Source organism: Alosa pseudoharengus, unplaced genomic scaffold (genome assembly GCF_046254945.1).
Source record: "Alosa pseudoharengus isolate Yale_2024_CS ecotype anadromous, Long Island Sound unplaced genomic scaffold, YU_APseudo_1.1 YU_APseudo_1.1_scf_18, whole genome shotgun sequence".
In the NCBI taxonomy this organism is placed as follows: Eukaryota; Metazoa; Chordata; class Actinopteri; order Clupeiformes; family Clupeidae; genus Alosa; species Alosa pseudoharengus.
Window position 1 is genome coordinate 20705675 of NW_027468650.1, and position 112031 is coordinate 20817705.

General features: G+C 42.9%; 3 protein-coding genes across 3 annotated transcripts in view; 1 reads left to right on the top strand and 2 right to left on the bottom strand.

The window, feature by feature from the left end:
- Positions 1–20651: 20651 nt before the first annotated feature.
- bambia (BMP and activin membrane-bound inhibitor (Xenopus laevis) homolog a) lies at positions 20652–25502 on the bottom strand. Its single transcript, XM_076290494.1, has 3 exons — positions 25020–25502; positions 23088–23369; positions 20652–21862 (listed from the first exon to the last, which is right to left on the bottom strand). The coding sequence occupies exons 1-3, from the start codon at positions 25093–25095 to the stop codon at positions 21375–21377; spliced, it is 846 nt and encodes a 281-aa protein (XP_076146609.1). The 5' UTR covers positions 25096–25502; the 3' UTR covers positions 20652–21374.
- A 7937-nt stretch (positions 25503–33439) lies between these two features.
- On the bottom strand, positions 33440–81929 carry waca (WW domain containing adaptor with coiled-coil a). Its single transcript, XM_076290495.1, has 14 exons — positions 81718–81929; positions 81482–81515; positions 80363–80555; positions 71033–71124; positions 66066–66181; positions 64864–64976; positions 58866–59117; positions 51975–52097; positions 51278–51426; positions 50970–51079; positions 49684–49692; positions 44430–44655; positions 36594–36721; positions 33440–35451 (listed from the first exon to the last, which is right to left on the bottom strand). Exons 1-14 carry the CDS (start codon positions 81756–81758, stop codon positions 35382–35384), a joined length of 1656 nt encoding a protein of 551 aa, XP_076146610.1. The 5' UTR covers positions 81759–81929; the 3' UTR covers positions 33440–35381.
- Positions 81930–89976: 8047 nt separating this feature from the next.
- Positions 89977–112031, top strand: part of mpp7a (MAGUK p55 scaffold protein 7a) — a gene marked incomplete in the record, with an annotated part of 73157 nt that continues 51102 nt past the window's right edge. Inside the window, 1 exon segment of the mRNA XM_076290497.1 lies at positions 89977–90195.

Here is a 112031-nt window from a genome sequence, read left to right on the forward strand (position 1 = left end):
TTTTATCCAAATTAGAAAGTATTCCTGGGGAAGCTGTGAAGCTATGAGTCTCAGCCATGCAGCTGGGAGGAATGAACAACACAGACATCCTCCACGGCCGATTCCAGTCCGTAATGGAGGAATATACTTTCTTCAGAAGTGTAAGGCCTACCGTGAAAACTTGGTGGGGATTGTCGTTGATGAGGTTCATGTCACATACAAATGGTAAGTTTAAAAACGTTAACGTTAGTTACGTTACCTAACTTAATTGTATGTTAAACAAAGGCATTAGAAGAACACTTCGTTCGTCTGATTGGTTGATTTGGCCCGTCGATAACCAACATAGATGGTGATAGACGAATGGTTTATCCAATCAGCTAACCATTTTCGCCCCTTCCCAAAAGTTCTCCAACGGAAATTTCCCAGATGGACATGCAGAGCAAATGCAAAGCATCCATCTTGCGTAGTCAGGTTAACAGTAGATATGGCTTGATGGTTTACTGTACCTGTTTTACCAGATGTCATTTGGAGAGGATTCAAAAACAGAATGTTTTCTCAGGAGATATGGTCAGTGGTTTGAATTCTCCCACGCCTCCCTGCTGTGGTGTTCTGAGAGGCGAGTCTCCAAACAGAGAAGTGCTGACCTATCCTTGATCAGTGAGATGACCTCCAGCTGAGAGTAAACTAACAGGCATGTATACACACAAACAGACAGGTTGTTTGTGGTGGTGGGCTGACCAGTGTCTGCATCAACAGAGGGGATTAACTGACCTCGACATCAGATGGAACCCATTCACCTCCAGACACTCCACACACACACACACACACACACACACACACACACAAAACACGCACACACACACACGCACACACACACACACACACACACACACACACACACATAGTATCTCACTGACTCTCTCAAACACACCCACATTCAAACAGGCATTCTCTCAAAAACACACACATTCCATTCTTTCGTTGTCTTAATCTGCCTTCAGATTTGAAATGAGACAAATTCCCCAGTGTAAGATCAGTGAGCAGGGAGTCTGAGAGATTTCCTCCCCTGTGCTGCGTGACCAATGAAAATAATCATCTTATCCCATTAGCCAGCCTGCTGCAACCAGGGGCATTTCTGACCATGAGAGAACACACGCCCAGTACAAGCGCAGTGTTTGATCAGGGCGCCTGCTCTTAAGGTCTCAGCCAAAGCCTAGCTGACATGGCTACTACCAGACTTAGAAAAAAATGGAAATTAATGAATGGGTGAGAGAATTAAACAATGAATGTGTATGTGTGTGTATGTGTGTGTGTGTGTGTGTGTGTGTGTGTGTGTGTGTGTGTGTGTGTGTGTGTGTGCATACTGTGAAGGTAAAGCAACTGTTTGAGTCTGAGGTTGTTCTTATATGCTGATATGCAGGGCTGGCAGTGTTTACACGCCAGCACATTTGTTAGTGAAGAATGTGGGGGTTTGGGAGATTGTGCGTCACGTATAATTAGCAGAGACTGCGGGCAACATTAATGCCGTGGTGCAGTAGGATTAAACTCCTTAAACGTTCTTAAATGCTAGGTTTCTGCCAATTTAGGCAGCAACACTAAAGCGCCAAATGCATCCCATAAACCTAGCGCTTATTAGATTTGGTTACTGTGGCGACTGAACTGACTGGGCCAGACAGGGTCTCAGGGAGTTACCTCAGCAGGGTTTGGGGGGCGAGGGGGGGGGGATTGGTGGTGGTCTGTGGAACATTTAAGCAAGGCAAAACCCCAAATGCACACACAGAGGAGTTTATCGCCGATAGCTCTGGAGGAGCGGAGGGAGTGGGTCTCGGTTTCAGGATGGGGCACAGTGTGTGGTCTGCCGGGGCTAAGCCGAGGGCCTTACAGAGCTGTGGCAATGCTGGAGACTGAAGCGAGTAGTGGGGGTTACAGAGCTACCGTGGGGGCCTGGGCGACGGGGGGGGGGGGGGGGTAGAGGGTAACTCCAGCTCTGCCTTTGCCACACTACACATCACCACTGTGGCTGACAGCCTCTCTGTAATAAGTGGTTGGTTAATATCGGCCTGTAGCTTTACTGTGTGCGGATTATAAGGTAGGAGCCATGTAGGCGCTGCTTAGCTTATTAAAAAGTTTGGTTTCTCAGACATGAGAAGGGGGACGAGTGTTGGTAATTTAGTCTGTCAGTCAAAGTATATGATGCCGACATCCCACTGTTGCATGAAGGCCAGCCCAGCACAGTCAAAACTTGGTAAACCCTTCATCCTTTATATAGTTTGATATTTGTGCTAATGGATTCAATAAGATATTTTTCAAAATCATTGTTTTTGTAAGAAATTCCATTGTGATTTTGCCCTTTGAAAATGTTGCAATGTGCTGTTTTTCTGAGTTGCAATGCAAATGCAATGCTTCTGTAGTTATGCGCCGATTTGATCTATTTCTAAAAAGGGGGACGAAATCTATTGGAATCATCAGTGGCCAAAGCCTTTGGGTTTATTTGATATACGGTGACACTATAAATGCAAGCTCTATAACTACAAGCAAGTTCACATCACTGGGAAATTATGTTTACCTTAACCATGTTTTGAAGTTGTGTCATTGCTTGACAGATGTTTAGGTGTAGGCTATAGGACAGCATTGCATAGGTTTTGCAAAAAGTGATTTAACAAATGTAGCTAGAAATATTTGCACTTTTTTATGTGTGTTTCCTTGTGGATGCAAGTTCTCAAAATGTTGTTGTGTGGGTGCAAAGGGGAAAAAGTGTTTTTTTGAAACACTTCCAGAACAAAGCTCTAATACTTTTGCTGCAAATCTGTTTATACATGAAAGACCAAAGCCTTAGTGTTTTGCCACCCTAGGGTGTGTGTATTTGCAACACCAAACAGAACGTGTCAGTTTCATTTCTGATGTTTGGGGGTAAATTCAGATCCTCTAATCATCTTCTTAAAAATGTCCCAAGTTCTCTTTTCCCAGAGAGTCTCTCTTGTCTCTTCAGAAATTGCATGGAAATAAAAGACACCTGTGTGTGTGTGTGTGTGTGTGTGTGTGTGTGTGTGTGTGAGTGTGAGTGTGTGTTTTTATCTTCCCCCACCTGGGCGCTGCCCTCCCTTCCTGTGTGTCTTTGATGGGAAGGAGGGGAGCCTCTGCATGGCAGCGACCGCAATGACGCAGAATCACTCAGCACAATTAAAGAGAAATATGAAAAACAACAGCAGCCAAAGGGCAGAAAGAGCGGGAGAGAGAGCGTGCAAGAGAGAGAGAGAGAGAGAGAGAGAGAGAGGGGAAGAAAAACGGTGGGGGTGAGGAGGTGTGGTTCTGGTGTGTGCGTGTGTGTGTGTGTGTGTGTGTGTGTGTGCGTGCATGCGTGTGTGTGTGTGTGTGTGTGTGTGTGTGTGTGTGTGTGTGTGTGTGTGTGTGTGTGTCGGGGGGCGCGCGGGAGGTGAGGGTGAGTCTGGAGAGGTTGAAACTCTGGGATGTATTGTGCTGGGTCTCCTTCAGGCTGTAATCTGAGAGCATAATGAGGTTTGGCTCCCGCTGCTAACACCCCTCACACACACACACACACACACACACCACACACACACACACACACACACACACACACACACACACACACACACACGCGCGCGCACACACACACACACGCATGCACACACACACACACGCACATACACACACACACTGAAACATACTACCTGTGTTAAACACTGGCTTCTGTCTGCACTCCCGAGCACACACACCACTCTTATATCTCCTTTATGTGCCCAAATGACAGCTGACCCGGCATCAGTTCTGGGCCTGAACCAGGCCCTATCTGGCCATGATCCGACTGATCTACTGATCCACAGTCAGTTGCTTAACGTGCTCTTGCCTCTCAGCTCTCCAGCATCACAGGAAGCCACTCTTCCATCTCACCAGTCCATCTGTTGGCACAGGAAAACGCACCACAGATCGCAAATAGATTACCTTCAGGTTTGTCCACCCATGACGTCCTCCATGAGCTTTTTGTTGTCTTGTGAATGCAACAAATATTCAGAAGTGCATTGATTTAAAAACCATAGATATTAAATACTAGATCAAAGAATCAAAACCATATTAATATTATATTAACTGCCCCCGTGTATTAACCTCATAGCTGAAGAAATTTTGCAAAATCAATGTAAAAGCTGCAGCTAATAGTTGGGCAATTATGGTATTTCTGTCATAATGCTAGGAGGAAAAGGCTACAGTGTAGAGGCATGTAGCTGTCCATCATCCTTACCACTCTAAACTGCACACAGACAGGATTTCATTCAATTGTATTCATTACAGATATTTGTATCATTGTTAATATTTTATTGCCGTTCCATGCTTTGGCAACACTGGATGTGAACAGTCATGCCAATGAAGGCACTTTGAACTGAGTCAAATCAAATTGGGAGGAATCTCAAAGATCTCTCTCTCTTTCTTTCTCTCTTCTCTTTCACTCTCTTTCTCTCTCACTCGCTCTCAGGTCGTGGGAACACACAAACCCAGACTACTCCTCAAATCTAATTAATTAGAGGGAGACTGGTGTGTGTCCACTGCCTGCAGTGTGTGAGTCATGTTCATGCAGGGTGTGTGTATCTCTCTCTCTCTGTGTGTGTGTGTGTGTGTGTGTGTGTGTGTGTGTGTGTGTGTGTGTGTGTGTGTATGTGTGTGTGCGTGTGTGTGTGTGTCTGTGTGTTAGAGAGTGAGAGAGAATGTGTGTGTGTGTGTGTGTGTGTTGTCAGTTCCCATTCATATCTCCGATAGCTGAGAGTTTGCTGTGTTGAGAGCTACATCCATCTGAACCCTTGGGTTGTGTGTGCCATATGCCATAATAAAAACACAGTAATTTGTGTGCGTGCGTGCGTGCGTGCATGTGTGCGTTCGGCGTGCATGCGTGCGTGCACAGATAAATGTGCTTGTTTATCTGTGTGTGTGTATGCACAGGTGACAGAGAAAGAGGTCCATGTGCAAGAAAAAAGTGATCGAAAAAGATGTCCATGTGCAAATGTATGCATTAGGCCCAATGTCCACACACACGTTGGGAAAAATCACTTTTCACCTGGTCAAGCTCACCTCTCTCGGTCCCCAGTCTGTCCACTGTAACAGCAGCAGGCTGTGTGCCTTTGCCACGGAATGGCTAATCAGGCTGCATCTGTTTCCTGTTTGCCATGTTCCTCTGTGCGTGGGGAAGGGGGCTGAAGACCAGGGCGGGGCTACAGAGGAATGGGCACTACCAGAGCCATATAAAGGTAGAGTTGCGACAATGGGTGTTCAAAATTCCCATTCCCAAAAAAACACGTGGTTCATGTAAACTTCAAAAAGTTCCCGGAAGTGATTGACAATGGATTAGAATGCATTAAAATAAGCTACTGTTCAATGAGAGACAGAGGCACAATTTTGGGTAATTGACAGACAATAAATGCATTGATATACAATATTTATAACACAGTGTAATTATTGTGTAAACTGTGTAGTTATCCTACCATTACAACAATATTAAATTAAATTCCAGACCGTAGCCAGGGGCGCCTTATTACCACCCGAGGCCCCTAGGCTATATGTTTTTAAGGCACCCCCCCAACCGCAAATATTAATTATGATTAAATGATAGCCTACCCGGCCGCGATCTGACCCGACACATGGCGTGCGCTTTTGGTTAATAACATGCAGTGTAGCCTATCATTATTCAGCCTATGTAAAACCTTTACATAAACAGGAACAGAAAGCTCTCGAATCACGTCAGCCTACTGCATGAAAACAAGCGTTGAACTTTTACAGCACTGGCTGTAGGCTAAGTTAAAAGATGGGTGCACATATGGACGTTTAAAAGCTTTTCAAAAGTGCATGTGTTTGTCGTGTCGGGGGGTTCCCCAGGAGTTTTTTGAAATTCTGTCTACTTAACACACCAGTTACTTAACACACGCAGTTTGGGAGGGACAGAAATACTTTTAGCCTACAGAACAAGCTGGCTCATGTGACGTGAACATGGCTACCTTATGCATTATCACTACACTACATGGAGACATATCTCACGTTAACAATGGAGAAAACATAACATAGACTATTATATGTGCGAATGGGTTAGCACAAACTTAGCTGTTGGTGAACGGAGATGCAGATCGATCACTAATTCATTTCTTTGCGCCACAGGTTCTGCGTTCACTCCAATGAGACAAGTGAAATAGATGTTTTTAAAGCCGTTTCATTTCCAGGTTATTTGCTACTATATTTATAACTAGATGTACCGCAGAGCGGTACAAAATATGACCGCCGCCCAGTCCAGCACATTTTTTCCACAAAAATAAATCACGCTGAAAGGCCTATATGATTCTAACTGTCTCACTAAATTGCATTATCCACACTCAATTCTCACTGGTATCTGCTAGACAACAAGTACCAAAACATGATTAGTGCATAGATTTCACATGTAAAATTCATTTTATACAACCCCACCTCCATCTTGCCATAATTCTGAGAAATTCTTGAATTGTGTTCATGTGTGCATGTACATGTTTATGTTATGTGTGTGGGTGTGTGTGTATGTGTGTGTGTGTGTGTGCGTGCTTGTGTGTGTGCCTGCGTATGTGCCTGTGCATGCAAGCGTACATATGTCTACTGTGTGAGTATGTGTCATACGTATGATTACTGTGAATGTATGTGTGTGTGTGTGTGTATCTGTTTGTGCACATGTGTGCACATGAAATGGGTTAACATGACCCCTGGAGGCAAACATACAGAAAAAAATGGTCATCCTAGGCCCTACAGTTCTCAAGATATTCACAGAGAACTGTGTCTGCCCTACCCTCCTTTCGGGGGTCCAGTCCAGCGGGGGGGCTACAGATCAAAACGAAAAACGACGGTTCCATGCTATCCATGTGGGGTTACATGCCCACCAAGTTTTGTGTACCCCGGTCTTTCAGTGTCCCGGGAATCCCTGTTGGTGTACGTCACTAAATGTACACATAAATTATTTTATTGTAAGGCCCCCCATGAACGAAAGTACACAAAACTTGGCATGCATTCGGATGTCATAATGATCCTACACTTTTATTTTCGTGCAGTTTTGACCTTGTCAGCCAGAGATATTGTGATGAAAACACCTAATTTTTTGCTTTTTAATTTTTAACTAGGTGGCGCTATACATGAAATAAGTGGTAATGGGATGGGTTGACATGCCCCCTTAAGACCAACATACATAAAAAAGGTGGACCTCCTAGGCCCTACGGTTCTCGAGATATTCACAGAAAACTGTCTCCGGCCACCTACAGGCCAGTTGGTGTATAGTAACATAAATGAATTTATTGTGTGGCCCCCCATGAACGGAATTCCACAAAACTTGGCGTGCATACAGAGGGTGTCATATTGATCCTACACTTCCAATTTCGTGCAGTTTTGACTATGTTAGGTCACATATACCTGCGATTACAACACCTCATTTTTACTTTTTTGTGTTTAACTAGGTGGCGCTATACATGAAATGAGTGGTTATGTAATGGGTTGACATGGCCCCTTGAGATCAACATACAAAAACAAAAATGGTCCTCCTAAACCCTACGGTTCTCGAGATATTCACAGAAAACTGTGTCTGCCCTACCCTCCTTTCGGGGGTCCAGTCCAGCGGGGGGGCTACAGATCAAAAACGAAAAACGATGGTTCCATGCTATCCATGTGGGGTTACATGCCCACCAAGTTTCGTGTACCCCGGTCTTTCAGTGTCCCGGGAGTCATTGACGGAAATTTGGGCATGCGAAAAAGAAAAAAAAAAAAAAAAATTCTGACCTACTATATGACCGCCGCTTCGCTGCGCGGCGGTCATTATAATCCACGTCATTCGTTTATCGTTGCTTCAATCCTACCCACGTTATTTCCAGAGTTTGTATGATAAGTTTGTCAGTCAGTTTCAGCCTCTCCTCTAGCTCCTCTACACCCGTTGGGATTTATTACGTTTTGTTACATTTTGTTACACTTTAGAATTACACTTTAGAATTGGAGAAGACAAAGGGGGCCTCTGCATGGATGTAATTGTAGAGCAGTACGATGTTGCTCAATTATTTGGGCTAGCTCCAGAGTAGGCTAATGACGCTGCGAATACGGACACACCGTTTATTATTATTGATTATCATTATTATTATTAGGAGGCCCCTCATTGGTCGAGGCCCCTGGGCTGAAGCCCAGGTAAGCCCTTGCATTAAGGCGCCAGTGACCGTAGCCTGCTAAATATCGGAAGGTGACCTTTTTTTCTCCCTTTTACGTATGTGTCACTTAATATTAATTTCTGTACAAAACCAAGACGGGAGATTCTTTAGAAAACGCAATAGCACCCACCCCATAAGTGTAGCCTAGGCCTATCTAAATTATCGTTATAAAAAAAATGACCTAGTACGTGACTCAAGAGCTGTAAACCGTGTTTTTGAGACTGCGTGTAGCCTACAAAAACGCATGGAGATTTTAATTTTGCAACGAGAAACTGTAACACAGCTAGTCTAAGTCTAACATTAACTTGTTTGAGTTTTCTCCCTAACATTTTCTCTGGTAGTTCTTCACTGATCTGAGATAATAAGCGAACTACCTTAAGTAGCTAGCGTCTCGGGAGAATAAAAAAAAAAGTTTAAAGTTTTTTAACATCTCTGGTGGGCATGTTAATGTAACGGATGCCAGCTAGCTTAGCTGTGCTTGTGGAACGTTGGTAAACCTCACTCCACAACGCCTCAAGAGTGCTGCTGGCATGCAAGCCAGTAGCCTGGGCTATTGGCTCAATTGTTAGCGCGCTCGCCTCCCGATCCGAGGTGCTGCTGTTCATGTGTTCGAGTCCGGGCGTGTGCAGGGCTGAATCACGCAGATTCAACACAACGCAGGTTACATTGGTGCCGTGACCCGGATCGGGAGTAAGGTTTAGGGTGGGTGAGTGTAACGAATGCCAGCTAGCTTAGCTCTGCTTGTGGAACGTTGGTAAACCTCACTCCCCGACGCCTCAAGAGTGCTGCTGGCATGCAAACCAGTAGCCTGGGCTATTGGCTCAATTGTTAGTGCGCTCGCCTCCCGATCCGAGGTGCTGCTGTTCGCGGGTTCGAGTCTGGGCGTGTGCAGGGCTGAGTTAATGTGTGTTGTTAATGTTGCTGTGTTAATATGACCGTGCTGATGCTAACAGCTGCAGCTCCCTCAAATCTATATAGGTTCTCATGCATATTAGGCTAGCTTTTGCCAATGAAAATGAATGCAACATAAAAAAACAGTAGGCTACTGCTCCTAACTGAAGAAACGTTTACGTTACTGTAAGGAAATTATTATTATCATTGTATAACCATTCGTGTAAGCAGAAATATTGTTGTGCTGAGTTCAAATAACAGAGAGTTCAAGTTAAATCTTGTTGTGCTGAGTTCTAAGAAGTGTGCACCCAGACAGACAGGAACTGCACCCTGTCTGTGTGTGTGTGTGTGGGTGAGATAAGAGTATGTCACAATGAAGTCGCTATGTCTTGCTTCCTATTTTCTTTGTGCATCTGTACAATAAAAGACACAGCTTTTGGGCTGCAGAGTCAGAGACTGATGGTGTGAGGAATTCTTCCTTACATTAGAAGGCTCTCCTCTTGGTACCAGAGTTTGTGGGCAAAGCCATACTACGTGTCGTGGTTCTTGTATCTATATGTTGGGGTTAAATTCCCTGACAGTTACCAACAATGTTAACAACAAACTCAGCTTCACTGCTGCAAACAAAGTTGGCTATATGCTTCGCCATATAACGAACCAGCTAGCCTTGTGATAACAACTTGTTTAGTCCACTGAAAGTTATCCACATATCAAACGATTAAATACACAGTTATGGAGGAATTGTTTTGGGGAAGCAGTTGCACTATATCCCACTTTTGCTGCCTTTAAGCCACTTAAATCCATAGCCTAGATGAGCATTGCGCATACGTTACAACTTGACGTAATGGTGAAGCTAAATGGCCAACGTCACGTCATAAAAGTTGTAGGCCTACTAAACGCAAAAACTTAATGACAACTTGTTCGTGGTGGTGTAGTGCTGCCTAATTGAAATGGGATAGGCAAGGGTTATCTTATATTCGGCTATTAGTGTGGCACATTTATTGGGCTTTTAGCCTCTTTTAATTTATTTGATGAGGAACTGATAAAGACTGAAAAGTCATAGTCGATACATCAATCGTTTATTATTATAATTAGGCTATTGATAGCCTACTCTACTATTACTGTTATTATTATTATTCGGATGAGGCAAAGGAATGCAAATCTGAGTCTGAAATGTTGGCTACAAACAGTCTATACTGCTGTAACTGCACTGCTGCTATTATTAATTGTTAATTTCCGGGAACTATTTGAGGCTTCCATTAGATGCCATTGTTGGAAAAAAATGGAACATTAGCGTCAATGGAGTTGTCGCAACTCTACCTTTATATGGTTCTGGGCACTACCAGTCATACCAAATCCAGATGGCATCACTTCAAACACACACACACACACACACACACACACTGTTTGGCTTACTTAAACTAGCAGCACACATACACACAAAAATATGCACACTATAAAATACACTAAAAAAATAACACTCACCAACACCACCCAAACAGTGCCATGTTTGCCTGGTTCTACATAATCTCAAGGTTGTGGAGTGAGTGAGTGCAACACAACAGAAATGAACATTGACGAATAAACACACACACAACACACACACACACACACACACACACACACACACACACACACACACACACACACATGTCCCAACATTTGTGTTGTTGTTTGGATAGGCAGAGCAAGGCGAGCAGTGACACAGAGAGGAAATGTGTGATTCTGAGAGCGGAGTGAGAGTGATGTCACACAGAGTGGCTTGCAGAGCCGGCTTGGAGGTGATGAAAAATAAATGGCTGCCATCGTGAGAACACCAAGTTCCTGCCAACACACACACACACACACACACGCACACACACACACACACACACACACACACACACTCACACACATACACATACACACACAACCACACACACACACACACACACACATAAATATACACACAAGTACAAGACACACATATTTTAACAGGCACAGCTGGAAATAGAAAGGTTCATAAACACTAAATACAATAAACATAGTAGTGATCAGTGTTGAAAATTAATATATGAATATACTCAGGGCCAGATGTACGTTATAAAGGTACTGTGCTATTGGATTAGTGCGAAGTGTTAGGCTACACTTTTTGCCTGGCTAATCGAGCCTATACCTCCCTAAACCTCCTCCAAAAACTTCGGTTTCAACTAGGCCTACGTCGTTTTCATCTCTTCCTTGCTGCTCTCCTCCCGGGACACACACGCTCATATAGGCTACACACACATACAGGAACACTTGCTGCCAGCCCCTCCTAGGCCGCTCGTTTTCATTTGTTTGTTTTTTGGTTATTGTTTTGTTTGTGTGCGTCGCCATAGACGTAACGTTTTGTTGGATCTAATGAACTGTTGTCGACGTCGCCGACGTCCTGAACTGAATGCCATTTTGTTTAATACACTGCATCTGCTTGACCTGCTTGAAAACCATATACTGTGTTGTGTTTCTTTTCTTGTCAACTTTAAAACGGGAAGGGTGACGGGGTCTTAATACTGACACGGCAGTTTTAATGCTGCCTGGCGCCCAACATAATCATTTTCTTTTCTTGTGTCAGAGGCCACCGTTACAACGTACATTTGTGGACGTAGCGTTATCAGCGTCATGGACAAACCGCACATTGCGAACGCTGTCAGACCCAAGTTTCCATCGTATTTATCAATCGTTCAATCCTTAGTGTAAACTGCGCTTTTGTCTGCCTTTTTCCACCCATAAACGCAATTTACAAACGTCCACAACTGAATGGCAGTGCCTACATACAAGCGCAGTTGAATAAAGTTAACTGATGACAACATTAAAAAGAATCAAACAACGCTTAGCGATCATGAAATAATACCATACATGATAAGATGTCAACAAGCAAGGAGATAATGAAGATCAGTAGTTCTACTCAAACTACTTGAGCACGTAGGCTATGGAAGATTTGTTAAATCTAGCAAGTAGGAAAGTTTAAAGGAAAATTCTGGTTTTTAGCACTTTAAGGCCCTTTTCTGGTTTGTTTTGGATGAACTAGAGTGGTGGACACCGAAATTTTGACGATTGGTCCTGTCTCGACTTTTCTGACTCGTTTTGAATCGCCTTTGACTTCTCAGGGTGGCTGGCAATGGGCATACTGTAGTAGGCTACTCAAACATGTCCTAAAACAACCCTTAACGTTCGTTTTCAAAACTGTGCAACTCACCGAGTGGTTCAAAGTCAAAGGCGATTCAAAACGAGTCAGAAAAGTCGAGACAGGACCAATCGTCAAAATTTCGGTGTCCACCACTCTAGTTCATCCAACCAGAAAAGGGCCTTAAAGTGCTAAAAACCAGAAGTGAATGACGTGAAAGTGAAAGTAAGACATTTGAATGGCCGAAAATGAAACGAAACGAAAATTAATGTTGCTTTTGATAGTACAAAGACTTACAAAACTGGTGCTCTAAATAGCGATTCTGTTGTCTTTGAAAGGTTCTCTTATTGACTCATTGAACTGCAATTTGGATTAACACCTGCTTTTACAAGGCGGAAGTATTTAGGCGCAGAATAGACGTGCGCTTTCAGGAGCAGTCTTTGTACATACCGTGGAATACATAATTAGGCGCTCTTTACTCTTCCCCATCTTTTTACGCTAAACTCCCACTTTCCCCTGGATCCTCCCATGAACGCAATCTGCCACTTTCAGCTCCCGTGACAGGCAGTTTGTGCTTTTACATCATTGCGGCCTGTTTGTTCATACCTCGCAATGATTTTACATGCACATTGCGAAACAAATACGCCTGAAGTGGGCGCAAAAGCGTTAGTACATCTGGCCCTCAGTGGTGTAGTCTATGTAGTGGATATACTGTGATGGAGTAGTTAGCTGTAGTGGGTATACTGCGATCATCCCCAAATGTTAATACATATCCTTGCTTATTTTAAGTGGGTATATTGAGATGGTTATGCTTTTTAAATGGGCGATTTCTGTCTGAGACTAAAAGGTTATATTTTCTGCCATTACGCAAGTTTGCCGTCCTTAAGCATTGCCATGGTGACCTGTGTTTGATTTCTGCCAGAGAATGGAAACTGAGACGGTGTTCGTTTGGGTGAAGGGGAGGAGAACTCTCTCTCTGTGTTTGTGTGTGTGTGTGTGTGTGTGTGTGTCTGTGTCTGTGTGTGTGTGTGTGTGTGTGTGTGTGTGTGTGTGTGTGTGTGTGTGTGTCGTTTCTCAAGGCATTTATCTAAATCCATGCTCAACACGAGGCCAGGTTCGCCCTGTGGAGCACGGAGGGCTTTTGAGTCCCTTTGCAATCCTCTCCTGTCAATCACCGAATATTAACCTCCCACCCCCTGCCAGGCCCCCACATTCTCCACTCTAAGTGAAAGAACACCATCCCCACCTCACAGCCAGCAGGTCAGACAGGCACTATAAACACATGGCCAGTGTAAATCGGGCCCTAATCGGAGCGTCTGAGGTCATTTTATTCTTTAGAGTTGTGCCGCTTCAGAATGAGATTATCAACTAAAACAAGGGGCTGACCGTGAATGTACTTCAAAGAGGCCCAGCGCTTCCTGTCAGAGATTCTCCCCAACCCTCCCCAACTGTGGGGGTCTGCAGGATCCACTCCCCCACAACAGCAGACATGCCTATGTAAACACACACACACACACACAGATGTAGATGTGAGCACACAAACACACACACACACGCGCACACGCACGCAGACACACACACACACACACACACACACACACACACACACACACACACACACACACAGTGGTCTGGCCAATGTTGGGGAGACAGTGTTAATGTGCTTTTCACCCTTAATGCTGCACAGATGAGGGGCATTCCCTCCACCTTCACCCACAGAGAGAGAGAGAGAGAGAGACTGATGAAGGATAAGGAGTAATGTTACACTGGCTTTAGTGTGTGTTTGCTGAGGGTAAGGCACCGAGAGGCACTGCCAGACCTCTCATGCTCGATGAACAACTTCCACTTAGAGCCAGTAATCACCATACTTTTCCGCTTTTTCTTGTATTCTCTCTATTTTTCTCTGAAATCCTGTACAGTGGTGTTATACAGTAATGAGAAAATCTGTCCTGCCCAACTGAATCCAATATTTCACCCAAGAGGGATATTTGTTCTTCTGTTCAGTTTGTGTGAAGCGACTGACTTTTGAGTTTCTTTTGCTGATAGCCAACATGTTATGACACTATACTGCAAGACATGGGCTTCTCTCCAGCAAATAAAAATAGCACATAAAGTTATTCTGTCTCCCTGTGCTGAGGTGCTATGTCAGTTTCTTTATGCGAGTTTCTCTTACAGCTTCTGCTCAATGGCTCTTCAAGTTGACACCCCCTTCCAAACAATCTCTCCATCGGACAGAAGCCAGATAGGCACCGGCCGGCTGTGTCCATGGTTGCCGGCCGGCGCTCAGGAGCGCGCTTCTGTCGTCCGCAGCATGCGCCGCAGGTCCCATTCCAACAGGAGGGAGCCACGCAGCTCTCCAACATAAACGAGGAACAGATATAAATTCATTATGGTAGACGCTTTTATGACAACACTTCACTTTACGGCGTGCAGGCTCCTTCACACTGAGACATACTTATCACTTTTTTTTTTCACCACTCGCTCACTCCCTGGTACAGCGACCACTGGAAAAATGCTATGACGAATGCAATCCCCAAAGACGCCAGTGTCTCCTGACAGAGATACAAATGATCTATGTGTTTCTTATGGTGGGGGTAGAGCATTTAATTGCGTGCTTAATTTATTAGTGCGCGTTATGCTTTGGCTGATCCCTGCTGCATAAACCAAAGAGGCCATGATGGCCAGGAAGGGACCTCTGTGTTCTTAAGGAATTTCCTCCATTCAGTCGGCAGTTATAAAAACAACCTTTACATTCATAAACTCCAGCTGATGCTTGACTTTTCTCAGTCAAGCACCTTAAAGTGGACATAAATCACAGTGGTCAAGGTGGAAGAACAGTATATAAAAGAACTTTGGCCTTTTCAGTGTCTCAATTCTCGAATAATATGGGCCAAAATCATTATGTAGGCCCATATAAGGACAATATCATCTAGTGTGGTCATTCTTCTCTTTGCTTGGTTCATACAATAATTATAATATGGTTATAAAATAGCTTTTCTACTTTTGAATGAGTTTCCTAATTTGTGCGTCAATTTGGGGTATGGGTAGTTCAGGGGTTTGTGTGCTTCAAACACATTCAAAGTTCCACCGGCATTTCTCTGTTCTTTAACGTCTTTTAATCCAGCCGCTCTAACAACACACAATACACAAACATTACAGGCCTCTTTGGAGGCCTCCAGGCTCTAAAAGTGGTAAGGTGTGTGTCTGGGCGAGGCACACGTGTGTGTGTGTGTGTGTTTGTGTGTGTGTGTGTGTGTGTGTGTGTGTGTGTGTGTGTGTGTGTGTGTGTGTGTGTGTGTATGTGATTTAAGGGGAGGAACAAAAAGGAATAACTGGAAAGAAGCCAAGTCTACTTTAAGAGAGCTGGGATTAGTGTGGGCAGACTAGGCTAGAGAGGGTGTTCTCTTTCATGGCTCACTCTGTCTTTTCCCTTCTCTACCACCCTCATCTATTTTCATCCCTTGATCATTTTCCTGCTTGATTAAAGTGTTTCTGCATTGAACTTATCGCATATCCTGTGTGTATAATATATACACACACACACAAAATAGATGTAGCCTACAAGTTCCAGAAAGCTTCCCAGGGAAGGTATACTGGAGAGTAATTTTTAAAAATCATCCAAAGCAACTCTAGCACAAGCTGCTAACCTGTTCGGTGGAGAGGCCTACCTCAACATTGAGTGCTGAGAGCTCCTTGCCAAAGTCCACTTGCTCCTGCCAATAGTCTGTGGTTCACAATGAAGTTGACTTCCCATTTATGTGGTATTAGGTGTAGGTGAGGAGTTCAGGAGGGAAATGCAGAGATGAGAGAGAAAGTAAGAGATGGAGGAAGAGATACTCTCTCTCTCTGTGTGTTTGTGTGTATGAGAAAGACCAGCTTTAATGTGTCCTGAGGGGTCTGAATGTAGCAAGGGCTGGATCGTACCATCCATCAGCTCGCTGTGCGTTTCGGCCTCAAGGTGAAAAATTACTTTTTAAAGTTCATCAGGGTCATCCCTGGGGGGCGGATGGTACACTCAATCATCATGATCTCACAGACGGAGGTTCACAATTCATATGATGTAGCAACATTTCCACCGGACCCCGCTGTTCATTAAACAGACAGGACAAAGGTAACTTATCTCTCCAGCAGTCGCTCCCTGTTTCTTATTAGTCCAATGGTCCAGCTATTGCTGCATTCTGTTCACCATGTAATAAAAAAAATGGACATTACATACTTACACTATACTTGGCTACAACAGCTGTGATCACTCTACAGATGATCTCTAGGGTAACGTCTGTGCACATAAGTAGGCAGTAGGCAGTAGTAAGTCTTAGATAGCAGATAAGGCTGCTATCTACTTCCAAGAATCTGACTTAGACGAGATCCAGGCCAGTTTTCCGCATGTCTCAATACAGATTTTGACTGAACATCAGCATGGAAATCTGTCCTTGTATGGCAGTCCCCAGCAGCTCAGAGAGAGGTCACCCAAAGCCTTAACAGTCCACTTCCGTGTCCTTCGCATTCATCTCCTGTCTGCCACTGCCTCCAGGTTGGCACTCGGACATGGAGGACCTTCTCAAGTGCTCTTCAGCTACGCAGAGGGGTGCTATTTTAGAGAGCTGAGTGAAGAAGGTGGGTATGTGATAGGTTTCACACACACACACACACACACACAGCCATTGAAGTGATGGAGACAGAATTGCTCAAAGGGTACTGGGTGTGCCCCACTGAGACTGAAGTGTAAGCTAATCTCAACCACCTCTCTTCCCCTTTCCCTCAAACACACAAAAAAACTCAAATGTGCATACTTCATCACCACCAATTATAGACGTGCACTCACTGACCTGCATGGACACCTTGATACCTCCACACACATTGACTCTCTCGTTCCCCCTATCTCCCGGGTTTTTATCGTCTCTTTCCCATGCAAAAAGACCCGTGAGAGTGTTTGTGCTTCAGTGTTACAGCACCATTGAGCCTCCTTCCCTATCTATCTATTTAAGAGGACTCTCTCCTTAGGCAAACACATGGCTTGTTTATTTACCAACAGGGACATCCAGACTGCACCACCCCCCCCCCCACTTCCATCTTTCTGGCCAAACATTCCTGTTGTTATTTGGGCTCTGATCGGGCAGATTTATATCTAAATGTTATCACAGCGGCGGCATAAATGTTTAGATGTGGGAAGAGGTGAACAGGGCCATCATCCCAGTCGGCCTGCTCAGAAGGGTGGCGGTGAGGCGGGGGCAGTGTGTCGCCGTCCTCTCCCTCGTGCCCAAATATTTACTCCTGCCCTGATTTAAACCGGCATTCGCAGGGAGGGCGACACTTGTGTACCCATGGCAACAGCGCAGTCAAAACGCCGTCTTCCGTCCCGATTTTGTAAATATCAGAGCTTTAGTTTTGTGTTGTGTGTGCGTCTGCTGGACAGGGCTGGCCGGGGTCTGTTTATTTTGCTGGTAAATAGAGTAAATAATTCCCCCAGGGACACAGCTCGGGATTTGTTAGGATGTTGGACACACATCACAGGCCACACTCTGGGTCTATGCGTTGTTTAGTTTTTTTTTTTTCCTCTCCTGATGTTGGCTGGGTAAACAGTCAGCAGATAGCAGAGAGGGTAAATCAGGCCACATTCAACAAATGCGTGTCCAGTGAGAATAGTCTCACTGGAAGACTCACTCATTCAGGAGAATGAATCTTTAATGTGTGTTACTGTTAGCCAGTGTGAACTACCTTGCATGTGGCCTCAGCCAAGCCTCATTAAATAGCTGTTGGGGGATGGATATTGTGAATGGTGTGTGTGTGTGTGTATGTGTGTTTGTGTGTGTGTGTGTGTGTATCTGTGTGTGTGTGTGTGTGTACAGATTTTTTGTCATATTGATAGCTCAGTGAAGCTATTTCCTTGAGGGAGGCACCCAGAGAGCAGTAATGCAGAGTTTTATGCTAGCCACTGACAGATAGTGCTGGGAAGAAAAGGACACAGGGAGAAGTATTAAACAGAAAGGGGAAAGAAATGTGTGTGGTTATGAGAAGAATGTGTCAGGGCAGGGGGTGGGGGTGGGGTGGAGGTGTGAAGCCAGGAGAGGTGTATATGAATTACACAGTGCAGGTGTTAAACACTCCCATGTGTGCGTGCACAAGTGTGTGTGTGTTGTGTGTGTGCGCATGCACACGCTTTATGCATTGTTTAACACACGTTTAACACATCAGTCAACGTGAGTTTAAACACTGTGCAACACAAGGGAGAAACACCATTAGCTTCTTCTGCTTTAAATCACCTCTGTTAACTACCTGCCAAAAAGGTTTGGATACATCATTTACAGATTAGAATTATTTATATGAAAGTTGTGAGAGCAGAAAGAGACTATCCCTGACTTGCAGTTGAAAAAGGGAGCAGTTTGAAGTCACTTGTAAACAAATTGAGCTTTTGTAGGCAGCCAATAGCCCACTGTGTTACATTAGCATGTGAATGGAGACAACCAACAAAACCACCCACCCACATACCCCCACCCCAACACACACACACACACACACACACACACGCCCAACATGGAGGAAGAGACAGGGGGAGAAAGAAAGATTAGGGAGAAAAAGAGTGAGGGAGAGAGAGAGAAGGAGAGAGGGAGAGACTGTGCCACTAATAGAACAGAGACGGAAGCCGATGGGCAGTGGGGACAATGGACACGGGACACGCGTAGACAGACCGTAGAAAACCATGGGGGGGGGGGGGGGGGGGGTGGGAGACCTACATGCCCAGACCTACAGACACTGTGGAAAAAAAAGGAGAGACGCCACTCGCTTTCCCGGCTCATTCAGCCCTCGTCTAGCCACGCAGCAGCAGGTGATGGGAGTGAGCCCAGCTGTCGGGGGAAGCAGCCTCTCAGGCTGTTGTTGTTGTTAGCGTGGTGCTAATAGTCCTGAGGGAGGATGCCTGCACTAATGCCGCCGCCGCTAAGTGCCACTGCAGCTAATGGCGTCTTCCTGATGACGCAGCAGACGTGGGGGGGGGGGGCTCTCCTACCGCCTAGGCATAAAGCAAAACATAGTGATCAGAGCACTGGGTTTTACTGAGAATCGGGCAGTTAAAAGTTGTTTTCAACTTTGCAAGTTCTTCAGAAGTGAGTTCTGAATTCGGGGGGAATTACTATGGGGTCATTCTTTGGCTCACACAACATTAGCAGTGACCATTAAATCCTGAGTCATCACTTCACTCTAAGGCATGTTGTGATTCTATGCTCACACACTCACTCATGTTCACACACTTGCACACTCAACTCAACTTTTCTGCCCCCAAAATAAGCATTGAAGGTGGCATAATGATCCTTGAGTATATGTATGTAGCTAGTGCTGTGGCTGAAATGTCAGGATGGGTTGGCATTGCATAGGGCAGAATGGCACGATGCCTGTCTTGCTGGTTGGCATGCATACAGAACATAAGCAGGCCCCCCGGCAGCATGCCAATGGCCAACAGAGAGGAAAAGATTACTGGCATTAGCAGTATTATAATATAAATACCAGAACTACTTCCAGTTTTAAGCCCTCGATCACCCTGCTGTACTGAGTGAAAAGAGAGGAGAGAGGGAGAGAAAGAGAGTGAAATAGAGAGATGGCAAGACTGTCTCCTACTTCCAACAATAAAAGGGATCTATAATTCTACATTATTAAAAGAGTGAGAGAGGGGGGGGTGCGGAGTGAGAGAAAGAAAGACTGACTGCTTCTTTGTGAAGCCTAATATCTGACCTTTGGAAGTAATTCAAGAATGTCAGAGAAACTGCAGGGGAAATGGCAGAGAGGAGAGAGGGCTAAGTCCTGGCTGTTGAACAACGCCCAAGACATCCAGAACTTCCTATGTGTATGCCCTTAAACATACACATGGGGAAAGCCTGATATGCTTAACATGACACACGCAGAAAGTTCAACAGAACTTTAGAATGGATCTACAGAGAGAATGAAGTGACATGCCTGCCTATGATAAAGAATAGACTCTTAGAAAGATATATCTTTAGATAAGTGTAGTAAAGTGACTACCAAAAAGCCAGCTGTATCCATGACATGGTCAGTACATTAAAAGTAACTGTGAAACTAATAAAAAAAAGCTTAAAGACATGTCCTTTAGGAAAGCAAACTGGAACACTCAAGCAATTTTCTTTGTTTCTGCTTCTAAGTTATACTGTATTTCAACCACTATACCTATATTTAATTCCCCTCCCAGTACACAAGATTTGAGTACATAAATTTCCCAAATCACAGAGTGGAAAAGTCTTACATAAGTTACCCTAGAAGAGGGCACTGGCTAGACTTTAGCAAAGCAGACCACAAGCACACACACACACACACTCAGACAAACTTACATCCACAACATATTAATGAAACGGACGTAATGGTAACGGATGTATACCATACAATGGACATAGAACTGCCATTTCAATTGTTAATAATACAAGGTACACACAAGGACATTTACGTGTACAACACTGGATTCTTTATTTAATAGAATATTTTGACTCCTTGAAAAAAAAAAAAAAAACAATGTCTGTACCCTGGTGTCAGTGTGAAATTCTTCTAATTGGCTTCTTTTAAAGCAAAACACCCTATGTTTCATCCACTCACTCTTCCATTCATTCACTCATTCATTCACATATCATTCTCTTATACAAATGTGCAAAATACAATGGATCGAAAGTCCTCCTGGATCCACAGGATAGAGCGGTACCCCAGAGGGGCCATGCACCATCCACACATATGTGTGCTTGTGCACGCCACGCATGCACACACACACAGACACACAGACACACACACACACACACACACACACACAAGGCCCCTCAGTTGCAAACCACTCAGATTCAAGTAAAGTGCTCCTTAGATAAAAACCACAAGGCATGAGTCCATGTTTCTGTTCTCTTTTCTCTCGTTCCCTCTCTCCTTTTCGGCCTGTCTCCATTTTGAGGGGAGGAAAACAGTCAGTGGACAATAGAAGAAGGGAAAGGGTTTTAAAAATAACATTTCTTTTCTGAAACAGCAAAATCCTTTGTCAGCAAGTCTCTTGGTGCAGTACTGTCCTATGCTTTTCGGTGCACAAATCACAGAGAACGGGGGGGGGGGAATGTTTTGTTATGAAAAAGAGTTCAGACTCTTCCTCTGACGCCAGTTGGAAGCGTGAGTCGTCTATGTCGTCCGTGTCATACAAACTCCAGCTTCCCATGTCCACTGTAGACTCCCCAGTGCACCAGCGACAGGATGCGTTCTCCTCCAACACCTCCACCACTTCCTCCTCCAATTCCGCCGGACGTGACCCCGGCCAGCTCGGCCTGCCGGAGCTTGTCGCAGGCCAGGCAGCAGCTCTCGGCGCCGGCGCCCAGCGGCACCATGCACTCCAGGTCCAGCTTGGCCAGGGTGGCGGTGGCGGGCAGGCCCTTCTTGGCCTGATGCCCGTGGAAGCTGTAGTGCAGCCGGGAGAGCATCTGCTGGCGCTGGGCCTGTAGCCGCCGGTTCTCGCTGCGCAGCATGCGCAACGCCAGCATGATGAGCAGGACCAGGATCAGACCTCCGGCGATGGGCACGGCGATCACCGCCGCCCGGAACCACACCTCCTTGCCCGACGACAGCTCGGTCACCCGCGTCACCAAGTGCCTGTTGGGCCCATTGTCTGTCTGTGATCGTCCATGATCTGAAAGTGAGGGGTGAAAAAGGTTTTCTTAATACACTAATAATTAAGCAGTAATTCACAGTTTATAACTGAACCTGTTTGTCATTTGTACAGAAAGAAAGAAAGAAAGAAAGAAAGAAAGAAAGTAGAGGAATAGGAAAGAAAAAGCCGTGGGATCTAATCTAAGCATAAATTGGTTGTTCTTAGCAAACTGCGGTTGCCAGTTGAGCGAGAGAGAGAGAAAAAAGAGAGACAGCAAGGGAGGCACGCCAAAGCCAGAGATGGGGTTTCAAGAAAAACAATCCGAGGAAGCACTAGGACATGCCTGACGCAAACAAATGTGGAAGTCTTTAATAACATGTCTGATCCAAGATAAAATGCAGAGGGAGAGGGCTCCTTACATTTTGTCCCAGTCAGAGGGAAACATAGCCTAGCTCATGACTGTCTGTTAGTGCAAACAGTACTGCCTCATCTCTCTCAAAAAGGACCGCATGTAAGCTAGTGTGCCAAACATAAATATTTAAGAGGATATTACACAAGTGAACATGTGTGAGGAACACAGGTGTATGTGTAGGCCCTCCTTGGTTAAGTGTTTGCTTGATGTACACATGAGAATGTAAATAACATCAATAATGAGCACACACAGGAAACTGGGAGCCGGAAAGCACCTTGACATTCAAACTGACAAACGGATAAAAGCCCCCTCACAGGAACTGGTTTATTAAAAAATGGGGACGCCACAGTGGGCCTAGATGGTTTATACATCATGTGGCTGCCTTCACCTCTGTGTGTGAGGGATGGTGGACAGCTTTTTACAGATATATAGGTCCAAATTTCTGCCATCAGTAGATTCACCAAAAAGGCACATTCCAACACAGCTGGGAAAATTACAGAGTGAACATGCAAGAATAAGAAGGCATGTGATCTTCAGTTTACACTAAATTAAGCATATTATGTATCCCTGACACAAATGCATAGACTACTCATTGGTAAGGAACTAAATTCTAGCAAACATCAAATAACAACTGTTATAGTAAGAGTAAAGAGTAAATTCTCTGAGCTAGAGTAAATTAAATTCTTGGAAATGACATGACACATGGCTGCTTTAGGGAAGTAAGTGAGGTTTATCTTCCCATAAAGTTCCATTGCCTGACTGGGGCCAATCTGGGGACATGAAACGTTTTGGAAACGTTTCGTAGAACGTTTCGGTGTCAAGAACCAAGTTAAAGGTCTGCTTAAATCTCACCTGTTGGATCACCGCGGGGTTGTCCCAGATCGTGCAGTCCTCTGTAATTGCACATGTCCTCATGACAGCACTCCAGCACGGGGGAACCTCCGGGCAATACATCCAAGCTTTTCGCAAGGCAAATGTCCACAGGGTTCGTGAATGAGTCCACGCATCCATGCGTGAGGGGAGAGTTCACGCTCAGTGGGTCAAGGACCCGCGTGAAACATGCGCCGAGCTCTGACTTGCACATGTAACCGGTGGCAACGCAGTGTGGGGCATCACAGTAACACCTGATCTCTCCTGCAAAAAGATAGATTGTTGATTAAGTGCAAGAAGAAGTGACATTAAGCAGTTACATCCAAGGAAGGCGTTTGGACGCCGCTTAAAAAACCCAATGGACGCCTATTCCAATTCCATGAAATAAGTCATGCTACTCCATGCAGAAAATGGCGGATTTTGTAAGCTAAACACAGGGGCAAAGGCAGTTTGAAATGTTTTGCAGCTGTATAATACAAATATCTAACATTTGTGATTAACCTATCAGTGCTTTGGCACCAGACTGTCTGTGAAGAACAAGCTGTTTGCGGATGTTGTTTGTGCCACTGATTTGAGGAGTATTACGTGCTAGACAACGTTGGGTTCGTTCAGAACAGTGCTGCTTATAATTGGTGGGTTGTTTGCCAAAGTAAACTTCTTTTAACCTCAGTGGAAACTCGTAAACGGACAAGAGAGCGGCCCGGGATTCCTTTCCCAGCCTTCATGCCATCTCACTTGTGGTTAGGTCAGTCATACAAACAGCTTAATAGAAATATTTGCTCGAAATGAAACTATGCATGCTTGATTACTTTCGTTGCCGTTAACACTGAAAGTTTCACACAGGCAACGTTTTCTTTTGTAACTTCCCTGCACTCTTTGCGTCTATATGAGTATTCCGCGTACCATGTTTTATCGACTGACATTGTCAGCCATACAAGATGTATAACTTGTAATGACACTAATTGAGTGTCGTCGTGAAACCCTACACCAAAAACAAAAGCACACGTACACAAACAAAAACAAACACGGGCTTCTGTGTGCGGTTTTACGCTGCTTATGAACTTTGCGCAGCTCGAGTTACGGGTCATCTCATTAGTGAAATCCTTTGACAAGGAAACACCAAGGCGCGAGACACGCGTCCACATCCACAACTCTGTTTTACAAATACATTAATAAGCTACGCGAAGATGTGAGCTAGTATAGACTACTGTTCCGAGCATAAAGCATGCCTCATACATGGATATGGAATATTACACATTTCCCATATTAGAAAGGAAAGCAAGAACAATACAACACGAGCACAGTAAACTAGAATACACGTTGTATGGCTATTTCTATTGTACAAATTTAAAACCAGGCTTCTTTTGGTTGCTGCAGTGGACTATGTACTTTGGGTTTTATTAACATTAGCCTGTGCATTCTCAGTCCATTCAGAGAAAATGAAATAGGCAACGGTACAAACAAATTAATAGATGTCCGCGATACGCAAAAGAGACATTTAGCCTGTTTAGCCTAATACCAAATAATCACTGCAACAAAGCGTTGTCAATGTGGAGGTTGACCTAATGTGAAGGGATAGGCCTACGACTGAGGGTTCTAACTGGGTAGCCTTCATGTTTCTGCTCCGAAGCTATAGGTCTGTATTATTACGCGTCTCTTAATGTTATCTAGAAAATATCTAACATCACAAGTGCAGTTCTGTTATTTATGTCTGTATTTTACGCGTTTGTGCATTTGTGCGCGTTTGTGCTTTATATTAGGCTCGTAAAAGTCCCTAAAAGAGCATGTTCACATTTTTGAAGAAAGCATTTAAAGCGAACACATCTCCTATATAAAGCACAAACGTTCTACTTCCTTTGTTTTGATAGCCTAACTCTTTGTAGCTCGGGGGTATCGACCAAGAGCAAAGTTTACCTTTAGTGAGGAGAACAGCCATGGCACATAGTTCCAATTGAAACCAGATCGAAATGTAACTGGAATGACGATCCATTTACGCCTTGTTTCTGATGAGTCCAATTCCGTTTAATCCAGTAGTCAGTCCATATACAGTACTGAGACTGGACGCTCAGTTACATGTGTCCTAATGATGCATTCTTGGACTAAATACGGAAAAATCCTCCGAAGTAGGCTACTTCGAAAAGGCACCGGTGGCGACTGAAGTCGTGTTTCTGTTAGAAGACATCGAAGTGGTAGCCAAGTTGGAAGCAACCCTGCACTAACAGAAAAAGTCGCGGTGATATTCCTTGCGAGTAAAAAAAAATTTGCTGGATGGTGCCCCTCAATTCCAACACATAGAGTTTGTTTCACGGCAGAAAACTAGTCCAATTACTGCGGCACGTCGTCGCATCCCGTTTGCAACAGTGACCGAAACAACAACCTCTACCCTGGACTAAGAAATATGAGGGCTCCGCTTCATAGCCTGGCCTTTCCCCGCCTTCAGTGTGCACTCATTGGACTGGAACTAGGCTCATTTACATACAGGGGGCGAATTTCATTGGTATTGGTTCACCCGGCGGTCAAACAATTCATCTGTCGTCCTATTGAGGGAGACAGATCTAGTCCAAGCGTTACGCTTACTGTGTGCCAGGTAAAATAAGTATATGTCAAAATATGTATATGTGGATAAAGTTCAGTGAAATCCCAAACACGACATATTGTGACAGAAGGGTTAAATGTCAATGTAAATGTGTGTGGTTGTCAACTTTGATACATGTATGAATGTGAATTCTTGGAGTGAACACTGGTTATTTATATCCATAGATCTCTGGTTAATTCTATCCAAATTATTGCTCGTGAATAACACATAGACTTACATCCCTGCTGCCAATCAAGAGGAATTAAGTCACTTTGTATCACCCTGTGAACTCTTCCTCGGGCTGCTCTTGATGGGAGAGGTCGAGTGTCTGTCGAGTCTGGATAGATGTCGTAGGCGGGGCGGTCAGGCGGTTAGAGAAATTAGCAATCCAAAAGGGCGCATGGCGCCAGCGAGCCGCCCGAGACAGACAGCGACACTCAATTACCCCTAAACAATCCCATGCAAAATACACAAGCTCTCCCTCCGATCGATATCTCAGACCAGCCCGAATCTGCCTGAGCTGACCACTCATTTAGATCACTGTTTGAAGGTGGTCTGGATAAAACACTCATGGAATAGGTTAACAAAACAATGCGAGTAAAAAAAGGTTAGATGAACAACAACAAAAAGATGCAATGAGTTATAGACAGCTACATTCATGCTTGTGGCAAGTTTATCGTTTGTTGGGCATGTTTCCAATGTTATTTAAAGAGTCTGTTAAGTAAATGAACAGTATTTTGTTGTCAGAATTAATCAGTCCTTCAGAATGAAGATAGCCTAAGCCATAATTTCCCTTTTTTCCAGATGCTGCGTTTGTTTACATTGTTTGCTAAAAAGGCAGAAATGTAGCCTAAACAAATGCACGGAAGCTGAAACAGAAACTTGAATCCATTAGACTAATGTTGTATACTGTTAGGTGTATATCATGCTACCATAATAAGGCTGACGCCACAGTTTTGATAGCATAATTTTTGGTAACGTTCTAAACATAATAGCTGCCATTTTACATTAATTATGACAACTGGTAACATTATAAAACATACTATACATAGTTGTGCCATTAATTATGACAACTGACTGTCCTATTTTGCACTCGTGATTTCACACTAGAAATTTACATACAAACACAGAGACTGAAATAGATGTAGGCTACAGAAAATGTTATTTCACACTAGCCTGCACCATTATTGCGGTCCATAAACATGACAACTAAACATTCAGTAGAAACCTAAAGGACACTTTAGAACAAAATTAATTGCCCCGTTTTCCAACTCAGTATTGAGCCTATCGACTACGTGTCCGGTCGTTTATCCAAAACAAGACAGGCATCAACATGATCTAGTCCTAACCTTCGCACATTAGGCTACTAATACTTATATAAATGAAAGCTGAATTGCACATATTTTGTCAGTCAGCCTTTTTCCCACAGCCGGGCCCGATTGCCTAAGGCGCGCAAGGAGACGGTCTTTGATGACCAGGTGTGAAGATAGGAAGAGACCGGGAGACGCGCAGGCCCTAATTGTCCGTTGCAGACAGTCAGGCAAGATTGTCAAAGGCTCACATCAGTCCGCTCGGGGGGACACGCGCACACTGGGAGAAGTGGATAGACAGCAATTATCGTAATTGTGGTTAATTCCGCCGAGGCGCCAGCTTGGGACCTGCTCTGGATCACTGGGCTAGTATGCCCAGCCTTTACCCCTTTCCGACATCTACCATTTACAGGCCGCTGAGGAGACTCCCTTCTTCTGCCCTGTCTGCACATTTAGCGATCAGTTTCTGTGGCCCACCTTTAAACCTCTGGGCATTAGGCTACTGACCTGCCTCTGTGCCGTGGGGCCAGGATTCTGCCTATAGACTAGACTCAAATTAGGCAAATCCACACAGGAAACGTCATGAGATATTTAAATTACTGGTTAAATTAATACAGTAATTGTGTCCCATAACAGTTATGTCTTATATCAGCCCTGATATATAGATAGATAGATACTTTATTGATCCCCAAGTTGAAATTCAAGGTCTCAGTAGCATACAGACATCACACACCACATGCACTAACAGCAGAAAATGTAATAAAAGTATATAGCCTAATATAAAAAAACACAACTAAGCAATAAGGACAGTTAAGGATACAATGACACATCTGAAAACCAGATTTATAATGCCAGTGTAACTAAACATGTTTTGTCATGGTAAGGGCGGAATAATATTGTCAGTGGCCACTGCCATCTAGTGGTCAGAAAAGTCACTAAGGTCCATAATATTACATTTTGGCCTTGTGGCCTTGTGTAAGATTTATAAAGGCCCACAAAACAAGACAGACAAAGTATCTTGACAAATTTGACTTAATGTGTCAGGGTGTAAATGTCTCATCTGGCTCCAGAGGGTCTCTTAATTTCCTTCTCAATACAGTAATCTATGGTTCAGAGTGCTAATAGACAGAAACAAAAAGGTGTGTATGTTTTCATGCAGAGTGCATTTGCATAGGGACAGGCACCCAGTCAGAGTCTTTTCATGTCTGAAAGCTGGGCTGAGAGCAGTTAGAAGTACTTTATCTGATAGTGTTGGAGAGGGTGTTTCCTTTCACACTCATATGGTTGACCGTTCACACGTTTGACTGGGATAGGCATAGTTGGTTTTGACTGGGATAGGCATAGTTGGTTTTGGCTGGACTGATAGGAGGATAGACTGGCTTCAGCACAGATGATCACTACAACGAGTTATTTTTTAGAATATTAATATAATTGCAGGTGTATAGGCCTAAATGTTATGCTAATTTGCAGAACAAGAAGCAGAAATGTCTCAATGTGCACAAACTGAGTATTGTCTTCTTGATTAAACTATAGAATAAATGCATGCCGTTATGATTCCATTTCAAAACATCTTCAGTGACATTACATTGGTAAGTATTTTTTGTTGGTGTTAGATGTCAAAATGGCATCAAAAAGTATACATATCTGCAGTTATTCATAAGAGAATTTCTTTGAATTGCTACGTGTAAGGTAAGCAAGATTGTACCCCTTTGAAGTCCTAGAGATTGAGGTGCTGTGGACTCTGTCCCTATACACTTAAAGCCCACCCCCACCCCATAGAGACAGACGTTGCGACTGGAGCCTAATGGCTAGAGACACACTATTCCACACCTCTCTTCATCCTTTGATCCAACAGATGATGTCTGCAGCATCCGCCATCCAAATCAGAACCATAAAGTAGATATCCAGTCCCTTGGGCTCCATTCTATAGATTTTTTTTCAGGGAGGATAATAGGAAGATAATACAAACATCACCTTTGTTTCACATGGGCTTGTAGACCGATTCTAATGTCTGACATAGAGCCAGAGCCTTTTCAGTTGGTTCTCATTCATTTTTGTAAGATTTTACGACAAAATTTGCTTCAGCACTGGAAAGCTTACTTTTCTAATAATTATTGGAAACCAGTAAACAAAATGAAAAGTCATAGCACAACCAAGATGCATGATTATTGTGTGAGAAGTTTCCTGTTTACATAGATAAACGGGACACACAGACATCATGGGTGTACAACACATCACATGTGTGCAGATTTCACACACAAGGCCATGACTGTAAATGAAGGAATGTCAAAAGATTAACAATGTCAAAAGATAAACAATTAAGTAGGCTATTTCAGAAGAATAAATAAATAAAAAAAGCAGAAGCATATCTAATTGACATGACACAATAATGGAAAGAATAATGGTTAAACCGACATATGTTTTGCATCATTTAAATGACAAATTAATTTCTCAAGAAATACTGTTCATTTGGTGTTGTTTAATTTATTTATAAATGGTGCACTGTCACTTTAAGACTATTTTGCCAGCTCCACTAGCCTATGGCTGTGCCCTCTCACAGTTTATAAATGGTCAGTAGTGGGAACTACTGTTTCCATCGCGATTTCCTTGTAAAAGTTTGTTATAAAAGGAGATATCAATTATCAACAATGACAAGCCAGCTGGAACCTGCCGCGCTCTTTACCTCTCGTGCACGCTCAAATGCGTTCAATTAATTGGAGTAGCATAAAGTAGTTAGATCTGCTGCAATGGAGATAGGCCCTAGGCCTATACTATGTATCTCGATGTAACAAGCTGTTTTGACATTGACGTTGTAAATGCTCTCTAAGAGTGTAAAGCAGTTTGCAATAGCCTAAAGTTAATCACAACAGTAGTCTATCGCTGGAAAAAAATAGCCATATGATAACCTAATTAAATACTCGGCAGGCCGGATTAAAGTGCGTGGCGGGCCGGATCTATGATAAACTAATAAATGCTCGGCGAGTGCGTGGCGGCCGTAGTTTGGACACCCCTGGTCTATACAGTTAAGAATTAGTCAGGTAGAACCGCAGGATAGGTGTGACATAAGGTACTAATGCATTCTTTTTGCATAAATTGATAGTTTAGGGGGTGTAGACTCAGAATCTGACGGGTGCCGATCCGGCACCCTTGAGCATTTTTTTTAATGACATAATTTGCCACGCCCCCTTTTTTGACCATTAAAAAAAACCACCTAGATGCACATTACTGTATAAACCCATCATGCATGGTATCAAATGAAAGCTCTTCTCAAACAGAAATCAATTATGTCAATAAAAACATGCTAAAATGATTTCAAGTCCCTCCAGAGAACATAATAACTGTAAAGCCTGGTAAGGTGACCCTTAACAAATAGACAAAGTTATAAGGAACAAAGTAGAACTTTCTCACAGATTCTGAAAGCAACTATATACAGAACATGTTGATAGGCTGGTCTTGTACACATCACAAACATCAACTGTCTCTTCCAAAAAACATTCATTCAATCAGACATTTCTCCCTCGCTGTCATCAGTATCCTCCACTGAAAGTGTAGCCATCTTCAAATTTTTATTTGCACACTGTTCACTACCTTTGCCATGGCAGTAGGTGGTGCATGGTAGTCCATCTGACTGACAGCAGCAAGAGGCCCTGGAGCATGCTGGCACTGCCTTGCATCCACAAGCAACAAGCTGTAGAACTGTTTTGGGTGCAATATCAGTGTTGCCATGAACAGGCACAGGAGGTGTTTTTTTTTGTCAGCTGCTCTCCACAGAAAGACTTGCAGCCATGCATGCTTGATGTGTTCCGCTGCATATTCTCTTGTTGGAGGAAGACTCTTTATTTTAAGAGGGTCTCTTTTCTTGGTGAATAGCATGTATCTCAAGTTACTGAGGCTTTCAACAGTCTTTCCATAGTAGAGGCAAGAAAGGAAATCCATTCAGCTTCTACAGTAAAATTCTTCAAATCAAGATTCCTCTTGAGCATCAAATTGATTGCTGAGGTTTTCCCTTTGCCATATGGATATGACACACTGTCACAACCAAACAATACATGAACAGCCAACAAATCATAACATTTGTCTCCTAATTTTGCAGCCATAGCATTAATGTCAAATTACTTTGGGCATCCTTGGCCTACTGGTTAGGGAATCGGACTTGTGACTGAAGGGTGGCCAGTTTGATCCCAACACACCCACACTAGTGTGTGCTTCACCTCACGTGTGCTCATTGTGTGCTTCACCTCACTGTGTGTTCACTAATTCATGGATGGGATACATGCAGAGACCAAATTCCTTGTATATGTAAGTATACTTGGGCTATAAACATGATTTACATTTGTTATTATATTTGTTGTTGTAATTCCAAATGATACGTCTCATTCCTTGCAATACTGGAAGAAATCAGTTTCTTGATTCTGTCCTCTCCTCCTGTAATCAACTTTGCAGTTTACTTTGTAATTAAGGGGGCAAATTCAAGGACTATGGTTATGTAATGTGCACTGCTGACTAACTGCCAAGTACCTCATAACTCAGACTAGTTTGTATCAATCCTGGACTGTGGTGTCTGTTTTTAAAGCATTAAAAAATGTTAGGATGAAAAATATTGTTGTCTGTAATTCTGGGGGTAAATCCAAGGACAGTTATAACTAATCTGCTAACTACCTGGGAAGTACCTCACAACGTTGCTGTCTGAAATTCAGCGACTGATTCAAGGGAAATTAAAGCTAACGTGCTAACTAACCCGGAAGTTGGTGAACTAGGGTACATCAGACTTGCTATAATATTCACATTAAAATGAATTACTATTGAATGATTGTATTCCTGTATGTATTAAGCTACATGGCAGTTCCATAATTTATTTAATTTAATACCAAACATGACACGATTTAGAGGTATAAGCTATTATGCAGCAAAAAGGAACAATTTGACCTTAAAGTTCACTTTGCAAAAGGTATTTTGTTCTCTGGAGGGACCTAAACTATATTTCTTCTTTTTTATGGTCAAAGCTGATTTCTGTATGAAAAGAGCTTTAATTTGATACCATACATGATGGGTAAATATGTTAATGTCTATTTAGATGATTTTATATTATTAAAAAAGGGGTGTGGCAGCTGATGCCATTTTAAAGAAAATGAGCGGCACCCGTCAGATTCTGAAAGGACACCCACTTACCTATTAATTTATGCAAAAAAAAATTGCATTAGTAGCTTATGTCCCACTTATGCCCAAATTCCGCAAAGTTCTACCTGACTAAATACAAGTATTCATAATTATTCATACCCCTGGCAAATATTGATTTAATGTTTATTTTCTCTTGACCAATATGTTTGTTCTGACTGAAAATGACACTGCTGTCGCTAAAGGGTTGTAAGACAATGTGGAAGAAACATGGAATAAAAAAAGAAGCATTTTCATCTTTTCTTTTTTTACATTTTTATGGAGAACGGCATGTCCAAAATTATCCATACCCTTTTTAAAATCAGTGGAAACATTTTTATTTGCATTCATAGCTGTCAAATGGTTCTTATAATAGGCCTACCAAGCTTCTCCATGTCTCCATAATGATTCTAGACTGCACCTTTTTAGCAGCAATCCAGTTTGAGGCAGGAACGATTCTTTGCTAAATGTTGATATTGTTCCATTAACCATTTGTTGCCTTGTCTGTATGTTTTGGATCATTGGGTGGTTTAATGGTCCAATGTAGTCTATTGGGATAGCTCTCTCAGCACTGCCTGATCTTCTCCCCCAGAATCTTAATGTAGCCCCTTGTTTTTGTGTTACCATTTACTTTGTATTTCTGCATTATCAACTGTGCCTTTAGGGTTTGTGAGGATTTGATATGCCTTTTTAATAGTTAAGCTAATTTTTGACCATATCTCCTAGGTGTTTGTTTAAATGTGTTCAGCTTGAAATGATTGCGCTATAACATTAGTAGTTAGTCAACTTTTGATTAGCCACCATTTATAAGGAAACATTTGTCATGTTTTTATATGCAATTTGAAAATAAACTTTGCCAGCATCATAAGTAAGTTAAAACAATACTAAAAGTAATGAAAACATGCATAAGACAATACTAAAAGTAATGAAAACATGCATAAGACTGTTGCATGATTTTCCTTTTTATTTATTTATCATTATGTACTTTTCCCCGTATATGCCAGGAAAACATTACAGAACAATGGTCTGGTTGTTCTGCTTGCGGGCATGATGTGAGAGGAGTTTCAGACTGGCACTTTCTGAAGGGGCCAGAGCTGAGGGCAGGGCAGCAGTGTCCGATGAACCCTTGTTGAAGTCATGTGTCAGTAAAGACAGGACCAGAGGAGGAAGTGGGGCTCACGCTCCAGCAGTGAAGACGAGGCCAGACTTTCAACAAGGCACTACAACAAGGAAATACCCAGACCAAGGGAAAAAAATTAAATAAACAAAAAAACAATAATAATCAGAACCAGTGCTCGCTTTTAGTTAGAATGTTTATTACAATACATACAATTCACATTTGACCTTGTGACCCCTGCGTGCCTCTGCCCTGACGATGATGAGGGGTGCGGTGGGGGGAGGTCACTTAAGTCCAGTCCTTGCCTGTGTGAACCCCCTCCCCTGCCAACACCCCCAGCAGCACAGCCCCCCCCCCCCCCCACCCTTAACTCCATCCAAACATACAGGGTGCAAATGAAAAATGTGCAGCAATAATTTATGGATACAACATGTCTGATATACTAATAATCACTGCAACTTTTGAATAAAGCGGCTTTCTCTTTTTTTTAAATTCCATTACTACTTCAGCGACTGTACAAAGGAATGATCTTTTGTTTTACGTGAGGGCACGTCACGTTCTCAAAGGAACGCCTCGCTCTCTTTTAAAGTACAGCTTTAAAAACAGACAGACGGGCAACAGAAATACACAAGAAACAGAGACTGGATGGAAAGTTAAAAAAAGAAAAAAAAAAAAACGAAAACAAAAAAGAACAGGAGTGGGGTGGGGGTGGGAGTATTAGCGACTAGACTCCACCTCCACGCTGGGGAGAACAAAGCCTGATTGGTTTGTGATTGCGTGCTGGGTGGGACCCAAAGCGGGTGCGTTAAGCTGTAGCAATGGTCCTCACCCTCCTTTACCCAACTGAATACCGTCACAAGCCCTCAGCCCCCCACCCCCCGCCCCTGTCTTTCCCCCCCCATCTCTCACTCCCATCACGCTGGCAGGCACTGGTGATTGCAGTAATGGAGCCAAGCCACTAGAGGGCAGTGTGGGCAGGCCACTGGAGGCACTGCAGGCAGACAGGGAGCCCCCCCCCTTCTGAACCAGGCCGTCAGAGAACAAACAGAGGATACAGGAGACTACACTGCTAACCAGTTACGCTTCATTGTTACAGTCCATACAATGAGAAAAATCAGGTCATTAGACTGAAAGTGTTTTGTGTCTGTGTGTGTGTGTGTGTGTATATGTGATTGAGAATAAGAGAGAAAACTGTAGAGGTGGGTATGTATGAGTCTCCGTGCGAGATGGTGCTACTGAGGGAGGGTCGTCCACTTGGAGAGGATGAGTGTTTAGACAGCGACTGACGGAGTCCTGTGTGTTTGGGTGTGTGGGTAAGTGTTGAGGACCTGGGGTGGGGGTGGGGGAGTATGGGTGGAGAGGGGTTACATGTTCGGTGACACTCCCGTTCAGATCGTCCATCATATCCATGCAGGTCCGTAGTGCGTGCTCAGGGCAAATGGTTCACTGGTCTGTCAGTCTACCACAAGAAAAAGCCTGCTGGCGTCCTCCCCCAGAGCCAAGACAAAGTTCTGGAGGCCAACAGGGGGCCAGTCGATGTCTGTTCCATCGTTTGGATGTTGAAAGCTTTTTTTTTTTTTTTTACTTCTTCTTCCGTTTCTCTGATAGGCATGGCTTTCCATGGCTTCTACAAAACCTATTTACAAACATGGAAATAACATCTACTGGAAATCTACACGTTCAGGGCGGAGAGGAGAGGCGTTGGGCGGTCCTGTTTCAACACCCCATCACATCCACCAAACACCAACACACACACACACACACACACACACACACACACACACACACACACACACACACACACACACACACACACACACACACACACACACACACACACACACAGACACAGACACAGACACAGACACAGACACAGACACACAGACACACATTCTCCCACTTGGTCCAAAAGTGGATGCAGTTCTGTTTATGGGCACAGCTGGGCCCAAACAACACAATTGTGGCTCTCCAGGGTTCTGAATGTGTGCAACAGGTTGATGCACCACACAAACACCAACACGCATGCACCCACACACACACACACACACACACACACACACACTTCTGCCCCTCTCTCCTCTCCACTCTTTTCCAGATCCCCACTCCAGCAACGCAAGTCCTCACACCATGAAGGAATTCTGATTCTTCAGCTTTTCAAGTTCCTTAATTTGTTGTCTCAAAAACAGTATCCTGTAACAACAGAAAACAAAACTAGTGTTAAAAGCACAACACACTCAAGTGTCAATCCAAACAAAACACCAAAACGTTGAAGACCTACATCAATCTGAAAAGCAATCTATTTGCCTCCATAATTCGTTTTTTCATGAAAATGTTCAAAAGCGTTACACCAATCATCAGCCTACGTCAGGGGCCTAACGATATGCATATCGAAACCGAAATCGCGACACTCATATCCACGAACCTGTGTCGCGGTGTGAAAAGGCAGAATCGTGATACACCCCTTCTAGTGTTTTACCGGTACGTTGTCCAAAAATTAATAAGTAAATCATAATTTTTATGATTCTCGTAGCTTTCATTGTAGACTATGCGTGCAACTTTACCAAACAGTATAGAAGTAAAACCCCTCTCCTTGCTCCACTCTCTCTCCCACGCTCAATGGACACGCGCCCCTCGGCATGCACATTTAATCCAAATAAAACATTCACAACAAGAAAGCAAGGACGCATAGAAGACGACTAGCTAAATTATTACCAAATCCGGTTAGCATCATTAGCATGCTGCACACATTTAAAACTCTTACATTCAAGTTGACTGATCATCTCAATACCAATGTTTTTCAAGACTCAAAAGGGCCTGTCCCAAAGAGAAAAAAGTATTACCTTGAAACTTAAACACACGTGGGGAACTGAACAGTCCAACCAGTAGACTATGGTAAGCTAGCCTATTTTAGCTATTCAGCTATTTCCAGGCTTCAACCAGACAGCTGAATTAAAGAGGTAGAGATGTAATAGAAATAGTAGCCTATAATCTGCATAAAGTGTGCTGTCATGAATATCAGGAATTCAGTATTTTCTCCTTTATATCAGGATATAATATAATACAGATATACAATAACATCATAATAATATACCCCCCCGGCAAAAAAAAAAAAGGTATGTATCGAACCGTGGGTCAAAAATCCTGATACAAACCGAATCTTGAGTTTGGTGTATTGTTACAGCTCTAGCCTACGTATACGACGTCTAATGCAGTCCATCAATAAATAAGTAAACCCAAGAGCACAGAAACACGTTTATGAATCATGACAAGAGCACAAACGCATGTGTGTGATGTGAACCACAAAAGGATCCCATGCTAGCTTGTAACAGTACCTCTGCTCACGCAGCGTGGCCTGGATCTCACACACTCGCACCAGGGAGCGCAGGTTCTTCAGCTCGGTACAGTTCTCCGACATGTAGATGCTGCCCATGGTGTGGGCCTCCTCACGTAACCGAGATGCCTATGGGCCACAAGGAGAGGGAGAGAAAGATACCATTACCATTGCTATTACTATTACCAATATTGATTTTATTTACTCTTTTTAATAAACTGCTTTGGTAAAATTGCACTAATTGCAATACTGTCATACAAACTAGATGTACTGCAGAGCGGTACAAAATATGACCGCCGCCCAGTCCAGCACATTTTTTCCACAAAAAGAAATCACGTTGAAAGGCCTATATGATTCTAACTGTCTCACTAAATTGCATTATCCACACTCAATTCTCACTGGTATCTGCTAGACAACAAGTACCAAAACATGATTAGTTCGTAGATTTCACATGTAAAATTCATTTTATACAACCCCACCTCCATCTTGCCTGTTCATAATTCTGAGAAATTCTTGATTGTTTGTGTTATGTTTATGTTATGTGTGTGTGTGTGTGTGTGTGTGTGTGTGTGTGTGTGTGTGTGCCTGTGCATGCAAGCGTACATATGTCTACTGTGTGAGTATGTGTCATACGTATGATTACTGTGAATGTATGTGTGTGTGTGTGTGTATATCTGTTTGTGCACATGTGTGCACATGAAATGGGTTAACATGACCCCTGGAGGCAAACATACGGAAAAAAATAGTCATAATAGTCATAATAGTCACCCCGGTCTTTCAGTGTCCCGGGAATCCTTGTTGGTGTACGTCACTAAATGTACACATAAATGATTTTATTGTAAGGCCCCCCCATGAACGAAAGTACACAAAACTTGGCATGCATTTGGAGGGTGTCATAATGATCCTACACTTTTAATTTCGTGCAGTTTTGATCTTGTCAGCCAGAGATATTGTGATGAAAACACCTACTTTTTTGCTTTTTAATTTTTAACTAGGTGGCGCTATACATGAAATAAGTGGTAATGGAATGGGTTGACATGCCCCCTTAAGACCAACATACATAAAAAAGGTGGACCTCCTAGGCCCTACGGTTCTCGAGATATTCACAGAAAACTGTCTCCGGCCACCTACAGGCCAGTTGGTGTAGTAACATAAATTAATTTATTGTGTGGCCCCCCATGAACGGAATTCCACAAAACTTGGCGTGCATACAGATGGTGTCATAATGATCCTACACTTCCAATTTCGTGCAGTTTTGACTATGTTAGGTCACAGATACCTTCAATTACAACACCTCATTTTTACTTTTTTGTGTTTAACTAGGTGGCGCTATACATGAAATGAGTGGTTATGGAATGGGTTGACATGGCCCCTTGAGATCAACATCAACAAAAAAAATGGTCCTCCTAAACCCTACGGTTTTCGAGATATTCACAGAAAACTGTGTCTGCCCTACCCTCCTTTCGGGGGGTCCAGTCCAGCGGGGGGGCCACAGATCAAAACGAAAAACGATGGTTCCATGCTATCCATGTGGGGTTACATGCCCACCAAGTTTCGTGTACCCCGGTCTTTCAGTGTCCCGGGAATCATTGACAGAAATTTGGGCATGCGGAAAAAAAAAAAAAAAAAAAAAAAAAAAATCTGACTAAACCTATAGTCGCTTCGCTGCGCGGCGGTCATAATAAGGGACATTAAATTGAAACTGAGAAGAAGAGGAGGGGGTTGGCTCCAGTTAATCTGTGACTTGCAATTGAGAAATGGAGCAGTTTGAAGTCACTTGTAAACAAATTGAGCTTTTGAGGCAGCCAGCAGCCCACTGAGTCACATTAGCATGTGAATGCAGACAGCCAACACAAACCACCCACGACTGCGTGCGCACACACACACACACGGAGGAAGAGACACAAGGAGAAAGACAGACAGATTGTCCAAGACGACTAAAAACGGTAGAAGTATATTTCACTTAATAACTGACCCTGTTTCACTAGCGACAGATCTGACATATATTGTAAATGAACATTGCAACAATAGTGTTCACTGCTAGGTCATTCCTAATTTCCTACTACTTCAAAATCACAAATAGTTGTCAGCTAGTTTTTCAATATACAAGATAAAGGGGCATACATACATTAACTATTATCATTGACAATGTTATACGCTATTATTATTGACAATGACCAGTGATTGGACAGGACATTTATAAATACCGCCCACCCTAACTGCTCATTTCAGGGCCCGTCCACACGGAGACGCTTTTTAGGTTAAACGCAGAGGTTTTGCTTCGTCTTGGCCGAGCGTCCAAACGAATCCTGTAAACACACTGCCCGAAACCGCACTTTTCTGAAACCTGGTCCCAGAGTGGAAAAATCTGAAACCGTAGCCCGTTTGAATTCATTTAGACAGCGAAACCGCACATCCTGCTTGCGTATCGATGATGTCAACGCCACACCTCAGCTGCCCTGGACTTGCACTTATAGTATTGCCTAACAATACTAGTTTTCATACATGACACTCCGTAAGATAAATATCACAACTGGTGCTGCGCAGCGCCGATAGCTTATGACTTGGTGGACTGAACACTGTTTTTTCCCGGTGTTTTTTAATGCATTCTAGCTACTGTCAGTGACGCGAGAGAACTTAAGTTATTAGGAAAGTGCGGTGTAAGTTTAGGCTATATTAATTTGTGCGTAGTGCCAGTGTCATTCATTTATTTTACATGTCTTACAACATATATACATGCATTCACAGTCGAGTGAAATCAGATTTAAGCGTACAAAGACGCTTAGAACTCACGTTAAGCCGATGGTAGCACACTGAATGCAAATGCGCGATTTGATTTGATGCAGGCAAACGTATTGACTGTTACTAACGAAGGTTTTATAGCAATATTATAAATGTGGCGACAGAGTAGCCTAGAACTTGGGTAAGCCTTGCGTTTAGTAGCCTAATTGCGGTGATAGCCAAAACTAATGTGAATCACGGACTATCCTACAACCAAAGAAAGTAAAGGTGATTAGTAGGCCTACCCGCGTTAGCCAAATAAAGGACGGGACTGCACTCTTCACAAACTGTAAAATAAAGTTTACATTAGTTTTACAGTTGACTACAGTTGACAGTTCACCATCAGTCCACACAATACCAATACCCCTCCCCACCTCCGTCGTCTCCTTGTCACCACAAAGACACAACAACATGGAATACACTACTGGAATACATGCTGAAAGCGGAGCATCTGCAACAAACTTCCCAGAACCTCAGCAGGCAGATGGAGACTCTGGATCAATTTTCAACCCCAACCTCCTTGATTTCCCATCACCACCCACACCCAATCACGTCCCCACCCAATCAAACTCCCCAGGCCACACAAACCCCCCTAATCTCCCATCACCATCCCCACCCCGTCATCCCACCACCCACTCAAACTCCACAGGATCCCCTGAATACCCATCACCATCCCCACCCAAGCACATGATGTTCCCTGCAAGAATGGAGAGACTGCTACCAGTAGCCATGCAGAGTTTTACTAGCCCAAGATCATTAGCACCAAAGAAGCGAAGGGCACCTCCACCCCCTCGCCCTCCCCCTCCCCGTTTAGAAGGATCTCTTAAGCAGCAGCAACCTCTTAGTTCATTTTCTCAGCCGGCATATAGCATGGAATGTGCAGTGGAAAATACAGATGGCAGCAGCAGGGGACAATTATATGATGACTGTATTGCATGATATTCTCAGGGTCCCTGCTATATAAATGGTACTGACAGTAGTTTTGAGAACATGCCGGGACCCAGTAAGCCCATGACATTCTCTATTCCTGTATTGACAAGAAATAGAACACAAATGCATCGAGCTTATAGGGTAAACCAGTCCAATCTCCTACCCGTACCACATCAACTTCAGATTTCCCCCATGGATCATATTTCCCCAACACTTACAGCAAAACTAGCACTCCTAAATATCAGATCTCTTTCAAACAAATCATTTTTAATTTATGATCTAATTTGCACACACAACCTTGATTTTTTACTTTTAACTGAGACATGGTTAGATCAAGCAAACAGTGCTGCTACTCTCATCGAATCAGCTCCCCCAAATTTCAGTTTTTTGAGTGCTACCAGAGCAAATAAAAGAGGTGGGGGGATTTTCAAGACGTCTTTTCAGTGCAATCAGTCGTCATTCGGTGACTTTACTTCATTTGAATATCTGTGTGCATGCATTAAGTCTTCTCCTCAGATTTTATTACTGACAATTTACAGGCCTCCAAAACATTCAGCTAAAGTTTTTCTTGAAGAGCTAGGTGACCTGCAATCAGTTGTTTGCATAGAGTTTGACTGTCTTATTATATCAGGGGATCTAAACTTGCATGTGGATAATCCTGAAAACAATTATGCCAAGGAATTCATTGCACTAATCGATACTTTCTCCCTAACACAGCATGTACAGGGGCCAACACACTCTCTCGGCCATACCCTCGACCTTGTTATCACAAAGGGTCTCGATGTCTCTACAGCTGTTAAAGACCTGGCCTTATCTGATCATTTCTGCGTGTTCTTTGATGTGTCTATGTCCCCACACACTCAAAACACAGCTATGATGGTAAAAAGGAGAATCATAAATGATCAGACAAGTGCTCTCTTTGAGCAAGCACTTTCACTAAAGTCAAGTCAACTGTCAGACTCTGAAGACTTATTTGATCACTTTAATGCAAAAATGGCAAACATTATGGATGACATTGCTCCATTACAATTCAAGAAAGTTAAGGACAAACAGAAAGCACCATGGAGGCAAAGTCCAGCAGTTAAACTTCTAAAAAGAGAGTGTAGGAAGACAAAGAAAATGGCGTAAATACAAACTTCAGATCCACTATGAAATCCATAAAGAGATGCTCCGCACATATAACTCTGAAATATGCAAAGCAAGACAGTCTTTCTTTTCTAACATTATCAATAGAAGTTCAAATAACACTCGTATTCTATTTTCAACTGTTGATAAGTTAACAAATCCCCCCTCACAATTAGCGCCTGAACTTCTCTCAACTAATAAATGCAATGAGTTTTCATCTTTTTTTAAAGGTAAAATTGACAAAATCAGACTCAACATATCTGCTCAATTACAAATTCAACAACCTGAACTTCCAGCAACAAACAGAGGGAAACTAAACTTGATGTCAGAGTTCAGCTTGATAGACTACGAAACACTTGAAAAAACGGTACAGAATCTCAGCTCTTCCACATGTGTCTTAGACACTCTGCCAACCAATTTCTTCAAAACTGTTTTTCACCTCATAGCGGCGGATGTCCTTCAAATTGTAAATGTATCACTGCTGTCTGGCACTTTTCCTAAGTCACTGAAAACAGCTGTTGTAAAGCCACTTCTCAAGAAGAATAACCTGGATGCCTCCATGCTAAACAATTACAGGCCCATATCCAATCTACCTTTTATTGGCAAAATTATTGAAAAAGTAGTCTTTAATCAATTAACCACCTTCCTAACATCAAATGGGTATTTTGATTACTTTCAGTCTGGTTTTCGGGCAAATCACAGCACTGAAACAGCTCTCATTAAAGTTTCCAATGACATACGCCTCAACACAGATTCAGGTAAAACATCAGTCCTAGTGCTACTGGACCTTAGTGCAGCATTTGACACTGTTGATCACAATATTTTACTACACAGACTAGAACACTGGGTTGGATTTACAGGCATAGTTAACAGCTGGCTAAAATCATATCTACAAGAAAGGAGCTTCTTTGTTGCCATCGGAAACTGTACCTCAACACCAACGTCCTTGACCTGTGGTGTTCCCCAGGGGTCGATCTTGGGGCCACTATTATTCAACCTCTATATGCTCCCACTTGGACAAATCATTCAAAATAATTTGATTTCATATCATAGCTATGCAGATGACACACAAATTTACTTAGCTCTATCACCAAACGACTATGGTCCTCTTGAATCTATGTGTCAGTGTATAGAACAAATCAACACCTGGATGTCTCAAAATTTTCTTCAGCTGAACAAAGAAAAAACTGAAGTAATTATATTTGGTAAAAATGAGGAAAGACTTAGGGTTGCCACTCTCCTTGGCACAAAGGGGTTGAAGGCAAAGGATACTGTTACAAATCTTGGTGTATTAATTGACAGTGATCTAAATTTCAACAGCTACATGAAAGCGATAACTAAATCAGCTTTTTACCACCTCAAAATAATTGCCAAACTCAGAGGGCTGATTACTGCAATGGACTGTTCACAGGCCTTCCTAAAAAGACTATTAAACAGCTTCAGGTGATACAAAATGCAGCAGCTAGGATTCTAACAAAAACTAAAAGTGACCACATCACTCCAATTCTTAAGTCCTTGCACTGGCTTCAAGGAAGTCACAGAATTGACTTTAAAGCACTATTGCTTGTTTATAAATCAGTAAATGGAGCAGGACCTAAATACTTGTCAGACATGCTTCAGCAGTACACACCTTCTCGTCCTCTCAAGTCCCAGGTGAAAAACCTGCTAGTAAAACCTACAGTTAGAACTAAACATGGTGAAGCAGCTTTTAGCTGCTATGCGGCTCAGCTGTGGAACCAACTTTCGGATGACCTCAAAAAGGCCCCAACTGTAGCCAGTTTTAAATCTAGACTTAAGACCAAACTGTTCTCAGATGCTTTCTGCTAACTGTGCCGAGTTACAAATTCTGAATCTGCCTTGATAATTATTCTACTTTGTCTTTTATTACTTTTTTTTACTACTTTACCTTTGTTTTGCTTACTAATTATTCTTTATTTTTAAATGATTTTACCTTGTTTTATGTTTTCTTTTTATTATGATCTTTATTTGTTATTATTGTTTGGTTTTGTTTATGTAAAGCACATTGAATGACCTCTGTGTATGAAATGCGCTATATAAATAAACTTGACTTGACTTGACAAACAATTCTGGTTTCCTTGCACTAGCCATTTTGTCGTAGCCTATTCTGTCTGTTTGTAAAGCAAAAACTTTGGTCAATTTCTGTAAAGAAACAGTGCCACCTATAGGCCTGGGGTATGAAGTAACGTGTTGAGTCGTGTTGAGATGGATCCGTTTGGACGCAAATATTCTTGATGCGGTTTCAGGGAAGACGGAGGAAAAAAAGATCGGTTTCGTACGTGTGGACTAGCCCTCAGTCTGAAAGGATCATCAGTGAGAGGTCTTTGATTGAAGCAGGGTAGTAGTGAGATGGATATAGACCCTGTTTACATTTGTCTTTGAAATAGGTCTTCTGCGATCACACGTGGATAGCGCTGCTAAATACATGTGTGAACAACCACCAAGATGCATTGCGATATGATTACTCAAACCACTTGCCGAAGTGATTTGGGACACATTTGACCACATATCTTCTGAGTAAAAGCTAATGTGTCCATGACAATGAGACCTAGTGGATGTAATTTAGACAGTAACAAATACTGAATACACTGAATACATCTCTGGCTGTACACTTTAGATGCATGTGTAAACGTGTCCATTTATGATCGAATCTGCCAAGGCGCATATTAAAGTAACACGATGGAACAATCAATATCTATGCTCCCTGGCATCAGTACTTGATGACATTTAAGCAGTACCCAGTTAGTCAAAAAACAACTAAAAGGGTTATTATACCACCCGATTGACATTACAGTAGTGTGCACTACATCAAGTGTTGCGAGCATGCATTGGCAATTTTAGAGACTCCATTCTCTGTCAGTAAATCAGAATGAGTTTGAAGCTGTTATTCTAAGGTAAAAGAAGTGCACTTCTTAACCAATTTAAAACCAAAACCAAGTATAAACACACTAACAGTGAATCAGAGCGAGGCGGCCAAAAGTACCTGTTTCTCGACGTGCTCTGCAGGCCAGCCCTGTACGTGCTTGATGAGGTTCTCGTCAAAGTGTGCCGCCAGGGAGGGGGTGAAGCACGCCGACCGTCCCGTGGATTCCACCTGGGCCCCCCCACTCGCACCGGCTGCCACACCCACTCTACTGCTACTGCCGTTGTTACTGGTGCTGCTGTTGCTCGCGGCAACATGGTTGGGGCCAGGGGAAGGGCTTCTTTGACTGCTGTAGAATGACAGAAAATAAAAACAAGGCTTTAGGCCGAAGGTTGACAACACCTCGCTACTACATACATGTCCAAAAACTTCAGCAAAGCTTAAGGGGTGAGTTGATTTTCCCGAAATAATTATTGGAGGGTCAATGGCCAGACCTTTGGTAGCCTAAACTAGTGGCATGAGTATAAACATATTGACCCATTATTGATTTATTTCATCCACCATATTTATTTCATGGAGTACATTAATATTTCACATATTGTTTGCAGGCATCAAATCCATGTTAATCCTCCTCACGTGTCTTCACCCACACAGGTATGCAGTATCACACAAAGCTACATACAGGTGCATGAAACTTTCATATAATCTAGATTCATTACACAAAAAGTGAAATATTTCAAGCCTCAAGAACTTGATTATTCTCAAAATTCTATCTCAAAATATTAGAAAAGAGAATTTCTAATACAGAAATGTTGACATGGGGCGGGCTTTATACGATGACTGAAGAGGATGGTTGACACCGCTTTCTGCACAACTAATGGCTGCCCTGATGGGGTTAGTATCAAACTACATGGACATGTATTTCCTTTGAAATTAAGTAAACAAATGCATTTAAAACCTTTGTTTACAAGAACAATGTGTATGCTATATTTCCAAAAGGATTCAGTAAGAGCTTAAGTTTAATTTCATCACTGGTAATGCCATCTTGGAAATAGAAAATGAGCCGAGTGTGTCCAGATTTATTCTCAATCAAGAATTGGTTTGGTGTCAGTGTCAGTAACTGGGGTGATTACAATCAGAGGAAGGTTAAGTTTAAAATAAAAGTGTTTAAATTGATTTGTTTCTTCGCCTGCTCATTTCAAATATGTAAAAATAATAATAATAATATTAATAATAATAATAATAATAATAATAATAATAATAATTATTATTATAGATAAGACTAACAATTTTATTTTATGTAACACTTTTATCCTAATTTACCCTCAAATAGTAGCTACAATCAAAATATCACCACACGCCATAGGCTTATCTGATAAAAATTACCATAAACTAGGTGTGTAAAGATTCACCGATTTGAATGTTAAAGATGCGAGTGCATCGATATGTGCACCCCTACATCTGTTTAAATATACTATGAACTGGTCGATGGCTCGATTTTAAAATGACAAATCGGTTGCTGCTAAAAGCAATGCTGCAGAGTAAGACCTTACAAATACCTTACAAAACTTTACAAATTATGTTACTTTCAAAGTCATAAGACCGACCCTGATTCGCTAACACATCAACAGAGTGTCTGGTGGCCTTCTCCAACTAGGGTAAGTTGTGTCACTGCTACAGTGGCAACAAACTAGTTGCCGAGTTTAGTGAAACACAGCATAACTTGCGTGTGACCGTTAACATGTGTGCTGCATGTCCTTGATTGCCTAGCCTTTCTGCCCCCCCCACCCCCAACACACAAACAAAAAACACACACACTTACATCATCACTGTCATCACCTCACATACATACAGCACACTGCTTGCTACAGTAAGCCTCCTCTACATACTTTCTGCACACTGCCCCCCCTCCCTACATACACAGCACATTGTCTTCAGGATCTTCTCCAACACACATCCTCTACATACTTACAGCACACTGCCCCCACCTACCCACACACACACTACACCCACACACAGTCACTGCTCCACTCCCCTCCTGCCCACACACACATCTTCACTGTCATCACTCACATACATCATATATACAGTACTCTGCTTGCAATATTAAGTCCCTTCACCATACTTGCAGTACACTGCCCCCCCCCCCTCTCCCCTACATACACAGCACATTATTTCATCAGGAAGCTTCTCCAACACACATATTGCACACTGCCCTCTCCCCACATACACAGCACACTATCCCATCTCCCGTCATCCCCCCAACACACACAACAAGACCCCTGGCAGTTGGGTTAGCCATTTGAGCCGTGGATCTGCCCAAGGTTTCTTCCTTGGTAAAAGAGTTTTTCCTTGCCCCTGTTGCTCTTGGGTTGCTGTTGGGTGCTCCTTGTTGGTGCCCCCCCCCCCCCCCATCCCAATTCTCCCCCACCTTTCTTATGCAGCCCTTGCCACTTAATCTACTAAACCCCTCTTCTACTGCACTTTTTACCCCCCCCCCCCCATAAATGCACAAATAGGCTGACACCAGACATAATTTCACTGCATTTCTTACTTCCAGTAACTATATGCATGTTACAATAAACTTCCTTGTATCCTTGCAGTATCCTGAATGAAGTCATATATTCAGTTGTAAGCACTAGCGTCTAAACTAGCTTCTTAGGCTGCAACAAACACCCCTTGTCTGTGTGGTAACTTCATTCAGCCTCCTGCATTCCCCTTTGCTCCGGTGCACGTATGGAAGTTAACTGGGGAGGGATGGTAATATTGCCTACCTGTCATTGTTGATGTGAAAAACTTGCTTCTCACAACATACCGTTAAGAACAAATCGTATTCTTTTGGGATGTTTTTCAACCAGGGGGACCTGGTGACCTTCTCAAAGTAAACAGTAACACTAAAGCAAGAGGCTACACTAAGGGCCCGTCCCATTTCTCCCCCCTTAAAACTTCCACTTGGTTTTGATTGCCCTCAACATTAAAGCCCCCTCGACAAGGGAAGTGGAGGTGAAGATCTTTCCCTATAAATTGGGACACCACTAAATGCAAATTAGCGTAGCGAACGTGCTCACCTACGTCACGCGCAGCGCCGACGTGTCTACCGGTAGTAGCCTGCTACTATTTTCATTCAGGAACATGCCCATTCCAGCGGTCGTTGTTGTGTGGGCTGTGCTGGTTTATCTACGTCTAGTTAATCAACAAAGATATTCGTGTTCATGTGAACGCCAGAACACCCACCTTAAATATTGACGAAACTACCCAGATCAGATATATAACGTTATTTGATGGGCAGACTCTCTCAAAGCAATCAGCAGATATCATGAACATCGTCAGAGAGCTTCGTGAGATATTTTCTAACATTAGTGTTCAAAACTCAACAGTCCATCAGATGTGCATCCAGCTAACATATTCCAACATATTCCGAAATTTTAATATGCTTATTTGCGAAAATATATGAAAAATTTGGCCGGCTCGCTGAGCTCGCACGGTATCCAGGGTAATTTCATCTCCCACTTCGTTTTAAGCCTGCATCGGTCCTGGCTATGTTTTGAGGGTTGATTTTAAGGGCAAAATAGCACTTCTCCTTGCTCCCTATAGTAATGGGACACCCTAGCCCTACACGTGCACGCGCAAAAACGAGGGTTAGGGCAAAAATCTAGGGGTAGGGGAGGTATTGGGACGGGCCCTAAGATTCTGGAGGAAAAGATCAGGCAGTGTGCCAAGAGAACTGCCCTAATAGGAATCATTGGACCATTAAACCATACAATGATCCAAAACATACAGCCAAACAAGTCAAAAAATGGTTAACAGAGAACAATGTCAACTGCAAAAAAAAAATTAAAGGAACACTTTGAAAACACATCTCAATGGGAAAAAACTCATGCTGGATATCTATACTGATATGCACTGGGTAATGTGTACTGGGTAAAGGATGCCACATTATTTTTTGGTAATGAAAATGATCAACCTACAGAGGGCTGAATTCAAAGACCCCCACGAAAATCAATGAAAAAAGTGAAAAAAATGATGCGACAAGCTAGTCCATTTTGCAGCAACTCAAAATGGTACTCAGTAGTTCGTATGGACCCCACATGCTTGACAATGAGATGGCGGATGGTGTAGTGGGGGTCTGCTCCCAGATGTGGACACGGCCATCATGAGGTCCTTGACAGTCTGTGGTGCAACCTGCCGGTATTGGATTTACCAAAACACAATGTCCAAGAGGTGTTCTACTGGATTTAAGTCAGGGGAGTGTGGGGGACAGTCAATGGTATCAATTCCTTCATCCTCCAGGAACGGCCTGCACACTCTCGCCACATGTGGCCGGCCATTGTTGTGCACCAGGGGGAACCCAGCGGCCTCTGCACCAGTACAGGGTCAGACAATGGGTCTGAAGATTCATCCCGATACCTAAGAGCAGTGAGGGTGCCGTTGTCTTGCCCATAGAGGTCTGTGCGTCCCTCCAAGGGTATGCCTCCCGAGACCTTCACTGACCCACCACCAAATCGGTCATGCTGAATGATGTTGCAGGTAGCATAATGTTCTCCACAACATGTCCAGACCCTTTCACGTCTGTCACATGTGCTCAGGGTGAACCTGCCCTCATCTGTGAAAAGCACAGGGCGCCAATGGCGGACCTGCCAATTTTGTATTCTATGGTAAATGGCAATTGAGCTCCACAGTGGTGGGCAGTGAGCACAGATCCCTCTAGAGGCCATCGGGCCCTCAGGCCACCCTCATGTAGTCTGTTTCTGACAGTGTGGTCAGACACATTCACACCAGCGGCCTGCTGGAGGTCATTTTGTAGGGCTCTGGCAGGGCTCCTACTGTTCCTCCTTGCACAAAGGAGCAGATACTGGTCCTGCTGCTGGGTAAAGGATCTTCTACCACACTGCCCAGCTCTCTTAGAGCAACTGCCTGTCTCCAAGAATATCCTTTTGAGACTGCGCTGGGAGACACAGAAGTCCTGGCAATGGAATGTATTGGTGTGCCATTCTGGGAGGAGTTGGACTACCTATGCAACCTTTGTAGGCTCCAGGTACTGGCTTATGCTACCAGTAGTGACACTGACCCTACCCAAATGCAAAACTTGTGAAAAATCACCCAAGGATACCCCTTTAGTGCACCTGTTAACTTTGATGACACCAAAGCAGGTGAAACTGATTCACAACCACCTCTGTTACATAACTGGCCAGACCGATAGCTTACAAGTTTGATAGACTTGATGCTATACTCCTATGAAAAAGTGTTCCCTTATTTATTTTGAGCAGTGTATTTTAGAGTGGCCCAGCAAGAGTCCAGACCTCAATCTGTCAAAAAAGTGAGTACAAGGCCAGAGTGATGGCAAATAATCGTTCCTGCCTCAAAACCTGCCCACCTGCCTTGGCTCAGCAGCTAAGCAGAAGGGTGACATGAATGTATAGATCTCTATTAATTGGCCTAGTGATTCTGTTTAGAGACATGTCTTAAGTTCTTAATATCAAAATGTTTGTTTGTCTGTCTTTCAATCCAATCAATCAAGTCTTTGTGTCTTTTGGAGAAATTATAAACTCAATGACATGTAACTAATTTCTCTACAAGTAACAAAAATAACTCCCCAGTCTTTTATAGCCTACCCATTTATATAATTATTCATAGAATTGTATGCAATTTCAAAAATAAAATGTAAAATTAAACAAATGTTAAGAACTGTATAGCATTTTGGGGCCCCATTACATCGCATCGCATCATATCGAATCACACAGAATCGTTCTGTATTAAATTGTATCATTTCTGAATCGTATCATAGCTTATACATCTAGATACATATCAAATTTATATGGGAGAAAGGCACATCCCCATCATAACCCTAATTTCTCCACATCACAGTTATGCAATTTCCTGATACACCACTAGATGGCACCATCTACCTGCTTGATGAGAGCAGTCGTAATGAGGTAGAGATCAGAGACTCTCCAGGGTCTGCTGTCAGCTCCTATTTAAATAGCCCATTCACAACACATCACACTGAGCTTCTGACTCCAGAGCAGACAAGCCATCTGCACCACACCACGGACCACAGCAGACAGACTGCGGAGCCTGATCCCAGAGCTGTGTGGGTGGAGCAGGACGAAGTGGGGCACATTTTACACACTAACACACACACGACCCACATTCCAGCACGCATGTGCACATACAGCCTGCTAGTGCAAGGTCCCTCTAAGGAGCTCCCAAGCTCCCTCTAAGGAGCTTCCACCACCGGAAAAGTAAACTAAAATCACTGCGTACACACAAACAATCATAAACGCACACCATAGTCTCAAACATACGCGTGTTCATCTATCTGCAGGAGGCGGAAGCACAAATATGGGTCATATGTCGGCTCAGCGAGAACCAGCACATGTGCGCACACACAGCAAATGGTGTGAGAGCTCATTCATAGCGCTCTGTGATGCTTAGCCAGAGGGCATCAGTAACCCGTCAAGGCAGCTAGCGCACACGGACACCCCAAATCCAACTCCCACAGACAGTCAGTCACAAATGTACAACCCACTTCATGAAGCACTTACATATCTGTTGTATGTGTGTGTGTGTGTGTGTATGTATATATATATATATATATATATATATATATATATATATATATATATATATATATATATATATATGCGTGTGTGTGCTCACCTCTGCAGGTTGCGGGGAGAGCTGGCCGTGTCGTGGTGCTTGTCTGAGGGGAGGGGCTGCTGGGGAGAGGGTTGAGGGTGAGAGCCGGCCTTTACAACAGGTGTGCTCACCTGAGAGAGAGAGAGGAAGGGGGGGGGCACAAAAGACAGTAGTAAAAAGGAGAGGGTCAGACAGGTACAGACCAAACTACTGAGCCAATATCAAAAAATCAGGTAGCAGCCACTTCCTAAGAAATCCATTACACAATATTTACTGAAAATGTTTAAGACACTCATCGGGAGTATCATCAAGCAGAGAGCCTTTGGTACCTTGGTCTGTGTGGTGACGGGTGGCGTGCTGAGCAGTGGCTTGTGGGATGCGGTGTTGGTCTGGGGGGTGCTGATTCGGGGGGACACGTAGGAGCGGGGTGATGAGGCGTCTGAAGTCAGAGACATGGGCGACTGGCTGGACTGCTGGGCTGCTCAGAGAAAGGACAAGAGAAGCACACGCACTCAGGACTCCACTCAAGATAACTGCTCTGAGATTGCACCTGTATAATGGAGTTACATACAATATAGGTACTGAGGGAAGCAAGTGTCTTCATTTGGAAGTGTACGTGTGTAGCCCTAGTGTCCTCCTCAGCTGGTTAGTCAACAGCGTGTGTAGGCTAAACTCAAAAATACCAGATAAATGCGGAATGCGCTTCGCTCGCCACTAGGTTGCTCTTGGTTGAGGTCATTTACATTTTTTTGTTTGTTGTGGTTGCCACAGGGCTCAGCGCAAAACACCCATGATTTACAGCGTGCCTCAATCAAAGTTCAACATGATTGAATTTCGACTGCGGTATGCGCAGAACGGGCAAAGCGGCAAAACGCCGCTTGCGCTATGCTTTGCTCGGCACTGTGCAAGCCATTGACAATAATGGGTTTCATAGCGCAGCGCTGCCGTTTGCGCATGCAATGTGAAGCCTGCTTGAAGAGGCAGGAAGGTTGGCTGTACCCGTGGGTGTTGTGTGAGAGTCTCTACCTTGGTTAGACAGCTGGGCAGCCTGGGAGAGCAGGGAGGTGATGTTGAAGGCAGACGGGCCGGCCGTGAGGATCTTGTGGAGCATAGACTGCAGCGACGCCTGAGTCACGGCTGCTGTCAGAACTAGAGTGTGAAAAACAGAACGATAGATAGATGGAGATAGACAGAAAGAAAGAGAGAGAAAAAAAGCAAAAAAAAAGGATTGCATTAATTAACTGAACTCACATCTCACTAAAGCTTCATTTGGGCAGCAGATTGGAACTAAACATCAGCTTGTGCCACAAGGACAGGGAGAGAGCCTTTGGCAAGAAACCTGCAGGAGAATCTCAAGGAGAACCACGGGAAGTGCTTAAAGAACCAAAACATGCTTAGAACCTTTGATCGGAGGTCTGATCACAGTACAGCAGTAATTACATGATCAGAACATGAGCTATAAATCCTCTCTGGTTAAATGACACTAAGAGACACACAAAATACCACATACTTCAAAGGTTGAATTATGAGTCATGATTTCATCACCACAATGGTGATATTTAATTCAACACAGCAATTGAGAGAGATTAACAAATCTGACAGAATTACAGACCCTATGAAAAGCACTACTCACATTATTATCCCACAATCACACAAGAAAAGTCTCTTTGCTTTATCAACGGTTAAGCTTAAGTGAGAGCAGCTGTTTGCTGGAAAGTACTAGTACTAGTCTGCAACCTCTGAAGAAAGCAATCTAAAAGATAGATTGGATATGGCCAAGTTGCCACTTCTTTAGATACTTTCAAATAACTGATGTGCTCCCATGCCAGGCAAGGACAGTTTCGCAAATTCTGCAGTTCACAATTATCTTTGCAGAGAAAAACACATTTTTGAGATCTTATTTGGTCACAATAGTATTGCGATTGTTACAGGGAGTCATTTTTGAAGTACAAATTTAATGACGAAGACCTTTTTTAAGACCTCAAAGTAAAAATGAATACCAATCGCAGAAGTTGTTGTTGTAGGGTAGGCAGGTAAAATAAAACAGAACTGTCAATGGTCACGTTTTTGGAGTACACCTTATTTTGAAAATGTTTTAAAAACCTTTGGATAAACAGACATAATACAATACATTTTTGTAAACATATTAATTTAACACTATGTACGTATTTGCAAGCTAGTTTGGTTGTTCATCAGCTAGCAAAGTAAGTTAATGTTGTCCATGTAGGCTAATGCACGTGGTTAAACTTAATTTATCATAGTCGCCTGTTTATAACATGAACCAATGGGTACTCAGATAATGCAGATTTTTAAAAATGCCAATAACTCGCAATGTTACTCAAAGTGAAACTATATTTTCTGATTATAGAGCCATTCGTTTTTCCATAATCCTGTTTAACGTTACATAGGCCTACCAACAAACAATCTGCGTCAAAAAGTGATTATTTCCACTAAATCCATAATCATAATGAGAGGTGAAGATAACTGATGGATGCTGGATGGCCATGCCTCTGCAAGACACCATACATTGTGTACAGTATGCTGTACTGATATTACCAGTGAATGGCAGTGAAATCTGATGACACAGACCTAACCAAACAAATAAAAACAACCATCCTGGAGTACCTCAACACCAAGTACAAAGACGACTGTGGATGACCTGTAAAGTTTGGCATCCACACTTGACCCCCCGCTTCAAAAACCGTTACAATGATGATGACCAGATTAAAGTCACTGCGTCATCAATTACAATACAATCACTGAACTCATGGCTATGACAGGTCCCAGGTCCCTCAACTGCTGCAGCTATGGCTACAGCTGCAGAAGATGGAGCAAGTGGTGGTGGTGATGACACCAGGGAGGCAGCAAAACAGACCAAAAAGCCTTTTGGGAGTTACTTCAAAAAACACAAAGTCGGAGGAGAGGACTCACTGGCTACGGCCATTGAAAAGGAGCCCAAGAGCTACTTAATGATACCGGAGTTGGACAGTGACGTTAATCCACTTGATTGGTGAAAATCACAAGAGGTAAATTTCCCCAGACTGGGGAAACTTGCTAAAAAATATCTATGCATCCCTGCCTCGAGCAGCCCTTCAGAAAGGGCATTCAGCACTGGAGGAAATGTTGTAACATGTCACAGGGCTGCAGTTAAACCTGACAGTGGACAGACTGGTGTTCTTGGCTCATAATTTGAAGTAAACTGAAGCGAACTGAATTGTGGGTCCGTTGCGTCGCGTTTCTCCCATTGCTCGCGTTGAGAAGTTCAGCTGTTGCTGCACCGAAAGACGGACTGATTTGGAAGTGCACCTTTTGGGCAGATTTTCCTTTTAATTTTTGTGTAATCTTTGTACTGAGCAGTACTTGAAGTTAGGCATTTGTTCAATAAGGCCATAGGTTGTAAGGCAATATCTGTCAAGGGCACAACCCAAGGAGTGGCCTTATATGACCGGGTTTCTGGGATCACTGAATTTAACGGGAAGAAACGTTGGACTGCTAAAAAGAATTCAGGACAATGTGAGAATAAGAAAGGCCTGAGTTGGAGGTAATTTTCCTACACTGTATCATCCACTAGGAATCCCTTTGCAAGACTGTTTTGCGCTTTGATCACATAGTGAAGGTAGTGGTGAAACTTGTGAACAGCATACGAGCGAGGGGGCTTATTCATCGCCAATTCATTAAATTCATAGAAGAAACCGATGCTGACCACCAAGACCAATGTCCGTTGGCTAAGTTTGGGGAAAGTGTGCTGGCGAGTGTGGGAGCTCAGAGACGGGATCGTGTCTTTTTTGGAGCTGAACGTAAAGCTACAAGGAAAGGATCAATTGGTGCATGACATGTACTCGAACTAGGGATGCACGATATATTGACGGCCGATATATTATTGGCTGATAAATGAAAAAATGTAAATATTATTATCAGTCCGTTAACAGAATTCCGGCCGATAATTTGCGCCAATTTTTTATTTTTTAAAGCCCTAATTTCCAGACTAGGCATACGTAAGGCCCATCTGGCTACACTGAGCTACTTGAGCTTGGTTGGCTATACTTCTTCCTCAATAATGTCAGCGGTATGAATGTATTTCACCATTCTAACAAGATCTGTGGATCTGCGTTGAATCTGTGCATCCCATTCAATATGCTAACCATCTCTGCTTCAGTTCCAGACAGGTCATCATTATAAGTTATTAAAACCATCGGGGCTAACCCCTTTGTAGACAGACATAAGATACAGTCTGAGTTGCAGCTTTATTCAGTCACCCGCAGTTGAAACTAAACAACAAGTTTCCCTCACAAACGCTGATTTGGTCACTAGCTTTTTTCCAGCTTAGCAGTTTAAGTGTTTACTCCTAAATGAAAACAATTCATACACTGTCGCTAGCCACTCACTCGCAATTCACTGCTGTCAGGTTTACTTAAAGTTCTCAATGGTACAGTCACTGGACTAGTAAACAGCAGCTGCAATTGGAGCTGATTGACCTGCAGTGCGACTCTGTCCTAAAGGAGAAGTAAAACTCAAGGAGTTTTATCCATTGCTAAACGAGAACAAGTTTCCAAACATCCGGCAGGTGGCCCAGAGGATACTGGTGTTATTCGGCTCGACCTATGTGTGTGAGCAAACTTTCAGTGTGACGAACCTCAACAAATCAAGGCAAAGAGCGCAGCTCACTGATGAACATTTGGGGGCTATACTGTGTCGCCAAAAGCAAAATTACCCCAAACGTTGATGCTCTCGCAAAAAAGGGGGACCAACAGCACTGTTCCCATTGAAATTGAATAAATTGAATGAACAACTAATGGCGAGTTGTTTCTTTAGTTTTTAGGAAGTATGTATTTTTGTTGCATGTCTGAGTTTAACAACATTATGTGCAGGTTAATGTGTGTAGCCTACTGTTCTGTGATAGGCTGTGTTACCTAGGCCAATGTTGGGGTGCCACCCATTGTTCATGCCTGTTCAGTAATAATAATAATAATAACTAGATGTACCGCAGAGCGGTACAAAATATGACCGCCGCCCAGTCCAGCACATTTTTTCCACAAAAAGAAATCACGCTGAAAGGCCTATATGATTCTAACTGTCTCACTAAATTGCATTATCCACACTGGTATCTGCTACACAACAAGTACCAAAACATGATTAGTTCATAGATTTCACATGTAAAATAAATTTTATACAACCCCACCTCCATCTTGCCTGTTCATAATTCTGAGAAATTCTTGATTGTTTGTGTTATGTTTATGTTATGTGTGTGGGTGGGTGTGTGTGTGTGTGTGGGTGGGTGTGTGTGTGTGTGTGGGTGGGTGTGTGTGTGTGTGTGTGTGTGTGTGCGTGCTTGTGTGTGTGCCTGCGTATGTGCCTGTGCATGCAAGCGTACATATGTCTACTGTGTGAGTATGTGTCATACGTATGATTACTGTGAATGTATGTGTGTGTGTGTGTGTGTGTGTGTATCTGTTTGTGCACATGTGTGCACATGAAATGGGTTAACATGACCCCTGGAGGCAAACATACGGAAAAAAATGGTCATCCTAGGCCCTACAGTTCTCCTTTCGGGGGGTCCAGTCCAGCGGGGGGGCTACAGATCAAAACGAAAAACGATGGTTCCATGCTATCCATGTGGGGTTACATGCCCACCAAGTTTCGTGTACACCGGTCTTTCAGTGTCCCGGGACTCATTGACGGAAATTTGGGCATGCGGGAAAAAAAAAAAAGTTCTCACTAAACCTATATGACCGCCGCTTCGCTGCGCGGCGGTCATAATAATAATAGGATAATTACACAGTAGTTTCTTAGCATGTATTTCAATAGCAGTGAATGGTACAGTATGTATTGCATGTAACTGATGTCATTTTGTAAATGTAATTTTGCCTCATTAATTGGTGGTCCGGCCCGCCGGCCAATTTTCAAAACCCAATGTGGCCCTTGAGCCAAACAGTTTGCCCACCCCTTTAGGGTCCTAAAGTTGAAAGCTACCAGGATGGAAGTAACCTCCTTAAAAAGCCTCAATGTATTCTGAGTTCAGTCTAGTCTATATAACTGAGCATTGTATATTTTCAGCAATGGTCATGGTATTGTCTTGAGTATCAAATGGCAGAGGTTTAAAGTGGTGGTTCAGGATTCTGGACATAGGACTTCATTTCCAAGTTAGCAAGTGTGATCTAGCTTCTGACAAAAGTTCTGCTCAAAACGTTGCTGCACAGCAATGCTTCGCATCGGGCACTGTTAGGACATTCCAATTGAAAACAATGTAATTAAACTGATATCATTAACACTTGCTTGCATCGCCAGACGTGGAGTTCAATCAACTAATAAACAGCTCTTATGGAACACCTCAGTGTCAACGAGTCATGCAAACAAACTTCTTCAAGACTGACAATTTACGAACATTCCCAGAAACAAAAAAAGGGTCACTTAACCTCAAATTTTCATAAATATTAGAGGCTGGGAGGTTCAATTCTCCAGCGTCTATTAAAAGTCTGCTTTGCTCTTAATCATATGGTGGAGCTGGCCTGACACTCATCTGTGCCACCTTGGCTTGAACTCAGCAACCTCAGCAAGCCCAGCGCTGGGTCAACAGGCTCAGTAAAACTCAATGCCGGAGTTTCCAGTCACGGTTCACCGTCTAGTATGTCACATTAAGTTAGCAAAAACAGACAAGTGTAGAGACAGATAGAGAGAACAAAAGAAGGGCAAGGGGTGAGAAGTATATAACGTCCTTTAGTCAGAACCACTCTGTTAACATATAATAACAAAGAACCTTCAAATAAAACTCAAAGGCGCTTCAGGAGCTTCCTAGGGTCACCCAGGAAAAATTCCGGCATCAAATGTGTTTGGAAGTGGAAAAGTCAACAGCAGACATTCCTCAGCCATCCTGCTCGGCCTCTTCCCAAGAGTGGTCATGTGTGTGTTTACCAGTGCTGGCCAACCTTTCTTATGCACGCTCAGTCAGAACCGCACACTGGAAAACAAAATATTAGCTTCACAGCAGCCACCACTAAAACTCCAGCACTGCAGAGAAGAGCTGAAGGAGTCCAACCTTGAAGCCTATAAAGGCTGGGTGACATTACAGTCAGCCTCACAGAGCTGAAAACAGCTGCTCCACATCATGCATGATTTAGTTGAACAGAAATCACACTGTACCATGTGGCCTTGCTCCAGACTCCATGAAAGATGTGAATGAAGATCAGCTGAAGGGCTGTTATAGTCATGAAGTAAGTGTGTGTGTGTGTGTGTGTGTGTGAGAGAGAGAGAGAGAGAGTGAGTGTGAGAGATTGAGAATTTCAGCATTGATAGATCTGAGTTTAACTACTGTGCTGAGGCATTACACATTTGCTGAAGAATCAAATGCAAATCACACCACTAAGGTTTACACTGCTGGCACACACTTTGCAATAGAAAATACTGAGCCTCTTCATCCAGCAGTCACCAATAAAAACAAAGTTGTCAAGTAACACATGACACCTCAAACAAGGCCAAGACACTCTTAGAAGCAGTTTGAGGTAGACTGAACTGGTGTGGTAAACAACTATGCATGGTTCTGCCATCACACTGCAAATTCCAAAGGCTATGCGGCAGAAATCTTCAGGAAATCCTCCTTCATATAAAAGGTGCTGATCGAGACGGGCTGATGCCTTTTTGCAAATCATACATCTACATCCATAACTACCTCTGAACGACAATTTAAGTGTCCTGGCCCTGGAAATTGTAAACATTTGAAATTTTAAGTTAATAAGGATAAAAACACACTGAGCTTTTCTTTCATTTTTTGTACCACTTTCCCCTCATCTCCACGTCTTGATATAGGCCATGATAACACAGGCACTGAGGCCTTCTGATCGGAATAAATTAAAACACACACACACACACACACAGACACAGACACAGACACACACTCTCACACACACACACACACACACTCACCCTCATTGATCTTGGCCATGTCCACGCTGGCGTTGTTGAGCTGCAGGGCAGTCTGCAGCGCGGGGAGGAGCTGTCTCAGGAGGGACGGGTCCTGGAGCAGGGTGGGCGCGACCGGGGACTGCAGCACCGGGGAGACGGGCACCGTGGAGACGGAGGCCGAGCCGGCCTGAGCGGCGGCGCTGGCCACAGATGACGAGGAAGAGGAGGACTGAGACGTGCAGGAGAGGGAGGATGGCTTCTCTGATACTGACTCTGTGAGAGGGGATGATGAAGATGGACAAATGAGGACAGAGGCCTGTCAGCCATGCATACATTTCACCTGCTGCCAATTACAGACTAGAAATGGCCATCTTGAACAATCCTACATATCAGACTACCACGGTTATATATGCAAATGCATAAATTCTATGCAGGATCAAATGCCAGGACCAGACCACGCAATGTTGTCATCTTTCATGATTACCATGTCAGGAATCATAGTCAGGTGACACTGACATCGACTAATTATTGTTCACATTTTTGGGAACATCAGGGAACAGCATCAATCTCTTTGCCATGTCTGCAGAGAGCAGTCCATCATGTTACTGGTAAACTCCAGAGTATGTTGTAGGAGGATCAGAAATTTCAGATCATGCCAGACATTTGGTCGGGGTGTAGCAAAGGCTGATTTATGCTTCTGCGTAGAATTGACAGCGTAGCCCTGCAGAGCCCTCTGCGTCGCAGTGTACCCCCCTCTGTCGCCTGACGTACACCTTCAAAAACGCATAACTTTGCGTCAAGTCGACGAAGACTGCAAGGATTGTGATTGGCCAACTCGCCCTGCGTGTTGATAACCGGCTGCTTCGAGCAGCCTACTACAGGTAGTAGCAACATGCTAGTTTGCTGACATAAATGTAAATCATGTAAATCAGGTTTCTAGGCCAAGTATACTTGCGTATACAAGGAATTTGGTCTCTGCATTTATCCCATCTGTGAATTGGTGAACACACAGAGCACACAGTGAACACACAGTAAGGTGAAGCACACACTAACCCTGAGCAGTGAGCTGCCTTGCTACAGCAGCTGTTCCCACTGGTCGGGGATCTAACCGGCAACCCTTCGGTACAAGCACAAAGCCCAAACCAGTAGGCCACAACTTCCCCATATATTTTGCACATATTTTGGTTAAAATGACGGGGTTATCTGATTGTAGTGTCTATTTGTCAATAACATTATGAAATCAGCACATCGCCAGCATTATTTTGTGAGCAGGTGTGGAAAGTGTGCTTGCTAGCATAATAAACCGACTGGTAAACACCTCGCAAATAACCTCAGAAATATTTTCTGGTCACGATAACTCTGTTATAACTATGTTGGAATATACTGTGTCTATTTCTCCATAACTTTTACAAAATCTAAGCATGAAAAGGCCAAACAAATAACATCAACATTCCAACACAGCAGCCTATGGAGTTTGCTACTGTGACTACCGTTTCAGTGGTGAACTACACAGACAGATTTGTGACGGCACTGAGGCAATCTCTTCTGTCTTCAGCAACTCACCAAAACTAGAACTCATAGACATTTCAGGTTCAGCCATAAGCTCAGAAATTACTATGAAAAGAAAACAGTGGAGACGTTTTCTCTGATGTACCACAGACACACACACACACACAGGTAAGGGCGGTGGTGGGAAGACCAAATAGGCATAGCGACACAAGTTCCTTGATATGCGCCATAATGTCAGCATAGACTATTACTCACTGTGCTCTGTATGGCAATGTAGAGGGCAAAGGCAACAAAGATAAACAAACCATTTTTGAAGAGGTCACAGGCTGCCAGGCATATTGCCTATTTTCAAATCTTACACGGTCCAGCCCGTGCCTGAAAACTTTAAGCCCTGTACATTCCACTGATCTATGCAAACGCCTAACTCAAATGGCTTTACTGATTTCCACGCTCCATGGCTTCAGTTATGTTGTCCATGTTTGCGTTTGTTTTTGTCATGGTTTTCTAGCCAAATCATGACAGTACACTGTTACACTGCTGCAACTGGTCAGGCTAACCAGGTTGTAGATGTAGAAATTTCTCAGATTTTATGTCAGATCATTATCAATGATCGGATATTCAATGATCAAGAGAAAATAGAAATAGAAACCTACGGCTCCTAACGGGAAGCTAGCATTCATAACATAAGACAGCAGTGACTGGTGTGGGCCAAATCAATCCTTGCAATATATCAGAGCAATTGATCCTCCACTATTTTTGTTTACGCCTGCTAAATACTATAACTAAAACTCTTATCAATACATATTGTGCAAATCTGAGGCAATGATACTGAAATCCGTTCAGGTTCCATCCATGACCCCTTTTGTGGATATCTGCTTGTGTTCCTCCAATATTGACACTTAAAAAATAACACTCAATTGTATACTGATTAGGGATGTCCCGATCCAGCTTTTTGCACTTCCGATCCGATACCGATATTGTAGCTTTTAGCATCGGTCGATCCAAGCATGTATTAAAGATTAAAGATATTTACTTATTTTGTTGTTATACTCATGTTGAAAAGGGTTTTACTCTTAAGAACAACTAGCCAACTTAATTAGGTTAGTTTGAATAATCCAGTGGTTGGTAATGAGAAGCTGACCTGTTTATTCTTAACAGGGTTAAATAAACACAAAATAATAAATAGTCAATTAACCACACAAACTAAATTGGCATCAGTGCTCTGCTCTTGAACAACAAGAGTGTAAACCAAGGCTTAAAAAGCCATTAGTGCAAACAATATTGTAAACTGTATAAAAAAAGCAAAACACACAGAAAAGCCGAGTAGAAAATAAATAGTCAATTACCCACACTGAATTGGCATCAGTGCTCTGCTCAAGAGTGTAAATCAAGGCTTAAAAAAGCCATTAGTGTAAACAATATTGTAAACAATATAAAATTATATATAAAAGCAACACACACAAAACCTGAGTAGAAAATAGTCAAATTACCACACACACACTGAATTGGCTATAACAACCCAAATAACTGTCACGCCTTCTACAGTATTGCTATCTCCTCCACACTTTACTGCTCCATCTCCATACTCCCTTCAATTTCTACTGTTTGCCCTGGCTGCAGTCTGAGCATGATGGGGAGATTCTTCTTCTATTCACAAAGGTGATCATTTCAACATGCTCAGGTGTCAGCCTGCTCCTGTGCTCATCAATGATAAGTGAGACTGCGCTAAAAAGCCTCTCACTGTTGCGTTTTAAAAGCGAAACTGATGCCACAACTGGTCTGGGTTTGCTGAAGTAACCTAGGCTACAGGCTGCATTTATTACAGAAAATCAAGCAACATAGCACGTAGGCCTATCTACACTATTTAGTGACAGGAGCTTAAGTTTACCGCGACAACAGCTGTCACTAATTCACATTGTCGTAGGCTGCGCCGATGCACAGACTAAACGGTAAAAAAAGTTATGATAGCCTACTGGAAGCTTCTACCCTTTTGGATGTGTAGAGTTGTAGGCCTTGGTGCACTTAGATGTTAGCAATTGTCCAGGTTGCTTTTTGAAATTAAATGCGTTTGTTAGGCTAGCCCAGGGGTGGGCAAACTTTTTGGCTCAAGGGCCACATTGGGTTTTGAAAATTGGCCGGCGGGCTGCACAACAGCCCCCCCCCCCCCACACACACACACACACACACACACCCACCTAAAATATAAAAAGATTATAGCCTATAATTTAGTATGAAAAGTATTTCTTTTAAAATATGAATTGCTTAAATTTTATGTTGTTTAACAAATGTATAAATTGTGCACTGTCGCTTTAAGACAGTCGCTTTTATTCACGTTTATTTCTCAATGATCTTCTGCCTGCTCCGCTATGGCTAGTGCTGTATCTACGGCTGGGCCCTCTCACAGTTTTTAAATGGTCAGTAGTGGGAACTACTGTTGCCTTCATGATTTCCTTTTAAAAGTTTCTTATAAAAAGGAGATATCAATTATCAACAATGATAAGCCAGCTGGAACCTGTGGCTCTCTCTCCCTCTCGTGAGTGCAGACGCGTTCCCAATTAAATGGATCGCATAATGTTCACATTAGATCTGCTGCAAAGGAGATAACTAAGAGTTAACTTAATTTAACATGATGTTATCTCTATTTAACATGATGTTTTGACATTGTAAACGTTCTCTAAGGGGGGTGAAAAGCAGTTTGCAGTAAAGCTAACCAACGTCGCCTACTATCGCAGGAAAAAAATAGCGAGCAGCCTGATAACCAAATGAAATGCTCGGCGGGCCGGATGAAAGTGCTTGGCGGGCCGCAGTTTGCCCACCCCTGGGCTAGCCGATTGTAAAAACAGGGAAATTAAAGTGCGTGCTGTGCCTATACATTACACAAACAATCTTAAATCGCGGAGATAACATTCGTTAGACAGGCAAAGCTGTCAGCAGCAACATGCATAAGAGCCTTAGCCTAATAGTAAGAGGGTCTCGCGGACACTCACGGTCGCGGTTAACATTAGGCTATATTAATTCAACTGTGACATGAAATATTTGCTCGATAACTTTAAATTCTTAGTGGGACATGCACAGACAAGTGGGATGCTGGACAGGTCGCTAGGTGTGCTGAAAGACGCGGACCGGATTTGGGGGGGAAAGCTGAAAAAAACTGAAATGGATTACCTACATCGGTGCGCTGGAAAACACGGACCGGAGTTTTGAAAACAAACTGGATCGGGAGTCCGGATCGGGATTTTCCCGTGCAGGCCGATCCCACATTTTTTGCTAATATCGGCGGCCGATCCGATCCAAATATCGGATCGGGACATGCCTAATAGTGATGTCAGATTACACTTTTTAAATTCAGTTTTTGGATGAATCACAGCTCAGCTGTATGCAGCAGTTAAATCCCTCCTTAAGTTCAGACACAACAGGCACGCAACACAAGAACATCTTTTTCATTCACCCATCATCAATGGACCTGTCGCTAAACGCCACCCTTATAACGCTGATGAGCCAATGACAGTCCAGCCTCTATGGGACTCGGACATCAGCTCGGACAACTCCATAGGAAACAACAGGGAGGAGGCATGAAATGACAAATTAATGGTTATTTATGGAGTTTATTAACTCAAAAATCCCCGACGGATAACCATGGTCAAACGCTTTACATGGGGGACATGTAGTACTGATTGCCGGTACCTCGAGAGGCTAGAAAATGGGGTATATTTTCATCAACAGTAGCCTACAGGACGTCTCTCGCGTTTGCAACAGCTCGACGTAATGTAGGCTACTAAGCCAACAACGTGGGCACAGGTTCCCTGTTAAATGCACATTAACCAACTACTATATTCTTACATCAAATATTAACATAACCTAACATATCTTATCGTATCGTATCAATCTTCCGCTAGCTAGCTAGCATTAACCTCTGTGGTTTTTGCACGGTGATTTGCACGGCTACTCACCACAACTGCTTGTCACCCCTCCATAGCATAATTACGTCCCTTTTGATAACTTCTGGAAGAAAGCAAATCCTTCATCGACCAAAACGTCCTCAAAGCCTGCTTTCATATACTGTCAGCTGCCATTGTCCACAATGTATTTCTAATCAAGTCTGGTTTGTTTGTCCGAGTTCACACGGTAACAATGGGGGGGCGGAGCTTAGCGACAGGTCAATTCTAAACTCAGACACGTTACGCGCATCCCACAACTCAAATGGGCTCCATGACATTATGCGACAACCCTTTTCTGCTATTATTTTTAATGTGCTTAAAATCATGATTTGCTAAAACTTTGCATCTTTAGAACTGCAGCGGTTTAGCACAGAGAATACTAAATGCCATGAAGTGCTCGCCTAGTCACAGGCACCCATCAAACAAAAACTCAAATTCACCGAAAGCCAGCTTAAGCATGACATATGGATACAGAATGGTTTGTGAAGGGCCCTCATCTAATTTTTCTAAAAGAAATCTCAAAACAAATCACCACTCAAAAGACTACATCTGCCAGAATGCACAACACTCACTGTTAGGGAAGCTGGAGGCAACCGTAGCCTGCATGGCCTCCCGTCTGTAGTCTCTGTCTTTGGGGAAGCTGTTGACTACCGTCGTCTTGGCAGCCTCCTTCTGCCTCTGCTCTCTGTTTCAAAGACAGGGAAAAAAAATAATTAATTCAAATGAATAGCATCTTTGAAACACTATTCTGACAGAAGGAGACACCCCTCAAGCAATAATTGACTTAAACAGGCCAACAACCTTTCTGTACTGTCTAGAACAAGAGCTCCAGGACAACGAATGGATTAGTAAATATTACTTTTGTATATCCGACATGGCAACTATGCCTGCCAATCAGAATCTTCAACTCAACGGTATACAATGTTAATCCTTGATAACCAGACTACTACAGCTATGCTATGAAAGTCATCATGTAGAAGTAGAAAGTAGATGAACAAAAAACAGGTAGCGCACCTTTCTTTTAATGAAAAGCTTAAAAACATGACTAAGAATAGTGTTCACAAGCAGCAGGGAACCTAGCTCTCCCTGCAGAGAGCAAGTGGTAAAAAGACACAAGGACCTTCAGGTCACGTCTGTCCGGTGAACAAATCCTAGATTCTGACAAACAACCAATATCCTCAATGTAGACGTTCTGATGTTTTTAATGCCATGCAAACATTTGCCAGCTGCATTTTTGAATGACAGCTGTGAATGTTAACAGATAATCAAATGTAAGACTATTTCGTATATATACTAAATGTTGCTAGCTAAAGAGCTAATGCTTATGGGCTACACATCTGATAGTAAAACTGTAAAGCATTTGTAGAACAAAACAAAATTAGACTTAATAGCCTACTAAAATCATTCCGCCTGTATGGCTAGTTAAGAGTTGTCTCAACTTCTTTCCTACCGATTTTAAAGCAGAAAGAAATAGCTATTGTATTCACAATGTTGAGAAATTAAATCATATCTTTGACATGTTTTTGCTTTAATTACACAAACTCAAGGCACCTGCTAAACAGCAATGCAACTCATGAGAATGGAGCTACAGAGTACACGTTTCATTCGTGTTTATCACCAACAACATCAATATCAAGAGAAATTCTTCTTAATAGCTGAGGTTGACTTCATCCTACTAAACAAAGAGTGAGTGTGTGTGTGTGTGTGTGTGTGTGTGTGTGTGTGTGTGTGTGTGTGTGTGTGTGTGTGTGTGTGTGTGTGTGTGTGTGTGTACCTTTCCAGCCACTCCTTAGGCTTCTCCCACTGTGAGACCTCTGTCCTGCAGTTGTAGTAGTACTTCTTCCCAGAGGAACTAATGTGCTCTGACCAGTCATCTGCAGGTTCATAGGGCTGGGACAGAGAAAACAAGGAACATTACTACATGTATAACAAATAAACAGAAACAAAGACATGCATGGGAGGGAAGAGCTTTCAAAGGCAAGTGGTAGAGCGAGACACACACACGGACACACACAGCGTAAGCAAGACCCAGGGCTGATACAAGGCAGACAAAAAGGGGAGCATCATTGAACAGGCACGGGGGGTGGGGGGGGTGGGGTGGTGGGCGAAGAGGTGAGGAGTGATGCAAGAGCTGGTAATGTGGGAGAGGCTGTGTATATGCGCTGTTCTCCGCCTAAAAGGTTTCTTTAATCAGGCAGCATCAACAATCGCCTCCTCTGATCAATACCACACACACAAACACACACACACACCTAAAAGTCATTCAGTAGATGGGGCCTAATGCCATCCTTACACCAGAAGACTTTGAAAAAATTTGGAAACGATTTTTAAAAAGACAACTGTCTCAGACCTTCTCACATCTAAAGACAAGCCATAGAGTTTTTAAGTCACAGACTATGATTTTGAAATGACTCGAGATCTTGCATGGTCACTATTTACAAGACTGCAACTCGATTCCTTTGAATTATTTCCCATTGTGAACTAGATATCAACTAGCCTGGAAATCCAGACCCAAATCTAGAAAGATTTACGGTCTGGCTATAAGTAATGAAAATGGCCCAACTCGAGGGGTGGCACCAAGCATGCATTTGGGAATATCACTGCACACAATTGGACGCTTAGCTACCAGCGGAGCTAACTGGCAGATTGGACTTGCTGTATCCGGTTGGCAAAACAGCAAAAATGTCTTCCTTGCAAAGGAAAGATTCAAGCGCCTGTCTTCTGTTATACCTTTAGAGAAAAAGCAAAGTCTAACTCGTTCATTGTAGCGGCCAAAGACATTTCAAACAACTGGAGTTTATCCGTAGCCATCTTGCAACATTTGCTGACTGATTCCGGACTCAGCACTGTAGTCATCGGTTTAGCTCGCCTCTGGCCCGCCTATATCAGATACACCGATGTGATTGGTGCAGCCCGGTCCAACGCCATGGGTAAGGAGCATCATTATTGATTGCCAGAGTGACTCGCTGAGCAAATTCAAATTGTGCTCTCGCGAGAATCTGGATTTCCAGGGTAGATATCAACAGGAACTCAAACGATAGCCTACTCATATCTAAGTCATATTTTCATGTTTCTGCAGCATTGTTTCATGTGTGACATCCCTAAACAAAAGAGTTGTCGTCATGTGGAATAGCGGGCTAATAATTTATAAGAAACAAACTAACAAATAACCATTACAGCTACAGCTGTCGCCTCCTTTGCTCATTCCTGTTTGATGTTGGAGAAAGGTCACTAAGGGTTGTGATATTGTTCGTCACTACTTGCATGAGCCACGACTAAAAGACTTAAGATAATATCAAACATGTTTGATGTGGTCGTAACACCAAGAAGAGTCAGACTGACTTAAAACCGCTAAGATTGGCACCTTACACTAGACGATCTAGGATTTACGGGAGCGCGCCGCGACTCCAGTAAAACTCCCATGATTTCATTCTGACTTTGGAAATTTAGTCGCCGACTGAAATCGCTCAGGCTAATATGATCATTTTGACAGATTCGACTGAGATTCGGTAATTTAATTACCAAGTCGACAAATAAGGACCATTCTTCCACGACAAGTCCTCTTATGTCTTATATGCTTATATGTCATGGTCACCATTTTGAACTGAGATCCATATGAAAGGATATATTTATAGGAAAGAGGGCTCCACCATCACTTATGTAGACGGTAAGAGAAGATTGGTGTGCCATCACAAAATGTCAAAATATGGTCCAACATCTTGCTTTATTTTGGCAGTTATTCAACTGCCGATGGATGTCTGTCTCGTGGGAAACAATGTTTTTAGTTTGGTCGTTGGTAATACACAGCAGTTAAGCTATTACTCCATTTATTCACAGCAACATTCCGAAAGTTCTACCACCAAAGCCTCGTTTTGGGCGACTATGTGACATAAGTGTATGGCGACTGTGTGAAATAAGTGTATTGGTCTGGATCAGTTCAGTGCAAAAAACAATACTAAGAACACATTTCTGATTCTGGAAGACTTGAAAGTGTGGAATGCATTCTGCCGAATGTCCTATCCCTGTACTTTGAGTGATGCAATATAATAAAACTGGAACAGCCAAGTGCTCTTCCATCTCCACTTAAATGTTTGTAATTATTGATCCAGTCACTGACAGGTCACTCAATTTGTGAAACCATCTGTAGCATATCCATGTCCAAAAATGTCCATAGTGACCTATTTGACTGCATACAGCCCAATACTACTACTAAAACAGTCTTCATTTTCTTCAAAAATTTTCTCTTCCACAAAACCCAACATAGTCAAAGATATTTATTTGAAATATCTGCATTATGTAGGCAAATGTTACTTTCGTTTTGCACTGCAGCTTGTATTCGGTGTAAACAAGCATGCATGGAAGCCTGGAGTTTCAGTATAGCATTCTATATGAAGAAAACGGGAGTATAACGGGAGGCTACTTTTGTCCCTGTTCGCTACAGCTATATTTTGCATATTGCAGCTAATCCGTCTACTGGGCTAAAAGGCATGTTACCTTTTCTTCTCTCACTGCATTCTCAGAATCTCATCCTGTTCCTCCTATATGCTTCTTCATTGTTGGTACATTTACATTTTTCAGCTGAATTCGGTGGATTGAAGAAATTAGGCTAGTCTAACTTTCCGCTTTTTGAACGCAGCCTTGAATTTGACAGAAGCGACTAGCGAGTGACAAACTTAGATAAAGCAAAGCGAAACTGCTAACGTTGATGTGAGGTGTAGTTTTTATGCTGCATTCGCGATGTGATCCTATGGTTCGCACCAGTAATGTTTTTCAATGTTGCGGTGTATTTTGTAGATAAACATTGACATGGTTAGAAGTCATTCGCACCAGTGCGCCTAAATATTTTTTTGCACTCGCACGCCATCAGTTTTAATCACCTGCACATAATGATCTTTTCAATAATCTTATCACCCTTAGATGCTGTCCAAATTGCACAACTTTATCTACAATTTTCTTTAAACCTGGATCATCATAATCTCTTACTTATACCACACTGCAGAAAAAGTATACATTTTTTATGAAAAGGGCATTTAAGAAAAGGTTCCAATGCAAACTACTGCTGCTTTTGTCATGTGACCAGTATACAAACTACAATCTCAGTGCTAAGATATCATACTTTCAGCCCCATTACACAAGGCAATACTTTGGAGGACCACTGAGTCACTGCTTGTTGAAATAACTGCTCTCCTTTACCAAAACGATTAAGTGTTGAAGGCTTTGAGGCAAAGATCCCATCACATTTCCTTCCATGAGTCATATCATAACCTGTGTTTGTGTGCTTGCATACAAGCACATACACAAAGGTCAACAGTCTAGTCCTGTAATATGCTTGGAACATCAAAAAATTATGGTCCTGCAGATATTAACTGAAGACAGGAAATTACCTGACCAGGAAATGACCAGAAGACATCACTGTTTACATGTCTGTTAGGGGTGTGCAAAAAAAAAAATCGATTCACATTTGTATCGCGATTCAAGCTCTACCGATTCAAAAACGATTAATAGAATTCCAAAAATCGATTCATATATTTTTTCCGTTTTGTAACGCCATTTAAACTATTTTCCTGAAAGAAGTTTAGCTCGCCATTCCCATAGATGGCGCCGCGTCCATTTCACATTCTTGACGCCTGGGCACTCTTGACATAATGAAAAGTATGATTTCAACAGAGGTAGCCCATAGCTGAGGTAGCCTAGTCGGCGCAAACGTGTGTAACAGACCACTGTCAATGGTCTGTCAATGACGGGTTTCATTGAAAGTAGACGGGTGATCAGCTGAACTGTAAAGAATGCATGATACAAGTTCAGTGTTGTGTGTGGCGAACTATTTGTTTCTCAGCAGAAGCCATGAAACGGTAAAAGGCCAACAAATCGATTTAAAAGACATAATTTATTAACACTTTGAGTGCTAAAAACGCAATATTGCGTTTTTTGTTTACATGCGTTGACTGCCAAAATGTTGCGTTTTTAGCTTCTTTTTTTAATTACGAAAATAGACAATTCTAACACACCTTTGTGCGTTTTCATGAGATTTCGATCATTATCTATTTCAGTTCTATTCATCATAGACTTCCCAAAATCGCACAATCTGGACATTTTATCATAACTCGGCTTTTGATGGTCGAATCAGGGACGCATGCACGTCAGGTCAAAATCAGGCCATTTATTTTCACTAGGTGTCTTTACAGGCAACACTTCTCAAGGCTCTAACAGCGCATATTTCATAAAAGACGCTATATCTTCATTTCTAGAAAAAAAAAAAAAAAAAAAAAAATCTGAGATTTTGATTAAAACTAGCCACTGTTTACTTTGGGATTTCTCAGGAACAGAGGCATGTAGAAATAAACGGTTTGTACCCACGGAGACCTTAAAATCTCACCTTTTAAACAAGTCATAGTATGTGTCCATAGCTATAACATAGAATACGCTGTGGCTATACAAAAATCGTCAATGATCTAGATTGCTGGCACTCTGGGCCAAAGCTTCCGAAAACAGCACGGCATTCAAAGTGTTAAGTTGTTTTTCTATGCCCTGTTGGTATTTTCCTCTTGTTAAGGGACAAGAACATTACAAAATAAAGTATGCATTAGCAATGTAGCTAGCTCAGTGGAGGAGGAGCAATATTAAAACACACAGCTAGCGTATTTGTGCACTGGTGGCTAACTCACTAGGGAAGAAAAAGCATTACAACATGTCTAGTATTAGCATGCGTGCTGGCAGATAGCTCAGTAAAAAGGTACTCACCGTGTCAGCCGTCCTGCTGGGGTTGGAATGGGAGTTGGCACTGTGCAGAGCGCTGTGGTTGTGGGAGTTCTCCTGAGGGGAATAACTGGTCCCTGTAAAACCACATAAACCCACAACACAGAGACAGTGTTAGACAAAAGCACAACTCAAAATATAACCAAACACACAGAAAAGCACACAATATCAAATATCACACAAGCATAGACAATTTGAAAATATACATTACATGTGGAAAACTACAGACAAAATGAGGAACCCCGAGGCAGCTGAGGCCCTGAATCTTTACCGATTTCCTCCCCTTCTTCAGAGGCAACTCTGTGCTAGGGACTATCTGAGACACCAACGCAGGTATTAACGTTTTTTACTCCTGAAGAGCTATGCTTCAACAGAACCTCAGACGGTGCGGCAAGAATTGACAACTGTCAGTTTTGCCTAGAGGGCTAAAATTCATCAAACCAATTCACCTAGAATGTGACATGGACATTTTTGAAGCCCCCAAACAATACTAAATTTTGAAGCCAAAGTAAGTGAGATAAAAGAATGCAGTCCCTCAGAATAAAAATTCAAGCCACGCGAGAGGTCCATCTTGGCCCTTTAGTACACAGTTCACTAACAATACAATAGCATTTGTGGAATCAGAATGGGCTTATGAACTGGAGAATGCACAACATTTAACCATTGAAATAGTGCCACTCAACAAATGCATCATTGCAGGAGCACTCAACAAAATTTGCGTTGTTCAAGTCCATGGCCGACTCAATGTTCACTCAACAACTAAACCTGCAGCGGCTCAATTTGTGCGAGATATAAATCTGTTGTGCCAGTGTTCAGCTAGATTACTTCATACACCGATTTTTTTCTCTCAGAGAAATGATGGGGTAGCTGCATGCAACTGATTGCAGCGTCCATACCATACTCAAGTCCAGGCCCCAAAGGAACCCAGGATTGAATCACACCCAGTCATTTCTCGATATCACCTCATCTCTCTTTCTCTCTCCCACTCATTTCCAGCCACTCTTCACTTCACTTCTCTTTTGCTGACATATAAATGACTAGGTGTGTGTATTTTGTTTTAAAACAACCTTTAATGCAGACGCAACCCAGGTCAGTAGTACAGTTAGAGTGGTACAGTACAATTAAAAATAAAGGGAATAATGTTCCCTAACATCAATTGCATCAGTAATATACGTGTAATTTTCAACAGACTAAAACTAGGACTGTCAAAAATCCTTGTGGCACCATGCATTTTAATGGCTCTTGATAGAGATGGCTTTCATCATGTTTTTAACAAGACCAAATTAAAAAGTGGCAGACAACCAGACTGACAAGTATTTTTTCAAAGATTAACAGCACCCACATTAACACACCTCAAGTGTCTCAGTTATCACCATCATTCAACCAGCAACACAGAAATCTACAAGCCACTGGCACCAGCATCGTTTCTAAGGTGCACTATACATATCTGTCATCATCCAAACATTAAAACACAACTGAATTTTAAAAAGTGTTAGCTCCACTAGTTTTCTAAGTGACATGTTCTCATCGAAAAGCTATTATATGGTGAGTGTAGGATGAGAGCGAGACTCGAGTGGGAATGAAGGATGAACAGGTGGTCACACAGACGGGTTGACACAGGGCTGAGACAAATGCATGGCTGTTGGGAACATGATGGAAGGGGCAGAGAGAAGTAATGGGAGGTGTGTGCGCATTAGGTGTGTGTGGGAAGAAACAAGTATACAAGTGCAAGTTTAAGATTAACGGAAAGCAGCAGGTAGTCTGTGTGTGTCTCTGAGCAAGCGTGAGTGATAGACAAGTTAGCACAAAGGTACTGGGGGGTGGATGGGGCGGAGTATGCCGATAGAGACTGAGGGGGCCACCAAGAAACCCTGCACCTGCACATAGCAGGGTTTACCCACCCCAAAACCACACACAGCCACCAGAGAACCATTACTATGGCAACCAAGAGTCCAATGAGGCCCCCTGGGACACTAGCAGCTGTGTGTGTGTGTGGGTGTCATCAGCCGTTGTCACACAGAGTAAAGAAATAGAGGGGAGAGCCAGACACAATAAGAAGTGGGGAAAGGGGGGGGGGGGGTTATAAGGCTAGCAAATCTTGCATCTTCTTCACACTAAAGTCGTCAGCAGAGCATCAACCAAAAGACTGGGACATCATAATAATGGAGATTTAAGGCTTTTTTGGTTTTGTTCTCTAAAAAATGCCTGGGATTGCATTGCCTTTTGAGGCAGCAAGTATCCATCAAGATGAAGTAGACTTGTTTTCTGTAGAGGAAGTGGAAGTCTTTGGGTCTTGGGAATGGAAATGAAAATGAATGGGGAAAATATCCATGGCAGGCTAAGAATAACAAAGATGTGTATTAAATGGAGAATAGCAAATGTTTTATTAGCGGGTTGAGTCATAACAAAATGATGCCTTTTAAATCCCTACACTAGGGTAATAGAGTTATGGTAACCCATCATTGAGACGCCTTTCAGCTAAATATGAGGCGTAAGGAAAAACTCGGTGGCTTTAGAGCAGTGGTCTCCAACACGGTGCCCGCGGGACGGCTATGAGGCGCCCCCAGCGCACTTTCTAAAAATAGCCAACAGGTCGCCTGCAGATCACGCTCTAAAAACACGCTCCATTGTGAAGTTTTCAATAGATATTTAAGTCTAGACCAGAACCATTTTAAGAATGTATGTAGCCATACAGCTGTAACATTACATTTATATTGGTGATACCTTACAAATTGTAGCTGCGTTAAATTTTAGCCTTTGGCTCCAAATCCGTTTCCCATTCAATCTTTAAACAACAACGGAAGCGGAGCGCATACACGCTGCTCGCACGCATAGACGGTAAAGTAGAAAAACTTGCTTGTCTGGTGTAGCCAATGGAAGCATATCTTTGCAAAAGTTCTGTGGCCATTCAATGTTCGTCAAATACGGTTCTTGCATGATTGTTCAAGGACTGAAAAACAATTGCTTTAGCTCACAGGCCTTTTCTCCTCCGTAGGCAACTGCCGTATAATAGCGCTGAAAATGTTATAGCATGCATGACTGAGCAGGACTGTGCATTACCCTTTTTTGTCAGATCATGGATCATTTCAGGTGTGCAATAACTTTAAAAAGGAGTTTTCATATGTTAGGGTGGTGTGGGCGATTACTATTGAAATGTTAAAACCGAATTGTCCACTGAAATCAGAACTTAAACAACCCCTGAATTCATAATAGTGGGTGGGTATAAATTGGGTACAAATTGTAACCCAAATTATTAATTGCACAAAAAGATAGTTTTTTTTGTAAAAAAAAAAAAAAATAGATTAGATTCCCCATGCAAACTTTGAAATGAACAAACTGAACAAAAATGTTGGTAGTGTTGCATAGGTTATTGATATTAAATGTGAAAATACAGTTGCTTAATATATAAAGACGTATAGGCCTGCACAATATTGATAATTTAAAAGTAAAAATCACATAGGCCTATTATTTAGGAGGACTACCCTCGCAAAAAAGGGGTGAGGGTATGTTTGTTTTAAATGAGTAGCCCTCCATATGATTTCGGGTCTTCAGGTAGCCCTCATTCCCAAAAAGGTTGGAGACCCCTGCTTTAGAGTATCGATTTCAAACGCCAACAATACAGAATTAAGATGCCAGAGATGTGTGCATGCGCTCAACCTTAAAAAACAACACTGACTCGCCCTGATCTGCATTCATACCTGCATCAGTCCGCTTACCACACACCAGATACCTCCTATTGATCTCTACTGAGCTGTGGCTCTTTTGACATTGGAGATGTGCCCTCTCCATCTCTGGCCTTTAAAAGCAGCTTTTCCATTCAGCATTCTCTCAGGTCGCACTAAAATGGTGATTCCACAACATGCATTTCAATAGGATGGCCTTAAAAGAGTAGGCCTTTAAGTGGAACACTTTGCACGTATGACAAAGCTGACCATGACCATATTCACTCTCATTTGAAAATATACATTACATGTGTAAAACTACAGACAAAATGAGGAACCCTGAGGCAGCTGAGGCCCTGAATCTTTACCGATATCCTCCCCTTCTTCAGAGGCAACTCTGTGCTAGGGACTATCTGAGACACCAACGCAGGTATTAACGTTTTTTACTCCTGAAGAGCTATGCTTGGCAAAAGTGACCATTCAACTGACACATTTTTGTGTGTTCTTAATATTGCTTAACATGCACAATCCCATAACTGTTAGCGCATGACAGAGGGATTGTGATCAACAACACAAAAAAGATCGGTAACCATCTTGCCTCATGCATGAGAACAGCAAAGTGTCAAAGTAAAGATCACAGTCTATTTAGACTCCAGCAGCAAAACTGACTGAAAGCAAAACTAAGGGAACTTTAAACACCTGGATCGAGCGGTTGAACTGGAGTATGAAGCATTTGACCTCAAAACAAGTTTGTTTTTTTTCGGTATATGAGAACACAGCAATCACACTCAGTTTTGGAACAAAAGAAATGAGATGGCTCATTTCCAATAGAACTCTAGAACAGTACATTTCGTATGAAACGTCTGTTAGAATTGAAGGAGCAATCTGAGTATTGTGAGTAGTTTCATTGTGCATGGATATTTGTTTACAAGTTTTGATCTACTCTGGCAGGCGTGGTGGAGCGGTGGTAACGTCACCACATCAATCGGTCGGCCCAGGTTCGCTTCCCAAACCCGCCATTGCATGCCGGTGTCGGATGAAAGCATCTGCTAAATACCAGTCAACTTTAACTTTAAATTCAGATGAAAATAATACAAACCCAGGGATAAGCTCATTATTTGCATCGACTCCGCATGTGATCCAGAAAAAAAAATGGTCTAAAAAAAACCCTAGAAACCAAATCGAGCCACTAGTTCTGTGCAATCTTGCTAACATACAAACCAACCCACCAATCAACCAACCAACTGACAGGGTTAAAAACCTCCTTGGTGGAGGTGTCTATAAATATATGAAGACATATACTATATACCCCAGATGATTCAAACGATCATAAAACACAACCCTTAAATGATTCTGTTGAGCAGAACACCAGGTCCAGGCCGTGATGAAAAATACTGGCGCTGGGCTTGGTTCAGATTTAACAGTCACTCCTTAGGTGGAACACACCTACAGGGTCAAATCAACTTTATGTGTTCCATCTCGGCACTGGAAACGGGCCCTAAAGGCATGAAAAGACTTGGCATAACTTACTGAATCATGTAACGGACAGGCAAAAGCTACGGTGGTTTGGTAAGAATGCGGATCTGAATGCTTGTCGTCTGTTTAAGACAAACGTGTCCAGGATTTTTAGATTCTTACACTGACAGACCACTTTCAACTTTTAAAAGTGCCCTGCCACACAAAACCATTTTTACTTAAACATTTTTTTTAAATGAGTTAGGTCCATATGTGTTTGTGCCATGTCGTGAATGTGGAAATGAACAACTACCTCCTCTATTAGCTCTAGCCAAATGGCTTCAGTTTATTTTTCGGAACAATGCCACAGGCTTTGCAAAAAGGTTGCTGTCAAAGACTGGATCAGTAGGCTACCATCGTGGGAGTCTACGACCAGTGCCCAGTCCGTAAGTAAAACGTTATTGTCAACTCAAGGAAGTGTTATGTTATACAGGTGTAATGCACTCTCTAGCCTAGCATGTTTTATGCCTATCTGGACAATGCTAGAACTCGCTAGCAAAGGTAAGTTCATGCCATGAAGCTAAAATTAGTTGATAACAGTGTCATGTTATGGACGAAACCGACTAGCTGTTAGCCAATCAGAGTCATGCAGCTTAGCTAGATCGTTGAATAATAATGAGAACTGGCGCAAATTGAGCTGAGTCTTCCGGCAGGCTTTCTATACCATGCTAGAATCGCTTGAAACAAGGTAAACCAAGGCATGTTTTCTACAAAAAATGTTACAGTTCATGGTAGAACTTCAGAAATTACCACAAAGTAATGAAATACGTGTGACAGGGCACCTATAATAAAGAATAGGCCTAACTGGACTGTCAAACTGAACAACAACCATTAAATTAACCAAAAAAGCTTGCCAAAGCCTTGCATCTGCTGTGGAGCTCCTTTGACGCAGGAGCATACAATTTTTAATTCATTTAGTGTAGAGGTGGGGATGCATTTTAATTCTGGCTAAGGACGCCCTGAACTGTGCCTTTTTGTAGCAAGAACAAGAAGTCTCTTGGCAAAATAATTCACTTCAAATAATAGCAAATACTAAAAGGAGAGAAGCCATGACTATGTATATGGGTCCAAAACCAGGTAATAGCATATAAACATCAAGAGCCAGGAGTGAAAGTCAGACAATGTTCATAAAGTTTGGGGGGAAATGAAAAAAACCCATCATCTCCGGGGAGCAATTCTTCAAGACTTTCATCCTAACTCATAATGTCTAAAGGCCATAAGTTTGGAACATTGAGGTAAATGAATACCTTTACTACCTATACCACCACCTGCTGAGTAACTCCTACCATCAATGTTGTGCCAATAGGGTGTGTGTTCAGTGTAGAGAGAGATAGTTTAGTTAACATTGCATATAACAAGACATATGTTTGCAGGATGGAGCCGATTGAAACTAGGAGTACAAATTTGAAAGAAAAAAAACAATCACAAAGGAGGGAAGGAGAGAGAGAGGGAGACCACACACACAAAACAAAGCCTGAACAAACTAAGGGATGAGAAAGATGATGGAGGACAAGAGAACAAGACAGTGAGGTTTTGTCTGGATTAAATATAGCACAGGTTTTAAGCACATCCATGTATTTAATCATGCATAATTACACTGTCATGATTGGCACTCAACGTTCATTATCCAAAGAGAGGAGACGAGGGGAAGAAGCAGAGCCACCTCCTCCTTCCCTCCAGCACTGTCTTTATCAGAGTAACTGGTCCATCCTAACCTCTCTCAGTCACGCTAATGCACACATGCCCCAGATGTTCAGGCAGAAATTGATTGGGTGAAGAGGATATATAGGCAAGGATATGAATAAATAATGAGCTGAGGTGGTCATCTAGTTCTGCTGGAGTGCGATGGGTAAGGTGTGCTTGCCTGACATCGCTTAAGACTGGCCAAACATCCCCAGGAGAAGGGGGGTCACTCGGAGGACAGGTAAAAGTATTGATGAGGATCTGAACAAGCTGCTTAAGCAACACAAAACCCTTTTATGTATATGTGAATGCTTGTCTATGTGAACTGTAATGTACACTTGTATCTTGAGGCAGCATCTATGTGTGTATGTGTTTGTGTGTTATTCAGGGCTGTTATGGAAAACAGCAAATTTTTCAAGTTCGGTGTGAACAAATCAGACTATTGTTAGCGATCAGTGACTAAAGAAGCAGGTCTCCAACTTGTATGCTAACCACAAACCATCTTCAGATGAAAAGTATTGTGCTTTGCATTCTCTTTACCTACATTTGCCATCATGTTGATTTGATACAATGGACAGTTAGTATCTAGTTTTCACCAATAGCTAACCAAAACTATGACGATAAGGATACCTATTGGAGGATTAGGGCAACAATGCATTAAGACTTGTGAAATGAGATCTTTCACTTTCCTCTTATAAGCCATTAGTACACTATAACGATAAGCAGGAAATCTGAAACCGAAAGGCCGAAACATGTGCTCTAGGACCACAAGAGGAGATGCATTTAATGAATGGGGGAACTCAAGGTTTAAGGCTTAATGGACATAACTATAGAATCTGTCAAAACAGGAACATTCCTACCCCTTCAAATGTATTCACTGAAGTAGAATTGGCATCACTATGGCAAGTTAAATATGAGGCATATCTTCTACAGCCTCTTGGGGGACATTCACACAAGGCCCTTTGGTCCAGACCCGAGTTCGTTTGGACTGTTGGTTCGATTAATTTGGTTAAATGTGAACACAGTCTACCTAACTGGGGTTCAGACCCAAGACCAGACTCGACCTGAAAATGGTGGTCTGGGGAAAGGGTCGCTTGAATTCCGGTGAGGTTCACTTTGGTGTTAATGCTATACGTTCCAAAACCAGGAAATAAACAGCGGCATTGTGACACAAGTGACATTGGTAAATAGAAGCTTGTGTTTATGTGAGAAATGGACCCGGTGCACAAACAAAAATGTAATGTGAATGGAGAACTTGCTGGGGCAGGGCTGGGGAAATCTTCACACTGGCAAAGGATTAATGGTGCTACTGGAGATCTACACCATATTTGTATAAACCAAAGAATGTTACTAATATCTCTGCATTTGTGAGATGCTTATGTCAAACATGGTTACACATTTTGTCTGGTTTTGCCCCAACATTTTATGTTGAGCTCGCATGAGCCACACCATCATATTATGGTCCATATGAGTAAAATTCCTTCCAATTACAATAATCTCTCATCCAAAGATATTACTAATTTACATGGACATTTTTATATACAAAACATAGGCAGCTCACATGTGCAATGAGGGTAAGCATGGCAGAAAGTGGGAGCTAATTTCTGATGACTGTCAGGAGTGAGTTTTACTTATTCAGAACAATATTTGTGTTGTGTGGCTCTCAAGACTTTTCGTGAAAGTGACTAGTGATGAATGATACTGTTTTCATGCCTTCAGTTCCACGGTCATTGCCATAAATAAATAAATACATAAACACTATTTGCCCAGTTCAATGCATAGGCTGCTCAATCTCTGAGAGTTAAGACAAATACCACATCTTCCTTCGCTTACATACTACAATTACTATTGGAAAAAAAAGTTGCGTACTCCACTTATAAGTCGTACTGACTGTGAATACATAATCATACAGAATACAGTGCTTTGACTATGATTTGCACAATCAAATTTCAGTGAAAATATTAAAATTAAAACTAGAAAATAAGCATATTATGGTCATAATATTGAGGGCATTCTATACCATGACATACCAAATCCCAATAATATGGATCTCAATAAGTATGGGCCTAGATCATTTGCATTACAGACTACTGTTTACAGATTTTCAGAATAGTGAATTTGACTTGGTTTCTATAAAGAGTATTCAGCAAAGTCTCGGAGTCCCTGAGCTGCATTTGTGGATTATGGATATGTCTCTGTTTCCTACTTATTGAATACAACATTGTACATTTGACAACATTATCTACATGTCTATTTAATTGTCTCCATGCTATATTAAACAAGTGTCCCATCACATCACTGTAGAGACTACCTGCACAAAATATGTTATGTGTTTTGAGACTTAACCCTTGATCAGATTATTTTTCACTTGAAATTGAAGTACTGGTCCATGATTACTTTGATAAAGGTAAAGATATTTAGTTATGTTAATTTCTGGACGTCTGACCATCCTTACCTCCATCCCTCTCTCTGCCTCGGTGTGTGTGGATCGCTTTCGCCCGGCCATGACTGGAATTGTCGGTGTGTTTGTTGTCTGGGCTGTCAGATCGCCGCAGGATTTTGCACGGTGGGGTGGCATCAGCAGGGTCTCGCATCTTCTCATGCCGGTGGTCGCTACCGGGGTGACTCTTCGATGAGTATTTAAGAGTCTGGGAAGACACACATTAAACACTCAAAGCTAAAATTACGTTTATTGGACATAAAAATGATTTAAAGGGTGATGGATAATATCAAAGTCGGTAAAAGGTGTAACACTCTGTTCACCTAAAATTGAATGCATTGTGCACATCGTGAAGGAAATAGATGTTGTTAGTATTGTGTGTTTATCGTCTTTATCTAGTTTAAAACATACAAAATAACATACAGTCGTGACTTGAGCTGGGGTGAAGACATGGCCGTAGTACGTCACTGACAAGCTAAACATAGCGATCTAATAGTTGCTAGAAGACTAACCTTAACGTTACGTGGCTATACTTTAACTTTACATGTCATTAGACAGCTGATGTTTATTTTTTAATAGACGACGGATTTAAGTGTTGTTTTGGTGAAACGTATTTTGACACCCGCCCAACAATTTTGACACATTCATCACGGTGTTTAGCATAAAATTAGTTGATGAAAAAAACATTATATGTTGGTGTTTAGCAGGGCAACATGTTCTTGATCTTACATATTTCAAGTTTATGAATGTATTTTATTGTCTGTCGTTCAAACTAAGGGCCGTAGATATAGCTAATAACATTAAAAATATAAGCGCTGTCTAGTCGGTTGCAGTAGCAGCGACCGTCAACCAGGCCTCAAAGCTAACAGGCTATCTCAGTGCTCTAGCTAGCTGGCTAATAAAACTCGTTAGCAACATGTTATTGTCGTTATATTCGACGGCCAAAAACGCCTAGTCTAGAACAGAGACACAATTTCACTTCAGATATGGAAGTCAGTGTGTTTCTTGTTCGAATTAAACCGAAACAAGACACTTTTTGTGATATTTTCCGCACAGCGGCCTATACTGCCCTAAAAGCCTGTTCTAGAGTACCCCTTTTTTAATCTTATTTGTTTCTTGCTAGCTTGTAGCTACCTGATAGGGCTGTGAGTCCCTTCGATCGTTGCACCTGGAAAAGAAAAAGAAATTGGTTAGTTGGGTCAAAGTCGTAGATCATTATTGGAAGTCAGTGAATCATTGCAACAGCTGAAATTGCTTCCTTAAGTTTCTGGCTACTTATTTTGGTTTCAATAAAAATGGCGGATTGTCAAAGCGGAGAAGGGAAGGAGGAAAATCGGAATATAGCTAGCTTAAAACGTAGATCTGTTTACCCATCGCCGAGTCTCGCTGGTTTCCTTGCATACATTACCATCAATCCCGTGTTGGTGTGTGTGGAGCGGATGTGAAAGATAGTAAACTTATTTGTTTTGTTTTCAGGTTAAAGCCAATCAAGTCTGTTATATCAATAGTTCTTGCTATGTGAGTCTCTTCTCTTAGCATTCGCTAATCGGAAGAGCGCCCTCGGTCCATCTCTCACTCGCACACAGCAGACTCTGCCCCTATCTACGGAGATGAGAAGCTCAGCCCGACAGGCGCCCCGCCTCCCCCTCCCACATCGACATCCGGGACATTTTCACCCTCTCAAGTAGGTAAAACTCGGCTGGATTCAGCTGGCGTCCGAAAATGCATCACCCAACCAAATAAACCAACTATTCTCATTAGAGTTATTAGGGCTATTTTATTAGAAATTAATGTAAAGCAAGGGAGAAGTAGTGCGACACATATCGACATTCACATAATGTATCAATGTTACCAATTTAAGAGATTTCTTATTTAGTATGAGACCCTGGTTTGTCTATCATCAACAAGCTAAAAGTAGACTGCGAAACGGAGAAATGGCAGTGCCCTACAGAGAAATTGCAGAGCCGTATACGGCTTTGAGAAACTGTGTTCTCTGCTGACATCTGGTGGATAGAGGTAGTCTAGCAAGGTTGTTTTCTTGCGCTATTATGACAAAAATAATTAGTTGCCTAACGCCCAAACCTTTTCCCAAATTAACCAATTGATATAAATGTGACCCAATGTGAATTTTGCAGTATGGTCTTCGACACAAAGGGTAGGTCTACCATACATTTTGATATGTAGGTTGGACTGGAGGCCAAAATTGATTTTGTAACGCACTCAACCATGCAAACAGGGTTCCTGTGACACCCCTCAACAAAACACACACACACACACACACGCAGGCACGCATGCACACAACACACACACACACACACACACACACACACACACACACCATATCAGGTTTCTGCAGTGTAAGAGAGGGAGGGTGGATTTCTACAGCCACAGGACCTTTCCATAAAGGAAGCAGATGAGTATCCAAACCTTGCCTCCCCTTTCTCCCTCTCACACATGCCACACATAGACACAGATAGAGACAAACAGACTAACACACACACACACACACAAACACACACACACACACACACACACACACACACACACACCACAGAGAGAGAGAGAAAAGGAGAGAAAGAGAGAAAAGCAGCCTGCAAATCTTTAAAAGTTACGAAAGTCTTCATCTTGATATTATGAACATATCTGGACTTCACTTCACTTTAAGTCATGTGTGTGCGTAAGAAACTAGCAAAACACTTTAGGGCCAACCTTTAGATTCATCATATTGGCATGTGAGACTAAAATGAACAGAATTCGTATTTGGACTGAAGACAGTGCACATCCTCTAAATTTACATCCTTAACCCCCCTGTTGTATTCGCGGTCAAATGTGACCGATTGACAATTATTTTCTTTCAAAAATATTGTTAACTGACTACCATGAGGCTCTTTTACTTTGTTAACACAGGGCATCTGAACACACAAAACAAAATTTAATAATTTTCATAACAATTTGAGTGTTTTATTTAACTTAATTTAACGGGGGCAGCCGTGGCCTACTGGTTATCGCTTCGGACTTGTAACCGGAGGGATGCCGGCTCGAAACCCGACCAGTAGGCACGGCTGAAGTGCCCTTGAGCAAGGCACCTAACCCCTCACTGCTCCCCGAGCGTCGCTGTTGTTGCAGGCAGCTCACTGCGCCGGGTGCTTCACCTCACTGTGTGTTCACTGTGTGCTGAGTGTGTTTCACTAATTCATGGATTGGGATAAATGCAGAGACCAAATTTCCCTCGCGGGATCAAAAGAGTATATATACTTATACTTATACCCATGTGTATTTCCGATCAAAAATGACCAGCCATTAGAAATGAATGGGTGAGAAAATGGTCAGTGTCACTCCCCCTCTTTGCTTATATGCCAGCCCCCACTGGAACCTTTCCTCAATAGAATCTTCCCCTTTCTGACTTGCATGAGCTCAGGTCAGTGAGGTCTGCAGGCCATAAATAGCAAATGGAAGTACAAAACTGGTTATATCCAATAGAACACAAGTTGATGCAAAGGTCTATCACAACATTAGATAATAATATGTCTGCTACTATGGATTTATAACAAGTTATAATGCAGCGGTCATTTGGAACACAAAACTAGTAAACATGAAACAAACACAACAGGAGGGTTAAGACACCAAAACCTCTATGTGTGCAGTTTTTGCAGTAGATGGAGGAGTAAAGTGAAGCTCTTGGCGTTGGGGAACTCCTGGAAGAGCCAAAGCTCTTAAAACAGAGAGAGTGGATTCCACTGTGGCTTTGATGAGGCAAGAGCTAATCACAAAGGGGAAAGCAGCATGTCAGCAGAGTGCATTGTGGCAAGAGGTTCAGAGGGCAGGCATGGGGGATCTCTTTTTGTAGGCCAGTTTTCCAGAACTATTCTGCGCCAGGACCTTTGCTATAAGAAGACAATACACCGCAGATAACTAATTGCTATGTTAAGCTTGTTTAGTTTATGCAGTGACTGATGATTTGTTTCTAAAAATCAATACGCCTAGGTCACCACTCTTGTTGCAGAAACCATGTCACCAACAGATGAGTCAAAGTCAAAGTATCTTTATTTGTTTCCCCAAGGGGAAATTTGTTTTGGACACTGAGAGAAATTGCTGCAAGGGTTACCACAGATTCCAACAGATGAGTCAAAGTCAAAGTATCTTTATTTGTTTCCCCAAGGGGAAATTTGTTTTGGACACTGAGAGAAATTGCTGCAAGGGTTACCACAGAGACACACAACAAGCGCTCGATGGTGTTTTATGCCCCCAATGTTGTCTTTCAGGCACCGCTGCCACCGTCGACTTAAAGGCACCTTATCCTAAACCTAACTCTAACCTTAACCCATGCCTAACCATAGCGCCTTCCAGGCAGCGCTGCCTTGAAGACAATGTTGGGGGCATAAAACACCAAGAAACACAACAACCACAGGGTTAAAACAATTAAAAGACAAATTTAGTAAATGTAGTAAACAAATTACCATTCTATTTCTATTTTGTTGGTTTTCTGGAGGAGTAAGCTTTTTCTTGTTCTGAATTTGAATTCTCCAAGCAATAAACTTGGAGACTCAGACACCCTGGAAGTGTTTAGGGTCCAATTCAATAAAATACAGATGAAGGAAGGTGCCTGTTTGATAAAAATGTGAAATACTCACAAAGAAGGTTGCTTTGTTGGTGATGTTGTGTTTTTTTTTTTATTTTTTTTGGTGTTGGTTCTTTGGTAAAGCATTCAGACTTTTGGTATAGTTGCATAAGACAATAGTGCATTGTTGTTAAATCTCATAGCATTCTGTGTTATGTGAAGTAGGCTGAGTTGTTGATCGGACACTGTGGGAAATCCCCTACCTATCGCACAAGGAATTTCCGGTGTGTGTCTGAAAGAAAAAAAAAAGAAAGAAAAAATACAAGACAGTATTATTACAGTTAACAAAAGCTAAGACTAAAACTAGCAGTGCATATAAATATAGAATAAATATGTCTGCAAACAAAGCAAAAAACAAACTATGCAAAGAAACAGGATTGCAGCTTTCCAAAAACAACCTCTATAAAACTCTCCAATCCAGTTTCTGGCCTTCACATAAAAACAGCTCCCTGTAAAGGTCCTTATGGTGATTTGTTGTTGATGTCTCAGGGTCATCAGGGCCTTTCACTAGCCTAGAAATATAGACGCATTACATTTGCTGCCAGGGCTAGTTTAGCAACTCTCCGTTGGCTTGTGAGCTCCAGAAATCGAAACTTAATCAGGCCAATGAAATCGTGTATAGAGTCTTTAGGTGGGCTTAACATAATGATTGATGGCAGAGTTGCAATGGTTTGGCTTGAATTCCCTGCTACTTGAAAACAAATAAGATGGATGTTGCTGCTGGCGAACAGTGTGACACGAGTTAAGCTTTTATTAAGTTGGCAAACGTTTGAACTAGCCAACTAGCTCCGCTGGTGGGAAACGCATGGGACTCATAGCGCTGCCGCTGTCCTATTGTGTGCAGAGGGAATTTGAAAGACAACTGATTATCCCGCCCCTCGGACTGAGCACTGCGAACGGTGAGTGCCCAGACCCTACATTTTAATGTGGGTCTGGCTCATCAGGCTAGCCTTTCACACCATTGACCACAAAATTCTTCTCCACCATTTTCAGACTAACACAGTAGTAATGGGCACTGTCCTGGAATGGTTCACCTCATGGCTCCAGGCCTGAGGACAGCACAGTAAACATGCTGCCCCAGGTGTCAGTAATTGGGCCCATTCTGTTCACAATATATCTGCTCCCACTTGGACGTATTATCAACATAACATCAATTGTCACTGCTTTGCTCATGACACCCAGGTGTACATTAAAACACCATCCAACCAGGTTGTTATAGTGATTTTCTGGTTTAACATGCAAATAGTGGGAATCCGGTTTGAATGATTGAATTATTTTTGATTTATGATTTTATCGAATTATGGACGTTTAGCGATTACTTCGTTTCAATTATAATTATGTTTTATGTGTTGATGTGTGCCTGTTTGAGATGACGGGCATCATGGTACAGTATATGGTGCAGGTGGAGCACACAGGGTTTTGGGCACATGGTAAATGTTTTAACCACTCTCTTCTTACAAAACACTTTAAAACAGTTCTTTAATTTATTTGAAATCTATAACCCTTATGCTATTTATTATTTCTTCTAACTCAAACTCATTGGCCTTGACTCATTTTCTCTGAAGAACATAAAAAAAAAACTTATTCTGCACCTGCTATTCCCACACAAAGTTACAAAATTGTTACATTTCAAACACTTTCACCTGTTCTGATTACGTTTTAAGAATTAACACCAATAATGATCAAATACCTTGTTTCTATTTTTTTTAACCTTTTTTATAATTGAATTTTCTTGTTTTCTTACAAAAAACGAAAATGACCATATCATACATGTGATCTCCCAGGGGTAAATGGCAAATATGATCCATAAGTCTACATCATTGGTAATTGAGCTAAAGTAAAACATTAAGTATTTTTACATAAAGTGTTATAGCTGTATGATATAAAAGCATAATAATGTGGTGGGTCCACCAGACCTGGAAACATTGGATTCAGATTCAGATTTTATTTGTCACATTATATACATACAATGCAGTGAAATGTTACAGTCGGCTCCATGCTAAGTAAAAACACACAAACTGTCACAGAAACAACCCACCAAAACAATAACAGACAAGAAACAATACATTCAAGATGTCAGGGGTTATTGCAGAAAGGGGAAAAGTGGTGTACTCAAATATAAAAAGTGCTTAAACAGTGCCATTTAGAAACTGGATGGCTTTGGGGAAGAAATTCTTCCTGAGTCTCTCAGTCCTTGCCGCCAGTGTACGGTATCTGTTTCTTGAGCAAAGCAGAGAGAACAGACCATAGTCTGGGTGGCAGTCTAGTATTTTGGTGGTCTTGTCCTTGCACCGCTTGGTATAGATGTCCCCTAGGTTAGGGAGTTGCCCCCCATGGTACATTCAGCTGAACGCACCACTCTCTGCAGAGCCTTATAGGTCCTGCATGGTGGTGTTTCCATACCAAGCGGTGATGCACCCAGTCAGGATGCTCTCAATGGTGCTGGAGTAAAAGCTCTGCAGGACTGTTTTGGAGGCTTTGAAATTTCTTCAGCCTCCTTAGATGGTACAGTTTTTGCCTGGCTTTTCTTACCAAGGTGTCCAGGTGGTTACGGTTATCTGGACACCGAGGTATTTGAATGTGTCCACCCTCTCCACAGGGGTCCCATTGATGGAAAAGGGAGTGTAGTCCCACGCCTACTTCCTCCCAAAGTCCACCAGCATCTCTTTAGTCTTGCTGACGTTGAAGTGGAGATTGTTTCTCTGACACCACTGGGTCAGGCACCTCACTTCATCCAGGTAGGCCGTCTCATCGTTGTTGTGGATTTAGGCCTACCACTACGGTGTTGTCAGCCAACTTAATGATGGTATTGGAGTCTGCGGTGGCTGCACAATCCTGCGTGTACAGGGAGTACAGCAGAGGGGACAGAACACAACTCTGGGGGGGGCCCTTTGCCGAGGGTGAGGGAGGATGAGGCGTGCCTGCCCGCTTTCACCACCTGGGGTCTCTCTGTCAAAAAGGTCCAGGGTGTTGGGCAGTGAGGAGCAGATGTGGGCCTTGATCCGCTTCTCAAAACACTTCATCACCACAGAGGTGAGTGCAACTGGGCGATAGTCGTTATGACAGGCTGGTCTAGGCTTTTTAGGTATGGGGATGATGGTAGACCTTTTAAAGCATGTGGGGATGATGGACTGTGCCAGGGACAGGTTGAATATAGCTGTGAACACTGGTGCCAGTTGGTCGGCGCAGACCTTGAGAACCAGCCCAGCTATCTCGTCTGGTCCTGCAGCCTTCCTGGTGTTCACTTGCTTAAATGTCCTCCTGACATCGTGTTCAGAGAGAACGAGTGGTCCTCCGATCCCTCCTACTACGCCACCTTGGTGCAATGGCCACTTGGTCACGGCAGGTGTCGAAGCGTGCAAAAAAAAGTGTTGAGGTTATTTACCAACTCCTTACTTGCGCCTCCTGAGGAGGGGGGCGGGGATTTGTAGTTAGTCATGGTTTTTAGCTAATAAGACTAATAAGATTGCTAATTAATAATTAATTAATTGAAAGTTTATATTATTAATTGCTGCTGTAACACCATAATTTACCTTTGGGGATGAATAAAGTAATCTATCTATCTATCTATTGTCATTATTGTTGTTATTATTACTCTATTATCCCTTTTTGTTACTCAGCCAATATAAATCAGGACTGAGACTGGCTATATGAATGACTACAAAGCAGCAGCATATAATGTCAGAAAAGCAGTGAAGGATGTCAAGAGGGAATATGGAGAGAAGGAGTCCAAATTCCAGCTAGGAGACCTCAAAGGTGTATGGCAGGGGCTAAAAACCATGACTGACTACAAATCCCCTCAGGATCACATTTGTTCTGGCATACCTTTCTTTTAATCATTAACAGGGCTATTGCAAACCAACATCTTGTATGCAGGGATCAGGCAGCACAGCTCAAACATGCATTGGACAGAGAACTAACTGGAACTTGACATAATCATGATTACCACAAGATGGTGCCACTGTTCAGTGGTATTAAAGATAACCAAGAAACAAGGCTCGTTCACATTATTCATTTTGGTGGCCGCCAAAAGTAGTCTAAATTAACAAAGGGACCCGATCGGCTCTCTATGGAGAGGATACACCCCCCTTCCAATTAACCAGAATGTATTTAGAGAGAAAGTGTGTGTGTGAGAGAGAGAGAGAGAGAGAGAGAGAGAGAGAGAATGACAAACCTGAACAGACCCGTAATAAATAACTGTAAGAGCTGGCAGCTAACTGGAGAGATGGACTCATTTGTTCATGGACCTCAAGTTGCTGCTACAGGATTGCTTGTCATAAAAGTGATGTGGTCTGTGATCAGTTTTCACATAATGGGATAAGGCCTGTGTTCTAACAGTAGGCCGATATTGCTTTATACTTTTGCTAAATCCTGAGGTAATTTAAGAATACATTTTTTACTTAAGGAAAGCGCATTGTTTAAATATAGTCTCTTTTTCAGATGAAAAGTTCGAAAAAACATTTCCAGTTGTGCCAGTGGACGATCAACATCACGATTCACGTTCAACCTTGTTAAACCGGACCGTGCTGTTTAGTTCCTCGGGGCATCTGACAGGCACGCATGGACTACAGGGCGGCCCTGCATGCAAAGATCAGGAGGTTGTGTAACAGTTTGATGCGTGGCTGAGCAAGTGGATTTGCCACTAATAATTAAAAGTAACAGGAAACAGGACAAAACTTCAAACAAACAAACAAAAACCTGGACAATTTGACAAGCCTTTTTAGGCTATAGTCATTATCGAATTAGGGTAGCCTACAGAGTTGAAAGCAGACAACATTGTAATACGCTCAGGTGGAATGTGTGACATAATTTCAGGTTACTGTCACACCAAACTTTATTGATAGCAAAGACTTCAATTATTGATGTATTACATTGCGAGCCGTGAAATAACATGATTGATAATTTGAGACTACCACTAAGGTCTACGTATTCAGCATGAGCGCCACCCTTTTGCTGGGAAACGGGCCAATCAAGGAGCGAGTTGCTTCCGCCAGGCTGCTCCATTGAACGAGTGTCGGGGACTGGGCGTCTCGCTTGGAGAAGAATCGCGTCGCGAAGATACGGATAAATAACAACCCGGTATTTCACAGACCGACTTGAGAAACATCACTCAAAGTTTTAACTGTCTGTGGCGTTTGTGTGCGCTAAAGGCTTGAGCACTGTAAAAGTTTAAAACGAAGTGTGAAGAAAGAAGCTCGGTGACAGGAGGAACCCACAACAAGCAGTGCTAGTAAGTAAAGGAGGAGACACTATTGGGGAACTCATGTGGACTGAACCATGTCTCTGTTGCTTAAGCTGTTGGGGTAAACTTGCAACTTGTTGAGACTGTTTTAGGCTACACTCCGTCCTGTTGCAGTGTAATTTAGACCGTGCAACAGGACGGAGACGTTTAGGTTATGTTGTTGCTTGGATTCCAAGCCTTGGAAACTGTATGACAATAGCCTATGTCCTGAATGAGATCACTCAGAGATCTTACTGCGTATGCACACTTTCTGGAAGATACGTTGTTTGTGATATGCAACCACGTATTCCTTTGTTTAACAGAAGGTAGGATAGATATTCAAAATAATGATCAGACAGATTTGTTTTATGTGGAGTAGCCTATTTGCTACACTGTCTCAACTTTTCTTCCGCTGCATTGTTTACACTGAGCTTGACACGGACATCGCCGCCGCCGTCTCAAGCAAGCAACCGGATTCTTCAGCCAACATCAGCGCCAATAGTAGAAGCTAGTGGCGACTTTGCTAACATACAAAGTTGCTTAGTAAACCGACATGTATCCTCTTGGAAAATTGCCCTGCATGAATTTACGGCACACTGTATTTCATGAGTCAAACATTCTTTCGAGGTTGCGTAAACCACTCGCTATTTATAAACAAGGTGAGTTAACAGGCAAGCAGTCGATAGTAAGAAACTTTGGCCTACACGGCCTACAACAACTTTCCAAACGTAGTGACGAGATAATGAATCATTTGCATTAATTTCGTTTCAAAGCAGGCCTAGAGAATAGTTTATAATAAGCTGTGGTTCCAGGTGGGGACAGACTACTAGCCTACCTGAAAAGAGGCAAAGCTGCAGATGCATGGAATCAGGAGACATTATTCTGGGCGAAATCAGGGGACACAAAATCAATAATGGAGCATTTCAACCAACAGCTCAGTCAGTGCGACCTTGGCCTTGACTTGAGAGACAGAGGAGCTGGATGGGAGGGGGGTGTCTGCTCTCTGATGATTTCCTGCTTAGGTCTGTCCCTTGTGGCTCTGATGTGTTCATCCTTGTTCGATAGCCCAGCCTTCTGCATCTACTAGCCCTCCAACAAACAGACTCTTTGGGGTCACAAAGTGATGCACTAGTGGTGTAAAAAAAGCTGAAGGTTAACTTGTCTCCAAGACTCTTATTTGCTTCATACAGAAACGGTGCAGGTGTTCTTGGATCCTTCTCAGTCAGACGCATTGTGTGTTTGTTACAGAGATTACTAGACCAGAGACAGCCCCCACAAGGTCTCATTCCAACAAATCCAACCCACTACCTAATATGAGTTTGACACCCCTAGATAATTTATTAAATAAGTAACTTGAGTACTTTATGAATGAGTTCGCCTGAAATAGATGGGAATGACATTGTCAGCAGAGGTGAAACCTCAAAACCTGTTCAGCTTCGAAGCTGCCGAAGTCCATACAAGTTCAAACCCAGATCTAAAATACTGTATTTGGTTTGTAATACATAAAAGAACCTCTCACTTATGAGAATCGCAGCAATGTGTCTAAAGTTGCAGTATAGTGGTCCCTAGTATCCGTGTGCCCTGATCTTGTATGCCCAATTGTCCATAAAAGGTCAAGGTCAAGGTAAAGTTTATTATCCCCTAGGGGAAATTCATGTGGTCAACATTGCACGTCTCACAAGACATATATTATATTCAAAACAGGTGACACGACAGACAGACAATAGACATTACAAACATCACAGAGACATGTCATAAAAGAGCTGTAGAATAAATAGAGAATAAATAGGTAAGATAAAGGATAGAGAACTATGCAATAAAACTATGCAAACCCAGATCTAGAATACTGTATTTGGTTTGTAGTAAGCAAAAATTCGAATCGCAGCAATGTGTCTAAAGTTGCAGTATTGTGGTCCTTATAGGATCTATGTCCTGATACCTTATTAGAGAGCCGTGAGAGCTGCAAGGTTAATTTCTGTCATGCTAAGTACATCACTGTCACACTAAATACATCACTCATCCTGCATACATCCTTCTTTCTAGTCCCCCGTCCCGCCTCTTTTTCTATCTTTTTCCGAAGTGTCAGTAGACTGCTTAGCTGTCAGTTGGGTTTGTGTACTTTGTAGGATCATCCAGCTTTGACCTTTAAAACTGTCAGTAATTTACGCACTGTGAGGGAACGCCAGGCACCTCATCCTTGGCTATACCACAGGACTCAGCCACCGTGCCCTCAACCTCTTCCTCCTCTACCTGTTCCTCTCTTTTCTTCCCTCGTTCCCACACGTTTCGCGATGCTCTTTCTTTCCTCTTTTCTTAATCTAGCTTTCCCCTGACGGGTCTGCGGTGTTGCATGTGGAATCCTCTGGTCTCAAAAAGATTCCAGAGGAGATTAGTAAGGGGCTGTTAATGCTCTCGAGAGAAGTGACACGGCTGTGACCCTGACAAAGGGTCAAGCTGGCTTAAGGGTCCTTGTCCACCCCCTTCTGTCCCCACACACAGTAGCATATATACAGTGCATACACATAGAGCCATTCTGTCTTATGCAACCTCCGCAGATGCAGATTCTCTGGCTATAATGGTACTATGTTGTCCTGTTGTCAGCATTCAAGGACATTTAAACACTTGCATATGCAAGGTACTCCTGGATGATTGTTGATGTAAACAAACGTACACACACACACACACACACACACATACGGATAAAGAAAATTACATGCTTGTTGCCCCAACATATACACACACACATACACGCACGCACGCACACAGACTCAGTTTTGCCCTCTCCTAAATAATGGTTGAGAGCTTAGAGCTCTTGCTCCCCCAGCATGAGTGTATTAATAGCCTGAGTACCTCAGGGGGCCAGACATTCTCCACACGGCTGCTGTTCCATGCAGTGAGTGGATTGTGTGTGTGTGTGTGTGTGTGTGTGTGTGTGTGTGTGTGTGTGTGTGTGTGTGTGTGTGTGTGTGTGTGTGTGTGTGTGTGTGTGTGTGTGTGTGTGTGTGTGTGTGTGTGTGTGTGTGTGTGTGTGTGTGTGTGTGTGTGATTGTACATATATAGCATGTCATGACTGCACATTATAACGTTTTGATCATATTTTGTTGGTTGTTATTGTAATTGTCCACATATATCGATAATTGTGGGTGGTCTGGGTGGGGTTTGATATCTATATCTGCTCATGTGTGTTTTTGACATAGAAAATCCATCATGGAAATGTGTGTGTGTGTTCTGCTGCAGCCACAGGTGTCTGCACTCACTCCTCGGTGATCCTGGCCCTGCCTCTGTTCCGCCGCGGCCCTGCATAACTGGCATTCCTGTGTTTTTGTTCCTAAAACCACAGGTCAGTGCCGTGGGGCGGGCAGGGCCCAAGGAGCGTTGTGGGAATGTTGTGGGAATGTTGTGGGAATACTGTGGGAAGGCTCTGGAAACGCTGCTGGAGCTGTCTGTTGCCATTGCCCGATTCCTATGCAGCTCTTGAGCTACACCCTGCTGCTGTTCCCGCTCTCTTGCTGCCACATTCATAATCTCGGGACCAAGTCCACGGATGCTTTGGTGTTAGTACATCGGCCCCTACCGTTCCCCTTCCAGGGAATAGTGCAGACTGGGAAAAGTTAAGTGCGGTGTTTCTGCACCTCATGGGGATGATGTGGTCTTGGCGTATCAGCCAAGTTATGGTGGCGGAAACATGAGAGACGAGAACAGAGCCAGAATACAAATGGGTTCTTATGTGCGTGTCTGACTAACTAATTGTTGAGAAGAAAGGGTGTCGGACAGAAGAGAAAGAACGAGAGCAGAGAAAAAGCTAGAACTTTGTCATTTTTGGTCCAGGGTATTTTTGTCTCAGGCCCTCCCAGGCAGGGAGCCTTTGAGTGGTTGCATGAGAAAAGGAGGCTGTCTCCGTGAGAGAAGGGAATGTGTCCGTCCGGACATTGTGCTCTGTTCCACATCCTTAATTTCAATATGGAAATTAATTTGGCTGTGGTCTCAGGCCATCTCCTCTCAGCTGCTAATTGACCTCCTGGGATGTGAGCTTCAGCCAAACAGAGAGGAGCTCTGCTAAGAAATAGACCATCACTTTCAGGTTTGTCTCCCTCCCTCCAAGTTTCCTCCCTTTCCCTTTCCCTTTCTCTCTCTCTCTCTCTCAGCAGTGAGTGATTGATTGATGAGAGACAGACAGAGAGAGAGAGAGAGAGAGAGAGAGAGAGAGAGAGAGAGACTGTGTGAAACTGTAATGTGTTTTGGAGGGGCGTGTGTTATTGTAAGTGTGTGAGAAGTATATGTGAAAAGCTTGTAACCTTTCAATAGTTGGGACGGGACTCAAGCTTCCCAAATAAAAGGTGTTCTGGGTCTCCCTTGGTCACGAGTCTCTGAGAGTCACTGTCTCCTTCACTCCGTTTTTCTCCCTCTAGCCTGATTAACAGGAAGGAGAGTGTAGTGTTTTGTTTCCTCTAATGAGCGGCCACCAACAAGCTGGCTCACACAGATTTTCATGTGTCTTTCAGTTGTCTTTCATGTCAGTATTCTCCCTGTGTGTGTGTGTGTGTGTGTGTGTGTGTGTGTGTGTGTGTGTGTGTGTGTGTGTGTGTGTGTCTGTGTGTGTGAAGCCCTGTCGGTTTTGCAAAATGACTTCTATTAATATGGGTTAGTCCAACAGATCAAGGGGGGATTTTGTTCAGGTTAACTGCTCTCCCTGGTCAGTCAGAGAAAGTAATTCGATCCTTGTCTGAAATGAAACAATATCCTTGCACACACTCACACTTATTCTTTCTCTCTTTGACATGCACACTTAGTGACAGACACAATGTTGCATGCTCAGTTTGACCTACACACACTCACTCTCACACACACTGGCACACACACACACACGCGCACACTCACGCATGCACAGTGGACCATGTTCTGCCTCTCCTCTTAGCTGAATGGACAGCAGGTCAGCTCTCATATCTTAAGGTGTGACACAGTTCCACTAATCAGACTGACTGGCTTAGCAGGGATAACGCCTGTCTTTATGCAGGTCTAATGAATGGAATGCCTTTCATCAGAAAGTAAGAGAGAGGACCGGCAGACGGAGAGTGTAGAGGTAGATGAAGAGAAAAACAGAACTGGAGAAGTCCAGTTTCAAGTGCCACCTTCATTTCACTGTTATTCAGTCCAAATAAGTCCTTCCATATGCAGGCCAGTGCTGAACTAAAGATAAATGCTTAACCAGTAATTTCACTGTTATTCAGTCCAAATCAGTCCTTCCATATGCAGGCCAGTGCTGAACTAAAGATAAATGCTTAACCAGGAGAGAGAGATAGAGAGAGAGAGAGAGAGAATTGTGAGAAATGCTTCTGTGTGTGTATTCTGGGCCACAATGAGGAGATTATCAGATGGTGTGTGCGCACAGTGTGTATGTGTGTGTATGAGAGAGAGAGTAAGTGAGCGGAGCAATCAGGGACACACAGCTTATTGACACATTTTCTGCAAGCCACAAGGTCATTCACATGACATCCCTCAGGTCAACAGCCAGCTCCTACACTCAAACTATCAGACACTCTCTCACACACAGAGCTACTATTGGTGCGCACACACACACACACATACACAGATACTATTGGTGCATGTGCGCACACACGAGGGACTGAAAACAGAATGATTTTCATTTCGGTTCATACTGAGCAAAAACAGTATTTTTCCTAGCCTAGAAATCTAGACGCATCCTAGCGGCAGCAAATTACATTTGCTTCCAGGGCTAGTCTAGCAACTCTCCGTTGGCTTGTGAGCTCGAAAAATTAAACTTCTATCAGGCCAATCAAATCGTGTATAGAGTCGTTAGGCGGGCTTAACATAATGATTGATGCGATTGATGAGAATGAGTTGCAACGGTTTGGCTTGAATTCCCTGCTACTTGAAAACAAAGAAGATGGATGTTGCTTTTGGCTAACAGTGTGACACGAGTTAAGCTTGCTTTAAGTTGGCAAAAGTTTGAACTAGCCAACTAGCTCCGCTGGTGGGAAAACGCATGGGACTCAGCGCTGTCCTATTGCGTGCAGAGGGAATTTGAAAGACAACCGATTATCCCGCCCCTCGGACTGAGCACTGCGAACGGTGAGTGCCCAGACCCTACATTTTAATGTGGGTCTGGCTTGTCAGGCTATATTTTTCTGACAATTAAATCAAAACACATTAGATATCAAGGCTAACTGTTAAAAACACTGTGCCTGAATTCAGGCGTGGGACGAGATTTGACAGTAGGCGTTTAGCCTATATAATATTAGATCTTTAAAAATGTCTGATGAGCCTAACTTCAAGCACAGAAAATGTCCTTGCGGAAAGCCCTGTAATAGCGGAACTTACTGCATGACACCTATAAGCTTAGATATTTTCCTAGTGGCTCTGGTAGCCTATGTTATTTCACACTAAGGCAGTGGTGTAGTCTACATGATATGCAGGACTACGCAGTATACACACTTAAAAAGCATCACCATCTCAGTATACCTACTTAAAATTGGCAAGGATACATTTATTAACATTTGGGGTTGATCACAGTATACCCACTACAGCTAACTACTACATCACAGTATATCCACTACAGCTAACTAGACTTCACCACTGCTATAAAGGGGTCTGGGGAACACTGTGTGGGCAGGTGACTTTCAAAGCCTATGGACTTTCCACACACAAACACACACACACACACACACACACACACACACTCTCTGAGGCATGCATGCACATGCTCACATACACAGTCACATGCTGTCACACAGATGCAGTCAGACTTGCTGTGAGTGCAGCTCCAGTAAAGGAGTAGGCTACCTCATGTTCTATATTGTCCATCACATGAGGTTGGCTATTTTGTTCCTTTGTTCGCTAATCTTAGCAGACAATAACCCATGTGTTGACTGTACGTTTGTCATGATTCTGAAGAATCAGAACTACAAGTATAAATGCAGGTTTTTAACATTGCATGGCCATTGTTTATCTGACCTAGCAACAGTAACATAGGGATGCGGGACTTGACAAACGGTAAACGGCTGAGAGATTTGCGTATCAATAATAATAATAAGTAATATGGACGCACATCGTATCTACTGCAAACCTGATACGATGTTTGTGGACACGGATCGGATTTGTTCTGAAAAATCTGTATTAAAACTGATTCGGACTAGTGTGGACTGTAGAGCACAACCATACATCTGTAGAGCACAATACATACATTCCTCTCTACACGCTTCAGCCAGTGGACCTCCCCCCTCCTGCAGAGACAATCTTGTACTTGTGACTGTGGCCCACGCAGTATCACAACTCCAATGAAAATATATCATATGTATCAGACAGTCAGTCCATGGGGCTCCGTAGACATGCTGACACATGTGCCTGGCTGGCCAGAGCAGCTCTGTTCTCAGCAGTGGTGTAAGAGAAGAGTGTGTTTTTCCTTTGGCCCCAAGGAAACATGAACCCCCACATGTCTGCCGGCAACAGGCAGAACATCAGACACCCCAGGAGCAGAGTACAGAGTGTGGGAAAAGTGTGTGTGGGGTGGGGGTGGGGTTGGGGGGGTGTTACGTCGGGGTCATGTATATGTGATTCCCACCATGTCTGAAGCAGCAGGGGGTAAGGCTCTGCGTACAGCAGGTCATGGCACTGCCTTGTGAAACTGTAGTAGCGTTCTCATTCTCTGATATTCAACCCCAAAGCACAGCACAGCATAGTGCAGTGGTGTCTAGGCTTATACTTGGGCATGGCTATGTTTCCTTAGGAATATCAACACACACACACACACACACACACACACACACACACCTCCAACAAGGAAGCCTTCATTTGCCATGTCTGGATGCATTTTGGAAATTATGGGTGGTTGAGTAGTAGTACAGTGGTAGAGTTTGAGGTATACTTACTGTTTCAGCATACACACACTCTTCAAAGACCACAAAGACTCTAATTAGTACCTTCCTAGAAAACACAATTGGGGAAGCCAACCCATTCCTATGCTATAGGCTGCTACATTGAACTTTTACACAGATAACACAAACCATTTTTTTTCAAACATGTCAAACAGTAAATTAGTCCATCAAAATAATAGCCACAGACCATATGAAAATTATCTTTGAATTTCTGGGCACAATGGAATAAAATGGTTTATTGAATAAACAATGCATATTTTAATATTTAAGATTATTTAATATTCTGTTGAGTCAGTGTTGTTGAAGCTTTTGCAGTTAGCTTTTGTATTTACTCATGTTTATAGAGGTTGTGTTTAGATGGGTTTGCCATTTTTTAGAGTTTATTTAATGTGTTGAATGTTAGCCTGTATTCAGGCATTTGTTGTGGGCTTATGTTGAAGAAATTCATGTGTGCTTGGAGGCAAGGAAAGCTTGGGATGTAGTCCATTGCATATCAGAATCTCCGTGGGAGATCGTCTAGTGTAGTTTGCAGAGCATTGATGGCTGAGGCATAGTCAGCAGAGAGAGCCTAACCAACCTGCCTTGTTTATGCTCCTGCTGGTTTATAGATGAAGTCTTTCCATGGATGGCTCCCTGTGAATTATTCAGCCAACTCGGGATTGGGGTTGGGGGTTTCTGGGGTGGGGAGGTGATCCTAAAATTAGACGGCATGGTTATGATTCTATTTTTATTCATGGATGTGGTTTTAAACACAAGTCCTACGTCTTGCCGTCCCATTTCAGCGATACAAAGTATGGCGAGTTGTAAGAGCCAAGCATTAAATAAATAAAACATAATTTACAGCAGAGGTGAGTGCAGCTTTCTGTGTCGTTCAGAGCAAGGTGAACTCACATAAAAATCACTATGGCTGCCAACTAACTCCGTGGCCTAATGATAACTGATGCCAATGTTACATGACACAGTTATGCCCCTTGTTGTAAATCAGAGTCCTCCTGTTTTGGATTGTGTGCCCCTATAAATAATTCTTGGCTCTGTCAGTGTGTGTGTCTTCATCTGTGTTTGAGATGTGAACTAAAGGTCAAACCTGTGTGGACTGCACAGGGCTTATGTAGTTTTTAAAGCATATATCCAAGGAAAACATTACAGCAAAACAGCAACTAAGATCAGTATAACATGGTAGCAAATACAAAATCAAGAGCAGAAATCCTGAGCAATCGATTGTGAGAATTTTAGGGTGATTCAAAAGGAACTGAATTCCTCAAGAACATTTTGGAAGTTTAAAGATGTGAAAGGAAAGAAAAACGAATTAGTGAATTCTCTATTATTTAATTAATAATAATAGAGAATTCAGAATATAATTATGAATAAGCTAAAAGGCAAGTCATGTATGTATTCAGAATTGTAGATTTAATTTCTAAAACTAAGCTAGATAATGTACTGATATTATTGAAAATAAGTCACTATTGCACATATTCTTTGTTATTGCATGCATACTGCAGTACATGGTTGCTGACCTGCGATGTTCATGGAGTGAGAGACGTAGTAAGAGACAATAATGAGACGTCCTAGAGACAATAATGAGACGTCCTAGAGACAATAAAGAGATGTCCTTAGAGCTGTACCAAGTGTTTAAAGGATAGATGTGGATGAGGATCGATGATTCTCTGACTGCTCATTTGCATTGATTATACTGTGCTTATCTGATCAAAGGTAGAGTAACAGATATTTGAGTGGGCAATTTGTGTGTGTGTGTGTGTGTGTGTGTGTGTGTGTGTGTGTGTGTGTGTGTGTGTGTGTGTGTGTGTGTGTGTGTGTGTGTGTGTGTGTGTGTGTGTGTGTGTGTGTGTGTGTGTGTGTGTGTGTGTGTGTGTGTGTGTGTGTGTGTGTGTGTGTGTGTGTGTGTGTGTGTGTGTGTGGAGGGGGAGGCAGGACTGACTGATTAGGTGTACAGCTGGCTGTTTTATCAGGCTGGTACCAGTGTGTGCTCTCCTCCTGTAAACACCTGTCAGCTCTACTGCTCAGTTTGCCCAGCTGAACATTCAGTGTGTGTGAGAGAGCAAGAGAGAGAGAGTGTGTGTGTACATGTATGTGTGTGAGACTCGTGCTGCCTCCCTGTGCGAACACTAATTAGAGAGAGACGAAAGAGGAACAGAGGAAGGAGGGAGAGAAAAGGAGGGAGAGAAAAGGAGTGGTGAGAGGATGGATGCGTTCAGCTCTTAGGATTGTGCTGAGGAGGAAAGTTCCCTTTCTTTTCCTTTTTTTTCTCTTTTATCCATCCAATCTTTCATTCCTTCTCTGTGCCTCAGCACACTGGTGCTTCTTTTCAGCGGGCATTTGGAACAGTTTTCTGAAGACTGTGTGTGTGCCTGTGTTTAACATAATATGTGTTTGTGTGTGCACACCATCTGATAATCTCCTTATTGTGGCCCAGTACACACACACACACAGACACACACACACACACACACATACACACACACACACACACAACGTTTTCACAATTCTACTTTTCTTCTTTCTCTCTCTTTCACACACTCACTTTCTCGCTCTCTCTGTATGTGTGTTGAGTGTTCTCAGTAATAATAGAGCAATTTCACCCTCCACCGCCAAAATCTCATTGACAGGGTCAAGTGCTTAGCTTAGCACACACACACACACACACACACACATTCTTAGATATAGATATGCACAATTTGGGACAGTTCACACCACTGACTGCACAGATGTAAAGCAGAACCTCATGCCTAACCATACCTTCAATGTAACTAGATGTACCACAGAGCGGTACAAAATATGACCGCCGCCCAGTCCAGCACATTTTTTCCACAAAAATAAATCACTCTGAAAGGGCTATATGATTCTAACTGTCTCACTAAATTGCATTATCCACACTCAATTCTCACTGGTATCTGCTAGACAACAAGTACCAAAACATGATTAGTTCATAGATTTCAGATGTAAAATTAATTTTATACAACCCCACCCCCATCTTGCCTGTTCATAATTCTGAGAAATTCTTGAATTGTGTATGTGTGCGTGTACACGTTTATGTTTATGTGTGTGTGTGTGTGTGTGTGTGTGTGCGTGCTTGTGTGTTTGCCTGCGTATGTGTGTTTGTGCATGTGCATGCATGCGTACATATGTCTACTGTGTGAGTATGTGTCATACGTATGATTACTGTGAATGTATGTGTGTGCGTGTGTATCTGTTTATGCACATGTGTGCACATGGAATGGGTTAACATGACCCCTGGAGGCAAACATACAGAAAAAATTGGTCATCCTAGGCCCTACGGTTCTCAAGATATTCACAGAAAACTGTCTGCCCTACCCTCCTTTCGGGGGTCCAGTCCAGCGGGGGGGCTACAGATCAAAACGAAAAACGACATGCCCACCAAGTTTCGTGTACCCCGGTCTTTCAATGTCCCGGGAATCCTTGTTGGTGTACGGTCACTAAATGTACACATAAATTATTTTATTGTAAGGCCCCCCATGAACGAAAGTTCACAAAACTTGGCATGCATTCGGAGGGTGTCATAATGATCCTACACTTTCAATTTCGTGCAGTTTTTTTACCATGTCAGCCAGAGATATTGTGATGAAAACACCTAATTATTTGCTTTTTAATTTTTAACTAGGTGGCGCTATACATGAAATAAGTGGTAATGGGATGGGTTGACATGCCCCCTTAAGACCAACATACAAAAAAAGGTGGACCTCCTAGGCCCTACGGTTCTCGAGATATTCACAGAAAACTGTCTCCGGCCACCTACAGGCCAGTTGGTGTATAGTAACATAAATTAATTTATTGTGTGGCCCCCCATGAACGGAATTCCACGAAACTTGGCGTGCATTCAGAGGGTGTCATATTGATCCTACACTTCCAATTTCGTGCAGTTTTTTTACCATGTCAGCCAGAGATACCTGCGATTACAACATCTCATTTTTACTTTTTTGTGTTTAACTAGGTGGCGCTATACATGAAATGAGTGGTTATGGAATGGGTTGACATGGCCTCTTGAGATCAACATACAAAAAAAAAATGGTCCTCCTAGACCCTACGGTTCTCGAGATATTCACAGAAAACTGTGTCTGCCCTACCCTCCTTTCGGGGGGTCCAGTCCAGCGGGGGGGGCAAACGATGGTTTCATGCTATCCATGTGGGGTTACATGCCCCACCAAGTTTCGTGTACCCCGGTCTTTCAGTGTCCTGGGAATCCTTGACGGAAATTTGGACATGCGAAAAAGAAAAAAAAAAATCTGACTAAACCTATATGACCGCCGATTCGCTGCGCATCGGTCATAAATACTTGAGGGCCACACACACACCCACACACACCCACACCCACACACACACACACACACACACACACACTCACACACACACACACACACACACACACACACACAGAGAGAGAGAGACTCATACCCCTATTTTTCAGGCTCCAGGCAGAGATGTGTGTGAGAGGAGTGTGAATCCCCGCAGATGCATGTGCTTTCTCTCTGGCCTATTGTCAGCCATTCCGTGCCACCCTCCACCACGCTCCAGTTTCCACCCCCCTCCCATTTGCCGACTGTAGTCTGTGGAATGACACTGCTGCTGATGTGTGGCTTGTCGGCTCCGAGTCAACAGTGAGTCGGCACTGTTGTGGGTTAAACCCAGAGGAGGAGCCGGCTACCCAGGCCACAGGGCTCAGTCAGCGTGGTGACTTAATTTAAGGTCCTGACGCCAGTGGCCCATGGAAAAAATGTCCCCCACTCATACCATGCATGTGTGTGTATGTGTGTATGATTTGTGTATTTGTGTTAGTGGCCTTATTTATGATGTCTTAATGTGTGTGTCAGTATGTTTGCATACCGGTATGTCTATGTCTATGAGTTATGAGTTTTGTTTTAATGCATACTGTGTGTGTGTGTGTGTGTTTCCGTGACCTTGTATCAGTGTGTTATCATTCTGCTTGCCGCTAATGACAGACTCTGAGTGTTTATGATTGCATCTGAGTGATCTCCAGGACTGAGGTTGCTGTCAGGACAATTACAGGCAGGCAGAAATAGCCAAAACAGATGTTGGGAGGGAGACTACTGTGGCGCATATGGATGATGGTCTAGCCTGTTTGTGTGTGTGGGCTTAGACTGCCATTTGTGTTTTTGTCTCTGAATGTGTGTCTGTCTAAAAGGCTACTAGCCTTGCCGTGTGTGTGTTTGTTTATTTGTATGTTTGTTTGTTTGTGTGTAAGCCTATATCTGGTAAATAATGTGAAACACTACTATGCTTTGAGGTTGAGTACAGGATCATTTCGGCATTTCGCGAAATATTAGTTGTTTTAGATTACATTTTAATGGTGCCATTGTCACCTCTCATGTGCGTTGTTTGCCTTGCCTGGCTGCAGCAGTATGCATGTAGGCTATCACCACCAATGGTGAGTTTAACTTTTCTTTCCTCCTCCCTAGAGCTCAGCCTCTGATTCTTGTACACTGGTTTCCATTATAATAAATGACTGTATGTCACAGTCTCCCCCTCTCTCACTCCCTGGACCCCACATATTCTCTGTCCCTATTTTTCTTCTCTCGTTCCCTCTTTCTCCCTACTGTTTCCTACTGTTTCCTACAAGTCAGTCATTCTGCAGACAGACAATGCCAACCATTCTACCAGCGCCGCCTTTCTAAAGGGGTGCCCAAAGCCACTGGCCTGTAACATAATTAAAGAGTGTGTGTGTGTGTGGGGGGGCGGGGCTGTAATTGCTAGAATACTGGAACAGAAGGAAATTGTAAGCATCAAAAAGATGTGTATCAAATATGCAAACCATTTGCTTGCATAATATAAATGGAGGAGGATTGATCACCGAAGCGGAAAAAGGAAAAAAAAGAGAGATTACATAAAATTGCGACCAGTTGCCTGGAAGTTTGTGAACAGAGTGCCATTGTCTATGTGGAACACAGCTCTTTTTGAGCAGGCACTGCTCGGCCATACCCTCTGTCATGACTGGGTCCTCGCCGGAGTCCTTTCCAGTACACAGAGGTCACTATTGACGAGAACTCTGTGTGCTGACTGTGTGCAGCTGAGGGCCAGACCACTGAGCTCTTGGTCATAAGTTTTAGTTCCTCATATGCAAGAACCATGATGATCTATGGTGCGGTGTCATACAGGGCATACTTGTGTGTGTGTGTGTGTGTGTGTGTGTGTGTGTGTGTCTGTGTCTGTGTCTGTGTCTGTGTGTCTGTGTGTCTGTGTGTCTGTGTGTCTGTGTGTGTGTGTGTGTGTGTGTGTGTGTGTGTGTGTGTGGGCGCTTGGCTCTTTGTGTGGCTGTTTTTAAGTAGGAAAGGTGTTTTGTCTCCAGGTGTGTTTAGCCAGCCCACAAATCGCTCACTGCCTGGAAAACTAGTCTACCATGAGCTAGAAAAACAAGACTTGCTATGGTAGCCTGGAGGGGTCATACTTGATCAAGTTACAGTGAATATTGAAGTGTCAGTCACAAAGCAGCCATCGTTCATGATAAAGGACAAAAACACAAGGAAAACCTGAAAAGACATAGAACCGTCTAAACAGAAAGAACAATTTGAACAGCCTTTCTCTTTCCTCTTGGTTTGACTAACTGTGCGCTTTGTGGTTTTGGGAGCCGAGCGCTCAGGTATCATATCACTGTCATTTGCATTGGTTGTTCCGGCATAGCCGAGGCATTCACCCAGAGCTAACTGTTATTGTGTCCCTCTAGGGGGAAATGGAGCTTTAGTCAGGTCATTAAAGCGCACCGAAAAAAGCTCACGCACGCTAATGTGGTTTGGTCAGAGGAAGACCCACGAGGCTGGGAGATTGCACTCAGCTGCCACTGACAGGCCTTTTGAGGATGGACGGACAGGAAAAAGGCTATCTAAGCTCCTTTCAGCAGACCCTTTGTTTACACTTCATTTTAAGGTCAGGTCTGCACTTCCTTGACAACAATGGATTTCTGTTTCCAGCAATAGCTCATCTCACAGGTTGTAATCTGGGGTTTTTACTGTACGACAATTATATCTCTCTTTTGCTCCCTCCATCCCATCTCTCTCTCTCTCTCTCTTTCTGACTAGTTCTCTCTCTTTCTGACTCTTTCTGCACTCTTTCCATTGAAGATATCTGAAATGATCGTTACGCCTATAATTAAGGGGAAGTGTAGTATAGTGGCTTTCTGCAGTGATGGTCTCTGATCTTTGAAAGGTTGACACTAAGCTCTGAAGAGAGTGTCGGCCCACACTTGATCTGGGAAACTTCAGGACGTTTCATCTAGACGACGCTACATAATCCCTTCTGATACAGCTAAAGCCAGATAGGTTCCAGTTCATCAGGACTTTGACAGTCCAACTCCCCTGGTTGTACAGTGTCTGCTGGAAAGGTGTAGAGATAGTTTATAGTGTCTGCAAGAGAATGAAAACAGATGTAGTGAAATGGTATACATACTTTGGAACAGGAGGACCTTCAAGCATGTGTAAAAAGATCATGACTGGAGCGTGTGAGTAGGAAACATGTCCATAAGTGTAGCTCTTCAAGGTGCATTAAGTCAAAAAATGAAATGTCTGCGTGCTCACAATGCAGCTTAAGGCATCATAAATAAATAAGTAATGACTAATGGTCAAGTGTAGTACATAACACACTTAAAGCATAAACCCCCATAACACACTTAAAGACAATTGTATGACGAACACATGACTAAGATTGCTCAGTACAGATTTCCAGTATCCCTTGCACAGTCAGTCATGCATGGCATGGAAAGACAGTCCCCCTGTGTGTGGCACTGTGAAGTGTGTGTGTGTGTGTGTGTGTGTGTGTGTGTATATTAAACATTTATGATTAGATAATGGTAGTGAGTGTGCCCTTAACGTCTTAAGGGAATAGTTGTTGTGTATTAGAGTAATATTTTGACTGTGTGTAAAAGTGTTTGTGAGTTTAGGATGGGGATGAAATCAGTAGAGTACATGTAGGCTAGGCCAGTTTATTTAGATAGCATATGGAATTGATGTCACACACTATGGTCCTCTCTTTCTCTCTCGGTCTCCCTCCCATGTGTCTGTGACTGTGTGCCAGCATACTACTACGTTTCAGTGTGTCCAAAGAAGTCTTGTTATAATGACTTTAGTCAAATTAATTTGCATAGTCACTCTCTTAGAGATTAGCCAGATTGCAGGGAGGTGAAAAGGTCTCTAATTAAATTGACCGTTGCTCTAAAACGATTTTTCTTCCTCATGAATCCGGGCCTCACAAAGGATTTGTTTAAAAATCACCTACTAAATGAGCTGTATCTAATAGGTGTGTGTGAGAGAGAGTGTATGCATGTGTGTGTGTGCGCATGTCTTTGTGTGTGTGTGTATGTTTGTGTATTTGTGTTTGAGAGAGAAAAGGGCGTCTCTTTATTTGGCCCTGCTGAGGGTGTAAAGTTTGGCCTCCGATGGCAGAGCTACTCTGGTTTCCAGCCTCTGAGATGGGGCTTTGCAACTCACACTATTTGTTTAAGCCCCTGCAGTCTTTCCCTTGGTCCAGGCCCTCATTTTACCATGTAAAGGCATCTCGGCTTTATGAAATCCAGTCTCATGTGATTCGTGTCTTTAAACTTCACCACTGAGCTAATTCAAACCTACATGTCAGCTGACAGCCCCCCTTACCTACTTTAGCAATTACCAAATAAAGGCGTTTAATGGTTAGCCCACCATTACAAAACAAGAATCAGTTGCAAACATGGCAACATTCTTAGTGCTTAGTCAACTGTTGAGTATTGTCTTATGTTGAGCCATTGAGCACTATCATTGTTAAGGCTCTCGGGTTTGCTGGACACAGTCTCTGTGGGAGCCGGTCATGGATCAGCCTTTTCTGTCCCTTGTTCTGTAACGCCACTGTTACGTCCCCTCGGTGTCTCCAATAAGTATCTGCCAAGATACCTCTGAAACTTAACTCGTTAATCAGATTACTGTCTGATCAATGTACTGCTGTTTAACTGGCCAATGGGATTCTTATTAACTGACTGCTGAGCCTCCTATAAGCTGACCACCATTGAGCATTTCATTGGTTTAGTGGTCTGGATAAAGGTGCCATTAACATCCCTAGCTTCTCAAAGTCCAGTTCCTCTCGGTACTGCTCTAGGGATTCCTCTCTTGTGTTCAGGGGTGTTGTGGTAAAATAAGAGGCGGGTAAACTATGAATTCTGTGATTTCGGTGAGGTGGACTGCGCCATGCGGTATCGGATTTAAAAAAAAAAGGCATTCAGAACAAGTTTGATGATGGTGGAGGTTATTGTCCAATGTGGTATTAAATGGTTCCTAGAGTGTTGATGAGTGTACATATTGTGAAAGTGGTTAAAACGGTGTGATTTTTAAATGTTAAAAGTTGCAAGTGGTTAATAAACTCTTTTGAGAGGTGGATAAACTCTAATAAGATTTGGATAAACTCTATTTCTGAAATTGGCACATAGCCCCGAGAGGTGGGTAAACTGTGTTTACCTGCGTTTACCTGCGTTTAGCCTCCACTACATCCCTGCTTGTGCTGCCAAACACTAGGCAGTACAGACTATTGGCCCTATGGAAGCAAGGCAGTGTGGCTTCACTATTCAGCACATGGACTGTATATAAAAGATTCAGCAACTATTCAGCAACTTTTAAGTGTATTAGACTTAAGAGTAAACTATTATAATATACAGTATTGTAGGATAGTAGCTCTACTGGTAACAGAACCAGCCTTCAAATCCATCCTCAGTGGAGCATCTCGGAGTGAGTAAGGCTGAGTGTGGCATGTTTACAGCACTGCAGGTCTGCTCAGCACTGGCCATAAAACAGAGTTATTTTTAATAATCTTTGATTCTGTGTATCTCACAACTAGCTGTCTGGTCAGGCCATGGTTTTGAATTACAGTCAGACGGCTGGACACAGAGTGGTACACTACTCGGCCGTAGACTAGCACACACAAACTCTTCTGCATACTTATCAGGTCTCAAACCAATGGAGGTATTTCCCTCTGCACCCCCTCCCCACCTCTGTCTATTGGAGGTTATGTGAAGACATTGAGAATGGAATGATGTGGATAGAGGGAGAGAAGAGATTGTGTGTGTGTGTGTGTGTGTGTGTGTGTGTGTGTGTGTGTGTGTGTGTGTGTGTGTGTGTGTGTGTGTGTGTGTGTGTGTGTGTGTGTGTGTGTGTGTGTGTGTGTGTGTGTGTGTGTGTGTGTGTGTGTGTGTGTGTGTGTGTGTGTGCGCTTGCTGGCAGATTGGGGTCAGGGGGAGTGGTACAGGGTCTGTAGAGTTGGGGTGCAATACTGTGGTCGTGTTTGGGGCTCAGATACAATGGCCTTCATTGTAGTGCCCAGAGCACAGTCATGCAATGAGAACACACACACTCACACTTACAAGCACACTTGCACATGGCATCCATTCATTTGGAGCGATTCATTCAAAGCGGCCGGCCATTGCACATAGAATTACTCATAAAGGCACACACACACACACACACACACACACACACACACACACACACACACTAACACACACACACACACACACTAAAAATAAAAGGGCCAGTCATTGCATACATGTACACCAGACCCAGGCCAGTGACACACTCACTGCATCCCTCATAGCCAATAAAGGCCTCAAATGGCAGCACAAAGGCTCCTTTGGAGCAAAGCATTCCTCTTATCATATCCCATTAGTGTTCCAGTGGAACTCCGGAGCATTGTCCAACTTTTAACACAACACACATTAGGACTGTCCCGAAACGTCCCCCTCACAGACATCCAGTTGTCATGGGACTGTCGATGTCTCGGAGTGTGATTTGAGTCAGTTTGGAAAAGTCTGGGGGGTTTCCAGGCAGACGGTCACAGCTCTGTCAGACAGAGACACACATGTGTGCACACACACACACTCACACTCACACACACACCCACATCCGCACACACACGCGCACGCACACGTGCACCACCCCTTTCCAAATTTTTTTATCAGCAGTAAGCTACTGGCTCTTAACAACTTGCCTCCACCAAAGGTTACAGAACACAGGTGGCCCTAATCATCAGCATTACTCTTACCAAGGCCAAGAGTTTGATCTGACATTTTTTTTGTGTACTTTATAGGTGTTAGATCACATGACCTATGATATTTGTCCACTGTTCTGTAGTGTGTCTTTGATTGGTGTTGGGTATTGGACAGTTGCAGATATATATATATATATATATGTGTGTGTGTGTGTAGGTGGGGCTCCATGTGTAGGTGGGGCTGGGTGTGTGTATTAGGGATGGGCATGATTAATCGACGATCAATATTGATTATTAAGAATTTCGTCGATCACGTTAATTTGTTATCGATTAAACTAATGCAGGTTGCATTGTGTAGTATGAGTCTTGAAGCAATGAAATTAATTTCACTGTATGGCAGCAATTAAACATTTTACCACCCGAGGGCAATATTTGACGCCATAGTCAGTTACCTGCGAGTTTCCGTTTTGATTTCAAAAGTAGGCCTAATCATGAAGAGGTCACAGCGAACTGTGCCGTGCAACCATTTTGATTTAAAAAAAAATAACGACTTAGTTCACTGCAAACACTGCGATGCCGTGTATAAGTAGCCTACAACATGGCCACGACTCAAATGATGTAGCCTAGGCTACCACTTAAGCAATGTGCATCCGACCCTGGTTAATGTCTCTGGCGGTGCATCCTGCTCTCAGTCTAAAGACGGCGGATTCCTAAAGAAATGCAAGCACCCACCCCATAAGTGTACATTGTACAGTTACTCGAAGAGCTGTAAACAGTGTAAGGCTGCGTGTACAAATCCGCTTGGAGCTCCAATGGAATTTTGATTTTGCGACAAGGTCTCTGTTTAAGAACGTCGGCTCGCAGCTGTAGGTTTCGCTGCCTTTAGAGCACCACAGCGCATAGGCCATATCTTCAAGTTTAGCCTAACCAAACCTCCAGTTTAACTGCCACAAGTTTTTCTTCTTGTAATAAAGATCTCATCGAGGAAAAACACGATGTATTTTTGTATTTCCATTGCATTTTTAATTTATAAAACGTGAAATAAATAATGAATTTTAATATAAAAATATTAATGATTAATCGATAGTCGATCGTTAATTCTCCTGACGATCGACTAAGAAAATTTAATCGAATGCCCATCCCTAGTGTGTATGTGTGTGTGTGGGTGGGGCTGGGTGTGTGGGTGCGGGTGTGGGTGTATGGGTTTGTGTATGTATGTGTGTCTGTAACAGCTGCTAGGCTTCCCCTGTCAGTGTGCAGGTGCGCATAGAGGTGAAGGGTGCGTGAGCTTATTTTAGCCATATGAGAGAGAAGGGAAAGTTCTTAAGTGAACATCATGATCCAACTTTCCACGCCGTCAACTACCATCTGGGGCACTGGTGAACCAGCCGGCTGGCAAAGCTCAGCGTATGTGTGGATGGCATTTTGTGAGTGTGTGTGAGTGTGTGTGTGAGTGTGTGTGAGTGTGTGAGAGTGTGTGAGAGTGTGTGAGAGTGTTTGAGTGTGTGTTGTATGTGTGTTTGTGTGTGTGCTGTATGTGTGTAGGTGTTAGGACCTTTGTGTTTGTTACGTGAGCAGTGCTGAATGAAACTCCTGGCATAAACAGTACTGATCTGATGTCGGTTATCATCTTCCAGAGCAGCCTGCTTGCCTCATCATGTCCTTTTGCTGGAATTCAGCAGCTAGAAGGAAAGCAAGTTAACCTGTGACAACAAGGGGAGTGGCATCTCTGTGATAGAGAGTGAAAAGGACAGAGTGAAAAGGACACAGACACTCACACAAAAAAAATACTTGACACACAAGAATACACAAGTTTCCATTCTCTCTCCATAGCTCTTCCTCTCCCCCCCCCCCCATCTCTTCTCACTTCGCCTTTCTCTTCCAGGGCTTGTTCCCACACATCCGCACAAACACATCCGTTGCTTTCACTGACCAGTTAAGTACTTAAGTGAATGAATGGTGATGAGGAGGACAACCTAGTGTAAGCAGTCATGAACCCTAGCGTTCTGGACTATTGCCAACTGGATTACCCAGAAGAGTAGTATATTTGTGTGTGTGTGCGTGCACGTCTGTGTGTGTGTGTTCTTGATTGTGTGTCAGTACTGAGATATGTCTGTCTACGTGTGTGTGTGTGTGTGTGTGTGTGTGTGTGTGTGTTTGTGTGTGTGTGTGTGTGCTTGTGCGTACCTTGGCACGGTCCCTCCACTGGAAAGCTAATATGAGTGCCTGGGTGGAGCACACCTGTAATCCGGGCCGCCTGAGTGTGTAATGAGGTTCCCTGGGCCCTGCAGTGTGGATGCCCGAGTGGGGAGCTGGCCTCAACTCTAATGCCTCTCCAGAACATGCAGTGCAGTCCAGCAGATCCTCAGCTCCTTGTCCTCTCCTCTCTTTTTCCTTTTTCCTATGGTAATCATCTCTCTCTCTTTCACACACACACATTCTCTCTCTCTCTCTCTCACAACACACACACACACACACACAGACTGCCTCTTATTCATTTTGACAGTGCAATCTGTTGCAGCAGTACATGCTGTCCTCAAGGTCAATGTTTTTCTATCTGCGTGTGTGTTTTTGTGTTTGTGTGTGTGTGTGTACGTTTGTGTTCTCGGCCTTGGGTGTAGTGTGGCAGTTGGAGATGATTGATGTCAAACAGTTCTTTATGCACATTATTACATGATGCGCTCAGACACACACACACACACACACACACACACACACACACACACACACTGCCATAATGGTGTTACAAACTAACTCTGGAGGATTCTTTGAGTGCTGTGTCTCCTCATTAGAAAGTTTCTGGTATGGAACTGTGCTCTCTCTCTCTCTCTCTCTCACTGTGAGTGTGTTTGTTCCTGATGCCATCAGTCTTCGCCTTTAATAGTCCTCAGGGCTTTAGTCAGGAGAAAGTTAGTAGTGTGATTATTACCTTCTAATGTGTGTGTGTGTGTTTGTGTGTGTGTGTGTGCA

Coding starts and splice junctions, on each gene's coding strand:
- bambia (XM_076290494.1), bottom strand. CDS start 25,095: ATGGATCGTCATTCCAGTTACATTTCGATCTGGTTTCAATTGGAACTA. Junction 23,370..25,019: donor GGCTGTTCTCCTCACTAAAG/GTAAACTTTGCT, acceptor ATCTTTTTGCAG/GAGAGATCAGGTGTTACTGT. Junction 21,863..23,087: donor ACCCCGCGGTGATCCAACAG/GTGAGATTTAAG, acceptor CCTCACTTTCAG/ATCATGGACGATCACAGACA.
- waca (XM_076290495.1), bottom strand. CDS start 81,758: ATGGTAATGTATGCAAGGAAACCAGCGAGACTCGGCGATGG. Junction 66,182..71,032: donor CCAGCAGGACGGCTGACACG/GTGAGTACCTTT, acceptor TCTCTGTCCCAG/CCCTATGAACCTGCAGATGA. Junction 64,977..66,065: donor CCTAAGGAGTGGCTGGAAAG/GTACACACACAC, acceptor TCTTTGAAACAG/AGAGCAGAGGCAGAAGGAGG.